The sequence below is a fragment of the Dendropsophus ebraccatus genome, chromosome 8 (genome assembly GCF_027789765.1).
Source record: "Dendropsophus ebraccatus isolate aDenEbr1 chromosome 8, aDenEbr1.pat, whole genome shotgun sequence".
Classification (NCBI taxonomy): Eukaryota; Metazoa; Chordata; class Amphibia; order Anura; family Hylidae; genus Dendropsophus; species Dendropsophus ebraccatus.
Genome location: NC_091461.1, coordinates 96,619,722 through 96,763,900, shown reverse-complemented (window position 1 = coordinate 96,763,900; position 144,179 = coordinate 96,619,722). Strand labels below are relative to the sequence as shown.

At 44.8% G+C, this 144,179-nt stretch overlaps 2 protein-coding genes across 4 annotated transcripts; both read right to left on the bottom strand.

The window, feature by feature from the left end:
* Positions 1-5,067: 5,067 nt before the first annotated feature.
* On the bottom strand, positions 5,068-8,494 carry LOC138799662 (regulator of G-protein signaling 16-like). The gene is made up of 4 exons (XM_069981145.1): positions 8,225-8,494; positions 7,597-7,658; positions 7,074-7,240; positions 5,068-6,086 (listed from the first exon to the last, which is right to left on the bottom strand). Exons 1-4 carry the CDS (start codon positions 8,371-8,373, stop codon positions 5,889-5,891), a joined length of 576 nt encoding a protein of 191 aa, XP_069837246.1. The 5' UTR covers positions 8,374-8,494; the 3' UTR covers positions 5,068-5,888.
* Positions 8,495-57,109: 48,615 nt separating this feature from the next.
* On the bottom strand, positions 57,110-96,990 carry LOC138798761 (regulator of G-protein signaling 8-like). 3 transcript variants are annotated; one of them, XM_069979341.1, is made up of 5 exons: positions 96,710-96,990; positions 80,292-80,399; positions 69,626-69,690; positions 60,746-60,912; positions 57,110-58,211 (listed from the first exon to the last, which is right to left on the bottom strand). In XM_069979341.1, the coding sequence occupies exons 1-5, from the start codon at positions 96,835-96,837 to the stop codon at positions 58,029-58,031; spliced, it is 651 nt and encodes a 216-aa protein (XP_069835442.1). In that variant the 5' UTR covers positions 96,838-96,990; the 3' UTR covers positions 57,110-58,028. The 3 variants fall into 3 exon arrangements, with proteins under 3 accessions (XP_069835442.1, XP_069835444.1, XP_069835445.1); XM_069979344.1 differs by having other exon boundaries at positions 58,047-58,135; XM_069979343.1 differs by lacking the exon at positions 96,710-96,990 and having other exon boundaries at positions 80,292-80,419.
* Positions 96,991-144,179: the final 47,189 nt, after the last annotated feature.

Here is a 144,179-nt window from a genome sequence, read left to right as displayed (position 1 = left end):
CTTACTACTGCATCAAGGCTTCACTTCCTGGATAAAATGGTGATGTCAGGAGAAGCGAGCGCTGACCTGACAGGTCGGTGCTTGTCTGCTTCTCTGAATCGCCCCATGTAGTAGGGGCTTAATTGTGGAGGAGGGTCTGTCTATCCATCTAATTGGTCTTCCTATCTAATTGGGCAGGGGTAGTCTGCCTATGTCTCTGAGACGGGGGTCTGCCTATATAGTTAGGGGTAAAGCCCCTATTACACGGGGCAATGTTGAGGAGCAAACAAACGCTGTCATTGCTCATTTGCTCCTCGTTCCCCGCTCGCTGCTGCCGCTATTACATGTGTCGGCAAAGAGCGGGTGAGTGCGGGGGGGGGGGGGGCACAGGGAGTTGCGGGGGGCTGCCCAGGTGACTGCTAGATTGTCTGGACAGCCCATAGAGGATAGCGTGGTCTTTTGTCACTGCTCCTATTCCAAAGAGCGACAGCAGCAGATTGTTGCTATCCAGGTCGTTTGTCTTTCAACATGTTTAAAGACAAACGATAGCAACGTTCAGCTGACATCGTTCATGTCTGCTGATCGTTGTCTTCTATTACACCAGACGATTATTGGCCTGTCCACAAATATTCACAGACAGCCCTTTAAGAACAGACAGAGTGTTTCCATTAATAGTGTCATGCCAAATAATGGTACAAATATTCACAGACAATCCCATGAGAACAGACAGAATGGTCCCATTAATAGTGTCCTTTAAAGTAGCCACATGAACTGTACAAACTACTATATCTTACACTATATCCATTACCAGCACCATTACTGGCAGCAGAGTGCCCTCTATTTTTGGGTCAGCTCCACTAAATAATAGTCAGCTTACAAAAGACATCCATAAAAAAAAAATAATTCTCTGCATCCTCTCCTCCCACTCCAGTAAATCTGTCGGAAGTGAGTGTTAGCAGCTAGCCGACAAGTCTCTACCGCTCTTGGCACTGCTCTGTGTGATCAGCGCCAGCTCAGTGCCTGGCGGGAGTGGTCAGTAGTTTATAGTTAAAGCTAAAGAGACTACCGGCTGTGCCAAGTTGACGGCTCTGCTGGGAGACAATGTATGAATTAGGAGGCAAGGGCGACGGGTCACTTTCCAGGAAGGAAAAAACCCTTAGTGCCAGCCATTACTGGATTTTGAGGTTCCAGAATTGTTTTAGGCTTCGGAAGTCTTCAAGGTTTTTATGTCCACAAGTATGTTTTCCGCTGTTATAATTCCTAATAGAATGTTATTATTATTTTTTTTTAGTTTGCCCTTGGTTCCAGGACAATGTCCAGACTGGAAAAAGTTGCACCTCGTCCACTTAGTTTTGCCTTATTTGATGCAAAATCCTGACCCCAATATCATTGTGGGAAAGTGACCTAGATAGGCAGCAGATCAGATCTCTTCCTGGTCACTTTGCTTACTTCTCACCTATGTGCTGCAGGTTCCATTGTGTAGCTACAGCAGGAGATGATAACAGTGTGGACCACCATGTGCACCTCTTCCTGCCTCACACACCTTTACACCCCCTAACAATAGTCCATGAGATAAGGTCAAATAGTAGGAAGAGATTAGAATTAGGATGTGAACCTCATAAGGAACTATTCAGGTGCAGCAGTTTTGTTGAAGATTATTCCGAATGGGGTTGTTTCTGTATCTTACTGTATATACAGTACATGTGTAGGATGCTGAAGGTCCGCAGCATGTGAAACTATCCTAAAAGCAAATCTCTAGGCTCTTGGTTTATTATGTGCCCTATCAGTTTAGAAACATCTCTTACCTAAAAGACCCTGGCCTTAGGGTTTGTGCACACTGAGGAAAACCTGCGGAGGACTTGCAGAGGATTCCGCCGCTTGTCCCCGCATCACTCTCCGTCTGTGCCATAGACTCCATTCTGTGCACAGCCAGATTCCGCCGTCCACCCGAAGAATGAACCTGTTCATTCTTCGGGTGGATGGCGGAATCTGCCTTACCATAGAATGGAGTCTATGGCACAGGTGGAGAGTGAAGTGGGAGCAGGCGGGGACGAGCGTCGGAATCCGCCGCAAGTCCTCTGCGTGTTTTCCTTAGGAAGTATATGAGCCCACTTGCTGTATGATAAATGTAAACCCTGAGGGAGATTTATCAAACATGGTGCCCCTAGCAACCAATCAGATTCCACTTTTCATTTTCCAAAGAGTCCGTGAGGAATTAACGGTAGAATCTGATTGGTTGCTAGGGGCAACTGAGCCAGTTTCACTTTACACCATGTTTGATAAACCTCCCCCCATGTTTGTGCACCTGTAGGTTGTGAGATGGCATGGCGAACCCAACTAGACTATACATCACATGAACAGGGCTGTGCCTGGTATTACAGTTCAGTCTCATGTATTTTAATAGGACTGAGCTATCCTAAGAATGAAAGGGGTTCTCCGGAGGGAGGAAAAAAAATTAAATCAACCGGTGTCACAAAGTTATACAGATCTGAAAATTACGTCTATTTAAAAATCTCCAGTCTTACAGTACTTATCAGTAGGGATGATCGAACAGGGCCGAGGTTCAGAAATCACCATGCAAAACCTCTCCTGCTCTGGACAGTTCCTGACACAAACAGAGGTGGCAGCAGAGAGCTACTGTGTCATGCTGGAAAATACACCACCTTCTGCGGGGCATACAGCATCTGATAAGTACTGGAAGGCTAAACATTTTTAAATTAGTACAATCGGCATAGCCTTCTGACACCAGTTGATTTGAAATCATTTTTTTCTCTAGAATATCCCTTTAACACCATTCACTAAAAGTATTGAATTGTGCCTGGTAAACAATGAAGAGGTCCTGATTGTGAGAATAAAAGGATGAATCGATGCAGCAGCACTGCTATAGGGCTATGTCCCCTTTAATGTTTTTTCACCTATGCTGCACTCAAGGTAATGGAGGAACACTACCGTTCTCTGCACAGCCGGGCGGATGGGTGCACCAGTGCAGTGTAGGCACTTTATTCTGAGGATCAGTGGGGGCCCACAGACCAGACCTTCTAATCATAGAGTGATGGCATTGCCACTCATTTACAAGATGGGAATACCCCTTTAAGAAAGTAACACATTGAATGCAGTTTACTGTATTTTCAGGCCCCTTGCCATGTTTGAGCTGATTGCGCCAACGCGTTGTCACTCAAGATGAATGATGTGGGCGGGCAGCGCGGGGGGAAACATGCCCACACAGTGCAGAGAATCTGGAGCAGTAAAAGCTGCAAGATAATGTGTGTAGGACTCCCTGCAGGGATAATAAAGAGGTGAGGCCTGCTAAAGACTGTGAGGGGGAAGATATTGCTGCTGCACAATGCACTCATTGCACTGTATAGCCTACTATAGCTGGTGGTTGTACTAGGCTTCGTAGTGAAGGGAGTGCACACTGCGGGGGGAGAAGGCTGGCTGTTGCAGAGGCGAGGAGCAAGGAGAGAAGAGCAGTCCACCGAGGACAGCAGCCTATCTGTTATTTGCCAAAGTTGCCAGATGGGCAGTCTGGCATACAGTGCCAAAGATATAATAGGGGTGAGTTTCTGGCACAATTCATGGCAATATGATATCGCATCTGTATGGCACCTAACTCAGATGAAAAGGGACTCAGTCTTTGTGTTATTTAGTCCATATATGTTTGGGCCATTGCTAAGTCAAGAACACGTCCAGATGTCCACAAGCTTGTAGAGATGCTGCATGCATCACTTTACCAGTGACGGCCACTATTGGTTCCACATTGCTGGCCCTAGCACCTTAGAAGTGCTATCATGAGGCTCTTAGCCATCTTTTTTTTTAAAATATGTCAATAGGCAACTACCAATGACCATAGACATGGGGCTCCATCTATGAAAAGTGTGAGTGTTATCCATTGCAACCAGATTTTAGTTTCACTTTCCAAAAAAAAAAAAAGGGCAACACTAAGGGCCTATTCACACTGAGTAAAAGTGACAGAATTCCAAGCATAGCCCGCGCAGCAGATGGCACTTGAAATTCCGCTTGTCCCATTGATTTAATGGGCTTCGTCACACGCCTCTGCTTTCCGCCCAAAGAATTGACATGTCCATGTTTCAAATCCCACTGAAACAATGTGACAGGCGGAATTTGAAGCAGCGACCGCGGCACGGACTCCGCTTGATATTCCGCTTCTTTTGCTCAGTGTGAACAGGCCCTAACACTTAAGGACTATATACACCTTATACCATTGTCGACACTGGGTTCAGCTGTAAGGTGTATGGAGCTCTTCCGACCTCCCGGCCTGATAAAGTTCAGAAGTGATGAAGCTCTCTGACTTTGCTTACCCCTCCCCATTGAGAATACAGGAATGCTCAGCTGTGCTGAAAGTTTTTGTGTATGGGGAGGACGGGGGTTGGTCGAGAGACAACTGACGATTAAACGATAGTTCGGCCCTCAGTTATTGAAGATGTATGCCCACCTTAACCTTTAGGCTGGGTTCACACTGTGTTTTTGTAATCTGTTCAACGTATCCGTTTTTAATTGGTTACCTTTAACAGACTGAAAAATGTAGTCAACACTATTTTTGTGTTCGTTAAAAAATCTGTTTAGATACGTTTTTTTTTTCTTTTTAAATAATGGAAGTCAATGTAAAAAAACGATCCAAATGGATGACACACAATTGCATCCTTTTTTAGCATCTGTTTTTTTCTATAAAACGTATACGTTAAACGGATTGCAAAAATGCAGTGTGAACCCAGCCGTAGATGGCACAGTTATGCTGGAGGCCTATAGTGTGTAATAAATGTATAGACAGCCTAGTCATTTATAAGAGGTCAATACCATTTAGAGCATGGGTCTCCAGGCATGATGGGAGTTGTGGTTTCGTAACATCTGGAGGGCCACAGTTTGGAGACCCATGGATCATGGATCACTATAATACTTTCAGTTGAGATCTCTAGACATATGGTCGGGCCAGGCCTTGTGTCCATATTTTGGACTCAAACATGAACCATATTGTGTAGGGATGAAATACCACATACTATTGGGGATGCAATAAAAAACTAAAGTAGAATATATATATATTTATATAAAAATTTATTTATTATAACTCTATTAAATAAACATAGTATACAGACAATTGATGCATTTACCAGAAATACAACATGTCCATCAGCTGGTATGACATGACTTGTGACTCACACATGCACACATACTACATACAGTATATATATATATATATATATATATATATATATATATATATGGTCGCTGCCCACACTCCATACAAATCCAACAAGTGTCTCTAATTCCTGTTTGTCACCACACGCTGCGGCCAGGAATGTGTCACACATTATACATTGTTTCCTATTTCCTCGCATTGTTTTCGCTATAGTAACTTGATAACAATATTACTTAGCGGCAGCGGCTCAAATACTTGGCAGCTGCTGAGTCCCAGGTGGAAACCATTTCCAGATGATCGACCAATTACTCATTTAGGTCGCCATTGAAAATAACATTTTCTTTCCTGCCAGTGAGGAAAAAAAAAAGTAAACTGGGGGAAGGATGTGACACTTAGCAGCACAGACACATTGTACAAACATGAACACAAAAGATAGGGATCACAATGAGACTTCTAGTCGTCTCCTGGAGAAGATGGTGTCAGTCATGGCAATATCCCACATGCAAATAAAGGATTAGAGGCGTTTGTTTTTTGTAGGCGCCATCACATCATGGGTGATCCCTACACCCAGTGGTTTCATTCTCTTCTCTTTCTCTACAGTATTCGGGTCACCGACACAGTGGCCTTCTTTCTTCAGTCAGCGCCCAGTCTCCAGAATACATGGTGTGGGATGATTTCATGAACCAGGCTCTAGGTTATTCAGCTGAGCTCAGTATCTCAGCGATGTCACTTCCATTGTAGCCTTTATTCCCTTTCATGTAAAAGATATCTTTAATTTCCTAATAGACGACTGTGTTAGCAGTTGCTGGTAGATGGGAGATTTTAGGAAGCGGGGGTAAGAGTCCTTTTCCATTAGGATTCTAGTCTGTTCTTGTGCAGCATCAAAGCAACTGCGACAGGCGACTGCTACTTGCTCTCGTGTGAATTCTCGGGTCTGGTGATCAATATTGACCTAAGGAGAAAAAAATGCAGGATGTTAGTCTTTGATATTAAACATAAGTTGAAAAAATGTTGCATTGTGATGTAGCAGAGCTGAGTTTGTCATTGAGGCCTGATCTGTGCTGTGATACTAAGACATTGAACTAGGTTTAGTGATATCATTCTAACAAACTCGGTTCTGTGCATACACATAATAAAACATTTCAGAAAATGAAGCAGTGACTAAGTACATCTAGTATACTGTATATTATGAGCTGCTATTCAGACCAGGTAACAAGCCAATCTTTGAATGTTTCCATCCCTATTGATTCTCTGAGTCGGCTCCACATGGCGCAAATACTTAATTGATTCCGCCATCTCTATTAATGACTCCTAATAAATAGATCACTTCACTTATATAGGAAAAACTACTCTAAGAAGGAGATATACTGTATTAAACCTATAGTCTTGAATGCAGTCTGTTGTACCCTGTTATCAGCTATTTCTGGCAGGGGGAGAATGGCTATACTGTTAATAGGATGATTGACTGAAAATCTAGAAAATATCTGCCCCTTTAATTTATTAATCACATACGGGTCTATATAGGGCTGTGGCTACGGTCTGCTCGACCAGAGATTGCTGTGTTATGCTGCTATATAGCACATAATGTAAATGGGGTCATATTGCAACTCCTGCTAGGGACCCATCCTGGACAGATTTTTGGTGATCGTTGGTTCATGACATGGCCACTTGCAGGTTTTAACATGACCCCATTCACATTAGCTGCAATGCAGCTCAATTCAGGGAGCACAACAGTGGTATCAAGTGTGGTTGTCTGGGCATGATGGGAGTTGTAGTTTTGCAACAGCTGGAGAGCCACTAAAGGAAAAACATAGCCTTAGACTGTGTCTTATACTATATGGAGATGATTAATCTCCGGCTTTCCAGGATATCTGGACCTCAGCGCAGGAGTTTTTTTTTTTCCCCTTATTATGATTCTAAATATAGCCGAGCTTGTTACCTCTCGGGGGGCTCCAGTCTGCAGGAATTCCTGGAATATGCACTCAGCTTTGCCAAGAAGTTTGTTCCCTGTAGGCGTCTTTTTGTAGTCTTCGCAGGCTATCCAGAACTCTAGGTTCTCCTCGCTAAATTCTGTCTTCAGGAAGGTGCGAAAGGCTGACAGCCCATCTATAGGGGAAACAAAGGGAAGACGTTAAGGCATTGACTTTCACTGTACAATGATCCCCCGAGACTTCATTTACCATATGCTCTACCACTATAATACCTGTTATACTATAGTATATTGCACATATGTAACATGCACACTATGCAACATAGTATACAATTACTATAATGTAATATTACATAGTATAAAATAACATTATATTTATCTCTAATGTGCTTATTCCAGTATTGATATAGCTGCAGCATATTCTTCAGCATCGTACATAGACGCCACTCATCCACATGCACTATCCCCACCCTCCTGCAAATTCTAGTCCCGTGCCATAATATCATCCCATAGGAATATACAGGAATCTCACCTTTGCTACTGAGCAGCTGGTTGAATGATTCTTTCCATTTCATGGCTTCTTTCATGCAGTTTCTGGGGAGAGAGAGATGAAAGTTTGCATTGAATCCATAATGGACGCAATTTACCAACAATTCTGCTTCCTCTTACAGGGTGGGCTACGACTTGTATAGACATGAATTACTGCCTTGCACTAGACTGAGCAGGACGGTAGAATTTGGCAGCAGAGCTGACAATTCAATAGCTATGTATTAAGACGGGAAGCAGCATATATCTTCATTCTGAGTAATATATACCAATACTTCACGTCAAGAAGGAGAATGAATAAATCTGATATGCACTATGTATGCTTTACCTGCAAGCTATTCAATGGGAGTAAAGGGCTACAATAAAAGCCACTCCATCTGCAGCTGCACCCAACACTGCAGACATGCGAATACACGTTATAAATAGTATAGATAAAGCATTGCAATGTTCTATTATGCACTTTTCACTACTCATGTACCCGCTACTATATATATATATATATATATATATATATATATATATATATATATAGTCGTTTTCCAAGGTGATCGGATACATATTGATCATATCATTACGCTCAATGTAGCAAGGAGATATTTTAGTTATTATCTTACCTGTGGTTGTCTTTCTTCTTGTACAAGTTGGATGGCATAAGCTTGTGCCCAACGTCCACTTTGTGAATGAAGGTGCCAATGGACGATCTTAGTTCCTTCGCCTTGTCGCACAAAAAGGCATCCGGATTAAAGGAGTTCAGGTACATCATTGTCCTCTGCAGGGCACTGTGTCAGTGTCTTCTCAGTGACCGCCTCTCTATTGTCCTATTGAGTAGCCCTGTAAGTCCCTAGCACATGCTTGCAGCACTGGTTCCCTGACTGAAGGATCCTGCCTTATATCTGTGTGTGCACCAAGCTCAGCCCCCTGGTAGGAGGATCTGAGAGTAAGATTCAAGGGAGGGAGAAGGCACAAGAGGCTCAAACCTCCTCCCACGCCTGTTGTGCCAGGGCAGACTGTACTGTGTTATATGACGAGGAGATACCCTACTTTCTGCCATTCACTGCTGATCTTTTGTTGACAGAATTGTTATAAGGAAAATCAGAGCATCACATAAGCGGAGAAGAAGAATCAGCTGAATGAAGACCACCGCTGAAAGATAAAAACCTATCAATGCAGCCACCAACAAAAACGTATAGAAAGTCATATTACACAACTCAACTTTTATTATATGTTTCTTTCAGATCTGACGAAAAAGGCAAGTCTATGGAATATAGTGTACCTGCCCTTTATGTGGCAGAAGAGGGCTGTAAGCTGGGTGTTACGTCAGAGGGTTAGCCCCCCACCGTGCCCGTCCAACCATCACTATGTCTCTATTTCCCTCTTTATTACCTATCTATGTGTTATCTATCCAGTTCATGCCTGTCTATCTATCTATATCCATCTATCTATCTATCTATCTATCTATCTATCCAACAACAAAATACTGCAGCACTCTGTGGTTAGTGAAAAAATTATCGTGTAGGTTTTATTCAGTCATGAACAGGAGCAAGCAAAATTTCAGTCCTTCTATGGGGCAAAATCCCCATAGAAGAACTGAAATGATGCTTGCTCCTTGCGCTTTCATTGTTGAATAAAACTAATCTCCTATCTATCTATCTATCTATCTATCTATCTATCTATCTATCTATCTATCTCCTATCTATCTATCTATCTATCTCCTATCTATCCAATATTGTTAGAAAATGTACAACACTCAGGATTGTGAAGCAAGGTGAACATTGATTTATTATAGATGGATTGCTGCACATGTTTAAATAAATCAATGTTCACCTTGCTTCACAATCCTTAGTGCTGTGGATTTTCCACCATTATTTTCCTATGGTCTAGTCGAGACCTGGGTCTGCTGGCATCTATCTATCTATCTATCTATCTATCTATCTATCTATCTATCTATCTATCTACCTACCTTCCTATCTATCTCCCTACCGAGAGTATCTATCCACCTATCTATCCATACACATTACAACTAGAGATGAGCGAACCTCAAGCATGCTCGAGCCGATCCAAACCCGAACTTTCGGCATTTGATTAGCGGTGGCTGCTGAAGTTGGATAAAGCCCTAAGGCTATGTGGAAATCATGGATATACTGTAGTCATTGGCTGTATCCATGTTTTCCAGACACCTTAGAGCTTTATCCAAGTTCAGCAGCCGCCACTAATCAAATGCTGATCGTTCGGGTTTGGATGGACTCGAACCCGAACCCGGTTCGCTCATCTCTAATTACAACCAAAGAGCTATAACACTGCCTAGTATTTTGTAGCTACCACAAAACCAGCTCTGACTCATCAACACAGAAAGTTCACAAGACATCTGATAATGCCCTGTGGTATCTGGCACCAAGACCCAATATTCATGATATTATGGCACACCGTTGCCATTATGCGGGAAACATGGTCCGTACAATGGTCATGTGGTAGATGTCACAGTAACATCCACATGATGCCAGGACCCCAATTTTTTTTGAAGTATCACCCCGCTTCTACCAGCACTTCTTCTTCCCATAGTAAAAGCATTGAGCAGGTGCAACAGCCACAATGAGCACTATCAATGTCGCTCCACTGCAATGCCTTTGGCAGTTACCACATCTGTATAATATATTGGAATACTGACTTGTGCCAGAGGATAATCTGTCTAATATTACTTCATAAGCGCCTTCCTTGGGTCTAGTGGCAGTGTCTACCCCCCTCTATAGCTACGCCACAACAGTACACAAGTCATAATATTAGTTTACTTACCAACTGTGCTATATAGACCTATTACTCCATGGTTGTGAACTTGTGATAGATACATTCTCATACTATTATATAAAACGACAAAGCAAACTTGTTTCTATCACCGAATTATATGTAGCGGCATGAGGAGGTATAATAGGGCCCAAAAAGGCAAATACTGTAGTTGCCCTATTATGGCTGTATACAAGATGTTGTATAAAGCTGTAATGCAGCCATGGGCATGATGACTTTCTATAAGAATTACATAACTCTAGTACATTCGATTATGTAACTGGGTTGGCATACACATAAAGCCATCTCTGTATCTAGCATTTTGTATTTAATCAGTCTATGATTGTTTCCAATCAGATGATTTATCACTGAAAATAGTCGATTTTCAGAATTCTCCAGTCACTAATCTATAGGCTATGTTCACACAATGTTTGTTTTTTGGCCGTATTTTAAGCTTACTGTCCTTTTGAGGCCAATATACAGTCATATATTTTGAAATTTTACGGCTGTCAATAATAAAATATGGCTGTATTTCCATCTTAAACTAATGGCCATCCAATAATATGGCCGAAAACAGACATTATATGTACATGGCCATAGTATGGTCTGACCACATAGACATAAGAGTAACTAGTTATACCAAAGAGTAGGCTTTAGAGCCAGCTATGAGTATCAGAAAAGATGCAAAATTATGGTGGACACTGTGGACAAATATTGGGCAAAATACAAAAAAATAAAACAAAATATAAATTGAATCTGTAAAGCTAGTCAAAATAAAAAAAATAAAAATAAAATTCCTTTAAGTGGTACAAATAAACTGCGAAAGTCAACCCGTAATAGAAACTGCAGGGCCTGTAGTGATACTTTCAGAGAGTAAAGGCACATGCAGGTCAATGGTGACCACTTTCATGACGAGATTAAGAAAAATTGATCTGATTGATTTTACGCGTTTTGGGATGACGCACACACTGATACTAAGCATTCTCATGTAATGAGATGTAAAGGACATTATACTGTACTCAGTGCTGCTGCCATTACCATAGCTAACAGGTAAAAACTGCTTATCCCGCTAAGATAAGGCTTCTGACAATGGGAAATCTCTTTGTCCTTTGTGCTCCTTTCACTTTGTCTGTATTTTAGAACATGTTTATTTGCATTCCTTCATTTGTCTCCAATGTGTATGAGAACAGAGGAGTCAGCCCCCTTGGTGGTCTATTGAAGAATCTCCCTGGAAAAACAATCTCATCTGGCATGCCCTTACATGCTCTGCCACCAGACTGCCAGTCTCTGATACCGAGAGGCAATTGTATAGATGGTGCCTGAAAAATAATATAAACTAATAATCATGGTGGCCAATAAATAAAACATAAAAGTAATATAAACTGAATAAAAGATTCTAGTAAACATTCTCTCTCGTCTATCTATCTATCTATCTATCTATCTATCTATCTATCTATCTATCTATTATCTATCTATCTATCTATCTATCTATCTAAGTATTTATTTATTTAATTATTGTCTGTCTATCTAATGTTTTTCTTATATATATGCTAGGTAATGTATATCTATCCATCTAATATAATATCTATCTATCTATCTATCTATCTATCTATCTATCCATCTAATATCTATCTATCTATCTATCTATCTATCTATCTATCTATCTATCATGTCTCTCATATCTATGTATGTATCTATCTCATATCTACAGTATCATCTATCTATCTATCTATCTATCTATCTATCTATCTATTTATTTATCTTCTATCTATCTATCTATCTATCTATCATCGTTCTATCTCCTTCCTATCTATCTATCTATCTATCTATCTATTATCTATCTATCATCTATCTATCTCCTTCCTATCTATCTATCTTCTATCTGTCTATCTATCTATCTATCTATCTATCTATCTATCTATCTATCCATCTATCTATCTATCTATCTATCTATCTATCTATCTATCTATCTATCTATTATCTATCACTTATCTCCTATCTATCTATCTATCTATCTATCTATCTATCTATCTATCTATCTCCTATCTATCTATCTATCCATCCATCCATCCATCCATCCATCCATCCATCCATCCATCCATCTATCTATCTATCTATCTATCTATCTATCCAATAGATAATTTTATTGACTTTAAACCATATTACTCATACAGTTGTATTAAGAACCATCAGTCATCTGCATGTTTCAATACAACAGAGACAACGATATACTGACATATCCTAAGCAAATGCCAGAATAGGCACCCTTTGCCATATGTTTGGCTATTGATGTTTTGTGTTTAAAGGGGCTAGTTAAAACATGTCTCCTAAATTATCAAATGTTCCAGACTACCACACACTGAGCTTCTTGCTTTCTCAGATGGTCATTATGTAGTCACAAAAGATCCAGGTATTGGGATCATAAAGTGAACTCGTCCATACATGAACCACTTTGATCAGCCAAACTGCAACCATTCAGTCATACAAATCATACAAATGATCTAGCCATTAAGGTTTATAAGGTACCAAAAAAAGCAGAAAAAGCAGCAAACAATCTGAAGAGTTGGCTGATCATGTCACAGAATTGTTTTTCTGCCAACCATGGCTAAAAAAAAAAAAAAAAAAAAAAAAAAAAAAAAAAAAAAAAAAAGCAACAACCTGGTAAATCCCATTATATTATTATAGCAATTCATTGCATATGATTATCAGTTGATGGATGGCCACATGGGAATTATCCTATGTGTCTGAAAATGGTCAGACACTCTAAAGGGAAGATCTATCAAACTGCTGTAAAGTGAAACTGGCTCAGTTGCCCCTAGCAACCATTCAGATTCCACTTTTCATTCCTCACAGATTCTTAGAAAAATGAAAGGTGGAATCTGATTGGTTGCTAGGGGCAACTGAGCCAGTTTCACTTTACACCATGTTTGATAAATCTCCCCCAATGTGCGTTACAATTTATAAAGCATTACATACTGACTATTACAATATATCAGTAAACAAAGACAATGACTTATGAACCTTTTATATGGGAGGGATATAGACTGAATTAACCTTAGTTTCCATTTATTAAAACGGCTATCGATCAACCAATTAACATCTTCAGCACAACTTCCTATGTAAACAGGAGGTATACTGAAGACAATAATGAAAGTGAACGCCCGCACTAATGATCTAACGGTCATTCATGTGCCCATTCACCTCCCACAATAGGGCCATAGAAAGGGTCTTGTCAAGAGCTCCGATCTGGGGGCGTGGCTTAGCTATGGAGCCGTGAGGACGCTTCCTGCAGGAGCTCCGGGCCACCGCACGCAGATCCACCCTTACATAAGCTGATTACAGCTCACTCCAGATGGCAAACCGCAAGGAGAAGACAGTGGGGACACCCCAGCACCCGGCTACCCGCTCGGCGGTGGCGTCCGCCCGAATAGACAGGTATCTCCAGCCGGCGGGCTCCGGTCCACAGGCCGCCGGCAGCGGCAACATGGCGCCTACTGCACATCCGGCCCCTTCTCCCTGTGTCCTCCCGAGCAGCCAAGCTCACCTGCCGGTGTCCTGGGCAGACTCCGATACCGGGGATGATGTGGGACAAATGGACTGGCCGGGGGCTTCCAGGCCGCAGCCCTCACGCGACCGCTACTTGTCCGGGGAGGCCTCCTCACAGGGTGACACGCGGCCCTCGGAATTCCAGCTCCTGCGGGAGCTTATACAGGCCCTGCCCACGAAGCAGGACTTGGACGCGGTCGTGTGCCGCATAGAATCCGCACACCAGCAGGCGATAGCGGAGGTGCGCACAGAGGTGGAGGAGCTGGCCCAGCGCACCACGGCAGTGGAGGGATCATCTGCCATTTTGTCCTCCAGAGTGGATCTCCTGGAGAGTGACATGGCGCGCATCCGCCAACACTCCCGTCATCTCACACTTCTCCTAGATGACCAGGAGAACAGAGGGAGGCGAAACAATGTGCGTATAAAAGGCCTGCCGGAGATTCAGGGGGGTGATGAACTGCCTCGCAGAGTGTCTGAGCTCTTCAACATGGCTACCTCCAGACCTCTGGACTCTACTTATGCTATTGACAGAGTACACAGAGTGGCGAGAGCACCGGCGAGGGAACATGCCGCGCCGAGAGATGTCTTGTGCCGCTTACACTACTATTCGGACAAGGAGAGTATACTAGCGGCCATGAGAAATTCAGGTACTATTCAGTATGAGAACGCGTCGGTGCGCCTCTTTCCTGACGTCTCCGCCCGCACGCTCTCTATGAGACGCCTCCTGCAGCCGCTCCTGACACTGATTAAAGAGGCCGGGGCGTCCTATAGATGGGGCCATCCCTTCCAGGTCATGGTGCGCAGGGATTCCGCTACATTCTTCCTCAGATGTCCTGAGGATCTTCCACAGCTGTTCGCCTTCCTGGATAGGCCTCCCATCTCCGTTCCAGATTGGCTGGCTGTGGACCTGCCGCCACCACCTGCGCAATTGCGCCGCCGTAGATCCAGAGTCTCCACTGATCTGCCCCCTTCCCGACCTGTCTCGCCCCCACCAATCATGGACCTCTCTCTGGGACTCCCGATGGAAGCTTAGAAGTTGCGACTCCGGCACCGCTGTGTCCACCTCTATTGTTTTTCCATGATCCGGTCTCCTTCCCCAGGCGCACCCGCGGGTGCTGACTAGAAACACATCTCTACTGTGTCGTGAACCGTCCTTGTTGTATTGGCCCAGCTGCATTTCCACTTCTCTGGCCTCGAGGGGGTCGACACAGTTATACTACCTCCCTGCTATCTGCGAGGACTTGTTTGGAGGGGATTCGTACTTTGTCTGTGCTGATCTCATCGGCCATCCCTATAGCTGGACTGACACAGAGATGGACTTCGCATCTTAGCCTGCTCGTACATTGTGTTTCCATGGGGACGGTTCAGCTCAATCTGCTGGGATTCATTGTCTTCCGCATGTGCCTTGCACTCTGGTGCCCATTGGTGCCTTCTTGTGTTGCCTAATTACGCTTTCTCATTGTTTTTAGTTGTAACCTAAGTCTGTGCCCTGGGTCCTCTGCACCCTCACGCCCATTGTTGTGTGGGGGATGTGGAAACTCAGTGATCCTTTAGTTTTGAAGGGTTTTGTTGGATCTGTTGGTTGTGGCTCGGGGCCCCTCACCCCATGGTTTTCTACGTCTCCGCTCTAACTTTCTTTGTCTTTCTTTACTTCTATTTCCTTCTGGGAGCTCTGCCTCCGTTGAGCACGTATTAGTGCTACCTGTCCTGTCCTTCTGGTCTCCCCTCCTTTCTCTCTCTCGAGTTTCTGCCTTTTCGTCCTTCATCCCTCTCCCTTCTCTCCTTCCTTCCTCCCATCCTTGTGTTCTCACGTTCCTCCTCTTCACCCCCCCTTCTTTCACCCTTCCTCCTACCCCTCCCCACCCCCCTTCCCCCCCCTTTTTTTTTTTTTTTTTCTTCCCCCCCCCCCCCCCCCCTTTTTCCTTTTTCCCGCCTCCACCCCCCCCCCCCCCTTCCCATTCTCATACGGGCAATGGCCTCTCGGCTTCAGGGTGACCTAAAAGTAGGTTCCCTTAATGTTAAGGGCCTACATGATTGTGGCAAACGCTCCATTATGATGAATCTCTTTAAAAAGCAGGATATCCATGTTGCCTTTATCCAAGAAACACATATGCTCCCCACGCATAAATTTTCCCTGACTAACTCTTGGTTCCCCTTCTCCTACCACAGTTATTCACCGATCCAGAAAGCAAGAGGTACCAGCATTCTTATATCCCGTTCGCTACCTTGGGAATTCGTGGACACCCGGTGTGATGAGGAGGGTCGTATGATTCTTGTGAAAGGTAGGATCAACGCACAGGTGTTTACCTTTGCCTCCCTCTATCTTCCTAACTCGGGCCAGGCGCATGCGATGCAAACGTACCTCGAGGCCATTGATGATTTCAAGGAGGGGATACTGGTCGTTGGCGGAGATCTCAACCTAGCGTTGGATCCATCCATGGATACCTCTAGAGGTTCCTCACATGTTAGTCGCTCACACTTGTCCCGCATGAACGCCCTACTACACGAACACCAGTTAATTGACACATGGAGACTTGGCCACCCCAGGGACAGGGACTATTCCTTCTATTCCCCTGTACACGATACCTACTCAAGGTTAGACTATCTCCTGTTGAAGCACGGACATTTATCTTCATTCAGAAATGCAGCGATTGACACCATTACATTCTCAGACCATGCGATGATTTCTCTCACGCTGGCGCTGCCGGACCCGTACCCTGTGCAGTGGCAGTGGCAGCTCAATTCATCTCTGATCCAGGATATTGTGGTCCTTGCAGACCTTAGGCAGTCCCTGGCCGAATATTTCAGTACAAATGGTGGTGGGGAGTCCTCGGCTATGGTGGTCTGGGAGGCACATAAGTGCGTGGCTAGAGGGATCCTGGTGAAACACGGGGCGCGCCTTAAGCGGGAAAAAGCGGCTAAAACGACCCGCTTACTGGCAGAATTGCGAGACCTAGAGCAGGCCCACAAGTCTGCCCCTACAGAAGATATTACGGTGCGACTACTGGCGGCTCGGGAGTCCCTCCGCACTCATTTACTAGATAGAGCCAAAGCCACATTGGTGAAATGTAGGCGCCATTTCTATGAGTTTGGGAATAAGTGCGGACGGACCCTGGCTAGGGCGCTGCGAGCTCAACGTACTCGTACCTATGTCCCCCAAATTGTTACTGGCTCAGGAGGGCGGGAGCACTTACCGGCGGGCATTGCGCGGGCATTCCGCGACTTCTACGCTGCTTTATATTCCACGGACCAATCTAATCCCCTTACACTCAGCCACTCTTTTCGTTCCCGGATCAGGGACTATCTGGCCCGATCTGGCCTCCCGCGTCTCCCTGAGGAAGCTCTCGCTGCTCTGGAAGAGCCGCTCTCTGACGTAGAATTCCGTGCAGCCCTTAAGGCTTCCAAGTCCGGGAAAGCACCGGGTCCCGACGGATTCTCCCTGGGATATTATAAGGCACTCGAACCACTACTAACCCCCCACTTCCTAGAGGCCTTCAATTCACTCCCTGGGGGCCCCTCGCTCCCCACTGACACCACTAGGGCGGTCATCTCGGTCATCCCCAAAGAGGGAAAGGACCCTTCCCTTTGTGCCAGCTACAGGCCAATATCCCTGTTAAATGTTGACCTGAAGCTGTTCGCAAAGATCCTGGCCTCCAGACTGTCTCCCCTTATTGGGGGCGCCGTCCACCTAGACCAGACGGGATTCTTGCCGGGACGTGAAGCCCGGGACAATACCATTCGTGCAGTTGACCTGGTCCATCATGCCTCGGCCCACCGCACCCCGTTCATGCTTCTCTCTACAGACGCCGAAAAGGCTTTCGACCGGGTCAACTGGACGTTTATGGAGGAGACCCTGCGGGCCTTGGGTTTGGGTCCAAATTTTTTGTCTTGGATTCTGTCCCTTTACTCCAATCCCTCTGCCACGGTCCGGGTGAACGGCGTCCTCTCAGACCGCTTTCCTATCCACAACGGCACAAGACAGGGGTGTCCTCTCTCTCCCCTCATCTTTGTGTTGACATTAGAGCCTTTCTTGAGAATTGTGCGGGGAGCGGAGGATATTGGGGGTTTGCGAGTGGGCAACACCGTACACAAGGTAGCCGCGTATGCGGACGACTTGCTATTCTTCGTCACGAATCCTCAGGTCACTCTGCCAGTCATACTGAGAGAGCTGGACCTCTTTGCCTCACTCTCTAATTTTAAAATCAATTATGCAAAGTCGGAGGCACTTAACGTGTCATTGCCCGGTGGGACGGTGTTGTCACTTCGCGCCTCCTTTAGGTTCCGTTGGGCCTCTAAGGTGCTCAAATACCTAGGGATCTATCTCACTGCTGACCCGAAAGAGCTCTTCTCCGCTAACTTTCCCCCAATTCTTGCGACGATACAGTCCTGTTGCGCCAATTGGAGCAAGGGACTGTTCACGTGGTTCGGCAGATGTGCCATTTTTAAGATGAATCTCCTGCCAAAGCTGCTATATGCCTTCCAGTGCCTGCCGGTGCGTGTCCCAAAATCGTTCCTTAAGGCCGTGACCTCCGCCCAGACTAGATTCATTTGGGGTGGTAAACCGGCTCGGGTTAAACGAACTTTGCTGTGTCGCAAAAAAGATAGCGGTGGCGTTGCACTCCCGGATATCCATCTGTATCACCTGGCGTCGGTCCTCACCCGGGTCGTAGATTGGTGTAGACATGCGGCATTGAAGCCGTGGGTCCAAATAGAACAGTCCTCCACCAGCATCCCTCTAGCCTGCATCCCCTGGCTCCCCGGCCCCTCCCTGACAGACCTACGCTCACATCCGACGATAGGCCCGACACTCCTAGCCTGTGCCGACGCTTTGGTTCGCAGCCGCGTGCTCCCACTCACCTCACCTATGTCTCCGATCCTTGGCCATCCGGATTTTGTACCTGGGATTTCGGACCCAGGCTTCAGAACATGGGCGAATGCTGATATTTTTAGAGCCTTCCATTTCATGTCCCAGGCAACATGGCTGTCTTCTGCGGCTTTGGAAGCCATCTCCGACCCGAGACCACTAGGTACATGGCGTATTAACCAACTCACACACTTTTTACACACTCTCCCCCCTGCCGTACAATTCTCCGCCCCTAAGACGTATTTGGAGACGTTATGCGAGGGGTCTGGCCAACTACGTCATACACTCTCACTTCTCTACAACGACCTGCTGATCCCGCCCGACCAGGAATCCCCTCCATTTCTGACGAAATGGGAGAATGACCTCCACCTCTCTCTCTCTCCGGCGCAAAGGACCGACATTATGTCCCTGGTCCATAAAGGCTCCGTGAGCTCACGCTTCCAAGAGGCGGGCTATAAGATCCTTACACGATGGTACCAGGTGCCGGTGAGGTTGCATGCGATCTGGCCTGAGGTAGATCCGATGTGTTGGAGATGTGGGACTGCGGAGGGTACTCACCTGCATGTGTTTTGGTCCTGTCCGGTGCTCGCAGCTTTTTGGGACGGGGTTAGGGAGACCATCCGGCGGGTCATTGGCCCCTCGGTGGACCTCTCGCCTGCCCTGTTTCTTCTTCATCACACTGAGCTGTCCACGAAAAAATACAGGCGCTCCCTGCTACGCTTCCTGGTAATGGCGGCTCGCTCGTGCGTCCCTCTATACTGGAAACGCACAGTCCCCCCACCTGTTTCTCTCTGGATCTCTAAGGTGAACGAACTCATGAGGATGGAGGACCTGACCGCGGTGCTGCACGACCAGAACGCTCGTTTTACGGGTACGTGGCTAGCCTGGATGGAGTTCCAGGATACAGCGGAATATGCAACCTTGCTGTGCCCAGACCCCTCCCAGAGCGCTGGAGGGATTTAGATATCACTCTGAGTGCTTGTGGGCCTGCGACAGTTGGGGCACCTGGGCCTGGACATTGCCCTTAGACCCTCCCTACTGTCCCCTCTACTCCCTCCTTTCCCCTGCCTCCCCCCCCCCTCCCCCCCTCCCCCCCCCCCTTTTTTTTTTTTTTTTTTTTTTTTTTTCTTCTTCTTTCTCTCTCTCCTCCCTCTCCTCTTCCCTTCTCTTTCCTCCGTAGCGTCTGCTTTCCCTCGCCCTTCTTCTAACCCCCCCCCCCCGGTCTCCCCTGTGGCTTTCTCGCCCCCCTCCTCCCCTGTCCTCTACCCTTCTTCACCTTTCCCCACTCCTTTGTTTTTCCCCACCCCCTCCCTGCCTTCTGAACCTCAGCGTCTTTTGCTGGGAGTTCCTCTTTCTGGTCCTTTAGCTGAAAAGGACGAAGGGGTTGACGGTTGGGAGCAGCCACCGGGCCATCATAATAACTCATGGAACAGGCGGACACTGTATTTCCTCATCCAATTCGACATGAGTGTTAAATTGTACTGACCTGTTCTACTGTGTACATTTTCATATGTCTCTCGTGTCCAAATGTTTCGCCTTTTTTCGCGACTTTCTGGCTCGGGGTGTGTTTATCCCTGATTGTTCAGCTTTTCTTTGTCGGAAAATGTGGCTACTAAATAAAGAATTTATAAAAAAAAAAGAGCTCCGATCTAACTGAATAACGTCAAATGGCAATAATCTGCCGACATGAAAGGAGCTTTATATAGAGCCTTAAAATCTTTATAAGTCCAATAGTCCAGACAAACATGTTAGACATCGCTGTTCATGTAAATGACTTCCTCATCATTTATCTCAATTCAAGTAAAATACTGGACAGGAAGAAAGAATATCCCTGACAGTCGTAGGTGACTTTTTGGGTAGCTATAGAAATAATTTCTTCTCTTTTGAAGACGAAGAAGAAACTGGAGGGAAAAAGTGAAGTTGTTATTCTTGAACCCAGCACTGCACGGTAACAATGCCGGCCTCGATGATTTGCCTTTACAGGGCTCAATCATATGACGATGGATATGGCTGCACAAAACATGTGCCTAATGTTCAGACTAAATTGACATGTTGAACCAATATAAATCTAGCTTATAACAATTAATGGCAACTACCAGATTTTCCGGCGTATAAGGCAACTGGGCATATAAGACGACCCCTGACTTTCAAGAAGATTGTCAGGGGTTTGCCTTATACTGTATGCCAGAAAATGCAGCCATTTAAAAAAAAACCAGTTAACTAACCTGGGGCACATTCCCGGCCTCAGCGCGCCTCCTGTCCTGTTCCCGGCGCAAGCAGTGTGACGTACCCTAAGCCTTTGTCATTCTTTTAAAGCTCTCCCGGCAGCCAAGTGTCTCCAAGCTTCTCCGATGAGACGATCCCCGGTGCAGTCATTGTACTTCACACTGCCTGCTCCGGGAATGGAACAGGAGGCGCGTGGAGGCCGAGAACCGGCCCCAGGTGAGTTTACTGGTTTTTTTTTTGTAGTGGTCGCCCCATACGGTGGGGATGGGGCCATTTTTGAACTCCACCACCGTATTGGGCGACCATACCCGGCGTATAAGACGACCCCCGACTTCTAAGAAGATTTTTCAGGGAGTTAAAAAGTCGTGTTATATGCCGGAAAATACGGTATTGCCAAATAGTAGCTCAATACACTTGGAACATGGAGAACATGGATAGAGGACGCTGTTGTGCTGTTACACATAGTCGTAAGCTGGTGACATGAAACATGTGCCAGATCATGAGATAATTGATGATGTCCAGTACAAGCAGAATACTGTGTCGCTAAGTTTGTGTAACAATTTCTATTTCCATTCTCGGTATGAAGATGAAATGCTGGATACGTTCTGAATTTGTGGGTCATGCTGCCTGAAGCTTTTTCCTGTAATTAAGCTTCCAATTGATCTGTTAACTGATGACGTCTGGGATCCTCTGTCTATCTAACAATGGCCGGCGGCTCTGAAAACCATCCCTGTGTATGCATGAATACTGATAAATGGAGCAATGGGTGAAAAATAAGCCATTATGTAACATTAATGTATCCATAACATGATGGAGATGGGACTGCAAAAGTGCTCGGTGACACTTCGTCATCCATATAGATGCATAATTGGAGATGGCCAGGGGCTGCATGGTGCAGGGAAGTGAAGCACCACCCACCTCCCCACATTAGAGATAGTAAAGAGGGCCCATATAGTGGATACAGCGTTCCATTTCAACCTGAACTATAGTCATTTCACCGACACAGCCATACACATATTTAATCCAGTCTTTGACACCAGCCATACATCCTCAATGCAGTGGAGAGAAGAAAAAAGTACCTGGGTAGGTATCCCGGCGCTGCCAAAAATTCCTTCACAACGAGTGCAGTATAAAACATAAAATGGCTGATTTATTGGATAAGATCAGTAAAAATGTACATAAAATAATTGATTTTATCCAATAAATCAGCCATTTTATGTTTTATACTCCACTCCTTGTGAAGGAATTTTTGGCAGTGCCATGATACCTACCCAGGGACTTTTTTCTTCTCTCCACTGCATGAAACCATGGGTCCCGACACTGGATCCTTCAGCCGGCAGCCATCATCTGACGCTACAAGCTACCCCAAAGTGGGGTGATACGCATAAAGCCCAAGGGGCTAAAAGGTGAGAGTCCACCTATACTTTTATTTCACACATTTTCAAGTAACAGGATTACACGAGGCGCCATCCTCCGGCTCCTTTTTTCCTCTTGTCTTATTTCATACATCCTCAATGGCACCAGGTAAAGCATGAACGGTCTTCTCGGAAATATTCTGAAAATGTTCTGAGAATATTTTCACAAACTTTATTTCCCAAAAGATTGTTCTGGAGTTAAAGATATTTTGTCTAATTATTGCCCAAAACTTTAAAACGTGACTTTTACCAACTTTAATGTATGGATTGAGCACCTTAAGATGTAAAATCCTTCTCTAATGCTACACCATGACTGATCAAGACAATACATGTATGGTAGTAGCTCCCTGGATGCCAGATTTATTGTAGCATCCATATTCCCAGCCTCATGGTGCAATACAATCTACTTATTATTATTATTACCTACACTACTCCTTGCTCTACTGGCAGAAGATTACTAAAACTCAGAGGTTGTATGGCACCATAATACGACCATGTGCATGATATATAAAGCTGGCTTTACACCTCAAATAGTCGCTTGCCGAATGCTCATTAGGACAACAGCAATGTCACCCAACCGCCTACGTACTTATAATCTGTAGTGTCCATATTCCCCCCAGCCCCTCTCCCCAGTTATAAATGGGGGGAGTGGAGCAAAAACTGTGGAGAACAAAAGCTCTATCTGCCTGAGTCTTCTCTTTCCTGGTATCTGTTGCTAAGGGAAGATTAGGAGGCCATCTTACACAATAAATGAATGGTCATTGCCACTGGAACTGGCAGGTATGGTATGGCTAAAATGATTTTAAAGTGTTTGACTCCATTAAACCATTAAAAATATTTAATATAAATGTGTAATCATTGGTGGTCCATCTGCCTAGACCCTCAGCAATCCAAAAATAAGAAAATTCCTAAGTGCCCCTTATGAATACATTAGTAGCAGTGAGTGCACTACAAGCTCCTTACTTCTCCAAAGGCTTCTCAGGCACCTTGGAGGAGATTTATTAAACATGGTGTAAAGTGAAACTGGCTCAGTCGCCCCTAGCAACCAATCAGATTCCACCTTTCATTCTTCACAGACACTTTGGAAAATGAAAGGTGGAATCTGATTGGTTGCTGGGGGCAACTGAGACAGTTTCACTTAACACCAGGTTTAATAAATCTCCCCCCTTGTGTATTGGTGATAAATGCCATAAGTGGGCTCACCCCTGTGGATAACATATGTCTCCCCTTAAATTATTACTCTTATGGAACTCCATTATCAGTAAACTGAATATTAAATAAATGGACACAGACACTAGAACTCCTTTCTGGCTGGGGATCGGCTCTTTTGTAAAACTTGACTAAAACGACTTGCTGACCAACGGCATATAATGCCTGTAAACAAGAAATCTACTGGTACATTTTTTCCATTGGCACCATAACAATATGAGCTCGGACTTAACCCCTTAGGGACCAAGCCTATTTGAGCCTTAATGATACATACATACTGTATGCTAGCAATTCTGAGATTGTTTTTTGGTAACATATGGTACTTTATATTAGTGGCAACATTTGGTCACTATCTTTTGTGTTGTGCACTTTACAAACTTTGAAATTCTCTGCTTCTAAAAAAAGAAAGTCTTATCACATATGTCCTCTTAATTCTGGCATAATTTCGTAAACATTTTTTACTTTTCTTGGGTGTTACGGGGCTTAGAAATGTATCAGCAAATTATCAATTTTTCATGAAATTTCCAAAACAATTTTTTTTAGGGACCAGTTCTTTTTTTAAGTGTGTTTAGGAGGCTTGTATACTTGAAACCCCCATAAATGACCCCATTTTGGAAACTACACACCCTAAGGAATTAATCTAGGGGTATATTGAGCATTTTAACCCTACAGGGGCTGGAGGAAAGTATTCACAATTAGGCCGGAAAAAAATGGAAAATAGAAATTTTAAAATAATATGTTCAGATTAAAGTATCTCATTTTCACAAACAACAGGAGAGAAAAAGCACCCCAAAATTTGTAACGCAGGTCCTCCTGAGTACAATGGTACCCCATATGGGGGCATAAACCACTGTATGGGCACACAGCGGGGCTCAGAAAGGAAGGAGCACCAATTAGCATTTTCAGTGCAGATTTTGCTGTACAAGTTTTCAGGCGCGTTTACAGTGCCCCTGTAGTGCCAGCAGTGAACCCCCCCATAAGTCAGCCCATTTTGGAAAGTTAATCCCTCAAAGAATACATCTTGGGGTGCAGTGAGCATTTTGACCCAACAGGTATAAGAGGAAAATATTCAAAATTAGACAGTAAAGATGAAAAACTAGAATTTTTCCAATAATATGTATGTTTAGTTTGAAATTTCTCAATTTCACAAGGAACAGGAGAGAAAAGGCACCCCAAAATCTGTAACGCAGGTTGTTCCGAGTAGAAAGGTACCCCATATGTGAGCATAAACCACTGTATGGGCACACAGCGGGGCTCAGAAGGAAGGGAGCGTCAATAAGCATTTGCAGTGCAGATTTTTCTGAAGAAGTTTCCGAGCGCCGGGTGCATTTGCAGAGTTCCTATAGTGTCCGCAGAAGAGAAACCCCCCAATAGTCAATCCATTTTGGAAAGGTCACCCCTCAAAGAAAGAAGTCATCTTGGGGTGCAGTGAGCATTTGAACCCCACAGGTATTAGAGGAAAGGATTAGAAAGTAAAAATTAAAAAAAAAAAAAAAAAAAAAAAAAAAATTTCAATAATATGTTTGTTTAGTTTGAAATTTCTCAATTTCACGAGAAAGGAAAGAAAATGCACCGCAAAATTTGTAAAGCAGATTCTCCTGAGTACAACGGTACCTCATATGTGGGCATAAACCACTGTATGGGCACACAGCCGGGCTCAGAAGGAGAGTCATTTTGCTGGTGCAAAACCGCAGCTAGTAATGGTTATTAGAATAGCGCAGTTGCTAAAAAAAATTTTTTAAAATGAGATTACAGGTAATCTGGGGTAGTGACAGGCAACCTGGGAGTGTTTACTTGCTATCTGGGGTGGTGACAGGCAATCTGGGGTGGTACGAGCAATCTGTGGCAATCTGGGGTGTTTATGAGCAATCTGGGGGTGTTTACTGGCTATCTGGGTTGGTTACGGGCAATCTGGGGGTGTTTACTGGCTATTTGGGGGTGTTTACTGGCTATATGGGGTGGTAACGGACAATCTGGGGGTGTTTACTGGCTGGTTGGTGACGGGCAATCTGGGGGGGTTCACAGGCAAACTGGGGTGGTGATGGTCAATCTGGGGGAGGAGTGACAGGCAATCTGGGGTGGATATGGGCAATCTGGGGTGGTTACGGGCAATCTGTAGTGGTTATGGGTAGCCTGTGTACATCCCTGCTGCGAGTTTGTCCGCAGCTCGCCCAGTTAACTCCCCAGCCGCCGGAGACTAGACGTCACCTGATCCCGGCTACGGGGCTCCCGACGTCTTCACGGCCCGTTCAGCCAATCAGTGCTGCGGTAGGGGGGCAGCGCACTGATCGGTCGAGCGGGACGTGCTGGGAATCAGCGAAGGACCAGATGATGTATAGTCGGGACCAGGTCCTGTATAGTCTCCGGCGGCCGGGGGGGTTAACGGGTCATGTACATCCCTGCTGCGAGTTTGTCTGCCATTGAGTACACAGGGCCGAGATTCTCAGCGAGTCTCGCTGCTGATGCGGCAAGTGGGTTTGTACCCTAAGGAATTAATCACTGTGAACACTAAGGTTATTCCGGGGGGGGGGGGACGGGGGACATGTATTCATCTGCTCTCACTGCGGATTAACGGTGAGAGGAGATGAAAGCATGTAGTGCCCGTTACCGGTGGCCGCCGTTATACTGGTAATAACGGCTATCGTCGGTGCGGGGACTGGCCGGGACTGAGCCCATACTCTGCCCCAACCCCTCAGCTATCTTCCTAGCAAAAACCCACAAAACTGTCGCCACATTGCAAGATCCATAGCGTTCTCATCTTTTATGCAACAGAGCTGGTTTTGGGCTTATTTTATGCGGGAAGATCTGTAGTTTCTATTAATACCAAGTTTTATATGTATATGACTTTTTGATCTCTTTTATGACGTATTTTCTAAAGCAGATTGATAAAATACAGCTATTCTGGTACTGTTTTTTTATTTATTTTTTTACAGCGTGTGTCGTGCGATATAATTATTGATATCATTTTATAGATTGGGTTGTTACGGACGTAGCGATACCAAATATGTATATGATTTGTGTTTTTGATCACTTTTATGTAATGTTTTATAGTGTATGGGGAATGTAATGCATTTTTATTATGGGGGGGGGGGCTGGGGGGATTGTGTTTGGTTCACTTTTTTTTTACTTTTTTACACTAGTGTACATTACTGTACACTAGTGTAACACTTAGATTACATTATACAATACAATACACTGTACTGCTTCTGCAGTACAGTATATTGTATAATGTGACCATCCTGCTGACAGGCAGTAGCACAGCCACCCCTATCAGCAGGATGGCTTATCCATGGTAAGTTACCATGGAGACGCCGTGGGACCTCCTATCATGTAAGTGGACCTGCGGCGCCGTCCGGTACACACCGGAACCCGTTAGATGACGCTGTCATGCTTTGACAGCGGCATTTAATGGGTTAAACTGTCCGGAGCGGAGAATCCTCTGCTCCGGGCAGTTACAGGAGGGGGTCAGCGGTCATACTGACAGCTGATCCCCCGCACTGCTGCCGCCGCCGGGCAGTAATTTGTTCCGAAGCGTACGCCGTTAAAAGGCGTACACATCGGAATAAAGCCCATTAGTGGCCGCCGTGAAAAGGCAGCACGGCGGTCACTAAGGGGTTAAAGTGGTACTCCGGCAAAAATCCTTTTCTTTCAAATCAACTGGTTTCAGAAAGTTATATAGATTTGTAATTTACTTCTATTTAAAAATCTCAAGTCTTCAAATACTTATCAGCTTCTGTATGTCCTGCAGAAGGTGGTGTTTTCTTTTCAGTCAGACACAGTGCTCTCTGCTGACATCTCAGGCCGAGACAGGAACTGTCCAGAGCAGTAACAAATCCCCCATAGAAAACCTCTTCTGCTCTGGACAGTTCTTGTCTCGGACAGAGATGTCAGCAGAGAGCACTGTGTCAGACTGAAAAGAAAACACCACTTCCTGCAGGACATACAGCAGCTGATAAGTATAGGAAGACTTGAGATTTTTAAATAGAAGTAAATTACAAATCTATATAACTTTCTGAAACCAGTTGATTTAAAAGAAAAATATTTTCGCCAGAGTCCTTCTTTAAATACCATAAGCGAACAAACAAGGGGAGGGAGGAGGCTAGCTCACTCGCCAGAGCGGGCTGAAAAAGAGGAGGAACAGGATAGGATAGAGATGTATTTGTAAGCAGGGGTTTGCCTAACAAAAGATTAAAGGGGGTAAAGGCCACAAACAGACTCCCCCTTGCCTTCACTAATATGCCTTTACAGTTAGGGGCCCCCTTGCTTATACAATGTAGCCGCTTACAGAATACTAGTAAGGTAAAACTACAGTAGTTACTCAATTCTGGCATTAGAAACATAAACTAGGGAGATTAAGGTGTATAAGGAAGAGTGCTATTATCTCATAGACATGAGGTCATTCAGCCTTTTCCCTTTAAGTTTAGAGGTAATCCCTTTGGGTGAATACATTAAAGTAATATATTTGCATAATTAAACAATACTTTCAAAGAATACCCCGTGTTAAGCAACTATTGAGCCCGTGCCTCAGGTGATGAGCTTACAGGCAGCCAGCCGTTTTATATACTGGGCGTAGACCAGGATTATAGTTACAGGAGGGGTAGAGCTCCCTGTCACACCTGGGCCCTGATGCTGACACTAGTATTATAACCAATAGAGGATGGGGATAGTGTTAGGGTCCTATTACACAGAGCGATTTTTAACGATTAACGGCTAACGATAAACGATTGCAAACTCGATTATTTATCGTTAACCTGAAATCGTTCACCAAATTACACCGAACAATAGTTAAGGTCGTTACTACGATCGTTATTGCGATTGTTATATGATCGTTTATTCCTTGAATGAACAATGAACAATGAGCAATTACACTGAACGATTAGTGGACAAATGCGGAACTTGAGCGAACAAATGTGGAATTTTAGGTTCAGATCTAAATCAACGATCAACGACATACAAATAATTTTTCGATGGTTGCCTGCAATTATACAGAACGATTATAGTTTAAATTCAAACTATTTAACAATTTTTCGCACGATAATCGACCCGTGTACAGATTTAGCATTTCGTCCCCGGAGCTTAGGTCATGTCACACCTCTTGACCATCCTCTTAGGGAAAAGGCTACAACTTAGCATGACAATCCAACATCAATAAAGGGCCAAATGAAAATGAAACTGTGTTATATAGATTTAAAGGGATTGTCTGGGGAGAAGAAGATGGCTGAAGTCTCCTGCTCCCAGGCACTTACATCTTGGAAATAAACCTTCCGAGATGTGGAGGGATGGATGCATAACCCGATCATAGTAGTTTCGCCTCCACTTGATGACCAGGCTAAAATCAATTTAAAGGAAACAACCGAGACAGATTTTCATAATAAATCTATAAGCCGGTCTTATGTTGTGCACACAGAGTGGGGAGAACCTGCGCTTCAACCTTCTCATTCTAGTGATCGGTGGAGGTCTGAATATCGTTCACCGATGTCAAAAGTTCTTTTTAAGCGCTACTCCAGATACATTTTTTATTCTTTCAAATTAACTGGTGTTGGAAAGTTATACAGATTTGTACATTTTTTTAAATGTCAAGTCTTCCAGTAGTTATCAGCTTATGTATTTCCTGCAGAAAATGGTGTAGTCTTTTCAGTTTGACACAGTGCTCTCTGCTGCCACCTCTGTCTGTGACAGGAACTGTTCAGGTTTTCTATGGGGATTTGCTACTGCACTGGACAGTTCCTGTCTCGGACAGGGGTGGCAGCAGAGAGCACTGTGTCAGATTGGGAAGAAAAAAAAAACTTCCTGCAGGGCATACAGCAACTGATAAGGATGTGAAGGTAGGAAGTAGAATTAAAAATATGTTTAACTTTCTGACACCAGCTGATTTAAAAACAGGGGAGTATCCCTTTAAGTGATAGGTACTTTGTATTTTATATGACCTTGTGACTGATACAAAATACAGCCACATCTTTTCTCCACCTTTTACTACCATTTGCAACAAAACTTTGTGTCCCCATGACCTTATGTCTCATACTACAATTGGCTCTCTTGGTGAAGCAAATCTGTCGAACAGCTTCAGTACATGATGTTCCCCTTTAAGGAAAATATTTCATAACAGGAAAAACTAAACAAAAGCCAATGATGAATAATTCATTTTAAAGAGCTTACCGTAATTTATATAACCTGGCTGCCGATATTGTATCTTATTGTGCAACTATCTACCCCTGTAGCATGGAGTTGGGGTAAATCTGCGGTTGAGGTGCTTTGGTACACCATGTCCTACTGAGCACCAAGACGGCGAGCACAAGGTCAGGCGGATTGCTACCATTATAATATGCAGTCACCATTTGCCCCAGTTTAGCACATTTGCTTCGGGCATTTTGGCTCTGTAGATCCTGTAGGATAACAAAGAACAATAGAGAATCTTTATGTGCCTATAAAATATATGATTGTGTTATTGAGCAGGCACATGTATAAAATAGACTATGGTAATAATATAGCTATTTTTGCAGCCTCCTCTACTGGTGCCAATTCCGTGATATAAAAAAACCCTCTACCATGAAGTGTAAACTAGCGGCGGGTAATACGTGGAAAATTGTCGCCCACCTGTACAAACCTCTAACTTTTATAGGAAACATGAACACCTTAGGGAACGCGCAAAAGCTCATTGGGTGACGGGTGTACTATGTTATATAATCAGATATAATCTGTGGGGTATTAAAGGAAGATTACCATGAAATGTGAGCTTACTCCACCTGACACTGCTACTTCAGGCTACAATATAAAATAATGTAGGGATATATATATATATATATATATATATATAGAGAGAGAGAGAGAGAGAGAGAGAGAGAGAGATTTATCTTATCAAGTGAAACTGGCTCAGTTGCCCCTAGCAACCAATCAGATTCCACCTTTCATTCCTCACAGACTCTTTGGAAAATGAAAGGTGAAATCTGATTGGTGCTCAGCCAATCGTGGCTGAGCAGAGTTATGACGCGGCAGAGGGGGGATGGCGGTGGGGACAGCGAATCAGCCGCCCGTCCGAAGATGACGTTCGGCACAAGATGGAGGACATGTGCGACACGGATCAGGTAATGTATAATGCACCAACACTTCCGGGTACACGGGCGGGCGGGGGGGGGGGGGACACGGGAAGGGGGCGATTCACAGACGTAACATACATTACAAAGTTGTATAACTTTGTAATGTGTGTTATTCTGTGAATAATTTTTTTGTGTCGCACTGCCCCTTTAATTGCAAACCACACCTGAACTGGAGACAACAGTAGGGGGAAAAGTGGCCATATTTTTGTAGCGCTGGATAACCCCTTTAAACATGCAGTATCTGAGATCGATTCAGCAACCCTTTAAAGACTAAAGGTATCTTCATATAGTTAGGTCAGTATTTTGGTCAGCAAAAACCAGGAGTGGGACCAAAACACAGTAGAGGGTGCAATTTTTTCTTCAATTTTTTTTTTGTCTTTGTGTATTGATTCCACTTATGGTTTTGACTAACATACTGACCAGATACTATGTGTGAATGTTGACATCTTTTTGCAGAATGCTGGCAGCTTTAGTAGGCCACCTAGAGCCCTGAACCTCTTCCAGCTATGTCCACTACCTCTTGCCAAGAACCGCTTTTCAGGTTTTCTCCTGCTGTGGTTGAATAGAATACAATGGACCTGCCTGGCCTCCCTTCTGTGCTGTGCCATAGCGTGCAGGACAATTCCAATATTCTACCTGTCTGAACAATGACGGCAGCCGGTTTTCAATAGTTTGAACCAGTTTTCAAGAGAGTTCATAGAAATAGCAGCCTATTCATCAGTAACCAGTAAAACTGGTAAAAAATCAAGAAAAACAGGCAAAGTGCAAGGAAGAAGGGAAAGGTTTCTGGGGTGCTCTTAGCATGTGTACCAGTAGTTAATAATGCAGGGTTTGTTGTTACACAGTCCGGTTTAGCTTATATTCTGCTGATGAGGATGGACATAGATTGGCATTACTGTGTGGTGCAATACTTGTACCTTTACTTACTCTGGTCTGTGCCACAATACCCTGAGGGATGTAGTAGCCAGCCAGTCCAACTGTAGGCCTCAGATGAGATTAGTGTGTGCAACGTTATCCTTGTTTGGTTTTCTCCACCTTGACCGAGGCAAAACTTCTTTCTGGAGTGGAGCAGAAGTTTGGTAGCACTCTACCCTCAAAGCATGCACCAAAACCAGATTTTGAGTTGCTTGTAGCAGCTTGACTTTAGCATGGGTCGAGGGGTGTAACTACCACTGTAGCAGCCATAGCGGCTTCTATGGGGCCCACTCCATCAGGGGGCCCCGTTGTCTGGTCCTGCAATACATTGGCCCCCCTGAGCTGTCATCATGTGCAGCACCAGGTGGCTGAATAGGCCTCTTGGGATCTCCCTTTAACTGCAAGAATCCCGGATGAGCACTTACAGTTATGCAGTTATGACTACACTCGACGGCTTAGTGGTCAGTCAGGAAGGGGGGGGGGCAAATCAAAATTTGCTTTGGGGTTTAACCATTTCTAGTTACACCCCTACATGGGTTCTTAGGCTAGGTTCAGAAGCACTAAAAAGGCAAAAGGTGCTCCACTAGGGACTACCTCCCACGGTTTCATATTCCCTGTTATAAAGAATATGCATACATTAACCCGTACGCTACTGTTTCAATTCAGTTTACACAAGAAGGCTGGCCGCTGTAGAGCCTAATGAAAGTACCCTTGAATGGGCAGTTGTGCTTAGAAGGGGTTAAATTACCCTGCTCCCCTCCATGCTGTGTCACCTGGTGGATACTCCCCTTCCTGTAACAATGTGCTTGTCCAATCCTGCACTTCCCTGCCCCCATATACAGTAAGCCCACTTCCCAGGCTTTCCCTTCACTCGATGACAGGAGGAGTTGTATTCCCCTTCCACCCTTGTTTCAGATATCTCATATTGCTGTTTTCTTTTACAGATTGTACTTTTCTACTGTTTTTCTTGCTGGGTCGTGCTGTGCTAAAGTTAGAGCCGGCCTGTGCTGGACTTGCTCGCTGGGAGTCCCTGGTGGCATAACGCTGTCAGTTCTGTAACCTTTAAAAAAGGGGAGGGGGTGAATTTTTGGAGATTTGGAAGAAAGGTATGTCGCATCAGTCATACAATATGCTATACTGTACAAAGCTAGTTTCACAAGTAAACTTATAATATCCCATACAGGCTGCAATATGATTATTATATAAACAGTAAGAGAAACAACAGTCCAGCACTCACCAATATTTTGCAGAGCTTCAGTTTATTTTATACGGATAATAATACAGGGAGGGTAGAACAACAGGTTTTAGAGAATATTGTCGACCCCTGAACAGATCAGAAGATTTGCTTAACATTACTCATCTGTAATAAGGAGACAGAAGAGAGAAGAAGCATTCAGCGGAAAACTTTACCCCACTCATTCTAGTAATTGGTTCTAGACCCTGACTGTTCTAATATTTTTACTAATTTTATCAATTTAACCAATATGTCATACGACAAAAGATTAGCTTGAACTGCAAAACAATGTATCAAGTTTTATTTAGTTGTACTGGGTAAAACAAAAGTGTCTTTTAAATAAAGTTATTGAAAAACACATTGTGGAGAAATAAAAATTCACATTCATAATGGCAAAAAAAGATGAAGCAAGTAGGGAGATGGTGAAACGTGGAAAGGCAAATAAATAATTTTTGTTTAGACCACCCCTGATCCTTAGAAAGTGCAAGAAGCTGGGGGCTCAGTACTTCCTTGGCTGGCTGCACTCCTTGTCTTGCTGCAGGGGATGGATTCTAAAATAAGTCTATGAACTTAATTCTCCCAGCTCATTCTAATCTCATTCCCAGCTAAGCCCTACAGACCTATTATACAGCTCCCCTACCAAACCAGCCAGCCACATCTTTATATGGGGGGGAAAACATTTTTTATTCCGGCACGCAAGGCAACTACTCATCTTGGCAAAGAGGCATCTGTGACTAGTCATGGCTCTCTACCTGTCAGCACACTCTGTGGGGATGATAAATAGGCAAAGAGATCATTAAGCGTTCTCACTACCTGTCAGGCATCCCCACAGAGTGCTCTGACAGGCAGAGAGCTATGACTAGTCACAGACATCTTTCTGCCCAGATGACTAGTTGCCACTCCTCTCCCAGCCTCGGGCGTTGGGATTTTTTTTACTCCATATGAATATACCTTGACAGACTCGGCTGGTATGGTAGGGGAGCTGTATAGTAGATCTGTCGCCCGCAGTCGGGAGCCATATTAGCACAATTGTGCCGATTGGTTCCCTTTAAGCCTTACACAGTTGCAAATTAAATCAGTGGACAATCTATGTGAATACACGATTGTTCTGAGTTGTCCAGTGTAAGAGATGCTATTTTTAGCTGTTCTTTAGTCTGGCTCTTCTAAGGGTCTCACAAAAGGTTATTTTAAGTAGATTTCCTAAACCGGACTACTCCTCTAACCAGTTTCCAATTAAAATGGCCCCTTATATTACGGATCAGGGAAGAAAAAGAGTGCTGCACCTCACACCTATGGCTGATACTAGTTCCTCTCGACTGCATAAAAAACATCAGAATTCTGTATGTGAATTGATCAAGCCACACTGCCCCATGTACCTCGTGCAGGTATCTGATACACATGGGTCCCTACACTAAGTCCACACTGTGCCAGTCAGCGACCACCACCCCCGCAGGCGTGCACAGTCAGGGAAGGGAGGCCATGGAACGGCCCTGTAACCCCCATGCCACAGGACCAGACCCAAAAATGCCATACCAAAACCCAGCCAGCACCACCGGCGGAGGAAGCTGCCCCCAAACAGCACAAGTCTGGATAAGGTATTGCACTCACCATAGCTATCAAAGATAGAATGGGACAGACAGGAGGGATTAAAACCATGAGCACTCAGGTGTCTCCTGCTAATTGCGGTCATGTGGGTCTTACCAGGAGGAGTGCAAAACACGGAGAAAAGAGAGAAACAAAATACGGATCAGGGAAGAAAAAGAGTGCTGCACCTCACACCTATGGCTGATACTAGTACCTCTCGGCTGCATAAAAAACATCAGAATTCTGTATGTGAATTGATCAAGCCACACTGCCCCATGTACCTCGTGCAGGTATCTGATACACATGGGTCCCTACACTAAGTCCACACTGTGCCAGTCAGCGACCACCACCCCAGCAGGCGTGCACAGTCAGGGAAGGGAGGCCATGGAACGGCCCTGTTACCCCCATGCCACAGGACCAGACCCAAAAATGCCACACCAAAACCCAGCCAGCACCACCGGCGGAGGACTGTGACTGTGCACGCCTGCGGGGGTGGGGGTCACTGACCGGCACAGTGTGGGGACCCATGTGTATCAGATACCTGCACGAGGTACATGGGGCAGTGTGGCTTGATCAATTCACATACAGAATTCTGATGTTTTTTTATGCAGCCGAGAGGTACTAGTATCAGCCATAGGTGTGAGGTGCAGCACTCTTTTTCTTCCCTGAACCGTATTTTGTTTCTCTCTTTCCTCCGTGTTTTGCACTCCTCCTGGTAAGACCCACATGACCGCAATTAGCAGGAGACACCTGAGTGCTCATGGTTTTAATCCCTCCTGTCTGTCCCATTCTATCTGTGATAGCTATGGTGAGTGCAATACCTTATCCAGACTTGTGCTGTTTGGGGGCAGCTTCCTCCGCCGGTGGTGCCGGCTGGGTTTTGGTGTGGCATTTTTGGGTCTGGTCCTGCGGCATGGGGGTTGCAGGGCCGCTCCATGGCCTCCCTTCCCTGACTGTGCACGCCTGCGGGGGTGGGGGTAGGGACCCATGTGTATCAGATACCTGCACAAGGTACATGGGGCAGTGTGGCTTGATCAATTCACATACAGAATTCTGATGTTTTTTATGCAGTCGAGAGGTACTAGTATCAGCCATAGGTGTGAGGTGCAGCGCTCTTTTTCTTCCCTGAACCGCCCCTTATATTACAATGACACAATCTAATCAAAAGTTCTGAATTCTCTCCTTTTTGTTAGTGTGCCACCCTGTCAGCCAAGTTCTCATGCATCAGTGCTGCGAACCAATAGTCCGCTGTGATATACTGTTATTTTAGCTCACTGCCTCAGCACTTCCAAATAAAATAATAAAGCAAATTATGGGTTTCGGGTGCTGTGTTCTTTATACGTATCATTACCTGCTGTACTGTTCTTTATCTCCGGGTATCCTCCCTAGAACATCCCCTGCAAAGTAAATAAAGCCTCCTAGAATAAGCGTGGCTATACTGTTCTTATACCGCCAGCAGATCATTATCATATAGAATAATGAAAACACCAACTATGGCGAGAACAACAGTTCTGTACGAACTAAGGTTCAAACTTGCTTTATTGGGTTGTATACACATGCTTGGGACGTGAATGGAATGCAAGAAAGAACAGTGTGATCTCTGCCTCCTCCTGTCACGTAAATCAAGGTTAGTAAAATGAACAGAACGTGGATTGGATCGCATGGGGACGCAACATCAAACATGTGTTTTAAGGTAATTTTGGGGACACCTAAGTTGTTTTCCAGCAGTGGTCTACAACCTGCAGTTCTCCAACTAATACTAACTGTACTTTGCAAACAGCTAAGAGCAATAGGTTTGGGACAGTCTCAAGTTATGTGCACACTAAGGCTATGTTCACACTACATATGAGACCGTCCGGTCTCAGAAAAGATCATCCAGGCAGTACCAGCTGGATGATCTTTAGTGCCGCAGAGCTCTGATGTGGGAGCATCCGTGCGCGCCCGTATCACAACTCTCCACTGCACACTATGGAGCGTGCGGTCGGAGCCGCTCGCTCCATTGTGAGCACTGACAGTGTTTTCTGCAGCCGCTATTCACTGAATAGCGGCCACAGAAAACTGACATGTCAGTTTTCTACGGCTCCACTAGGGATCCCGGCCGGAGTGTATACTATGTGTATACACTCTGGCCAGGATCCCTTCAGCCTGCAGCACTAAATAAGTATCGTGGAAATCACGGCCGTGATTTCCACTGAACTTACGTAGTGTAAAAATAGTCTAAGGGGGGGATTCATTAAATCCTGCATTTTTTGCGTCATGCTTAAAAATGTTCCCACGGTGCTGAGGCTCTGAGGATTGATGTAGAGGTGCAATGCCTGTACATAAATCCTGTGAGCGCCGAAGTCCGTCCAAATACACAGAGGAAGACCTACGCCAGCTTAGAGTGGAAAAATGCCCTCCTCTGTGCAGCCGTACGCCCCCATTCTGCCTTCTCGCCGCACATCTGATGCAAGCAGCAGAGGGACCTGATGCAAATTAAATATTCGTAAATATATATTCTGGTGCATGGGGCCCAATTGCTCCATAAAATGCATATTAGTCAGATAATAAATATCCCCCTTAGTGTTTTGATGCATATTTTTAGCCTTAACCCCTTAAGGACCAGGGCAATTTTCATTTTTGTGTTTTCTTTTTTTCCTCCTCTCCTTCTAAGACCCATAAGAGTATGTTCACACTGAGCAAATACAGTGGAGAGGACGCACGCTCCTTCGCTGCCGCCGCTCTCCGCTCAAGGATGTGACGTCACTTTTTTGAGAGGAGAGGGGTGTCTGCAGAGGAGCACGCGCTCTCCCATTGAGATGATATGACACACTGAGGCAGGCGTAATTCCGTGGCGGAGAGTTCCCTCACGGCATTACGCCTATTTTACTCAGTGTGAAAATACCCTAACTCTTTATTTTTCCATCTACAGGGGCACTTTGTAATGGCGACTTTCAATCTACCATAAAATGAATGACAAAACCCCCAAAATATTATTTATGGGGTGAAATTGGGGGAGAAAAAATACAATTCCGCACATTTTGAGGGGTTTCCGTGTTTACCTAATGCACTGTACGGTAAAGCTGACATGTTATCTTTATTCTATAGGTCTATAGCTAATTTTTTACAATTTTTTTTACAGTAAAACTTTTCTTTGCAAATAGGTATGATTAAAATGGCCCTGTTGTGACTCTTATAACGCTTTTATTTTTATCTAGGGGGCTGTATGGAATGTAATTTTGTGTTACTCCTGTCACTTACAGATAAACTTTGCGATTGCGACCGTGCGATTGTGGTGGCCCGTTAATGATGGTAAGGAGCCGCCTGCTGATAGCAGCTGATCCTCACTCACTATGAAGCCAGCTTAGCTCCTGAGCTGGCTTCATAGCCCTAAACCCCTGGAGTGAGTACATTTACGCCCAAACTAAAAAATCACAGGCAGGCAGGGGGGTACGGGAGCATAATAAAAAAAGTAAATGCACCCATTCCCATGCCCCCATGCGCTGCCTTAAGTATATCCGATAGGCGCCGGCCTCCTGCAATTCGTGCAACGCTGCAACGTACCTGGCTGATGGCTTGCCCCCTCATCCAATCAGTGACAGGGGTGGGTCACCACCCGTCACTGACTGGCTGAGCAGGCAATTCATCAGCCAGGCCATGACGTTGCAGCTGGAGAAGCCAGGTACGTGTAACAACTGGATTTTGGTCTGACTGTCAGAGAGATCTGAAAGCGGCGCTAAAGGAGCACGGGGATGGGTAAGTTTACTTTCTTTGTTATGTTCCTGCCATATTATCCATTTTTTAACTGTTTGGGGTCATATTGGGGGCCTTTTTCATAGTCATAAAATGGATGTTTTACAACCCAAAAAAAGGATCAAAATACTGTGTGTGAAAATAGCCGTAAAATACAGTTAGTTAGTTAGTACGTTAGTTATTCACATCAGCAAGGCCCATAGTAAATGTTGACATAGGACTCCCTTCTGGTTCTGGATTGCCCCATAAGGAGGGAAACTTGGATGCCTTGAATGAAGGTCGAATGGGAGGGTTATCAACTCTTATTGAAGGGATTAGTGGTACGGAGACTTATTTTACAAGCAATTTCGGTAACCTTGGTTGTAGTTACTCTGTGATGCCACACGGCTATGTAATGTGGTGAACCCAATGTGTTACCCAAGCTGCTTCAGTGACGCAATGAGGGCTCTGGACACCAGGATTCTGTGAAACAACTTTAGGCTATGTTCACACTGCGTATAATTCCGGCTGCATTTCATACGCCGCTGTACATGTGTGGCTGAAACTACGGGCGTGGGAAAAATAGACATGCGGCCGGATGCGTAAGAACCGTGAACATACGCCCGTAGTAGAGTTATGCTTCCCTAGCTTGATTGGAAGCGATCTGAGGCAGGTCATTTACTTGGAAATCTTCGCCCAGCCCCGTAAACCACACAGAACCTTTTGGATAGAAAAATCAAGTTCAATTTGGCTGAAATAAGTACTCCGTACGGGACCGCATGGAAATCCACGGCCGTGAGTTTCAACATTTCCGTCCTCAAACAATGGTCTTGTTCATTTTTCACGGCGCCGTATCCAATCCGACCTTAAGCTCATACGTAGTGTGCACTGTGTGGGCATATATCGTATACTTTCAAGCGAACGCATCAACCTCAAAACTACGTGCGTATATTCGTGGTTCGCACTACGGCCGGAAACATACGCAGTGTGAACATAGCCTTAACATGTACTGATAAGTGAAGTGGAATTGAAGAATAAGTTGCATCTTATAATATCACGGTTCCGATCCTGCATAGATAAATGGGGCAGCGCTTCCCATAAGAAGCAAGGTTTTCTTTTACAATACTTGATGTAGTCATAATGTTCCAAGAGGAATAAACCTCGGTGTTCCCTTTGCCGTCAAATAACATCACATTACAGCACTTCACTGTCAATAGAAAATGGCTTTATAGTTGGATATCTCTTATATGGTAAACCGAGAAAACAGTCCTCGTGCCCGGATCCACATTGTGATAAGATACACCGTGTTCTGGTTAAACATCATTCTTTATTCTGCATTGTAAATTACCATGAAAGAGCCTAAAAACCTGTTCCCAGGAAAGAAGAAATTCTACATATCTTGTGTTGTGACTGTTACATATTGTGCTTCTTAGATGATAAATGGGTAGTTCAGCCCCACAGAAAAATGTACTATTGGCTTAGGGTGATTTGCTTTTTAAAATAAAAAAAAAAAGAAAGTCATACTCACCTGCTTCCACCCCCCTGCAAATGTCTTAGGAACAAGAATCAGTGGTGGGGAGCAGGAGCCTTGGGTTGCCAACAGCAAGAGATTGGGGCAGATGAGATTACTTTTTTTCTTCTGTGTTAGCTCCCTATTCCACCGGCCGATTATCGTTCGCATATAATCGTTAACGATTAACGATCTCAAACGACCGCTATTGCGAAAGACCTGAAAACGTTCACTCATTTCCATGGATCGATAATCGTTACTTATGATCGTATTTGCGATTGTTTTTCTTTTTCGCTATTTCATCGCTATTGCGTTCGTATCTACTGCGAACGACCTACTGCTAGAATGCTAGTCTCCTCTGGTGGTGGCTAATTTCTGTAAAGAAGAAGTCCAGTGGATTATAAAACCCTGCAGCCGCCAGGGGGAAATTGATTACTGCAGTGAGCAGTGTGGCTGGCCGCGGGACGCCCACCGGAAGGCGTTTTCCCTTGAATTATGATGACGTCACGACTTAAGGAAAATGCCTATCTTGGCTGATGGACTGGCCGCTTAACCAATCAATGACTGGAGCAGTGTCCTGCCCCAGTCACTCACTGGCTGGGCGGCCAGTCCATCACCCAAGGGTTGTGATGAGATCCCAGAGCCCAGCGGGTATCCCGCAGGCACAGGGCGAGGTAAATCATTACTTGTAATCAATTTCCCCCTCCCACTGCCCGTCGCGTGATTTTATAATCTGCTGGACTTCTCCTTAAAGAGCTAAAGGATCAGGCATTTTGAAATCCAACTTGTTTGGTTATTCTTACCTCCAACAGAGTCAGAGGACCCATAGACATCAGACGATGGGCTGATCCTGCAGGAATTGGCAGGTTTGGTCAACTTTTTTGGCTACAATTAACTTCATAATGCCAAATTACGCATTACTATCATTTAGAAAACCTTTTTCTATCATATAGACATGTTAAAAGTTTGATCAGGATTGCTGAGACTCCCTTCGATCTTTGAATACAACCTGGAGAAATGCATGACTGTGTACCTCCTAGCTCAGCTTGGTTCATTGTAGGAAATTGGCTCTATAGACTTATAATTGAGCCCATCTCCTTCAATGGGACAGACTGAGTGCGAAGCCAGAAAGATGTCTGTATGATCTGTCAAAAGTTTTTTTTTAATGTTTTTAAATTGTTGTTTGTTGTTTTCTAACATTCTATTCCTGAATATCTTGGCCTTAAGGATTCTTAATTTCTCCGGATAAAAGCCATTAGAATTCTCGCCTTCTATTTGTAATGCTATTCAGTAATGACTCAAGTTGTGGTCAAGACAGCTGTCACTCAGCTTTCCACAGACTGAAAATGACTTATTAGAATTCCTCTGCCAGTTTCCTTTATCCTTAAATGTTTTACATGTACATACAGCATATACAGTACATTATCATAATTCAGGCAATGTATTCCCTATTAAGGAGTACAATATACTACATTTTCCCTCCATTTATGTCCATAAGCTAAAAAGTTCATTTAAGTGGATATATATTATTTAAGAACCCATCATTAAGGGTAGGTTCACACTGTGGTTGTTTAGCCCCTGGGTTTTCAACTGGTAAGTATAATCTAAAAGGTATATATTATATCACTAGGGGGTAGTCACCTTGTCGTCATGCTGTGCTTTTAATGTGCATTACAGTATATAATCATAGCCCCGAGGTGCATTGATGTCAATTATTTTAGTAGACTTAGTAAGCTTAAAAAAAACTGACATTTGCCAGGTGTTTTCACTGTTATCCTACAGCAACCCGAAAACACTGTGTACTATGTGTTTTTGTATACAATTGTATTGTAAACCACAGTGGAGAGCACTCTTCTATACTATTGGGCTGTGGAATGTTGATGTATCCCGCCGAAATGTGCGCCAAAAGGAGACCCTTTGTGTAAAACCCTGCTGGAATCTCTACTGGTAATCTACATAGGTCTCCTGGAATAGTTATCTTGTGTATTCTGACAATACAGAAGCGGGAGCAGCACACATTAAGGATTACGTGCTACCCCCTAGTGTAGCTCCGGCATTGTCACATCATGTTTAGGCTTCTGTACACATGCAAATATAACAAGCCATATGGATATTCTAACCAAACTGGTAGCATTTAACACAAGCAAATGTGAGGGTCTCCATAGATCAAAACCATTCCTTACCACCTACAGATCAGACACTTGGATGAGCCCCGTAGCTGTGCAATGCCATAGGCGCTATATACAGTAGGTGTGTGTGAAGGTAAATCTGTTCAACTAAGACAGAGGACATTAAATCCACAGCCATAGACAGCTATCAAAGGGCAACGTTTCTTTAAGAGATGTGCTGCCCTTTATAATAACATTGGTGCAAATCTCATTGATTTCCATCTCCACTTTAACTCAAAAATATATAATTATTTGAAAATGTGGGCCTGTATTCTAGGACTCACGTTATCATTGTAAATGTAGTATTCAAGTTTGTTTTTTTTGTTTTTTGTTACCATAGATCACTTGTGTCAAACCGTTACCCTCCAGCTGTTAAAAAAAAATACAGTTCTCATAATACCACAACTAAAGCTTTGGCTGTCCAGGCATGATGGGAGTTGTAGTTTTGCTGGAGGTCCATGAGTTTGGATGCCTTTACATCTGCAGATCTTCAGACATCCTTGGCTGCACTTGAGTGCTGCTCAGGGAGATTGGAGTTTGTTTGCAGCGCCTTTACAATTAATTGAGTGGTCCAGACCGCACAAACGATCCCTGTATTGTTTGTGCGGCCATTAAAATACATTGCCATCGGCTGGGCATCCCCTGTTTAGACAGAAGGATGGGCAGCAGGTAAAAGATGATTTAAAGGGCTGCTTAAAAGGGCCAAAAGACAAAAGAGTGTTTCTAGCAACGCTCGTTGACGATAATCGACATCCCTACCATAGATGATGATAAATCTTTCCTGCTCAGTCAACCAGTTTGGTTCTTGTGTCACACACACAATGGAGTTCAATGCAGTAGGGACCAACATTAAGATGGCAGCAGAGAAGTAAGGGCAGTGTTTTTTTTACATTTTTATTTTTTTTTCTATTTGACCCTGAGCACACTTTGGTGTTTGTTGTTGTCTTTTTTTTTTTTAACTCATTTGCTCCATCCCTTACCTTGGCCTTTCCGTTGCTCACTGGGTCCCGAGTGATCACCACTTTTTGTCCCCATTTCTGGTCCCATCTTGACACAAGGAAATACCCCTTTAATGCTTTTCCATAGAGATTCATGAACTTTAAGTATTAAAGGGTATAGTTACAGTGAGCGCAGAATAAAGGTTCTATTACACGAGCCAACTATGGCTCGATCATTTTAGTAAACAAGCGCCAATCTGGCTGACCTTATAGAGGCCCGATAATCGGGCAATGAGGGCTGCATGGACATGGTTAGCGATGTCCATGCTCAGCCAAACATAAGCTGGGACTGTGATTGGCTGAGTGGCCTGTCAGCTGGCAGGCAGCTCAGACACTGCTGCCGTTGGGACCGGGTGGCTGCGGAGCACAGGAAAGAAGACCGGGAGCAGGGAGAGGTAAGGTGTCAGGTGTTTGGGCAATTGTCTGTCCAAACCTAAACCAATGATTAGCCAATGATTATTTCATCGGCTGATTGTTGTCTCTATTACACGGAGCGATATCGCTCTGTGTAATAGGGCCCTAAAACACCAGTATTATAAACAGCATGTGGTAGCTCAGGAGCCTTGTTACAGATTTTCCATTGTGGTCCAGAAACTTCCAGTAACACCTCAGACCCTATGTAACATGTACATGTAATAGAACAGCTTCTTTAAGCAAGTGACAACCAAGGCAAACTAAGGCCAAATATCCATGTAGTTACACGTGATTTTTATCACTTTTCTTTTATTGAGTGACGGCACATCCTGTGCCTGTGAACGCACCCTAATGCTTGTTGGGAAGTGGGCATTGCTTTTACAAATCATTTACCCTGTGAGAAAAGTTTCCCTAGGCCAGGAAAATGCAGAATTAGGGATGTGACACCTTGATTCATATTGTAATGAGGTAACGCTCTAGACCCAGTAGTTGACACTTTTTCAGTCTTTTTGCAAGTCCCACATTGCAAAAACCTCCTGACACTTTTCTTTTCCTATTTTTTCTATTGATAGTTGTAGTCATCTGCAGCTTGTACTTATGCTGTCGATAAATTACATTATTCAGTGGGATCATTTTGGGGTACATGCTGTATAACTGATTAAGTGCTCTATTATACTGACTGATTTTGTCCTGTGTAATCAGCCAGAGATCAGCCAACAAAGGAACAGATGCTGATCCCTTCGTTTTGACAGATTATCGAAAATTATTGTTTATCAGCCTCACTTCGCCTTGTGTAATAATAGGGTTGATGAAAGGACTCGCGATCATTTATTCAGCCCTGCCTGCCTAATAACTGAGCTATGTTATGGGTTCGGTAAACAAGTATTGGTCTAGTTGATCGGTGTTGGCATCAGGTACCCACCAACTAGTCTAATACAACCATAACTTTTATTAAACCTGAGTTGCATGGAAACAACAATTCTGCCATTGTTTCACATGCTAAATTTCACCATGTGGCACGAATAATGCATTATTTTATTTTGTGGGTTAGTAGTAAGTTTTACTACTTTTACACAATATAAACTGTAAAATGTTTTTTTTTGTGTCTTCATATTGTAACGACTGGAACTATGAATCCATGGAACCGCCGGTAGCAATGGTCTAAGGGGCAGCTGGTCTTCACTAGATAAGAATGGGCTTGCTGGGCCAGCAACACCAAGGTGTCAAACAATGGTTTGGCTCGCTAGTAGTGGGCAAGGTACAACAGGAGGCAACATAGACAGATCAGCAGGCAGGAACACAGCAGGAAGCACAGGCTGAGTTCATGGACAGAACTCATGGGCAGGAATCACAAGGCTGGGACCACAGTAATGTGAAAAGCATGCAGATAGCATATAGCCATGACAAGGCTATATAGGTATAGTCCGGCAAAAATTTTTATTAAGGTATTGTGTTGTCCCCCAAAAGTAATACAAATCACAAATATACACTTATTACGGGAAATGCTTATAAAGTGCTTTTCCCCTGCACTTACTACTGCATCAAGGCTTCACTTCCTGGATAATATGGTGATGTCACGACCCGACTCCCAGAGTTGTGCGGTCTGTGGCTGCTGGAGAGGATGATGGCAGGGGGATGCTCAGTGTCCCTCCAGTGCCCTGTGTCTCTCAGTGTCCCCCTGCCATCATCCTCTCCAGTAGCCACAGCCACACAGCTCTGGGAGTCAGGTCGTGACATCACCATTTTATCCAGGAAGTGAAGCCTTGATGCAGTAGTAAGTGCAGGGAAAAAGCACTTTATAAGCATTTCCCGTAATAACTGTATAATGGTAATTTGTATAACTATGGGGGGACAATATAACTTTTCAATAAAAAATTGTTGCCTGACTTCTCCTTTAAGGGCGCACTGGCTTTTTAAATCTAACAGTCAGTCAGTGCACACACTCCCTAGAAGGTGGGGACATGTACCGACTTGAAGGAGGCAGACTGGGAGCGGGGAGAGTTAAGGCATCCCAAAAAGGAGTGAATCCAGGCCCCGGCATGTAGGCTGCCACATCCGCAGGACAGGAGGGCCAGAGACCAGAGTCGCCACTGCAGCCGTTACACATAATGATAAAGGAAAAATGTATAATTTTTCATTTTGGCCAACCTTTAGCTTTTTATTGTACCATTTTGGGTAGGTATTACATTTTGATCACTTTATACTTTATTATAGACCTCTAGGTAATGATGGACTAGATAAACAGTTGTTTCATTTTATGAGAAGGGGTTCAAATGGTTCTGGGGTTCAAAGGATAGACCATCAATATGAGATCAGTGGCAGTCCAACACTCAACACCCCCACAAATCCATCCCTTAATCTAATCTAATCTGGTATTACAGCTAAGAATCGCTCACTCCTATTAATATTGTAGGCCCAGATAGCCTCATTCATTCCAGTTAATGAAGATGTTACCATACCTTAAAAACACAGCCATGTACCCTTATTCTGTAAGGTGGCATATTGAGTGCCTCTAGTTCTGTTTTATGGACCCATAGGCCTTGCATGTGCTTCTGAAGAGTGTCTCTGTGAGACTCCTGGTTTTCACCTACAAGCAATGCCTCAAGGAGAAAACATCAACATAATAAGACATGCGTTGGCGTACGCCACACTATATTTTATGAAATCATATAGAGGTAAAGTAGTCGCCCATAGCTGTCCATGGGCCCAGCCTTATGGATCAGTCCAATATGGTTTATGCAGTTTAATAGAAATAAAAAAAAAAAGAAAACACACAGTTAAATATATATTTTTATCATTTTTATTACTCTTTTTTTTTTTTTAACAAAATGGTTGACCAGAAAATAAGTAATGTGTGAGGCATGCAGAAAATGGAGATAGGGGAATCAGTCATATGCCATTTACAGTATTTCTGTATAGATTTCTGATTGTTCTTCTTTTACGTGTAAAGAAAAGGCCATCATTCAAGTAAAGTGAATACATCAGTACAGATACGTGGATTTAACATAGAACATTACTCATACAATATACTGTAATCGCAATACATGGGATAAAAATGGACTCCACTGCATTGAAGCTGCTTACAGACATAGGTTGGTTGAATAAAGGTAAATCTTCCAAGGTTTTATCTTTTTATATTCTCCCTATGAAATTAACTAGCGCCAATATCACATTCGCTAGAAGTGACATGCAAGTTTGAGTTAGTCGAACGTATATAATTCTGTAAATATCAGCCTTTTTAATTGGTGACTTGTTCACTTGTTACTATTCTGTAGTCTCCACATCCAACATTCTGTGCTGATTTATATATTTATTGCATTTGGAGCTCAGTTTTTTTTACACAAAGCACAATTCACGTAGATATAGTTAAAGGACAAAAGCCTGGTTGCCAGCAGCCACCACCAGAGGGAGCTTGGGAGCTTACTGCATACTGTTAAATCTTGTAGATACAAAGGTTAGTTCTGTATTTACTTTTCCACTTATAAATCTGAATTGATGTGATCTAGTTTAGTTTCATGTGTTTTTATTTAGGTTTGATGAGACCGAACCAATGACATGTGGTTTAGGCCAGTTATGAGAAATTTCCTTTAAGATCAAGAAAACAGAGAATCAGCGTGGAAATTTGGAGCAGTTTAGACTAAAGAAAGCAAAATACTATTCAAGGATGGACATGCACTTTAAATGTTTTTTTTTTTTCACCAACATTTTGTTGTGTCAATGATCCCTCTATAAGAGAAAAACACATTTTTTGTGTGAATAATGTCAGAAAACAGTCTCTTGTAGACAACTCAAATGAGAATTGTATTTCTTGCACCAGAACTTCATTCAATAATAAAGATACTGACAGACAAGACTATTCTATTTGTAGTAGACTAAACTATAATGCTGGAAATAGTCCTATTAGTTAATCCTCAGAGACATCACATAGACATCACAATTGTTATTTACCACATGAAAGGTTCTGGACCGGTAAAGGTGCACTATAGAAGAAAACAAGCTCCCCCAGGTCACTGACTTGCCATCCGCTTAAAAGGGTTATCTGGAGAGCAGAAAAGGTCCTACCTCTTTTGCTCTCTGGCGCTCCACTTCCTCCCTTTGCTGATAACGTCGACAGATAAATGAAACGATGGGAGCGCTGGAGAGCAGAAAAGGTAGGACCTTTTCTACTCTTCGAATAACCCCTTTAAAGCTTTACTGTTATTTCCAGTAGCTTTCAACGTGTCCTTAGACATGTCAAAGAAATGCGCCCTTCCCCCAGCTGTATCTTGGGATCACAGCAGATCTCGGTAGTGAGATCACTAATTTTTAGTATGACATGTATCTGTGGGGTTTTTAGTATAGGTATTAAAGGTGTATAGGGATAAGTAGTCGATCAGTGGAGACTGACTGCTGGGACCCCTGAACAGATGGGAAGGCAGTGTGTATGTTTAGCTGGCACTCTATTCATTCTATATGGGGCTTCCAAATATTAAAGACCATAATAATGATGAGATTCTTCCAAATATTGCCAACTTCATGACTCACGGTAGTTGGACACCCACTGCTCAGATAATTAACCTGTTGGTAAGAGATAACTTTGGATCATGTGACACCACCCTGAAACCCTTGATTGACCTTGAATTTGTGACAGTAAAACAATTGCAAAATGCATCCATTTTACATCTATGGCCATTTTACATCTATGGCCTTGGACTATACACACACGTTTCGTACTGCAGCTTGTCAGTAATTTTGCGGAGTGCAGATCCGTTATATACGGGCAGTGTGGACAACCCAATTGAAATCAATGGGCAAAAAATTTGTCTGTAGTTGCAAATCTGCAATTACGGACAAATTTAGGGCCCATTGCTTTAAATTGGGCTGTTCACCCTGTCCGTATAATACAGATCTGTAATCCATAAAATTACTGACTAGCTGTAGTACGGACGGAAATTGTGGCACCAATTTTCCCATAGAAGTCTATGAGAATGTCCATAAATTTTGAGGATCTATCATTTTTACGGATGAAACGTCTGTAACGTCCGCAAATCTAACCATCACCCTATTATTTAACTATCAATCTAACCTTTTTTTGCTGATTAAAAAAACGGGCGCAAAACAGATGCATTATGAATTAAATTATTCAGGTTACGGACAATTGCAGACATCATATACAGTCCTGAAAAGCTAATGAACGTGTGAACGAAGCCTTGTAGAATGTACACACAAAGTGTTGGCAAAATCACAACCGAAATCTCAACTTGACCACACCCTGTGAAAATATGCTTGAAGGACCTGTTGCAGTACCTTCATTGTCAAAACTGAAGCACTTTATTTTGTTAAAAATTTTATTTCTATTTTATTCATTTTAATTTTTTTTATATTCTTTTGGTTTTGTTTTATTTAGTTGATTTTATAATTCTATTACTAGACAAAAATAGAAACAGCTGCTAAAACTGAAACAGAAAAAAAAAATGATATGGTGCAGTATACATCTGGTTAGTCATGGTGTCCAATTTTAACTACGTTTTACGTCAGTTGCAAGACAAGTCTACAGAACCAAGAAGGTTCACTCTACCACACATTGAAGAATGATTCATGTATAGGCCTATTATCATATGTTTAGGTTTAGGTCACTATGTCTAGAGAGGATTTTATGTATTTTATACAGTGTATAGAGACAGAAGGGAAAACACAGCACAACGCTGTAGCATTATATATGTGCATATTATTTGTAAACAGGAATGAAAATGAAATAGCAGCTGATAATCTGTCACTTCGTAACACACCGAGACGCCACCAGTCAATGCTGACAGGGAATCGCTTTACAGGGCACTAGGCAGGTTGCTATGGTTGCAGTTAAAACGCACCAGTGAGCAAAGCTGAAAACGGATGTTGACAGCAGAAAATGTTCAAATGCTATTTAAAAAGCCTATGAATCACCATACACCTATATGCAAGAGGATGATGAATAACCATACAGATATAGACAAGATAATGGGTAACCAGACATCTAGGTGCAAGATGATGAAGAATAACCATACACCTTTAGGTAAGATGATAAAAAATAACCAGACATCTATGTTTAAAATAATGAAGAATAACCATACACCTATATGCAAGATGTTGATGAACATCCATACACCTATAGGCAAGATGATAAGGAATAACCATACAAATATAGACAAGATGATGGATAACCATACACCTATATGCAAGATAATGAAGAATAACCATACACTGATAGGCTAGATGATGAAGAAGAACCATACACCTATAGGCTAGATGAAGAAGAAGAACCATACACCACTACAGGTTAGATGATGAAGAAGAACCATACACCTATAGGCTAAATGATGACAAATGACCATACGCTTATAGGCAAGATGATAAATAACCATAAACCTCTAGGCAAGATGATAAATAATAACCATACACCTATAGGCAAGATAAGAAATAATCATACACCTTTAAGTAAGAGGACAAAGAATAACCATACACCTATAGGCTAGATGATGAAGAAGAACCAGACACCTATAGGCTAGATGATGAAGAAGAACCATACACCTATAGGCTAGATGATGTAGAAGAACCAGACACCTATAGGCAAAACGATGAAGAAGAACCATACACCTATAAGCAAAATGATGAAGAGTAACCATACACCTTTAAGCAAGATGATAAATAACCATACACCTATAGGCTAGATGATAAAGAATAACCATACATCTATAGGCAAGATGATGAAGAGCAATGCAACAGAAAATATGACAGGAATGAGTTCACAGACTTTATACAAGAAAGATTACACAACCCTTTAAGTGGCAACTTTTGCAATCTCTCCTGCACTGCTATACAGTATGTTATTCATGTACACTCACTTATCTGTGTTTATACTATATACTGTACATGAGAAGGAAATACCATCCAATATGGCATTTCTGTGTCACAAAAGTACACTTTACGTGAAGGACATGGCGTCCTATGGAAGACCTGGATCACACCCAAATGAAACCAGATAAGCTGGTCATCTTTGAATTTGGAAGTTACTGACAAAAAGTTACATAGTAACAAAAGTTTAACGAAAAGTCTTTGACGTGGCCGATTTCTATCTTCGTTAGAATGGGGACATGCATTGTTTTGAGGTTAACGGACAACAATGGATGGTAGTCGTCATGTAATGGTCCAGCACCAACACTACAGAGAACGCTTTCAGCATTCAGCAGAAACTAAACAGTCACAAAATGAAGCACTGATATAACCAGCTCTCGATAGGTAAGATGCGGCTGGTTTCATACAGAAGGAATGGAAAGGAAGAACTTTGAATTAAGAGAAGGTTTATTGGATCCTATACTTTTATCCAAAGCAAAACTGCACCATGGCCTCACAACTGTCAAGTGCTATTTAAAGGGGTAATCCAGCATTAGAAAAACTTGGTCACTTTCTTCTAGAGACAGCACCACTCATCTCCAGTTTGGGTGCAGGTTTTGCAACTCAGTTCTAGTAAAGTGAACGGAGCTTAATTGCAAACCGCACCTGAACTGGAAACAGGAGTGGTGCTGCCTCAGGTCTCTAACGCTGGATAACCCCTTTAAAATACAACATATGTGGCTTACAATCAAGAGGGGTAACTAAAAAGGGTATACCACAGGATATGCAATATGCGCTCCCCCTTGTTGCAAGTGCCAGTTCTGAGACCCGTAACTATCTTCAGATCAAGGGTTTCCCCGCCCCCTTTGGACTATCCGCAACCACCAGATGTACTTCAATTACTAACTCCAATTGAGATTAATGTTCCATCACGTCCACGCCTTATGACCACCAACATCTATCGGTGGTTGTTTGGGAGAGCCCCATTCACCTAGATTCACAGCTGAATCCGCTGAAAGGGGTGGGTTCTGCGGTCCAAAGTCTAAGGTGTATGGGGACCTTAAAGGGGTACTCCATTTTATTTATTTTTTTATTTCAAATCAACTAGTGTCAGAAATTAGAATTTGAATAAAAAAAATAAACTCCAGTCTACCTGTACTTAACAGCTGTTTTATGTCCTGCAGGAATTGATATATTCTTTCCAGTCTGACACAGTGCTCTCTGCTGCCACCTCTGTCCATGACATGAACTGTTCAGAGCAGTTGCAAAGTACATTAAAAAAAAAAACTCTCCTGCTCTCAAGACTGAAAAGAATACACAATATTTCCTGCAGGACATACCGCAACTGATAAGTACTGGAAGGCTTGAGATTTTTTTTTTTTTTTTTAAATAAAAGTAAAGTAAATTACAAAGCTAAAGCTCTGGCACTAATTTCTTTTTGCTGGAGTACCCCTGTAAGGCAAGCACTGCTTGATTCATTCTAATTGTGACATTTATGGGATCAGCAGTTTGTTGCACATTTATGGAGTTAAAGTGGAACAATTAGAAACAATAGCGGATTGTTACACTGCTGTTGTACGCAGCAAGCCGCCAGGGTTACCATAGTTATGCCGCCAGGTAGGGGTATACATAACAAGCAAGCAGTAAGAGAGAGCCAGGAAAGTCTTCCCTGGCACACACAGCCATGTCTGGATTCTGTCCTGTATCATAATTATTGTCAGAAACCGATCAGACGTTACACAGCCGGAGCTGTTATTAAGTCATCACATCTAATGCTGACATCAGCTGGAGCTAACTGCATGTCATATCACCGCTGGGACAATATGAGTCAACAGAACGGTTCGTCCTCCTCTGATGTGTAGTTACCTATAAGTGCAAATATTTACAGCCGTCCTCTAATAAGCAATCTTTGTATTTAAAATAAAACAGTCTTGTTTAAAAACAAACATCATTTTGTGTATACAGCTTCTATGCACACCTGTATGTCTCCATGGATACAGACTACAAACAAACTCTGTGTAGTCTCATCCTGCACATCCATCTTCTTCCTCCAGAAGGATCAGTACAAGTTTTGTTTGTAGCTCTCTCTGATCCTATTACTAGGATACATGTGCAAAATGCTAACCATAGTCATCCACCGCTATCAAATTTATCAATATATAGATTATTTTCTCTTTATCTGTACCCCTGAGTTTTGCCATTAGGACATACTGTATGTAATATGTGATATATTTCTTTGGCTAAGTTCACACAACGTATATTTTCAATAAATCACGGCTGTTGTTGCCAATTACAACACCGGCCGTGATTAATTGAAAATATACTTTGCACTGAAGTCTATGGAAGCCGGGCCTGAGTGTATATACATAGGGGAAGATTTATCAAACATGGTGTAAAGTGAAACTGGTTCAGTCGCCCCTAGCAACCAATCAGATTCCACCTTTCATTCCACACAGACTCTTTGGAAAATGAAAGGTGGAATACGATTGGTTGCTAGTATAGTATGCACTCCGGCCGGGATCCCTTGCAGCCACACAAAAAACTGACATGTCAGTTTTATGCGGCTGATATTCATTGAATAGTGGCCGCACAAGACTCCGGACGCACTTTACATTGTGTGCTATGGTGAATTGGAATGCGGACACGCCCATATGTGCCTGCATTCCAATTCAAAAGAAATTAAGTTCATCCGTCCGATACTGCAGTACCGGCTGGATGAACCCGGCCTTTAGATGTACACAAAACCTGTTTGTATGAGGCCAGGTTTGCATATTAGTAATAGTATCACCTGACCTCTGGGAATGGAGAATATTTCGGAAGTGGCAGCATGGTGATAACTGGCCACACATTGGGATTACTGCAACTGAAATAGAAGATAATGATTCCCTATAGGGAAAAGGTTGCAGACCAGACAACAGACAGAACGCCATAGCAAAGGTTAAGATAGGATCCCATTATGGTTCCTGATTTTGCCATTCAGAACAGTATATGTCATTTGAGAGGGGGAGTCCAGCATGGTTCTCACCCTCCAACACAAAAACATATTTTGCAGCAATGGCAGGGTAAGCTCTCATCAAGGGCCCAATGATAGCCTTGTGGGATATCTTTATGGAACATAAGTCCTTGTTACTGATGGTCAGAAGGGATCGTCCCTTAACTGTTCCCATTTTTAGTAATCCCTGACATGGAGTTAGGGTAAGCCATATTCTTTGGGATCCAATTGACATTTGCATCAATTCTAGAGATGAGCGAACCGGGTTCGGGTTCGAGTCGATCCGAACCCAAACGTTCGGTATTTGATTAGCGGGGGCTGCTGAACTTGGATAAAGCTCTAAGGTTGTCTGGAAAACATGGAGCCAATGATTATATCCATGTTTTCCACATAGCCTTAGGCTTTATCCAAGTTCAGCAGCCACCGCTAATCAAATACCGAAAGTTCGGGTTCCGATCGACTCGAGCATGCTCAAGGTTCGCTCATCTCTAATCAATTCCCATTCGATTTTTTTCAAAATACATAAATAAAGGTGATAAAAACCTGCTGAATTCTGTAAAAGACATGTTTTTGGCACCATCTGAGTCCCATAGAAATAAAGAAGATCCTGCAAACAAAAGCACAAATTCACCCTCCAACATTACATATTGCACAAGCAGAATATGAGGTATAATTCATCCCTTTGGATTGCGCTTACTATATACAAATGTAAAGGTAAAACTGACGAGTTCCTACCAGAAACCCAATAGAGATTAAAATGAGGTTACTGGTAACCATACAATGTAAAGAGATAACAATATACAGAAATAAAGCATCAAATACTCAAAAAGATTCAATGGGTGCAATGAATTCCTAGCAACAAGGGGTATGTTCATACAGGTCTATTGAGTAGGTAAATGGGTGGGAAAAGACCGCCTCTTATCGGAGAACATAAACATGGTCCTCTTTTATTCTAGAAACAGCACCACAGTTGTCCATTGGCTGTGTCTGCTATTGCAGCTTTGCCGTATCTAAGTAAATGGCGGCAAGCTGCAATCCTGCACACAGCCTCTGGAATATAGTGGTGTTGATTCTAAAGAAAAACTAAGACTCCATAAATTTAATCACCCCCTTTATTTTAAAGCACTGCTTGGATTCTTAATCCCTGTAAATGGTCATTGTCATTTCATTGTCAACTAAAGACTGCATGAGCTTAAAGTGAGTATTAGATCTTAATCCAGTGCTGGACTCACAACTTACACTGCAAAGTGCTGCTCTATAATGTCCTCCATGCTGCTGCTGCTTCTTATAGAGTGCTATAGAGATACAGGGAAACAGGATCCCCATTTCTTTGTGAGTGTAGTATATATGGGACCTTATAACAGCTAATAGCATACACTAGCTCCGCTATATAGTAGACAGGAATAGCCATGGCATCTTATTCTGAAAAATTAACTGGAACAACAGGTATTTATTAAAATGCCAGGGTTTGCATAGTGAACAAGATGCTAATTTGTATATAAGATAATAGGTTGTGTATGAGGCCATGTTTTGAATTACTGACATCACTCATTATGTAGTTTCACAACAATTCGCCTCACGCATAGTCCCGTTAAACCATCCACATTACTAATCCCATCATTTACCATTGGCAATTGACCTACTTGATATTGTGCCCTTACAACCTCAGGACAATCTATATTTTGACAAAAAAGAATAGGTCCTGATTATCATCCGTTGTAATATATTTTCAGAAGTCAAAGATCTAAAGTTCTTATTTGTAAACGTCAAAAGCTTTCTGGTGCATTGTCACCGAATAATCCCATTTATTTCTCCTGTGTTCCACCCAAACTTCCTATTATAGAGCCATCCATTCATCTAAAGAGGTTTTGATTAGATAACCCCGCCTAATTCGGCCTAATCTCATTTCACGGAAATCTACTAATTATATTATGCTATCCGAATATATCTTTGTATTCTCATTTTCTTAGAAAAAAGGGGAAAAAAAACACAAAAACAAGACTGTGCATAGTTTTCATGTGGGGCTGAGGTCTATTCAGGGCATGGTGTACCATGTAATGCCTAGGCTTGGCATTGGTATAGAACATGGCACACAACGTGATTGCACAATTTTTAGCCTCTTTTCAGCTCTGATATTATTTGTGTTTTTGAAGGAATTTATCAAGACCCGCGTACAGGTGTAGATGTTGCCTATTGAAAGGCGTAAATCATGATAAATCATGCATGGGAAAAGGCCTCCTGTCCACCTTGCTGCATCCTCTGCACACCCAACAGCCGAGTGGGGCTTACATCAGGGAAATGGTGCAGATTTCTAAGCAAACCAGGGGGTTTGCGCCAAAATTTTCACCTTTTCCGTGGTGTACTCCAGGGCGCAAGATTTTCCCCTATGTGCCAAAAAGTGCAAGGGTGCCACACTGACAGCACAGATATGCATATATTATTTTTGGCTGACAGTGTAATAGAGTATAGGGTATGGGACACTGTCAGTGTGAAATAGTGAAACGATTGTCTTTTGAGAAGATGGGGGATCACAGAGCCAGGTTAAAAATACCTACAGGATACCTGCTTTGTAGGTAACTAGAAATGCATATATGTGCAGTCAGTGTCCCTTTTAAGAGGTTTTCCAGGCAAAATAGACTATTTGGGGGATATTTATCAAGGGCTTTGCGCCCATTTTTAAGTGAATAATTGGATTTTCCACCCATTTTTGGTCCAAGTTCTATTTATGAACCAGTATTTATGACTAGTTTGTTAAATTAGTCCTATTTGGCTGGGTAAAAAATGTGTAACTGCAGCACAGGTCCCGTTCAAGTGAATAGCAGTTGAGCTGCAGTTACAGGTCGCCACCACTATTGGGGGTGTCTAACAGCTGTTTGGTGCAGATGCCGCTTGTTGACACTCGCGGATCAGTCTATTTTGCCCAGAAAACCACTTTAGCCCACACCTACTTTCCAGCAAGGCAATGCCAATTTTTCTGTAAGCCAAGCACTCTTGTCACAAAAAAGTGACTAAAACATACTGAAAATGTGCAAGACATATAAAACAGTTGAACCAGATTTTTTGGCACAAACAAAATTATATACCCATTAGTTTAAAACTCAGGTCAAAAGCAAAATAAGTTTAAAACGTTCAGATGGACCAATCTATGAACTATTTTTTAAAGCAGACTTTTTGAGGACCTTTATGTCCCAAAAATTACGAAAGAAATATTCCAAAAATTACTTCTAAACTACATGTAGAATCTGTTCCCACTTTGAGAACATATTGGGGGAAGGTGGCCGTATTATTAAATAAACCGCTGCTAATGATCATGATGTTTATTAGTGGCGCCTTCCTCCGATATGTTCCCGAAGTGCGAACATAGTCATAAAGTGATATGTTTTCCCTAATAATTCAATGAAACACAATGAAAAATAAGAGTGCCTGTTTTCAATGTTTTCTTAGAAATGGATGTTTATGGAGATTTGCGGGGAAATGCATCTTTGAAGCAGTTTTTTGGATGTTTTTCTACTGGTGTTAAGTATGCACAGTTTTTACTTTGTTCAAATTTTTGCAAAAAAGTGCACATCTGTTAATGAATGGGTGCAAAGGAACAGGCATTAGAATAACTTTTGCAAGCTCTGAGGAGGAGAAGATAATAAATTGTGTAAACTACTGCACAAATATGAAACCCCAGCCTCTTCATGGGTACTAGGGATGGTCCGAACCTACCGAGGTTCGGGTTCGTATGAACCCGAACGCTCGGCAGCAGATTCCCGATGTCTGCCCGCTCCGTGGAGCGGGCGGATACAGCGGGAGGAATGCCTGGAAAACTGGGATACAGCCTATGGCTATGGCTGTATTCCAGTTTTCCAGGCGGTCCTCCCGCTGGATCCGCCCGCTCCACGGAGCGGGCAGACAGCGGGAGTCATTACCGAGGGTTCGGGTTCGTACGAACCCAAACCTAACTCGGTTCGGACCATCCCTAGTGGGTACCTATTAAGTAGATGAAAAAATAATTAGTGCAAAAATATGATAAATTTTGTGCACATAGCAGTAAAGTGACCAATTAAAGTTTACAAAAACAGGCAAATTCCATGATAAATTCCCCTTTATGTCTCCTAAGTCACAAAAAAAAAACTGTGTGTGAACATAGCTATAGAACTGCTCAAAGATTCCGGAATTGACTTGTGTAGTCATGTTCCTGAGAGTTCACACTTGTACGAGGAGTAATGTCTTAATATATCCACGTCAAGCGGGTTCAGCTAATTGATGACCTGAAGGGGAAGCGTTATTAATTTAGCTCCATGTGATAGCTTGTAACTGAATCATCACTTGCTCTAACGTAACATTCTTAGAAATACGTCTCAATTCCTTACTGCTTCACGTCTTAAGATTTTCTCGGAATCTGAGGCCCCATTGTTTTCACTGAAAGCAAACTTTTCAAGCTTAATTTCCAGCATGAGTCTTGATTGACTTGTCCATTGTCATCTACTGCTACAGGACAATATAGGCAAATGAGATAAATGCACTAACTACAGAGATACAGTAGATAAACGCTAAGTTAATAGTAACAAGTTTACATGTTGCAAGAACCAGAATGGACAAATTGAGAACACATTTAAAATGGTAGATTCGGAACCTTTCCTTCTGTTGTATGGGACCTGCCATTCTTTGTAGCTACACGGTCTTCTCTCCGTCTTCTATTTTGTAGGGTAAATGACTCTTTATTCTAAATATTCACAAATAGCTTAAGGATTGCCAGATGATGGCATAGATGAGATGGGTGGCATTGGCAGTGAAGATGCTGTATAGTCTGTATAGTCTGTATAGTCTCATAACTAAGTCATCTCAGTCTTCCTGGCCATAGTGCAAGACGGTCCTTCTTGGGATGGACAATTGACATCTGTGTCTCTGCAGCCACCCATGCGACTAACACGGGCTCTTCTGAGTGTGGCTGAGTAGGTCATTGTAGATTTGTGAGCGTAGAAACCTTGGGTAGGAATCCCTTTCCATTAGGCTGCGCACTCTCAGCTGAGCTAGGTCGAAACAAGACAACGTTGGATGCTGAAGGTTGCGTTTGGTCATTTCTCTGGTTGGGAAGTCTAGGTTGACCTTATTAATAAAAATAAAATATATGATATATATATGACACTGTATTTAATTATCAGCAACAAAGCTTACTAAATAAACTAAAGGCCCTATTACACAAAGTGATATTTGGCCATATTTGGCTGATATCGGCCATTACGGCTGACAATCGCTTTGTGTAATAGGAGACAACGATCAGCCGACATGCGTGATGTCGGCTGATCGTTGTCTTTCAACATGTTGAAACATTAACAATCTAGATAGCAGCAATCTGCTGCAGCCGCTCCGTGCGGTAGGGGCAGCCGCAGCAGACCGCTATTATTTTTTATGGGCTGTCCAGGCAATCACCCGGCGGCAAGTAGGGAACGAGGAGCAAGTTAGCAAATTTGCTCCTTCTAAACGCCCCCTGTAATAGGGGTTTAAGGACTTAGTCACACGTCCATAGTTCTTTCCTCAACTACAGATAGAACCAATGGATTTCAATGGCTCGATTCTAGGACAGGATCTTTATATTCAGTGCAGTGTTCAGTGAACTGCGGAGCACAACAGATGCAGTATGACTATTTATCTTAAAATAACGTTAGCCGAACCTGATCATTTTAAAGGGAGCAACTAACCATCTACAGTGTATAGAGGCCTCCAGATTCACTCCAGAAGGCGAATGACAGAGAGAAATTGGTTAGACATTTGGCTTTAGGTCACCATCAAAGCTAACTGAAAGCAGCCTACTCTGCCCACTTCCCTTTCCCCATTGAAAGGCACGCATGTTTTTAAATGTGTATAGACAACTTCAATTATTTAGTCAGAAGAGTTTGTGTAATAAAAAAATTTAAATATTTTGTGGGATTTTTTTTTGTTGGAACAGAACATTAAAGGGGTCTCCTTGTTTATATGTGAATTATAGATATACTCTTTTTTATTTTAATCTACCCATTTTCATTGTTTCAATGGTCACTTTCATTTTAAACAATTTCCCTCTGTTTGAAATGACTGCTTACCCCTGGAAAAGTCTGGGTCTAAGTCTAGGTGTCTCCCTTTCCTGCCAAATGTTGCCCACTCCTTGTTGTTAGGGGAATTCTATATTTTGCAGAAGAGACACCATGATGCAACACAGGAAGAGAGGCCAGAGCTGGACTGTGTTCATAAACCCTGTCTGTCTGTCTGTCTGTCACTCCAAGGGAGCCCATTCTGCACCTGAAAGGTCAAGGCTTCCCTTTTCCTAACCATTATAGTCCCTTGTATAACTAGTACCCGTGTCCTTACTATGTTCTCAAACATGCCACGTATAGCAGTGAAGAGATGGGAAGGTAAAACCAAATATTAGAATGCTGTACAAAGAACAATTCCAAAGCTCCTATATTGAGATGCGTTTTAAGAAACAGAAAACAGAACAAAGTTATCATCTTGCACATTTTTTGTGTGCTCAATTTTTTTTGCTAACAAATCAGGTCTAAAAATCTAATCGGAGGTAAGAATAGAGTACCGTTGCTTTGCTTGTGGAAAAACGGAAAAAAAAATTCACATGATAAATCTGGCTAATAAAGTAGCTAACATAAAACCACACCCCTACCACGCCCCCACCCAGCGGGGGGGGGGGGGGGGGGGGAGTCACAGCTGGCATAAAGTGCTCAAAAACAGAATAAACGCCTTGATAAATGTTACTTAAAATTTTATGTTGTGTGCAAAAAAAACTAATAATTGCCAAAATAATGATTCATAGAGAATAATAACTGTGTCCCTAAATCTACACACCACAAAGCTCCCCTAGCTGAAAACATACAAATGAACAAATCAATGTATTATTTTCTCATAAAATTATTGTAATATTTGAATAGAATCTTAGCTCTCTGGTAGAATTGCTTATTCATTTCAGAAGGATATAGTTCCTACCAGGGTCCAGATACGAGCCCTAATCTTTGCTTTACTTGTAATTGAATGGCATATGATTCATGGGAGTTACTTTAAATGACCTCTCAACGTCTGAATCACCAGTGCGGTATAGATGGAAAATGCTTAAGGGAGAGTAATGACCGTATGACAAGAAAATGTTGCTCAGTGGTTATTTTTAAAATCACAAGTTATTTTAAAGAATTATTCCATGGAGTCGTGCCTTTGTTTAAATATATCTGGTGCTATATATAGTGCTCCTGTTGACAGAACAAGAAAAACTAGTATAAAACTACGCAAAAAGAAGTTTAGCTACAGAAAACTTTAACCTTTGTGACCCTTACATACAGAATTGTATACCTGGTATTTCTATTTCTTAATAGGGTATACAGTATGCACACTGAGGAATTCAGGTGGATCACCTGCCGTGGATTCTGCCACTCGCCCCCGTGCCATAGACTCCATTCTATGCCCATTCGATCTTTAAGGGGACGGCAGAATTTGCCTTTGCTTAGAATGGAGTCTATGGCAGGGGCGGAGAAATGCTCGGGGGCGAGCCGTGGAATCCGCGGCGGGTGATCCGCCCAGATTCCGTCGTGTGCACATGCCCTAACAGATGATTTTTTTATCTTGATATCTTGATATCTTGATATCGAGTTATCTTGGCTTACCTCTCTAGGAGCTTGGACATCAATGTATTCCTGAAAAATACGACGGGCTTTTGCAGGCAATTTGTTCACTGAGCGAGTCTTTCTATAGTCCTCACAGGCCACCCAGAATTCGAGGTTTTCTTCACTGAATTCTGTCTGTAGGAAGGCACGAAACGCAGAGCGACCATCTATAGAATGAAGCCAGTGATTAATCTCCATAATAGAGAACCTACCTCCACGTCAGTCTATTAAACAGATGGTGTTGCATGTTAAATAACTTGAACTTTGCTGCCAGATTCATCACAGATTACTACTGATCTCTTGGGTCCTAAGCAGTTGGACAGCTTAGTGTTAAATGATCTGTACAAAACTGCAAGGAGGTTGAATGCTTTTACCTCTTCTTCACATGTGCCTTGTTTTATTAGAGAGTTAACATCTGCCCTCTATGTGATAGCGCTGTGCACTCATCTGCCATATAATGCATTGGCTTTTTACACCAATGGTCCCAGCCATATGCTGACTTTGTACCGAGATAATATTGCTTCCCTATTCAAGTTATTATTAGAAAACACAAATTCCAGCATAGAAAACCTACAAAAAATACTATAAGCAACTATTTGTGTTGTGCAAAAAGAATAAAAAGTATGCCTAGACTCAAAAAATAAAAAACTTCACAAAATGATTTTTTTTCTCTCTCCGTGAATCGTTGGATGACTCTGGACTACGAGGAAGTCACTGTGCATGATGGCACGCGTTGGGTCCACACCAGGTCATCAGCTCCCATGGTTGTAGAGCGATTAGATATTCTTTTTCCATTAGTCGAGCAGCTTTTCTTTGTGTAATCAGCAAGGTGTTTACAGGGATATTATTAGCACTTTTTCCTTGCACTACAGCACTTTCTTACTATTGTATTATTTTGTTGATTTGATATTTCTTGTGGATTTTCTGTATTCATTGCTTGGGGTAATTATGGGGTAATTATCAGTGCCAACTACATGACATCATAAAATCAGGTTTACCTATATGCAGGGGCGGGCTGGGCCGGGGGGCAGGAGGGCATGTGCCCCCCGGGCCGGTCTTCCCCACCAATGAGTGGGCCGCGACCCGCGGCCGACTCTCTGCAGTAGAGACTGAAAGAATAGCGCGGCCGGCCGCCGCGCTATTCCCTCAGTCTCTTCCGGGCCGCCTGATCCCCCAGGAGCCGCAGACGTGCTGTACGCAGGCACGTCTGCAGGCACCTACATCAGGTCCCCAGCGGTGACGTCACTTCCCTGACGCGCACCGCTGAGGACCTGATAGGAAAGGGAGAGGAGAGGAGCCGCCGCGCTGCAGTAGCAGGGAGAAGCTGCTGCACACTGAAGATCCGGCCCGAGGAAAGGTGAGTTGTTTTTCTTTTTTTTTTAAACCCATTAACATGTGGCCACACCGGGGGGGGGGGGGGGGGGCTATTCTATGAGGGGGGGGGCTATTCTATGAGGGGGAGTGCACAAGGGGGCTATTCTATATTGGGGGGATGCACAGGGGGGCTATTCTATGAAGGGGGATGCGCAGGGGGGCTATTCTATAAGGGGGGATGCACAGGGGGGCTATTCTATAAGGGGGGGTGCACAAGGGGGCTATTCTATGAGGGGGGATGCACAGGGGGATATTCTATTAGGGGGGGATGCACAGGGGGGCTATTCTATGAAGGGGGATGCACAGGGGGCTATTCTATAAGGGGGGATGCACAGGGGGGCTATTCTATAAGGGGGGGTGCACAGGGGGGCTATTCTATAAGGGGGGATGCACAGGGGGGCTATTCTATAAGGGGGGGTGCACAGGGGGGCTATTCTATGAGGGGGGATGCACAGGGGGATATTCTATTAGGGGGGGATGCACAGGGGGCTATTCTATGAGGGGGGATGCACAGGGGGCTATTCTATGAGGGGGGATGCACAGGGGGGCTATTCTATAAGGGGGGGTGCACAGGGGGGCTATTCTATGAGGGGGGATGCACAGGGGGATATTCTATTAGGGGGGGATGCACAGGGGGCTATTCTATGAGGGGGGATGCACAGGGGGCTATTCTATGAGGGGGGATGCACAGGGGGAGCTATTCTATAAGGGGGGGGGTGCACAGGGGGGCTATTCTATTAGGGGGGATGCACAGGGGGCTATTCTATGAGGGGGGGATGCACAGGGGGAGCTATTCTATAAGGGGGGGTGCACAGGGGGGCTATTCTATGAGGGGGGGATGCACAGGGGGGCTATTCTATATGGGGGGGTGCATGGGGGGCTATTCTATGAGGGGGGATGGACAAGGAGGCTATTCTATATGGGGGGATGCATGGGGGGCTATTCTATAAGGGGGATGCACAGGGGGATATTCTATTAGGGGGATGCACAGAGGGCTATTCTATAAAGGAGAATGCACAGGGGGGGTATTCTATTAGGGGGGGATGCACAGGGGGGCTATTCTATGAAGGGGGGGATGCACAGGGGGAGCTATTCTATAAGGGGGGGTGCACAGGGGGCTATTCTATGAGGGGGGGATGCACAGGGGGGCTATTCTATGAGGGGGGGATGCACAGGGGGCTATTCTATGAGGGGGGGGATGCACAGGGGGAGCTATTCTATAAGGGGGGTGCACAGGGGGGCTATTCTATGAGGGGGGGATGCACAGGGGGGCTATTCTATGAAGGGGGATGCACAGGGGGCTATTCTATGAGGGGGGGATGCACAGGGGGCTATTCTATGAGGGGGGATGCACAGGGGGAGCTATTCTATGAGGGGGAGATGCACAGGGGGAGCTATTCTATAAGGGAGAATGCACAGGGGGAGCTATTCTATAAGGGGGGATGCACAGGGGGGGCTATTCTATAAAGGAGAATGCACAGGGGGGCTATTCTATGAAGGGGGATGCACAGGGGGGCTATTCTATATGTGGGGGTGCATGGGGGCTATTCTATATGGGGGGGTGCATGGGGGCTATTCTATGAGGGGGATGCACAGGGGGAGCTATTCTATGAGGGGGATGCACAGGGGGCTATTCTATGAGGGGGTGCACAGGGGGCTATTCTATATGGGAGGATGCACAGGGGGGCTATTCTATATTGGGGGGGATGCACAGGGGGGCTATTCTATGAGGGGGGATGCACAAGGGGCTATTCTATGAGGGGGGGATGCACAGGGGGAGCTATTCTATAAGGGGGATGCACAGGGGGAGCTATTCTATAAAGGAGAACGCACAGGGGGGCTATTCTATGAAGGGGGATGCACAAGGGGCTATGCTATGAGGGGGGATGCACAGGGGGCTATTCTACGAGGGGGGTTGCACAAGGGGGCTATTCTATATGGGGGGATGCACGGGGGGCTATTCTATATGGGGAGATGCACGGGGGGGGGGCTATTCTAAATGGGGGGATGCACAGGGGGGGGGCTATCCTATATGGGGGATGCACAGGTGGGCTTTTCTTTATGGAGAGATGTGCAGCGGGGGGGGGGGCTATTCTATATGGAGAGATGTGCAGCGGGGGGCTATTCTATATGGAGGGATGTATTGATGAGGATGTTGCTGGAGCAAGAAGCCTAAAATGTCTGTCTGACAGATCCCGTGGAGAGGAGTCATGGCCAGAGAAGCCTTCATGATGGCCGGAGCCGGATGGAGAAGAAAAGGAAAAGTGGACGTCTCTTCATGCAGAGAAGACGCCTACTGTGAGTCACTGAATGTAACTGCACTATAATAACTTATAAGGTCTTATAACTTATCAGGGGTGTCAAACTATGTCCCTCCAGATGTTGCAAAACTACAATTCCCGTCATGGTTTATCTGTCCAGTCATGATGGGATTTGTAGTGTTGTAACAACTGGAGGGACGGAGTTTGACAACTGTGTTCTATTGTCAGTGTTCTTATACCGGAGATAGATAGGAGATAGATAGGCGATAGATAGATAGATAGATAGATAGATAGATAGATAGATAGATAGATAGATAGATAGGAGATAGATAGATAGGAGATAGATAGATAGGAGATAGATAGATAGATAGGAGATAGATAGATAGGAGATAGATAGATAGATAGGAGATAGATAGATAGGAGATAGATAGATAGGAGATAGATAGATAGGAGATAGATAGATAGGAGATAGATAGATAGGAGATAGATAGATAGGAGATAGATAGATAGATAGATAAATGGATAGATAGATAGATAGGAGATAGATAGATAGATGGATAGATAGATAGATAGATAGGAGATAGATAGATAGATAGATAGGAGATAGATAGATAGATGGATAGATAGATAGATAGGAGATAGATAGATAGATAGATAATGGATAGATAGATAGATAGATAGATAGATAGATAGATAGATAGATAGATAGGAGATAGATAGATAGATAGATAGATAGATAGATAGATAGATAGATAGGAGATAGATAGATAGATAGATAGGAGAGAGATAGATAGATAGATAGATAGATAGATAGATAGATAGATAGATAGATAGGAGATAGATAGATAGGAGATAGATAGATAGATAGATAGATAGATAGATAGATAGATAGGAGATAGATAGATAGGAGATAGATAGATAGATAGATAGATAGATAGGAGATAGATAGATAGATAGATAGATAGATAGATAGATAGATAGATAGAAAATGGATAGATAGATAGGAGATAGATAGATAGATAGATAGATAGATAGATAGATAGGAGATAGATAGATAGGAGATAGATAGATAGATAGATAGATAGATAGATAGATAGATAGATAGATAGGAGATAGATAGGAGATAGATAGATAGATGATAGATAGATAGATAGATAGATAGATAGATAGATAGATAGGAGATAGATAGGAGATAGATAGATAGATAGGAGATAGATAGGAGATAGATAGATAGATAGGAGATAGATAGATAGATAGGAGATAGATAGATAGATATCCAGTAGGAAATAGCTATCTAGCAGTTCATTATGTATCTTTGATTACACATGAGATCACAACCAGCAGACACATTTTAATAATGAGAACCTTCTATGGGGATGATCCTGGTATTTGTACAGTGGATGTTAGTTAGTAATGGCGGTGGTGGTGAAGGGGTTGTGATATTTGTTTCTTTTATACTGGTATTATTGGATTTGGTCAGTAACGGTATATTTCTTCTATCCCCTATTAGTTCTGTTCTGGGGTCACATCCACACACTGATCCCCCACAGAACTCTGTATACTGATCTCTCACAAAGCCTCCAGTATACAATACACCAGGAATCCTCCAAGTACAACAGCTGCAAACACTACAACTCCCAGCATTTACTTACAGTCTGCAGCCCTCAGGATATGCTGGGAGTTGTAGTACATCCTCTGATAACAGCTGGTGCTGCAGAGATTCAGGGCTGATGGTTTTAACATGATAAGAGAACCAAGAGGGCATTACAGCACTGATAACAGGGTCACCGGGTACACAGCATGGTACCTTAAGGGTGCATTCACACAGACAGATTTAGCTGACAGATTTTTGAAGCCAAAGCCAGGAATGGAGTTGAAAAGAGGAGAAATCTCAGTTTTTCCTTTATTACCTGTTCTCTGCTTATAGTCTGTTCCTGGCTTTGGCTTCAAACATCGGTCAGATAAATCTCTCTGTTTAAAGGCATCCTAAGGTACTATGCTGTGCACCTGGAGCTAGGTTCCCTTTAATCCAATAGATGTATATCACAAGGGCTTTTCGTGGCTGGGAACACTGGCCACAATACTATAATTCTGTGGCGCATGTGTAATCTTCCTTTCCCGCACTTATTTGGGGAGGGTAATACCAGGTAAGGGCCAGGGTGGTGGATGGGCCGCTAGCCTGCCAGTCAAGGGCCAGTGCCGTGTGCTTGCCCCCCAGGCTAAAATCTGCCAGCCAGCCCCTGCCTATATGTGTACAATCATGTGGAGCAATACTATTGTTTGATTTCCTGGTAAAGTGAGGGAATATCATAGCCACTTACTCAGTTTGCTATATACTATTGTGGTTTTTAATTTTTTTTTAAATTGTGTGTTTTTTTTTCTTTTTTTAAAGCAACATTATCAGCAGGTTCACTGGCCCGAACCTGCTGATAGTGCCGCTTTAATCATGTTTAAATAAAGATCAAATTATTTTATGATTACGTTGGCGGTGTGCGCTTGAATATATAATGGGAGATTCATCAAACATGGTGTAAAGTGAAACTGGCTCAGTTGCCCCTAGCAACCAATCAGATTCCACGTTTCATTCCTCGCAGACTCTTTGGAAAATGAAAGGTGGAATCTGATTGGTTGCTAGGGGCAACTGAGCCAGTTTCACTTTACACCATGTTTGATAAATCTCCCCCATAGTGTCTAGCTTTTTTCTTTTTTGTTTACTGGATGACTTTGGATGACATATATGTAAATAGTCTGGGGCAGTAACTTTAATATTAATATAAATGACTGTAGAGCTCCAAAATATAGTGCCCCCCAAAATTATGTGCCATCTGCAAATATCTTTCTGCTCTGGCGACTTTGGCTCCTGGGTCTTGAAAACTGAAGTTGAGGCTCAAACACCAGGGTCCCCAACTGAGAGTATCAAGACTGGATACACTAACTAAGCCTGAATAAGGTCATGAGTAGAGATTAGCGAAGCAGCCGGAAATTCGTTTTGCGAGCCTCGTGAATTTAACGAAGTTCATTGAAACAGCCAAAACTATAGTAGCTACAATACTGGAACTATTACAGGAGGGCGAATTTGTTAAAGCATGTTGTTGTAAAAGTGTAAAAAAATCGGAAAAATCATGATTTAAATAAAAAGTCATTTAGCCAATCATCCAATTTCCGCCATTCCTCTCCTCTCTGTCCCTCTATCGCTCTGTTAGTCTCTCCCTGCTCTGCTCTAACTGCCTGCTGCCATCCTGCTCTCTCCTCCACACACAGCCGACTGGCCACCTCTGCTACCGAACCTCCTTATATAGAGGGGGAGGTGCTGACATCACAGAGGGGCCGGCAGCTGATTGGACGGGAGTTAGGGATTATGGTTAATCCTTTTCTCCTGCCCAGAGAGGCTCCAGACAGCATGTGCAGCCACCATTTTGTTTTCTTGCGAATTATCTTAACGAACTTGCTTCGTTCAGCGCGATTGACAGCGCAATTCGCAGCGAATCTTGATTTGCCAGATTCACTTCACTCACCTCTAGTCATGAGCCCTCCTCCCGATGACGCTCCCTGAGAAGCGGAAGTAAATGAGGGGCTATGCAGTGTATATTTTAAACTATCACTCCATCACTAGCAAACAAAATATTGGTCAGTAGTCTGCTGCTTTTCTGACCAACATGGCTGGCACAATATGTGATACTAGTTAGGGCTAGTGCTAAGAGTATGTTTTTAAATATTTCACTTTTCTCTATTATTTTAGCTTGAGCTAAATAAAAGTTACATTTTATGTTAACTTTTCATATGTTGTTGCCCATGGTGAGAGTAACAATTAATTTCATACTTGTTCTTATCTATTCAGTCTCCTTCCCCCAGTTCTGAACTGCTGTTTTCTGCTGAAGAAAACTTTGTGTGAGCTTTTCTCTCCCCCCTCCTGGCAGGCTTTGTCTGCAACTTTGTAGCTTCTTTGTAATGCTGGGAAGGTAAATCAGAGGTCAAGTTGCTGATGAAGTCAATTGGGGATATTTATCAATCTTGCGCCCCTGACGTACATCAGGGAGAATGTGCAGATTCGCCCCTTTTCCTTGGTGTACGCCTGCCATATGCCCCACTCACCTAATGGATGGACAGAGGGGCACAGCAAGGTGGTGAGGAGACATTTATCATGATTTATGTCTGTTCGCAGGCGTAAATCATGAGACAAATCTACACCTGCCTGGATGCTGGAAGAATCTACAACTGCTGGAAGATTTGTTGTGTCGGGCACAGGGTCAGCCTCAGGGCTGGCCAGGTTTACTAAGAAGCGTGCGCCTCTAAGTAAATCTGCCCAGGGAAAAGGGAAGGGGGCCTAATTTAAGACCGGTGTACTCATAAATGTCCCCCTATGTGAATAATCCTCCCGGAATTAAAGAGTTGCAGATAGGGGCTTGTTTACATCAGCTGTCTCAGAAGGAAGGGGGGAGAAGGGGGAGAAAGAGAGAAAAGCTCACACACAGATTTTTGTGTCTTCAGCATAAAGCAGCAGCTCAGAACTGGGGAAAGGAGACTGAATAGATAATAACAAGTATGGAATGAATTGTTAGTCTCACCATGGGCAGGAACATATGAAAAGTTATGTTTGTGTGGAATAACCCTTTAATATGCCGCTAATTTCATATTAAGCAATATATGAATTAAACTCAACGTCATGTCATAATAATATAATACTAATGGCAATACCCACTGTCTATACCTCCACAGTACAGAACCAAAGGGACTCTGTATATTCACAAAGGCTAGGAACACACTGCCATACATAGTCCACCAAGCCTTAGGGTGAAGCAATTGATTTATTTGAAGTCCTATGTAAAGTGAGAGACATAACTAACGTGGTTGTGCTGCTCTATATGGAATAATTGTATACACAAAATAACACAAATATAATTATTTAAAAGTGAGGTTCTATTCAGTTATTAACGTCATTTGAATACAAGATCACCACTGTTTATTGCTCTATGGCTAGCTCCCTTCCACATTATTACTTTAATTAATGTCCACAATCTATCTCTGTCACCATAATAACATCAGCATAGTTTATTTCATACTGGATTATTATGGTGTTGCCGTTTCATTACGATAGACAGGAAGACCATTATTGTAGCTTTGTTATAGTTGTATGGGTTCCAGATTCATTAAGACACAGGAAAAACAATCAATTTGGGATCCTTACAAGCAAATACATAGAAGGCGGCTTATCTGCCATCTCCGCTGCATGTTCTCTCTTACTTACATTTATGAGACAAGAGGAGATCAAATGACCGGGCCCACCTTCTAGCTTCTTCTGCAGTCAGTCGTCTGTGGGAGCGAAACAGATACTTAATCCTTGACTGGTTGGTTCTAGAATACAGGAAGCAAGCAGAGAACTGTCTACAGAACATATTCAGTCTAAGAAATATGAAGAAAACTGTTTGTGTTATCCAGAATGAAGGCTAAAATGGTCAGTGAATGTGTTAAAATAATCAATACCATCTTATAATAATATATAAGATAATAAAACACTTAATTAGGAGCTATTTCTGTCCCTTAAAGGGGAATTCCATCAATAATTACAATAGAGATGAGCCAGTAGTGAAATATTCGAAGGTTCGAAATTTGATTCGATTAGACCGCGATGCTCGACTATTCGATAAAATATTGAATCCCATTAAAGTCTATGGGAAAAAATGCTTGTGACTTGGTGAACTCCAAGTGGTCGAAATTAGGTTTCCAAGTCCACTATGACTCCTCAGAAAATGATGTAAACACATCTGGAATGCAACTGGGACAGCGGGGGAAGCATGCCTGGGTGCATCTAACACGCCAAAGTCGCAGCATTACGCCACTATTACAGCTTCTCAACACTCCAAACACTCTCAGTATACGGCTATGTTCACACTACGTAAAACTACGGCCGTTGTTGCAGATGGCAACAACAGCCGTAGTTTTTGCGCAGCGGAACACAGCCTTTTAAGCAATGGGATCCCGGCTGGAGCGTACACACATCGTATACGCTCCGGCCGGGATCTGTGCAGCCCCGCAAATAACTGACAGGTCGGTTTTCTGCGTCCGGAATTCAGTGAATTCCGGACGCAGAAAGACCTGTCAGTTCACACAGTGAAGCAAGCGGCTCCGGCCGCTCGCTTCACTGTGTGCTATGCTTAAGTACCGGCCGAGATGATCCAGCCAGAGACCGGCCGTTCCGTGACCTTGCCGGGGTCACGGAACGGCCGGTCTCATACGTAGTGTGAACATAGCCTACAGCCGTATACCCAATATATATGATTTGTTTAGAAATGCCTTCAGGCAACAGGCGTTCCAATGGTTAATGTAACACACTGGACGCAAAACAGTAGTATTAAATTATTATATTTCTGTTTGGCACACCCTCAGTATACAGCTGTATACCCTATATTTTAAGTTTTCACCAAGTAGATCCACTGCAGCCTATTCCTCACAGTGCACTCCAGCTGTAGCTGTGCCTCTCTGAACACACTGATGTGCTGCTAGCCGGTTTAATAGCTGTATGTATGTGTGATCAATCTCTGTTATCTATAATTTTAGCCATAACAAAGGCTTTTGGGGGTCCCTACTGCCTAAAAACACCTAACTGTCCCTGCTACACACTGTCTCCCTGTCTAGCTCCAAGTAGCATCTGAAACTGAATCTGAAAACCACTATTCTTGTACTTTTAAGGTCACATGGTTTAGACAGCCAATGAACGTAGATGCTTTTTTTTCTCCTAGTGCTCCTGTGCTCCTAGTACCTGCATAGTTATTGGTTTAAAAAAAAAAAATGTCTGGGAAGGTGGAAGAGGAATCAAATTTTTACTGCATTTTTGGTAAAATACTCGAAAACGAGTATTTCAAATAATGTACTATTCAATCGACTACCTACTCGATCGAGCAGTAGTCGCTCATCTCTAATTTACAACATTATACATTGGTTTAAGTTTGCAATGTGGTTTCGATGAGGAACTGATCATAGTGGCTCCTTTTGTGTATCAAGGTATTGAGTAAAATCCATGTATTAGTGGTCCGCGGATCATCCTTTATCTTAAAATAGCCTCTTTATCAACAGTTACATTTTTATTAATGTTAGTAGGGGCCTTTACCAACAATAGAGCAGTAAAATAGGAGAATTGAAGGGTACATGATCCTTATTCTGCATAGTGTACCACATTATATGTTTCCTATTTGAAGGATGGCACTATAGCTACGCTCACATGACATCAGAGGTTCTATTAGGAGTCTCCATTGCAAATTTTGGAAAAATGGCAAACACAATAATGGAAGCCTGACAACTGGCACCTTGAACGTGTGCCTGTTACGGATCCTGCACCGCTGCCATTTTCATTGTTCTGTTCCCATGACAGAACACAACGACTCTTTGGTGGCAGACCGAAACAAGGTCAGGCTAAACGTGGTCTGGGCCCTAGACAGAAAAAATATGAAGCCCCTCACTAATCTCTAATCATTTACACTGAGTTAGAAGATGCAATTGAGGAGCACTTATCTCTTGTATTTCACAAAAAAAAAAAATAACGTCCAGGATATGTGTGAGATTGCAGAAGGGTGCAACAGGTGGTCCCCCTTGTGATCTCCATAACGGAGCCCAAATCTTTTAGACCAGTGCTTCTCAAACTTTTTTTTTTATTGGAGCCTCACCCAACAGACCAAAGAAATGCCTGGGCCTCACCAGACAGACCAAGCAGAAGCCTTGGCCTCACCCAGGCTCCTTCTCAGTAGCGGATTGCAATAGGTCAGTTTCAGGCGAAAGCCCGGGGCCCTGAGCTACTGAGGGGCCTATGGCCCCCCAAACAGACTTAAGTTCAGCCATGATTTGCATAAGAATTGCTGCAGGAGACAATGCAGTAACATTAGAGAATATATTGAAGGACCTTATAATGTGACAATGATGTCACCACAGGTCCTTTACAAGCTGCATTATGGAGGAAAAAGACTTGGTTACAGTGGGTTGGGGAGGCCCAGGTTTGGTGAACAGTCCCGGGCCCATAGTAAAGTTAATCCACCTCTGCTCCTCCTCCTCATAAGGGGAAGCCTGGACCTGACCCATTATCCTCCTTCTCCTCACAAGGGAAAGCCTTGGCCTCACCCAGGTTCTTCTTCCTCACAAGGAAAAGCCTGGGCCTTACCCAGGCTCCTCCTCCTCACAAGGGGAAGCCTTGGCCACACCCAGACCCCTCCTCCTCATAAGGGGAAGCCTGGGTCTCACCCATGCTCCTCCTCCTCACAAGGGGAAGTCTGGGCCTCACCCAGGCCCCTCCTTTTTACAAGGGGAAGCATCCTTTTTACAAGGGGAAAACCTTGGCCTCACCCAGGCTCTTCTTCCTCACAAGGAAAAGCCTGGACCTTACCCAGGCTCCTCTTCCTCATAAGGGGAAGCCTTGGCCTCACCCAGACTCCTCCTCCTTATACGGGAAAGCCTGGGCCTCACCCATGCTCCTCCTCCTCACAAGGGGAAGCCTGGGCCTCACCTTTCATCTCTCTCCTAAGCTCTATATACCAATAAACGAAGTACAAAAGGACTGTGCAGAACATAGTCATTTTTGTCAGTACTGCCTTCCCAGCTGGGCCTCACCAACAACTAGGGGGCGTCTCACTGGTAAGCCCCGCCTCACAGTTTGAGAAGCACTACTTAAATAGTACAATAAATAGTGCAGGGAGCTGCTGGAGATAGAGTATCTGAGTGCAACATTTGGCTATGTTCAGCAGTTCCTGTAGACAATGAGATGGGACAGCAGCGTGTATGTCATCAAAACAAAGGAATGAGGCCCAACAGTTGCACCCCCTGCAATATCACATACATCCCCTATCCTGCAATCTCACACTTATTTTCTATCCTGTAGATAGGGGTTAAGTTCAGTGAGAATACCCCTTTAATTATCTATATCACTAGGCATATTAGTAAAATCTCATTCTTTTTTCACACTGATTACTGATCCCCACCAAAGACACAGCCTGATATCATCTCTCATTATCATTGCAGACACAACTACAGTAATTTGTATCACCTCTTTTATAAAAGTGAAGACAGATAACACTGCGTCCACCATTGCAAATAGCTGATGTCACAGCCTTACTTTACCCCTTCCATGAACAATGACCCCTTAAAGGGATTTTCCTGGCTCAGAAAAACATGGCTGCTTTCTTCCAGAAATAGTTTGCAATTTGGGTGTGGTTTTACAACTTATGCTGTTTCTTGGAGAAAACCATCTTAAGGGGGTTATTATAAGGGCCGATGGGGGCCCGTTAATAACTGTAAACGAGCGCCGATCTGTTGGATCAGACAGGCCGCTCTGAAGCTGGAGCGTGCGGGACCCGGTGGGAAGCACAGCGAAAGAGGAGCCCTGCAACCTGGATATGTTGGACACGCACCGCTATTACACGAAGAGATGCGCGGTCGCGCCCGACAATTATAGGTACGAACCTATATCAATGATCAGCCGATGACAACGATCATTGGCTGATCGTTGTGTTTATTACACGGAACGACAATCAGCCAGATAGGGCCGATTCGGACGATTATCGTTCCGTGTAATAGTACCCTAGGGATATGTTCACACTTTGAAAAAGCGACATAAAATCCTTTGCGGTATCCGCCGCTCATGCCTGCCCGTGAACTGCGGCGGGCACCCGTCTCCGTTTGTATCATAGACTCCATTCTATGCACGGGCGGATTTCGTAGTTCATCCAAAGAACTATGCCTGTGCATAGAATGGAGTCTATGACACAGACGGAGACGCGCGCCACAGTTCGTGAGTGGGTGCAAGCTGCAGAATACGTGACAGGTTTTCCCTTGCCATTCTGTAGTGTGCACGTACCCTAAGGGTGGGTTCACACTGAGGAATTCTCGCGGATAAGTTCTGCGGAATTCCGTCGCCTGTACGCGCGCACGGCCGCACGCCTTTCCGCCGGCTCCATAGACAACCATTCTATGGGCCAGCGGATTCCACATTCCGCTGACATTGACATGTCAATTCTTTTGGCGGAATTCGAAGTCCGCCCGTGCATAGAATGGTGTCTATGGCACGGGCGGAGAGGCGTGCGGCCGTGAGCGCGTGCAGGCAACGGAATTCGGTGAAATTTATGGACGAGAATTCCGTAGTCTGAACCCACCCTTATACTGGATAACCCCTTAACAAGTCACACAGCATGCCCACAACACTCTCCCATAGAAAATGATAAGTCATATACAATCACATAACCCTCAATGCTGAGCAGGGAAGATGGCTGCTACCTTAGTTGCATCCAAAATATAAAAAAATATATAAAAAATAAATAAATTAATTAACAATAATAATAATAATAATAATAATCTACATACAGAACAGAAATAGGTAATGTATACATGTTTTGGATACATTTGCAAAATGTTTTAAGTTTTTATAGTGTTTGCATTTCAATACAGTAAACACATAAAAAGGATGTGACTTGAAAATAAAGTGACTGCCAATGATGCCAAAGCATTATGGAAAAATAATATGTGTATTGTGAAGTGATTTATGATTTAAACATTTTACACTTTAAAATATACTTGAAAATTGACAGTGTGAACATAACTGATCTTTTTCTATCAAATCATCTGGTTCCAGAAAAAGATATAGATTTGTAATTTACTTCTATTTAAAAAATCTCAAGTTTTCCCTTACTTATCAGCTGCTGTATGTCCTGCAGGAAGTGGTGTATTCTTTTCAGTCCGAGACAGGAACTGTGCAGAGCAGTAACAAATCCCCATAGAAAACCTCTCCTGCCCTGGACGGTTCCTGTCTTGGACAGAGGTGGCAGCAGAGAGCACTCAGACTGTCAGACTGAAAAGAAACCAACATTTCCTGCAGCACACGCAGCAGGTGAGAAGTATGGGAAGACTGGAGATTTTTTTTTTAAATAGAAGTAATTACATATCTATATAACTTTCTGAAACCAGTTGATTTGAAAAAAAAAAAAAAAAAAGTTTTCCGCTGGATAAACCCTTTAATATTTTCTTTTAATTACTGCAAACAATTACAGGTGATAGATCCTTTATAAATAGCGTTACACATGACCAGAAGGTTGTGTGCCACCGCTGACCACGCCCTGCCCTAATGCCTGAATCACTCAGCTTGTTATCCTTATAGTCAATAGATGAGGAAGTGCTTCATTTAGCAATGACTTCATCCCAATGAACTAGTTGTGAGTCAGCAGACACTATATATATATATATATATATATATATATATATATATATATACTGTATATATATATATATATATATATATACAGTATATATATATATATATATATATATATATATATATATATATATATATAATGTATTCCAGTATGCTTTGCTTTTCTATTGCATCTCCTATGTTATTGCTCTACAGTGACAGTATTTGCCCTTTGTAGATGTGTGTAATTTAATTACATGGAAGAGCATTTAATTATTACTGAACTAGTTGCTGCAAAGCTGATTTACAGGCGTAATCCTGTCCTGGCCAAAAAAAGAGTTTGACATTTCTGATCTCCAACATTTGCCGAATTGACTTCTGACTGTACTGTAGCTCCAAATGGGAGAACTGCTCAAAGCCTAATTCACCCTTAAAATTCTTGTTTAACAAACTTTTTTCCCTGCATTCCCTCCCCAATTACAAACATTTGTCGGAGCTGAGCAGACTGATATAGATATTTATTGTAAAAGGTTCAGTATAAGGCTACATTCACACATCCATTGTTCTGAACATAGAACCAATGCTATTCAATGGCCTGTTCACACATCTGTACGTGCGTACGGGACCACGATCCGTGCCACCCCCCAAAAAAAGGACATGTTTTAATGCGGACCGCACTTTTGCGGCCCAGATAGCTATGACAATGAAGTTGGAATGTAGTGCTCCGTGAAGCATGGAGCACTACAGAGGCACATTCGTAGCGCGGGTCCACGGTCGCGGGCTGCACTACGAGGTGTGTGACTATAACCTAACTTGTTATTTATTGATAGGAATCTCTGATCTTTCCTGCTAAAGAGTCCATTGAGTGATCCTATGATTAAGTGACTCCACCCACTTGACTCATTATTATAGAATAAGGCTATGTTCACACTATGTAAAAAACATGGCCATTTTTCATACTAACGGCCGCAGTGGCGCAAACAACGTCCGTTATTTTGCAAATCAAGGACTTTTATCTGATGAGTTACAAATTATAGTGAATCATTTCCTATAAATATATACACAATCTGCTTATCTCTTCCCGCTCTATAACATGACATTGATAGATTAGATAGTTTTTCGTCATTTTTTTCCCCTTTTAAATCCACTAGTGCCAGTTTACAAGTCTTCCAGTACTTATCAGCTGCTGTATGTCCTAAAGGAAGTGTTGTATTCTCTCCAATCTGACACAGAGCTCTCTGCTGCCACCTCTGTCCATGTCAGGAACTGTCCAGAGCAGTAACACTGTACAGAATACACCACTTCATGCAGGACATACAGTAGCTAATAAGTACTGGAAGACTTAAGATTTTTTAATAGAAGTAAATTACAAACCTCTGGCACTTTCTGGCACCAATTGATTTAATTTTTCTTTTCTAAACTACCCCTTTAATCCAGGACTGAGATCCATGCTCTACAATGGCTTGTGTTTGTGGAGCCACTCTGCAATATTTTCACCCAGACCCTATATGATTATCTATTGTCCACAATTACAAGACAAAATTTTGTGATTGCTGACAAAGAAAGCGATGTCATGTATAAAGGTTTCTCTATAGCCTTTGGCTGTCCAGCTATTGCAAAACTACAACTCCCAGCATGCCCTGACAAACTGCAGCTGTACCAGATGGAGAGCCATAGGATGGAGATCACCGCTCTAATCTTACATATTGCCGTTCTCAGAGACGTTAAACCTCTGGGAACTTGAAGATGCCCTAGAGCTACACTTTATTGTTGGATCACTCTGAATGGTAATGAGATCGAATCCAATTTCCTATCATATCAGGGAGACGCGATTTCAGACTCTCTGTTCCCTAATATATTCCGTAAAACGGCTCTAACCTGAAGTTACTCATTTCCCCCGAGCATGTTCTAGCAAGAAAAACAGAACATTAGCTTTCTGCAATCTAATCTAAAAATATTAGTAGCCTATATTTACAGTAGCTATAAGTGAGCTGTACTGTACTAATAAAGCTAAGCTCAATGCCATACTATGTATTTGTACCTATGTTTCTTGAAAATGTTGCAGACTGCTATACTGTATGTTGTGCATTGTACATTCTAATGTTGTGTATACCTGTGTTTTACTGTATGTTGTGCATTGTACATTCTAATGTTGTGTATACCTGTGTTTTACTGTATGTTGTGCATTGTACATTCTAATGTTGTGTATACCTGTGTTTTACTGTATGTTGAGCAGTGTACATTCTAATGTTGTGTATACCTGTGTTTTACTGTATGTTGAGCAGTGTACATTCTAATGTTGTGTATACCTGTGTTTTACTGTATGTTGTGCAGTGTACATTCTAATGTTGTGTATACCTGTGTTTTACTGTATGTTGTGCAGTGTACATTCTAATGTTGTGTATACCTGTTTTATCACTGTATGTTGTGCATTGTACATTCTAATGTTGTGTATACCTGTTTTATCACTGTATGTTGAGCAGTGTACATTTTAATGTTAGGTACAGTGGTGCCTTGGATTAAGAGCATAATCCATTCCGGGGCCTTGCTTGTAATCCAAATCCACTCTTAAACCAAAGCAAAACTTCCCATAAGAAATCACTGAAATTCAGACAATTGGTTCCACACCCCAAAAATAATGATTTATTATTCTGAATAACATGTAAAACAAAAGAAACAAAAATTGAGAAACAGCTGAATATGTGATATTATAAGTTACTGTACAGTATAGCAATCAGCATGTGGTGTATAATGTATAGTAAGTGCATAAACCTGATAACACAGCAGCAGTTTGTAGATACAGGATGGAGATGCAGATCCCCATAATGGAGAGGATGGGAAACACAAGGGCGGACAGAGACTGCAGGGAGCATGAAGGAATGGGCAGGGCAGATGTGGGTACATACATGCAGCACCCTGTCTGGGGAGAGAGGGGTTACAGCTATGAAGAGATTACCTCCACCGTCCTGTCCCCTGATGCAAGCCCCAGCCTGAAGTGGATCTGCTATGATTTGGAAGATGAGGGAGACTTCCTGGGTCAGAGTACAGGGCTGTAGACCACACTATGCAGACCATGCCCCTCCTCCACTCACACTCCCACCCAGTACAGGGAGCTCTTAAACCAAAACAATGCTCTTAAACCAAGTCACAATTTTGAAAAACTGTGAGCTCTTAAACCAAAACACTCTTAATCCAAGTTACTCTTAAACCAAGGTTCCACTGTATACCTTTTTTTGTTTGTTTTTTGCAGCAGTATCTCTGTGGCTTGGAAACATGTTAACAGGGAAATTCTCCTCTGGACACCATGAGGCTACTAGGTAAATAGCAGAACAGATCTATTTCGTTTCACTATTTTTTTTTTTTTTTTTTTGTACGTGGTTAAAAACCTTGCTACTGATATGTAGCCAACATATCCACTACAGTACACCTAGTATTACAAAATGTTTTATCCTAAGAGAGAGCACCACAAATAGTGATAAGGTGACTGCAGGCTGTGAGACAGACTTTGCACCTTTCTACGTGTGACCACTGCCAATCGTCAGACTGTCGGAGGGGAGGGAGGCGCCATCATGATGGGTAAGTAGTAGTTAGAGGGTAATTCCACTCAGACATACCTTTTGATGTGTTGCTGCTCATGGAGAGACTAACAATTCATTCCATACTTATTATCTACTCAGAATCCTTCCCTCAGCTCTGAGCTTCTGCTTTCTGCTGAAATCTGTGTGAGCCTTTCTCTCTGTTTCTCTCTCCTCCCCCCCTCCCTTCTGAGACAGCTGATGTAAACAAGTCCCTGGCAGGCTTGATCTGCAACATTAATCACAGTGAATTCATTAGCAACTTAACCTCAGAATAACCATCCAAGCAATAAAAAGATGCTTCAATGTTGCAGATCAAGCCTGCCAGGGACTTGTTTACATCAGCCATCTCAATAGGGGGGGGGGGCAGAGAGAATAGCTCACACACAGATTTTTGTGTCTTCAGCAGAAAGCGGCAGCTCATAACTGGGAGGAGACTGAATAGATAATAACAAGTATGAAAGAAATTGTTAGCCTTGCCATGGGCAGCAACATATCAAAAGTTATGTTTGAGTGGAATCTACTTAATCTACTTAAGGTCCTATTACAAACAAAAAATACTATGGCTAGTAGGTCTATGTCACTGAATATGGTGAAGCAGTGTGCTGTTTAAAATCTGCCTATAGCCCCTTCAACATGTTTCAATGCGTCCGAAGCGTCCTCATGAAGAATTTGTATAGATAGCAATTCCTCCTGAGGACGCAGCAAAACATTAAATAAATTATATAATATTGTAGTATCATCCCAGTGAACATTTATGGATGAACAAGCAACATTGGATAGTTATTCAGTTACAGAATGCCCTCACTGCAAGCGCTTTGCAGAGCCCTGGTAGGGATAACAGAGGGAGAGATCTCCCTCTGTTCACTAATAGATGCTGCAGTCGCACTGACCACAGCATCTATAGGGTTAACTGTCGGGATCGGAACAGTTACGGCAGGTCCCTTGCTATGATTTATATGTGAAGCCACAGATGACATGGGCACAGCTCCTGTGCCCGTTTTATCCAGGCCGGCACGTCTATATGCAGAAAAAAATCTTTAGCCACAATGATGGAACTACACATAAAAAAACTACATGACAAAAATACAATAGCTATCTATCTATCTATCTATCTATCTATCTATCTATCTATCTATCTTTCGCATGCAACATCTCAACACCTGTACACTTACTTTAGTGCCTGGTTGTGTTTAGCATCATTTTGTAACGTTGAAAAATCACTTAGAGAGTCTGATTTCTGTGAAAGGCAGCTAAGGTGTGTCCGGATTCCTCTGCTCCTGCTAAGAAGAACAATAGACATATTGAGGAATAATACATACACCTTTGTGGTTTTTTAAAACTTTGCATTTCATGTATTACTCTAAGCATATTCACTTGTGGCAGATGTGTTCCTGAAATTCAAAGAAACTCCTCGTCTTTGACAGTGATACAACTACATTTATAAGAACGAGACTGATTTTCTTTCTTAGACATTTCTCTAACTTTTGTGAATATGCTCTAAGAGTATGCTTACTGTGTGACCATGCCCGGTTTTCTCTCTTGTTTTCTGTTATAGGATGAAAAGACCGGCTGTAAATTTTATGCTGGAAATAACACTTTTAGTAATTAACGGTCAAATAGACTCTCCATTGACATGAATTCGGTGGAGATACTAATCGAGTAATATGAAATCTCACTGCCTGATCTCTTTGTCCTCAGAGAGATAAGCCACCACCAGAGCTGTCTGGCTGTGGCTTATAGAGAACGAATGAACTTTCAGCTGTGCCAAATGTCAATGTGCATTGGGGAAGTCAATGGGGGAGATTTATCAAACATGGTGTAAAATGAAAGTGGCTCAGTTGCCCCTAGCAACTAATCAGATTCCACCTTTCATTTTCCAAAGAGGCTTTGAGGAATGAAAGGTCCAAAAAGTCCTGGAGCTCGTCCCGCCGCAGAGATATCACCGTCCGAAGCTGCGCGCGCTCATCAGAGATCAGTCCGACGCTCCAGTCATCCTCTATGGGCGTCGGACTCATCTCTGGGGAGGGGGGGGGGTCAAAAAATACCCCAGGCATATACCATGGGTAAGGGGCAGATTCGCTTCTTTTCAGTGGCATATGCCAACCGTATCCCCTGCTCGCAGCAAGAGGTGTGGCAAGGTGAGGAAGAAGCGCGTACTCCTTCTGCACCTTATCATGATTTACATCTGCCAGGCGCTGGGCCGGCCGGATTTATCTTATACCCCTATTACACAAGACAACTGGAGGAGCAAACGAGCGGCAGCAAGTGGGTAAGTACAGGGTAGGGGGCCGCTTGGAGCTGCGGGGGGCTGCCCGTGTGATTGCTAGATTGTCCGGCCAGCCCATAGCAGATAGCGGCAGCGGTCTGCTGCCGCCACTCCTATTCCACGGAGTGACAGCAGCAGATCGTTGCTATATTAGTCGTTTGTCTTTCAACATGTTGAAAGGCAAACGACTGCAATGATCAGCTGACATCGCTCATGACGGCTGCCTTCTATTGCAAAAAACTATTATTGGCCGTAACGGCCAATATCGGCCTAATATGGACGATAATCGTCTCGTGAAATATGCCTAAGACTGGTGTACTCGTGCACCAGTCTTAATAAATGTCCCTCAAACTCTTTTAATGTTTTGGGGACATTTCTGTTTTATAGCTGATAAAATTCTACTCTGAGCATGATATAAACTGTGGGGGTAAAATCCCTTTTACATGTTTCAGTATATTAGATACTTAAAAAAAATAAAAAAAGTGCACTACAGGCACATAATTGGAGATGGGGAAGCTAGAAAAGAGTAATAATACAAAACAACTTTACATATATATCAGAACAACCGAAACAAACCACATATTGAATACAAAAGCACATTGTAACACAGTGTTAAAAGTGATGACAACTTAACAAAGGTTCTTCTCACACTGCAATGCAAATCAGTGAAGGACAAAGGACTAAATCCTAGAAATCCAAATAGAAAACTAGGAAAAGATAAGTTATAAGGACAGAAGGAATACAAAAATTTGCATAAAATCCACCATACTAAAACTCACCTTGTCATAAGGGCTGAGCCTGAGGTATTCACAAAGGGATCTTTCAAATGTCTGATCTTAATAAATTCTTTATAATAAATTCTTTGCGGCTGTGTCGGGCTCGGAGTAGAATTACAATATAGAACGGGATGGGCAAGGCAGCAGATGGTTGGCTGTGTAGGGCTAGTAGTAGTATTAGTAGTAGTATTACATTATAGAATGTGATGGACATGGCAGCAGATGGTTGGCTGTGTAGGGCTAGTAGTAGTAGTAGTAGTAGTAGTAGTAGCAGTAGGGGTAGTAGCAGCAGCACAGTATAGAACATGTTGGATAGTACAGGAGATGTACGACTTTGTACCAGTACTTTGTGCCAGTAGTAGTAGTAGTAGTAGTAGTAGTAGTAGTAGTAGTATTACATTATAGAATGTGATGGACATGGCAGCAGATGGTTGGCTGTGTACAGGGCCGCCATTAGGGCAGTATTGGCGGTACAGCTGTCAGGGGCTCGGGCTCAAACTAGCATCCAGGGGGGCCCAGCAGTCCAGCCTCCCTGTAGGAAAGCTCCTGACAGCTGTACCGCACAGGCAGGAAGACACAGAGCCTCCTCCTCACTCTCCCCGGGCCCCCTCCTCTTCCTCACTCCCCCGGGCCCCTCCCCCGCCCCACACAACCTTTTTTGGCAACTTTCTCTTGTGCTGCGATGTCGGAGGAGAAGGAGGAGGGGCCCGGAGCCGTGCTGTGTGAGGACCAGAAGACATGAAGCACATGGGGCCTGGAGTGTGTGTGTGGTGTGTGTGTGTGTGTGTGTGTGTGTCTCTGCACATATCCCCTCCCTCTACTGTAGGTCAGGTGCTGAGGGGAGCGGGGATTTCTTAAGGGAGCTCATTAAAGGTGGATCAGGTCAGGACAGTAAGGGTATGTTCACACTGAGTAAAATAGGCGGAATTCCAGTGTGAACATACCCTAAGGGAGGGCAAGGTATGTCTCCAGACGCAGTGCACACACATCTCCCTGCACCCTGTCAGCCCCCACATTCCTGCACCCTGTCTGCCCCCACATTCCTGCACCCTGTCAGCCCCAACATCCCTGCACCCTGTCAGCCCCCACATCCCTGCACCCTGTTAGCCCCCACATCCCTGCACCCTGTCAGCCCCCACATTCCTGCACCCTGTCTGCCCCCACATCCCTGCACCCTGTCAGCCTCCACATCCCTGGACCCTGTCAGCCTCCACATCCCTGATCCCTGTCGGCCTCCACATTCCTGCACCCTGTCAGCCCCAACATCCCTGCACCCTGTCAGCCCCAACATCCCTGCACCCTGTCTGCCCCCACATTCCTGCACGCTGTCAGCCCCAACATCCCTGCACCCTGTCAGCCCCAACATCCCTGCACCCTGTCTGCCCCCACATCCATGCACCCTGTCTGCCCCCACATCCCTGATCCCTGTCAGCCCCCACATTCCTGCACCCTGTCTGCCTCCACATTCCTGCACCCTGTCAGCCCCAACATCCCTGAACCCTGTCAGCCCCAACATCCCTGCACCCTGTCTGCCCCCACATCCATGCACCCTGTCTGCCCCCACATCCCTGCACCCTGTCGGCCCCCACATCCTTGATCCCTGCACCCTGTCAGCCTCCACATCCCTGCACCCTGTCTGCCCCCACATCCCTGATCCCTGCACCCTGTCAGCCTCCACATCCATGCACCCTGTCTGCCCCCACATCCCTGATCCCTGTCAGCCCCCACATTCCTGCACCCTGTCTGCCTCCACATTCCTGCACCCTGTCAGCCCCAACATCCCTGCACCCTGTCAGCCCCAACATCCCTGCACCCTGTCTGCCCCCACATCCATGCACCCTGTCTGCCCCCACATCCCTGCACCCTGTCGGCCCCCACATCCTTGATCCCTGCACCCTGTCAGCCTCCACATCCCTGCACCCTATCTGCCCCCACATCCCTGATCCCTGCACCCTGTCAGCCTCCACATCCCTGCACCCTGTCTGCCTCCACATCCCTGCACCCTGTCTGCCCCCACATCCCTGCACCCTGTCTGCCCCCACATCCCTGTACCCTGTCTGCCCCCACATCCCTGCACCCTGTCGGCCCCCATATCCCTGCACCCTGTCTGCCCCCACATCCCTGCACTCTGTCTGCCCCCATATCCCTGCACCCTGTCGGCCCCCACATCCCTGATCCCTGTCGGCCCCCATATCCCTGCACCCTGTCGGCCCCCACATCCCTGATCCCTTTCGGCCTCCACATCCTTGATTCCTGCACCCTGTCTGCCCCCACATCCCTGCACCCTGTCGGCCTCCACATCCCAGATTCCTGCACCCTGTCAGCTCTCATATCCCTGATATGGGAGCAGACAGCGGGCGGCTCAGGAACTGACAGCAGCAGCAGAGCATGACAGGTAAGTATACAGCACTGTTGTGTCCCCCATAGCCACAGCAGCAGCATAGATTTGTACTTTATGCCAGACAACCCCTTTAGGATTGCATTCACATGTACAGGATCTGCAGCAGATTTGATGGCGCAGATTTGAAGTTGCAGCTTCAAAGCAAATCAAATCTGGGCCATGAAATCTGCTGCAGATCATGTACGTGTGAATGCACCCAAAGGTAGCTTCACTCGTCCCGGATTCACAGCGGTTGTATGGGGCCCCAAAATTTCTGATGGCGGCCCTGGCTGTGTAGGGCTATTAGTAGTAGCAGCAGCAGCAGGGCAGTATTTACCACTAGGCACCCGTGGTCCGATGCCTAGGGCAGCTCCTTGCAGGGGGGCAGCATCAGGGAGCAGGGGGAAGGAAACAACTTTTTAAAAAAAATTTTAGTCTCCCACCTGGTGTCCTTTCAAGAGGTGTGTGTGTTATCCAGTCATAGTGGTATTGGTCAGGTCTGGTATGGTGGTATTACCCAGTCACAGTATGGTGGTATTGGTCAGGTCTGGTATGGCGGTGTTATCCAGTTACAGTATGGTGGTATTGGTCAGGTCTGGTATGGCGGTGTTATCCAGTTACAGTATGGTGGCATGTGGCCGAAACCAGGCTCCCATTTCTTTCCTAGTAGTAATCTGCTGTTACCAGGATTATTGGCCATACGCCTATAGGTTACCGGCTGCATGTGGTGATGTACAGTAAATGTGGGAAGGTGGCCTAAGAGTGATCAGATATCAATATGATGTTCAGAAACAGGAAAATCATGATGTTAATTGGTGAGTGAAGATGGGGCGTCCGCGGGTCTAATACCTAGGTAAGCAGCAGCTGTTAATATGGCCCTGAGTAGCAGTACAGTATAGAACATGATGGATAGTACAGGAGATGTGTGGCTGTGTAGGGCTAGTAGTAGTAGTAGTAGATGATTAGTATGGAACATGATGAAATTGTCAGGAGATAGCAAATTCATGCTCAAGAAATCAAAGATTAAATAAAAGACTAAAAATTTTTAAAATGTATTCTAAATCACTATACTCATCTCTAACAGCTAGCCATGCCACCACATTTACCATCACCCGATGTCCATTTAGATAAATACTGTAGTTGTCTTTAATACACAACCCCTTTTATACAGCTCAGTAATGAATAACGTATGAGACACAATTGGTATAACAAGATGGGGTTGGCCTTGAACTGGAAGTGATCATATGATCCAAAGAGGAAAACATACTCAGTTTTGCAATCACCACTTTTGCCTTCAGCAACCAAGGAGTTAAATGGCTGTTAAAGCTACATTAGTTCAAGTAATTACATTGGCACAACATCACAGCTCTGCACATGTATGTGTGGTAAGTGCATCCTGTCCTTGCCACGCAGAGGGAGGTTAAGCACATGTCAAATGAAGCGCAGGATTATGTTTAGAGACATTTTGTATGATGACATACGGTTAACCTACTTGCAGTAGTTTTTTTTTTGTAGGGAAAGGCCTGGTACACATATAGCAAAAAAACACCATAAAAAAATTGTCATGGACTTTCTTGGAGGAAAAACGCAGAGGCCAGATGTTAGCTTTGAGTCAATTAAATTTTATGAAATGCCATACATTTTTTTTGCGGCGCTCTTCTTTCCTCTCTGGTGTTTTTTTGGGGGGGCTTTGTGCCATTTTTTTCAAAATGCAGCATGGTGAGGCTATGGCATTTTAATCTAGTTTAATGGAATTTCTTCTGCTTATCTCAAAAATGCCAAAGGCAAAAAAAGAAAGCAAATAGCAACTAAGTCAAAAATGGCAGAAAAAAAGACCAATATAATCTTTTGGTGTGTTTTTGGAGGCCAAAAAAAAAAAAATGCCACCAAATGGCTGTGTCTGGGGGAACCCTTATGTTTTCTTTTCTCCTACCACACCATGAATGGTTTTTTCCCCCCGAAAAGAACTCATTCTTAGAACTATGTTGTAATGTGCCTGTAATAGGCAAAGCTGAGCCTGATCAGCCACCGTAGTTATGACACAGGAGCCTCCTGGTGTCATAGCAACTATCGGGGCCATGCAATTGCTTGTGCACAGCCCCGATGGGAAAAGAGGGAAGTTTCTCCTTCTACTCTACACTATAGATGCTGCGATCAGCCTGACTGCAGCACCTATAGGGTTAAATGCCGCGATCTGGGCTCGGTGCGGGTCGCAGCAGATGCAGCGGGTGCCCGGCTATCACTTACAGCCGGGACCCACTGCGGGATGGCATGGGTGCAGCTCCTGCACCTGTTTCATCCCAGGACGTAACTGTACTTGAGCGGTAACTGACCATGAAAAAAAAAAAAGGAATCCGCTGCGGATCCCTTGCCTATTAGTTTCTATGAGAGGACATGAGGTTCCCGGCTGGACGTCCTGCTCAGCCAATCAGTGTGCTGCCCCGAAGCAAGCCGGAACGTGGAGCAGGTACATTATGCTCCGACCAGCGGGGGGTTAATGGAGCTGTCACTTACATACTCGCAGCGGGATTGACTTCAGCAACAAGTATATCATTTCATACAAACTAATAGGCAAGGGCTCCGCAGTGGATTTCAGATTTTGGCGTGGCCTAGATTATCCGTGGTGGGGAAGGTGGGGGCACGAATGCTCTAGACCATGCCAGATTGACTCACCACCCCACTGCAGCAATAAAAGTAGTTTTTCTTCCAAAAATTGGTATCGGGAGAATGGCCAACTTCCAAAGCATAGGTGGCATGAGGATCCGGTGGTTTGGGGGCGGCTTTAACATCCTACTGGCTGAGCATGTACTGCGCTGAGAGTCAAGGGGTTATGGCTGTACTGCTAAGTAATGCTTGGTACAGACATGGGATTTATAATAATGAAAGTCACTTATTTTGGATAATCTGCCAACAGTGTCAGTGCCCGATGGACTCTCAATAACTGTTGCAACCAAAATAGGATTGGAATGTTATCCGTCCATCCTTTGTTACTCAGGAGATAAATAAACCTAGAGGTGTCTGGTGGCCATTTTTCCTATCAAAATGAACACATTGCCTAGAGCAATTGTTCACAGAGATGTCGGGCTTGACAGGTGTGAAGCCAATTGTTAACTTTTCTGTATTGTCTCCTTACTATATAAAAAAAAATACAATTTTAGGGTTTGTTTGTTTTTTTGCCATAAAAAATGTGTTGTCCTTATTCTGACCAATAAAATAAGGCTATACTTTTATGGCCCTATACATTTTCTTTGTATAAACAAATAACAGTTTCATGAATCCTTTCTAGGATGAAAGAAGATTGAGGCAGCGATTGATGATTCACGTGTTCACAGATACGCAGACACAGAGCCAAAAGCCAAGTCTGTAGACACTATGACAGTAAAGTTCAATTGTTCTTTCAATCAAAATGGAAAAAGTCGCTATGATAATTTGGTTTTCTGAGAGGCTTCCTTCAGATAGACATATTGTATTCTTGCTTATCCGGGGGTGCAGGGAGCCCATAGTAGATAGCAGCGGTCTGCTGCCACCGCTCCTGTTCTGCGAATTAGCGGCAGCAGATCTGCTATATTAGTCGTTTGTCAACGATCAGATGACATTGTTCATGTCGACTGATAGTTGTCTTCTATTACACAAGACGATTAACGTCCGAGATCAGCCAAATACGGCCAATAATCATTTTGTGTAATAGGGCCTTTAGTCTCGCTGTCATGTTAACAATGGTTGCCTAAAATCCTGACCACCGTTTTCATCTATGGTCGGGACCTTGGGGAGTGGACGTAATAAATTACTCCTCTCTACTGTCTCCTACTGAGGCCACACATGTCCCCAGGGCTTGGTTTGTCCCTGAAGACAAGTGTGATTGGGTTTTCCAGTAAAGTTTGATCAGGGAGGGTACTGCAGCTTATTATAAATGACTTTAATGGGATGGCTGCATTAGGTAAAGACAAAGGCAAAACTAATATGAATGTGGCGCTTTGCTTCTAAAATAAGGAAGAGGGCGCATTCTCAGGAGGGAATGCACCAAGGATAAGAACATGATGGGCTATATTAAAGGTAAGCCCTTAAAGGAAGACTATCAACAGGACGTTCACATACGAACCTGCGGATATCTCCATGTAACCCTATAGCCATGTATAAGTAGGCATGTCTTGTTCTCACGCTGTCCAGGGAACCCAGTTTTAACGGTGCATGTGAGTGCATGAGACTTGCCTGCTTATGCATAGCTAAATATGCATAAGTAGGCATGCGTGTCTAGCTACTAGTATTCATATAATTACATCCAGCACTTCCATTAACAATTAATGCATTCTTTATAGAGGCAACTAATCCTGGACACGCTGGGGAAAAAAAAAAAAAAAAACCGATAAGGGAAAATAACACATATATTAGGGATTTGAGCAAAAAATCCAGCGTCAAAGTGGTTCATTTTTCCATGATTAGCGAATCATATGTTCCAACACACCGAATCACATGTTCCATCATAAAGAAATATATATCATTTACTAACACTGGAAACATTTTAAAGGAGTTTCACTATGAAACTTCTCAGTTTTCTCAGATTGTTGACTTCCCTATTCAAGTCTGAGTCAATGAGACAGGGAGCTGACCTGATTGTTTGTACTATGTGATATAGTAGAGATTGTTTTCGGGCTCCGTAGGAAACGTTTGCCTACCGATACCATACGTTTGCACTCCATATCAGAGAATGGCGGGGACTGGCAACTAGATAATGTAGACCAAAATCAATTACAAGTTACTGATAAAGAATGTTAGGTCTCCAATACTGAACCGCAGGAAATATAAGTAATTATAGATCATGCATCAGCAGCTTTTCAATGAGTCAATGTTTAGTCTCCATGGAAGTCAAATTCCACATTCCACAGCTATAGCGTTTCCGGGAAGGAACTCATTGATTCATGATGGTAAAACAGGAAATCACCCCTAACTGAAGAAACAATATATACAATTATGTACTTAAAGAACAGATGTTTGATGGCAAAAGATTTTCTTCTTCTCCAATGAGAGAAGAGAAAAATATATGTTGATGAATAAAACTAATAAAACGGAGGGATTTGGCAATACATCAAACGAGATTTTCTTGTGGCCAGAAGTGTAGCTGTAGTTATGTTGTTGATCTGAAAATGATTGTGGTTTTGTTGTGTACCATGTACTGGTGAAACATATGGTTTTTATGTATGTCATCTGCAATGCCTGTCAGTAAATGCTATAGGAAACCATGCCAAGTTTCAGTAAACCCAAATATGTGTACAGGAACACTTAAAGCCATTCATTGTCTAATTTGTATTTATAAGATTAAGTACATATATTTTTAGCCGGCACGAACCACACAGTGAATCATGGTGTCAAGTGAACCAGTCAGCTGCAATTCTAAGACTACTGACACTGTTATACAGCTGTTAGGTCAAGGAGACACATGGTACCTTTCATATATATGTCTGTGCTTTAAAGTGACACTGTCACCCCCTTTCTGTATGAGGACTTAATTCTGTAGTTTTCATACCTTACTTTATAATCGATTTCTTGGTGCTTGGTCCAGTGAATCGTTAGTGGATTGTGCCACCTGGGCCAATTCATGGCCACTGCGCCACTTCAGCCCGCCCACATCAGCGCCGTATTCCCCGCCCCTAAGTGATGTCATTGGCATCTAGGCCCCGCCGCCTCGGCGCCCATTGTAGACACTCATGATGTCACAGAGGGGAGGGGCCTATGGTGCGATGTGGGTGGGTGAAGTGGCACAGCGGTTGTGAAGGTATGAAAACTGCAGAATTTTGGTTTTACAGCTGTGTAGAGATAGTGATGAGCAAACATGTTCGTAAATGTTCATATGTTCGTATGAACATGACGCTAATCATGATCAATTGGTTAGATTATTGGAATGGTTATAATGATCATTTTTAAACATATTTGAACTTGCCAACGTACGCAACTGCGTAATTTAGGCTTTGCGCTTTATATGAACATGACGCCAATCATGATCAATTGGTTAGATTATTGGAATGGTTATAATGATCATTTTTAAACATATTTAAAACTTGCCAATGTACGCAACTGCGTAATTTAGGCTTTGTGCTTTATAATCTGTACGCATGTGCGTAGACCAAAACGTATGCTTCTGCTGTACATTCGGTATTTGTTTGTGAATGTTCGTCGAACACAAATCAATCACGATAATTTTTTTTTATGTTCATGTTCGAGATCCGAACCGAACATCGGGATTTCCGCTCATCACTAGTAGAAAAGTACTCATACAGAAAGGGGGTGACAGTATCACTGGTGCAAAGTGCCAAAGAGGCTTTTCCAAGACCCGGGGCGGTGATGGCTGTAACACTTCGATCCCATTCTTATCACTATCCCTTCTTGTGAGTTAAAAGGAAACTGAACCCTGGCTGTCAATCAACAGGGTCAGGTATGAAAGGGAAGGCGAGGAGAAGTTACAGCCCTCAGCACCCTTGGACCTTGGGTTTGCTCTTTAAGACTTAGCTCTAAAGAATAAAAACATTTTTCTATTTTATAGAAATCCAAACTGATATATGAAAGATATCGTGTGTCCCCTTGACCTCACAGCTATCTTAGGGTCCTTTTACACCAAGAGATATCTGACAGATTTGTACAACTAAAGCCAGGGATGCATGTGAAAAGAGGAAAAATCAAGCCTTTCCTTTATAACATGTTCTCTGTTTATAGTACATTCCTGGCTTTGGCTGCAAAAATCTGTCAGCCGGCAGATTCACTTTAAAGCGACTCTGTACCCACAATCTGACCCCTCCAAACCGCTTGTACCTTTGGGTAGCTGCTTTTAATCCAAGATCTGTCCTGGGGTCTGTTTGGCAGGTGATGCCGTTATTGTCCTAAAAAAAAACAACTTTTAAACTTGCAGCCCTGTGCCCAACGGCCGTAGCCTAGAATGTCTATGCATTAGGCTGGCACAACCTCTCTGTCCCTCCTTCCCTCCTTTCTCATCATTAGGAATGCTCCAGGCTGATTGTCTCCTATTCCTCAGCTGTGTGAATACTGAACATGGGCTGGATTGTTAAGGCACCTGTGCAATGTTCAGACAGGAGAAAATGTTCCAGTGGCATTCCTAATGATAAAGAGGGTGGAGAGGAGGGACGGAGGGGTGGTGCAAATTTAGGGCACAGATACGCTAAACTCCGGCCGCTGGGCATGTGCTGCAAGTTTAACAGTTGTTTTTTAGGACAATAACTGCATCACCTGCCGAATGGACCCCAGGACAGATCTTGGATTAAAAGCAGCAATCCAAAGGTACAAGTGTTTTTTTTTTTTTTTTTTTTTTTTTTTTGGGGGGGGGGGGGGGGGGGGTGCAGAGTCGCTTTGAAGAGAAGCATCTAACCTGCTAATTTCTCCCTATAGGACATTTCTCCCTATAGGGGTGCTGAGGATGAAGGCAAGTTGCTTACCTTCATCCTCAGTGCTGTTTTGGTGCACTGGGGGTTGGGGCTTCTGGGGAGGATTGTAGTCTCACCCCCATTACACCATCAACAGCATATGGATTAAACAACAAAGCACACAAAAACAGCCCTGAGGATGAAGGTAAGAATTTTTTTTTATCCTCAGCACCCTGTGTGCTATAGGGACATAGATACTTAGATACTTCTAACATGCTGATAGATCAGCACTTTCCTACAGAGCCTATTTCACAGCTCCACTATCGTGCACAAGGGCTGTAAATACATGGTGTCTGTGCAGCCCTTGTTGTATATAGAAAATTAAAAATTTTTTTTACTTACCTTTCAACACTCCCCAGTGTCCTTTTAGATTTTCCCTGCTGTCTGGCAGAAGGACACCGGGGAGTGTTCACAGGTATGTATAAAGTCTATTTTTTACAGTCATCAGCCATTGGCATCAGCAATGCGTTGTTGGTGGCCAATGATTTTTCAACATGTTGAAAGAAAACGATCAGCCGATGATCGTTTGTTCCGCTGATTGTTGTCTTTATTACATGGAGCGATAATCTGCAAAATCGGCCTGATTGGGCAGATTATTGCTCTGTGTAATAGGGCCCTTATCACATGGCCAGGGCTAGCCATGTTCATTCAGCCCTTTAATCAGCCATTGGCCGTGCAACTCTTATTACATGGGGAGATGTGCAGCCTACGATGGCTAATTTTTTGACAAGTTGAAAGACAAAGCTGATTGCTCATTCATCTACTGATCGCAGGATCTATTACCCTGGGAGATATCTGCCTGATTTGGCAGATAATCTCTTCATGTAATAGGAAGTTTACTGGAGATGTTTTCCTGGTTTAAATGCAAGGGTTATAGGATGTAGGATTTTAGAATTTAGAGAAGAGATCAGTTGAAAAGTTTCTACATATTGATATGACCGGCAAAATTATTATTAAGGTTCTATTATAACTGACAGTGTCCCTTTAGTGACCATACAATGATCACTAGAGGTGGGACAGGAAAATGCTGGCCCCAAACAGCACAATCCCCACTGTCTTCTGAAAATCTGCCTAGGAACCTAAATGGAAAGTAACCCAGTGTCATATTAAGGGATATGGACAACCATCGCAAAGGACTTGAGAATAAAGCCCGGCTAAAGGAGCAACCTGCTTGAAGACCCCCAGTATATGCCCCCTTGGGGTGGAACACTGTAGAGAGATGTTTGAGCTTAGGTGGGATACTCTACTATGAACAAAAGTTGTATCCTTACTTTAAAGAAGGCTATGCAATAAGACAACTCCTCTTGTGTGTGGCCTGTAAAGGCATATGGTCATCAGAGATGTTGCTCTGTAAGAGTAGCTCCCACTTTGGTTGACCTGAAACCTCAAGGTCTCTGTGCTAAGTTCCCCGCCAACTACTAAATACAGCGGAGTGAGGTGCACAGTTGTGCGCTTCAGTACCTGGCTAATTGCGCGACCCTGACTCCTTGTAGTAATGTAGATGAGTCAAATCAAGCAGCTAGATGGGGAACATACCGTGGCGTGCCTTACTTGGCTATATCTAACACTTGAAGGAACTCAGTACTGAGACCCCAACCTGGCTATGCAACGTTTTAAAAGTTTTTTTGATGGTAACGTTTTAAAGGTGTTGTCCAGGCTCAGGTCAGGCGTAGGTTTTGCAGCTCAGTTCCATTGACGTGAATGAAGCTAAATTTGTAATACCACACACAAGGACTGGGGTGGTGCTGTTTTTGCAAGAAAGTAGCTAAACATTTTTCAATCCTGGATAACCCCTTTAATAAAAGTTAATCAATAAGTTATATATAACCCAAAATGGTGGAAAAAAGGAAAGGCTACATGATTTGCTCAAGTCTAGGTTCACACCACATTTAGGTACTTCACTTCCAGCATTTGAGTCGGGAGTCAAGGAGTCAAAAGTTTACTATGGGGCCCAGCCAATTGGGAAAAGATTATATGGACGTGTTAATGCAGACTAAGGGTGGTATTACACGGGCTGATGGGGGCCCGATAATACCTGTAAATGAGCAGCGATCTGCTAGATCGTCGCTCATTTACTGTACCTATTACACGGCCCGATAATCGTTAAACAAGGGCTGCAGATACATTGTTACCGATGTCCTTGCAGCCCTTGCTTAACTATATACATTACCTATCCACATTCCAGGGCTGCTGCTGTGGTCCGCTTCTCCAGGGGTCCCACGCGCTCTAACTTCAGAGTGGCCTGTCAGCTGACAGGCTGCTCAGCCAATCACAGGCCGGGACCGCCGCGACTCTGAAGCTAGAGCCACTCTGAAGCTAGAGCACGCAGGACCTGGGGAGAAGAAGACCGCAGCAGCAGCCCTGGAACGTGGATAGGTAATGTATATCGTCAATCGCCGGCCGCGCACCGCTATTACACGTAGCGGTGCGCGGTCGGCGCCCGACGAAAATAGGTCCAAACCTATATCAACGATCAGCCGATGATCGTTGTCATCGGCTGATCGTTGTATTTATTACATGGAGCGATAATCGGCTGAATCGGGCCGATTCGGCTGATTATCATTCCGTGTAATAGTACCCTAAGTTGCAACCCTTGAACCTGCATAACCTGAGACAACATGAACCAAAATTTGAAAACTAGGGATCACTAGTAAGAAACAAAGGGATGATAGGGTGTAGCTGGTAGATGAGATATCCAGGCAGCACAATCTCTGTTCCTGGGTGGAGACTAACTTTAAATAGTGTACTGTGTAATCATTGCTTCCTTTTTTACTCCTGGTTACTATAGTTGTCAATAACTCTATGACTCATATGGTGGATTTGCCATAAGGACCCGCTTTTTATTTACCTAAAGGGGGCTGATTTGAAGCGGATAAAAACATCATGGCAACCATTGAAGTGTGAAGCCCACCTTAGTAAGATAGTCCTCCCTACAGTCCATTGGCTCAAAGGGCTATGTTTTTGTTGCTTATGCTTTTGTTGTTGCTTTTGTTGCTTATGTTTTTGTTGTTTAGTATTTAGTTGTGTTCTGTATTTGAAGGTAACATTGAACATTTCTATTTTCTACCAGTTATCTAAGCGTTATTGTTTTTTTTACAATGTAACTGGTGCATGAAGACTCTAATATCTACCATGCTGTGAAATCAATTCACTGTCGCAGAATTGATAACGAAACTAAAGGGAAGTCTAGCAGAGCAAATTTTGAGATATCACATCACATATATGTAACCCAACAATAAGGTGGTTCATAAAGGTGAATATTTTATACTACAGATGAATATAAATCGTATAACTGTTAACAGTGACATTGGGAGAATGACACAGGCTGCGGATTCTGGATTTCATTAGGATAAATATCCCAGCTAACGCTGCCATGTCCCCCCTATCCTCGCTTGCTCTCGACACAGATGGCCACAGCTAAGGGTCTTGGTGCCAGAAGGAGATTTGTGATTTCACAGCTTGTGGCCTCAAATCTAATAATCTCTTTCTATTAACCCTTTAAATTATTAGGATTTTACTGCACCAGGATGGAAATGGTCTTCCATTATTTTTAAAATTTTTAACTAAAATCAACGTTTTTCCTACTTAATTAAGAGATTGGTCTGGCACCTCCTTGAGCTTGTATGTGGATCCTGAATTCTAGGAAGGGAAAAATGAATTTTGATTTATTCTCTATGAAATTCGATAGAACATTCTCCAGCCGGAGCTGAGCAAATAGACAGGTTTCTGACAGGTCATTAATACACATCCGAGGTAGAGGGCCAAAATGAAGGCCGGCCCCTATGTCCTATGAGAGCTCTGCACATAATAATCTCATTGCCACTTCAGATCAGCGTCTCCCCCTGAGCAGCGGTGCCCGGAACAATTAAGATAAAATACTCTGATCTGTCAACGTCCTCTGTGCGTAAACCCATCAACATTAATCCCGTGCATGAATTTCTATACACCGATCAATCCCATCGGCTTTGCAGATTTTACAGCGACTACACACCGGAGACTGACGTTCCCCACTTTGCATAATCAATGTCCTTACAATTTCAATGTCAGATCAAAGATTGTGCTGATGACTTTGTAAAATGAGTCCCGTTCTCCGGTGGCCGCCTGTCATCCTTCCTGTTAATACAAATGGCTGTTTCCCCTTCACTTTACTTTTTGTTAGACACTGCAGTATATGATAATGTCAGGACTGGCATAGAGCGAATACCGCAGAGCATCCTTTCATGTAAGCATTGTTAGAGAAGGAACAGGTTCTTGTCAGCACTGCCTGCTGCTGTCTGGGAGGAACAGGTCTATGGATTGCACAGTCTATCGAGAGCCATCGTTATCCAGAGATTATATGTACAGAACATTACAGCAAATCTATATAGATGGATATATTGTATAATGCACCATGAATAATAAACCGCATAATGTGCACAGCGGGAGATCAGAATTTTTTCCTTCTATGCAGAAAATGACAAAACATTGGCTCCCTTGGATAAGACCCCCTCCCCGCATGGCATTATCCAGCACTGATGTATCATCACTACCCGCTTCATTTGCCGTATACACCATAATTTACATTGATTGCTGCTTCTTTATTCATTTCACACACATTGTGGGTTTAGGGAGTTTATGGAGGAGGTGACGGAGGGGGGTGGGGGTGTATTGTAAAGCGAACAATATCAACAATGTGGGGGTCGGGACAAAACAGGACGGGAGAAGTGAGTGGGGGTCTCTTGACAATGATGATGATTCTTACCCCAGATTAGACCCACATGGCCGTGGCAGTTTTTCTGTTTCTTGACCCCCCAATGCAGAATCCATATCATCGGTAGAACGTGCCGGACAGCTCAAGCTGAGAGAACGGAGCTTGGTGCTTTGATGCATTATCCAGAGAGTATAGACCCCCACCTGATAAATAATCCCCCCTACACCAAGCCTCCTGCCCTTGTTTGTATGACGGCTCAATCCCAGCCTCAGTAATCCACCCAAGGCGTCTGTTCAGGCAATGTAACACATGTTTCGATAGCTGCTTGGAAATACTACCATAGCCCTGACCATCCCTTGTATTGACTGATGCCGAGAACTATTCTGCCTGCATGGGTACCAAAACACTAATAGTCACATGATGTCTGTTCTAAGCATAACCTCTCCGCCTCCTATACCCCTTTTAACCACGCTCTTACAGTCCCAACCTCTGCAGTGAATGATGGAGCTCAGGAACAGATCTAAGGATTATTAACCCTCTCAGGGCTGGGCTCCAGGAGGCAGCAGCCTAGCTGAATGACTTCAGATGATTATTGCAGACCTACGTAGAAAGTCGTGTTGTCGGCTTCAAATGAAGGAAGAGTCGGACAGGATTAGAAGCAGGAAAAACAGCTTGCGTCCTGGGTATTAAATAGAACATAGGTGTCAGAAGAACAATAAATGCAGCTTACACCATTGATGCGAGATTCCCCATCCGTACCATGTGCACTCTGCTATGTTGTGTGCAGATTATAATAAATTTACATACGTTTATAATCTATAGACACGGAAAGCAAGTGATTCTGGAGCTGTAGAAAACAAAAACAAAAAAGAGGTAACTCTTAAAGGGGTGTTCCCATTTTAACTAACATAGTTATACTTGTAGGGCTCATGAAGTTAAAATATTTTATCATATACATTAATTTAGCAAACTTGTCTCCTCCTGATATACTGCATTTTCCGTCCCATTGTTGACAGATCATTGTCTAGGTTACCAACCACCACTCTGTTCTAAAAACAGTGGTCTGGCTGGAGTATATAGATATAATGTAGATATTTATAAGGGGGGGAGGGCAATAAGACGGGAAGGAGACGTAGCCTTCTTCCGCGCTTAATTTACCATCATATAAATATATATGTAGATGTTTAGAGATATAGGGGCGCATTTACGAAGCCTGTACCACTGGCATATACCAGGGAGAAGGCGCAGAATTGCCCCTTCTCCCTGGCGTACGCCAGCCATATCCCCCCCGCCCGCCCAATGGCGTAAATCATCGCTAAAATTGACACCTGCCTAGAAGCAGGTGTAGATTTTTGGCGCCCGCTGCATGGCAGGTGCAGGTCAGGCTAGATTCACTAAGAGACATGCGCTTCTTAGTAAATTTAGCAGGACAGTTGGGGGCGGGGCTTAATTTAAGACTGGCGTACTTATACGTCGGTCTTCATAAATGCCTCCCATAGTGTATACATATATATATATATATATATATATATATATATATATTGTGGACATGTCACAGGTAAAGTGTTCGAGGGGAGGTACATCTCACCCAGGCTACTGCGTACGGTGAGATGGTAAATCCGGGAAAGATCTCTTACTCAGCAGTATTATGCTGCTGAGTTGTTCTTTACATTTTCCGGGCCGGATTTACTGGAATGGTGGGTAGGTTGGTAGTGGGACCTGCCATTCCCTTCCCCCCCGATCCAGTTCGGTTGTTGCAATCAGGTGTGCCCTGATTAGCCTGCAACAACTTAAAAGCTCCACAGTGCTACAGGGGATTGCTCTCAGCCAGGGTGAACAGCTTGCATGCTGTGTTTCCTGGGAGCAAGGAGTTATATCACCGCTGGGGCCTATTCACACTCCACGATACCGCCTATGGAAGTGACAGATAGGTGACCTGTGTTAGTAAGTGCCCAGACGGGCAAGACCTTTTTGTTTTGTTTTATTATCAATGCACGGTGTTGCTGTATTTATGTTGCTGGACCGTTTATGCTACAAATAAACACCAAAGCTGTTTTTAAGTCCAAGTTTGCTGCCTGAACTGTGTCCTAACACACCATCCCCCGGGAAGATCCCTACAATTGGTGCTGCGGAGCGGGCAAAACGGTTGCTAGGGGCAACGGTGTGCATCAACTTGGCTACAGCTGCTTATGTCCTGGGTGAAGGCGGCTGCTTCACTCCAAAAACAGCCAAGCAACATGGAGGAGATGATGAAGCAGTTAATGCAAGTGAGTTTGCAGCAACAACAGGCTCTGACAGACGCTAACCTGCGCCATGAACAGACAATGGCTGCACAACAGAGACTTATTGAGCACCTAATAGCAAAGCAGGAGGCGTCTGCAGGTGCTAATCCCCAGCTGGTGGCCGCAGCCGCGCCAGAGACTTTGTCTGTGAAAAGAGCCGTGCAGCGTGCGCTGCAAAAGATGACTGCTGATGATGATATTGAGGCCTACTTAACTGTCTTTGAGCGGGTGGCTGAGAGAGAGAAGTTACCCTCCACTGAGTGGGCAGAAGTGATTGCGCCTTATTTAACAGGCGAACCTCAAAAGGCCTATTATGACCTCAGTGAGCAAGAGGTCAAAGACTATCCTCGGCTAAAAGCAGAGATACTCGCCCGACTAGGAGTCACTGCTGCTGTCCGTGCCCGGAGGGTCCGCAACTGGAGCTACAGTCTGGACAAGTCAGCGAGGTCCCAGATGTACGACCTGATCCATTTGGCAAGAAAATGGTTGGAGCCAGACACCTCTACTCCTGCCCAGATCCTAGAGAGGGTCGTGATGGATCGCTACCTCCGTGCACTTCCTGCTGATCTACAACGCTGGGTAGGACAAGGTGACCCTAGGAGTGCCGACGAACTCGTCAGCCTTGTGGAGAGGTTCCAGGCGACCGAGGACTACCTCCGTGATGTTCCTGCAGCACCTTCCCCTCCACGGAGTGCCAGATCTGTGCCATCGGCTGGTAAGAGACTTCCATCTATTGGGGGAGTGTGGAGGGGTGCTGATAGAGGGAAGAGCGCTCAGGAGGTGTCTCAAGGGCAAAAGACTGGTGATGGTCCCAGGTGGCTAAGTGGCCCTAAAAAGGACTCCTTGCCAAGGAGACCAGGCCCTATCCAGTGCTGGAGATGCCATGAGACGGGACATGTGTCTGCCCATTGCCCTCTTACCACTGAGCCCATGGAGTGTGACGCTAGCCGGCGTCAGTCGCTATTTGCGGAACCGTCTTTTGTTGCGGTCACTGGACTAGAGACTGAACCGCAAGTCTGCCACATTACTGTCAATAACTTCCCTGTTAAGGCGTTGCTGGACTCAGGAAGCCTTGTCACCTTGGTGCATGCTAGCCTGGTGACTGGGGACTTTGTGCCAAAAAGACATATGAGTGTGGTATGCATACATGGTGATACAAAGGTTTACCCTATAGTACTGGCTAATGTCGGGACTGAACTAGGCGCTGTACAATATGAAGTGGGTGTGGTTAAAAACCTTATGCATAATGTGATATTGGGGCGTGATTTTCCATTGTTCTGGGCTCTATGGGGAAAACAACAATCCCCTGAAAGGAGTGAGGAGACCCCTAAGTCTATTGCATTACCCACGGTAAATGATAAAAATGTACAGGATGAAAATGATGCTTTTCCTTTGCAGGTCCTGGCTGGTGAGGAAGAGGCTCCTCCCACTGAGCAGAATGTTCCAGACTTAGAGGTGTCTAGGGATAATTTTGGTTCTGCACAATTACAGGACCCCACTCTCAAAAATGCTAGAGAGCAGGTCACTGTTATGAATGGGGTACCTCAGGAACCAGAAGCTGAGAAAAAGTTTCCACATTTTTCTGTGACTAACGATCTCTACTATAGAGTCACTAAAATTAATGATGAGGTTGTGGAACAGCTTCTGGTGCCTAAGTCGTACCGGCGTCAGGTACTCGACATGGCCCATAATCATGTCCTTGGGGGCCACTTGGGGACCGATAAAACGCAGGAGAGAGTCCTCCAGAGGTTCTATTGGCCTGCGATTTATGCTGACATAAAAAAATACTGTGAGTCGTGCCCCACATGTCAGCTTAGCGCCCCAGTGTCGCATTTCCGCAGTCCGTTGGTTTCGCTCCCCATCATAGAGGTACCTTTTGACCGCATTGCAATGGACTTAGTGGGTCCCATTGTAAAGTCGGCAAGGGGACACCAGTACATTTTGGTGGTCTTAGACTACGCAACCCGCTATCCTGAGGCTGTCCCCTTAAGAAACACTGCATCCAAAACAATTGCGCGTGAATTGTTTTATATGTTTTCCAGGGTGGGGATCCCCAAGGAGATCTTGACCGACCAAGGTACCCCGTTTATGTCAAAGGTAATGAAGGATGTATGCAAACTGTTTAAAATCTCACACCTACGAACCTCTGTATATCATCCCCAGACAGATGGATTAGTGGAGAGGTTTAATAAAACCCTAAAACATATGTTAAAGAAAGTGGTGGAAAAAGATGGTCGGGATTGGGATCACTTACTACCTTACCTGATGTTTTCTATTAGGGAAGTACCCCAAGCGTCCACAGGGTTCTCTCCCTTCGAGTTGGTCTATGGTCGTCACCCTAGGGGTTTGTTGGATATAGCGAAAGAGACATGGGAAAGTGAGTCCACCCCATACAAGAGTGTTATAGAGCATGTAGCACAAATGCAGGACCGTATAGCCACTGTAATGCCCCTAGTAAGGGAACACCTCCAGAGGGCGCAAGAGAGCCAAAGCAGAATTTACAATCGTTCTGCGAGAATCAGGACATTTAGCCCAGGTGACCGGGTACTCATTCTTGTTCCCACTGTAGAAAGTAAATTCTTAGCAAAGTGGCAAGGTCCCTATGAAATTGTAGAAAAAATCAGTGAGGTAAACTACAAGGTACACCAACCAGGTAGAAGGAAGCCTTTTCAAGTTTATCACATAAACTTGATCAAACCCTGGAAAGACAGGGAATCCTTGGTGGCGACAAACTCTATTAATAATTTGTCACAACCAATCCCTCCGGTCAAGATTGGTGATACTCTATCAGTGTCACAGAAGCAGGAGACTAAAGAGTTTTTGCAGAAAAATAAAGACAAGTTTTCTGACCTTCCAGGGCGTACGCATCTCATTCACCATCACATTGAAACTGAGCCTAGAAGCAGGGTAAACCTTAAGCCCTATAGGATACCAGAAGCACGGAGGGAGGCGGTGTCAGCCGAGGTAAAACGTATGCTTGACCTAGGAGTCATTGAGGTGTCCCAGAGCGAATGGTCCAGCCCGATTGTGCTAATCCCAAAGCCCAATGGAACTTGGAGGTTCTGTAATGATTTTAGAAAGTTAAATGAGATCTCCAAGTTCGATGCCTACCCCATGCCCAGGGTAGATGAGTTGATTGAAAGAATGGGTAATGCCAGGTACATAACCACCCTCGATCTCACAAAAGGCTACTGGCAGATCCCCCTCACTCCTGAGGCTAGAGAGAAGACTGCATTCTCCACCCCTGATGGGCTCTTCCAATATGTAGTGATGCCATTCGGGTTACATGGAGCCCCTGCCACTTTTCAGAGGTTGATGGACTTGATTCTGCGACCACATCGTGATTACTCCGCTGCCTACCTCGATGATGTGGTCATTTTTAGCCCTGATTGGGAAAGTCACCTCTGTAAAGTCCAGGCGGTGTTAGAGGCCATAAGTGATGCAGGGTTAACTATCAATGCAGAGAAGTGTGCACTAGCCTTAGAGGAGGCCAAATACTTGGGCTACATTATTGGGAGGGGGTTAATCAAACCACAGCTAAATAAAATCGAGGCAATACAGAATTGGCCTCAACCCCTCACAAAGAAACAGGTCAGAGCTTTCCTGGGTATTACGGGTTATTACCGTAGGTTTGTGCCAAACTTTGCCACAGTTGCAGCCCCGCTAACTGACCTGACAAAGGGAGGTAAGTCCGCAATGGTGACATGGACTCCAGAGGCCGAGAAGGCTTTTCAAAGCCTTAAATCTGCCTTGTGTCAACAACCTGTACTAGTTACCCCTGACTTTAGGCAAGAGTTTCTGGTCCAGACAGACGCCTCTAATACAGGGTTAGGCGCCGTTCTCTCACAGGTCGTGAATGGCGAGGAGCACCCAGTGATGTACTTAAGCAGGAAGCTATCCCCGGCCGAAAAAAACTATGCCATTGTGGAGCGAGAATGTCTGGCAGTGAAATGGGCCCTAGAGTCCCTGAGGTATTACTTGCTAGGCAGAAAGTTCAAGTTAGTGACCGACCATGCCCCCCTAACATGGATGAAGGTTAATAAAGAGAAAAATGCGAGGGTGACTAGATGGTTTCTGTCCCTCCAAAACTTTAATTTTACCGTGGAACACAGGCCAGGAAAGTTACAGGCAAATGCGGACGCCCTATCAAGGGTACACTGTCTGTGGGGACAAAATGCTCAGCCCTCCGGTCTGAAAAAGAGGGGGGGGATATGTGGACATGTCACAGGTAAAGTGTTCGAGGGGAGGTACATCTCACCCAGGCTACTGCGTACGGTGAGATGGTAAATCCGGGAAAGATCTCTTACTCAGCAGTATTATGCTGCTGAGTTGTTCTTTACATTTTCCGGGCCGGATTTACTGGAATGGTGGGTAGGTTGGTAGTGGGACCTGCCATTCCCTTCCCCCCCGATCCAGTTCGGTTGTTGCAATCAGGTGTGCCCTGATTAGCCTGCAACAACTTAAAAGCTCCACAGTGCTACAGGGGATTGCTCTCAGCCAGGGTGAACAGCTTGCATGCTGTGTTTCCTGGGAGCAAGGAGTTATATCACCGCTGGGGCCTATTCACACTCCACGATACCGCCTATGGAAGTGACAGATAGGTGACCTGTGTTAGTAAGTGCCCAGACGGGCAAGACCTTTTTGTTTTGTTTTATTATCAATGCACGGTGTTGCTGTATTTATGTTGCTGGACCGTTTATGCTACAAATAAACACCAAAGCTGTTTTTAAGTCCAAGTTTGCTGCCTGAACTGTGTCCTAACACACCATCCCCCGGGAAGATCCCTACAATATATATATACTGTAGGTATGTATGTATATACAAGCCAGACCACTGCTTTTAGAGCAGAGTGGTGGTCAGTAAGCTTGACAACAAGCTGTCAACAAAAGGAGGGAAAGAGAAGCTTTTCAGGAGAAGGAGGTAAGTTCGCTAACTTGATGAGTCCTTCAAGTATAACTATATTAGCTGAGATGGGAATCATTTGTGTCATTAAAGGAGAAGTTTGGCCCAAAACATAATTTTTAATATGTTATTACTTATGGAAAGTTAGACAAATTCCTAACGTACCCGAGACATGCTAGATGCTTTAGCCAACTTGTCCTTTATACAACCAGGTAAAGGTGTTTCTGGCAGATGTCACAGTTAGTACAGTTAAACTGCTGTGCCCTACTCCAACCACTAGGTGTCACTCCCAAAGGGCTTAGCTGCAGTTCAGAAGGAAGGTCTAGGTCTAGGTGGTCAAATAAGGTAACTAGGACTTATTGATACATGTGTAGTTGGAGTTCTTTAAACTCATATTTCAAACACTTCACTTGCATCCTGACAGAGTACTTACTAAATTAGGCAATGGCCCCCCCTCCGATCCCTATCTCCTGTTACAACTTCTTTTTTCCTACTTTACTCTACTACAAGCTACTACTGCTATTACTGATTTTGCACTAAGTACCTAAGCACTGTTGCCTTTGATACTGAAGATATTATTGCTAGAGATGAGCGAACCGGGTTCGGGTTCGAGTCGATCCAAACCCGATAGTTCGGTATTTGATAAGCTGGGGCTGCTGAACTTTGATAAAGCTCTAAGGTTGTCTGGAAAACATGGATACAGCCAAAGACTATATCCATGATTTCCCCATAGCCTTAGAGCTTTATCCAAGTTCAGCAGCCACCGCTAATCAAATGCCGAAAGTTCGGGTTCGGATCGACTCCAGCATGCTCCAGGTTCGCTCATCTCTAATTATTGCCTATTGCACTGAAGATAAGTTCCAGAAAAGTCGAGCATTGTTTAAAGAGGGACTCTGGGGTGGGTGTTACCACTCCTGGCCACAGTTTCCCCCAAAACACCAGAGCCCACCGGCTGATTCAACACCAGAACCCAGCGACCCAGGCCATGGCATATATACCTACGCACACATATATATTCATATATATATATATACATACATATATATATATATATATATATATATATATATATATATTATCGAAATCTATGATGCTGTGAGTTCCTGTGATTGATCCCTTAGCCGGGCCAGGACAGTCACCTATAAGGGCATAAAAAGATATCTCTAATACATTCCTGTAAAACTGACCTGAGTTCGCCCTTCTAATTATCTGTGTAGCGGTGGAGGAGCACTCTGTCAGGATGTTCACTTCTAACTAGAAGAGATCTTGAAAGCTGTGAAAAATTGATACACAAAGTATATTAAAAAGTCGCACTTAGACAGCAGTCAGAGCTAAGCCCAGACGCTTGACCTCTTCTCCCGTCTTTCCTTAGGCTTCTTACGCAAAAAGTAGGTCATGTAACTCAATTAGTGGGGTTCCCAGAGGTGGAGAGCCATCATTTATTAGGCCAAAAGAGTTAAAAATGGTTTGGTTGGAAGCATATAAGAAGATAAGCGCAATAAGGCTTAGAAAGGTACCATGGTGATAACGGTATACAATTGAAATAGTACATACCATATAACAAATGAAGTGGAAGCAACCATTGCTGCAAAGTTTAAATAATTAAATGGAGTGTTTTGCCTAGATTTTTTCTATTTATTTTCTACTTATCTGTTTCTATTTTCTGATTGTAATTTATTTTATTTTATTTTTAGTACATTTTTACGGGGCTGAACATATTGCCTCATCTGCTATTAACAGCATTTAGAGATATTCTTTACAGCAAGCCCCCTGGACACAGTAGACTGGAGGAGACCCTATTGATTTTTATGGGAGAGTATTCTAGACATGGTCTACGACCTGTGAAGAGAAAATTATGCAGGCAGGAAAGGAGTTGAACTGTGTCGATACCTTTTGTGAATGGGCTGATCCACCTTTATCTACAGTCATGGCCAAAAGTTTTGAGAATGAAACACATTTCAACATCATTGCAGCCCTGCCTTAAAAAGACCAGCTAACATCATTTCAGTGATTGCTCCTTTAACACAGGTGTGGGTGTTGATTAGGACAGGGCTGGAGATCAATATGTCAGAATTTAGTAAGAATGACACCACTGGACACTTTAAAAGTGTCAAAAGGAGGCAATCATCATTGCACTGCACAAAAATGGCCTAACAGGGAAGAGTATCGCAGCTAGAAAGATTGCACCTAAGTCAACAATCTATCGCATCATCAAGAACTTCAAGGAGAGAGGTTCCATTGTTGCAAAAAAGGCTTAAGGGCGCCCAAGAAAGACCAGCAAGCGCCAGGGCCGTCTCATAAAAGTGTTTCAGCTGCGGGATCGGGCTACCAGCAGTGCAGAGCTTGCTCAGGAATTGCAGCAGGCAGGTGTGAGTGCATCTGCATGCACTGTGAGGCGGAGACTCTTGGAGCAAGGCCTGGTCTCAAGGAGGGCAGCAAAGAAGCCACTTCTCTCCAGAAAAAACATCAGGGACAGACTGATATTCTGCAAAAGGTACAGGGAGTGGACTGCTGAGGACTGGGGTAAAGTCATTTTCTCTGATGAATCCCCTTTTCGATTGTTTGGGACATCTGGAAAACAACATTCGGAGAAGACGAGGTGAGCGCTACTGCAGTGTCCCAGAACATGCAGACTACTACTCCTATTATGGTCATTTCTATTTCTGTGTCAATGCCTGTTCTGGTAAGTGTTTGCACTGCAACTGCTGCTGGTTTTCCCCTAGTATTCTCTGGTAATGTACATTCTCATGTGTATTCTCATGTATTCCTGTGTATTATTACATTGTACAGTGGTATGCAAGGCTGTTGATCACGTGACCTGTAACCATGGTTCCTCCAATGGCCGACTAGCTCTGGCCAGGAGCAACCATGTGACCTGCCACTTCCTCCTAACAAGTGAGTCTTCCCCTTGCTGCTGAGCAAGGAGGTTGTGTGTGTCGTCCCTCTCCTGCCTCAGAAGAGTTGTGGATCGAGTGCTCTGCTATATTCAAGTCTTCGGCTGTATCTGCCTGCTCAAGTGTCCGGAGTCTTCTCTCTCATCTGGGTGTCATTCCGTTATCTCTCCTCATCGCTGCAAGGATTCACAGCAAGTATTATTCTCAAGCTAATCCACCCAGCAACGCTATTCCTCTCATACTCCTACTCCCATCATCCGGCACGTATTCTCACAGCCTATGCAGCACCACTCCTGCTTTATTTGTCAAAGCCTGCTATATACCCGGTTGCATCCGGACAGAACTGTTGCTACTAGTTACCTCATCTATACTAAAACCGCTGTTACTGAACCCTGGCATTGGTGTCCACTAACTGGTGCCCTGACTAAGTGCAGCGAAGAATCGCATGCCCATCATCACCCGCAGATTCCACAGACCGGCCCTACAGCTGTGCCGCCCTCAGGCCTATACCGTGACAAGTATACACCCTGCAGCTGCCCCGGTCATTGCCCGCTCATAACACCAGCACTGCGGAAGTGGCCCCCAGGGGCCAGGGCATCGCATTTTTGGCGTCACGAACAGGATACAGACTGTGTTGTGCCAACTGTCAGTGTCCCCAGAACTGTACTGCTAATCCCCCCCAGAGACTTTGCTATTGCCGCGCTGCGGCCTGCTAAGGGGTCAAGTCGGCCGGTGACGCACTGTCTTCGCGCGCGCTCCGCCCCGGCCCTGCAGTATCCAAGCCTCTGTTGCAGGAGGGAAGGAGATTGTGCTCGGACCGCCGGAAGTGTTGATGCTGACTTCCGCCCTATTCCTCTCCGGTCCCGGACACCCTGCCTATCGGTGCCTGCTGTTCCCGCAAGCTCTCCTCGCCCCTGCTTTCTTCCAGGCGCCTTACATCAGAACCCCTCGTCATGTCCACCGGCCATCACAGTGACTCTGACGGGTCCGGCAGTTCGCCGACGGCCCGAAGAAGGCTTCCCGCGGCTCCCGTTGCTATGGCTACCGCAGCGGTTCCATTCTTCATTGGGCCCAACAATCTTCCCAGTTATAAAGGAGAACCCCATACGTTGGCTGATTTCAAGGAAAAAATTTCCCGCACCCTTGAACTTGTCTCACTCTCTCCCACTCAGCAGGTGCAGTTGCTGCTAGGACAACTTGAGGGTCCCGCTGCCGAGGAGGTGCGGTCATGGCCAGCTACGGAGAAAGCTAATGTACAACAGATCCTGACCCGGCTGAGTAAAGAATTTGAGGTACAGTCACCCACGGAGGTCCGCCTTAAGTTTTATGACCGACGACAAAGGCCAGGTGAGACCCTCAGAGACTATGCACTAGCACTCCAATCTGCCTACCGGGCCCTGAGACAGGTTGATACCATAGACCCCTCGGCTGTGGAGAGTATGATCACTGACCGCTTCATAGAGGGGGTGGACTCTAGACTCATCCAGAGCCAACTGCGTATGCTAGCTGCCCAAAACCCTACAATGCCTTTCCTGGACTTCAAGACTCTGGCTCTGAGGGTGGTTGGCATTGACAATCCCTGTGCCGGCTGTACTCCAGGTTCAGATTGCCCGGATCCGGTGGGACCTATACCCTCACCTCCAGTGCCCACTATGGTTCCACCAGTTTCCGCTATACAAGCTGCCCAACAGTCTATCCCGGCTAATTCACCAGCGATCCCTGCTCTCCTTACGCAAGTGGTTGACTCTCTCTGCCAAGCCCTAAGGGGGCTACAAGGGGCCTATCCAACACCTCCACCACCACAGGACCCCTGCCCTGAGTATTCAGTTCCCGATCGGCCTCCTCCACCGAGACTTAGATCCCCTGAGCGCCCCTATTGCCGCCACTGTAGGCGACATGGACACTACTGCTTTCAGTGCTATCAGTTAAACGGGCTACCCCTGGGTCCGAGGGCCAACACCCAGGAGGTCGAGATCCAGGCCCGCAGGAAGCACAGTGGTTCTCAAGGTTCCTCTCACAATGCCCGCATGTGACTCTCTGGGTGGACGGAGTCCCCCTGGAGGCTCTGGTAGATACAGGTTCCCAGGTTACCACTATCCCGAGGCATGTGTTTGAAGAACATTGGGATCTGAGAACCCTAGGTCCAGTTGAGAAATACCGTCTGAAACTTATTGCTAGTAATGGTCGTCCTATTGTGCAACTAGGTTACTGGGAACCCACTGTCTGCATAGGGAAGCGGGAGCTAGCGCGTCAGGGTATCATTGTTACTGAGGCTCAGGGAGATAGTGGGACCGTGGTATTAGGCATGAATATTATCCGTCATGTATTCACTGAAGTGTTGGATGCCTTGAATGCCTCTATGTCTTGTGCTATGTCTCCTCAGTACAGGCAAGCCGTTCAGAAGACCATAAAGGTGCTCGCCGCTCAGCGGAAATTTGCCAATCCTCGAGGAGAAATCTGCCGTGTCCGCACTAGAGATGCTCGTCCGATCACCATCCCAGCTAACAGTGAGTTCCTCATCTGGTGCAGGGTCCGTCCAGGCCTCAACAATGCTGATTATGTGGCCCTTCTGGATGCTATTGAAATTGAGGGGCAACCTCTTGTCAGGGCCGCTAGAAGCCTGGTGACCGTCTCCAATGGTCAGGTCCCTGTCCGTCTGGTGAACCTTGGAGACTCCTCAGCTGACCTACCCAAGTTCACCACCGTGGCCATGTTATACCAACTCGATCCTGAGGACATCGTCTGTGAGGAGACCATCGCCTATCAGAGTTCCATCCGTGGCACTCAAAGGGACTCAAACAGGGCTCTCGTCCCTTGGTGGGATGAACTCCATATTGGCGATGCCAATACCCCACTTGAATACCTCCACGGCATCCTCAAGGTGGCCAAAAGGTATCACGAGACCTTCAGCAAACACTCCCTCGATTTCGGGAAGACCAACCTGGTCCAGCATCGGATCAACACTGGGGACCATTTGCCTATCAAAGAGAAACATCGGCCAATCCCTCCTGCCAGCTATCAGCAGGTCAAGAAACTGCTCAAGGAGATGAAAGACTCTAACGTTATCCAAGAAAGTCAGAGTCCGTGGGCTGCCCCTATTGTCCTCGTGAGGAAGAAAGACGGTAACATCCGGTTCTGCGTGGATTATAGGAAGATAAACACAATCACCCACAAGGATGCCTATCCTTTGCCCCGGATCGAAGAGTCTATTGCTGCTTTGGGGTCAGCCGCCTACTTCTCCACCTTGGACCTCACCAGTGGGTACTGGCAGGTGCCCATGGCACCCGAAGACCGTGAGAAGACGGCCTTCACCACCCCCATGGGACTATTCGAATTCACCAGCATGCCCTTCGGTCTGTGCAACGCCCCCGCTACCTTCCAGCGGTTGATGGAAAGGTGTCTCGGCCATCTCAACTTTCAGAGTGTCCTGCTCTACCTAGATGATGTGATTGTCTATTCACGTACCTACGAAGATCACGTCCATCATCTGGCTGAAGTGTTCCAGGTCCTAATCGATCACGGCCTGAAAATCAAGCCTTCCAAGTGCCACCTTCTCAAACCCCAAGTGAACTATCTGGGGCACGTTGTGAGTGCTGAGGGGATACGACCCGATCCAGAGAAGATCTCGGCTGTGGAACACTGGGATACCCCTAAGACCGTCAAGGAGGTGAGAAGCTTTCTGGGATTTGCCGGCTATTACCGCCGCTTCATTCCCCACTTTGCCCAAGTGGCCGAGCCCCTCAATGAGTTACTCCGGGGTTGCCCTCGAGAAAGCTACAACCGACGACTCCCCGTCGAGTGGTCCGAACGGCAGGAGGTTGCTTTTCAAACCCTGAAACGCCTGTTGACCACGCCTCCTATCCTGGCCTACCCGGACTATAACCTTCCTTTCCGGCTTTACACAGACGCCAGCTTCCAAGGCCTGGGAGCTGTGCTGTCCCAGGTTCAAGATGGCCAAGAGAGAGTCGTAGCTTATGCCAGCCGGAGTCTTTGGGGTGCTGAAAAGAACGATAACAATTATAGCTCCTTCAAGTTGGAGTTACTAGCCCTAGTGTGGGCCGTCACTGAAAAGTTCAAGGACTACCTGGCTGCCACCCCTGTTACCATCTATACGGATAACAACCCGTTGGCGCATCTCAACACTGCTCGGCTGGGCGCCCTGGAGCAGCGGTGGGCTTCTCGACTGGCCAATTTCCAGTTTGAAATTAAGTACCGCAGTGGCAAGGCTAACGTCAATGCAGACCTTCTGTCCCGACTATCCAAGGGCGAAGAGGCCCCAGAGGACAGCGATTGGGAAGACGTAGAAATGCCTCCCTTCTATCAAAGGTTCGCTACCCAGAGTGCTATTGATGTAGCCGGGCCTGAAACGCCTTCGCCTCCACCTAGGGCCCCGCAAGACTTGGCCAGGTGGCAGACCATCCAGGAAGAGTCCCGTGTCCTGGGGGAGATCTATGACTACCTCTCTACTGGTCGGGTCCCCATGCGGATAAAGAGGCCCTATCCTGATGTCGAGCTAAGGCGACTCTGGAGGCAAAGAAAGAGGCTCTTCTTACAGAAGGGACTGATCCTGCGGAACTCTCTTGATCCGGTCTCTGGGGAGAGGTGCCACCAGATCCTCATTCCCCGACGAGACGCTAAGATGGTGCTAGATGCCTACCATGACCGGTCCGGTCATTTCGGGGTACACAAGACGGAGGCCACTATCCGACAGCGGTTCTACTGGATCGGGATGAGGGCTGACATCGAGAACTGGTGTGCTGAGTGCCCTGCCTGTAATATCTCCAAAGCTGGGGGAAGAGAAGTCAGGGCCCCTTTGCATCCAATCACCTCCCACCGGCCGAATCAGCTAGTCGCCCTGGACCATGTGAAGCTAGCCCCTACAAGATGCGGGTATACCTACGCCCTCACCATGGTTGACCACTACTCCAAGTGGGTAGTCGTGGTACCTGTCAGGGACTTGACCGCCAAGACCACTGCTCTTACTTTTTACAAGGAGTATGTAAAGCACTATGGGTGCCCAGAGTCTCTGCTGACGGACCGGGGTCCGGCCTTCGAGTCACAACTTTTCCAGGAGCTGTGTGCCTACCATGAATGTAAGAAGCTCCGCACCACGGCCTATCACCCTCAAGGGAATGGTCTGTGTGAAAAAGTTAACCAGGTCTTCATCAACATGCTCCGAACGGCTTCAGTGACAAAGAGAGTAGAGTGGCCCCACTTGTTGGATGAACTAGTGGAGATCTATAACAATACCACTCATTGTTCCACTGGCTACTCCCCGTTCTACCTGATGTTCGGCCGCCAAGGCCAACTTCCTCAGGACCGTGCTCTTGGAGTCCAAGCTCCTGACACCTTCAACCCCCTACCTGAAACTGACTGGGTTCGGGAACATCAGAGGAGAATCCAGGATGCCCGGGAAATTGTTGACCGGAGGATGGGGGAGGCTCAGCAGCGCCAAGAGGATGCCTACAACCTAAGGGCGAATGCCACACCACTACAAGTGGGGGATAAAGTTTGGCTAAAGAAATATCATCGCTCTCACAAACTTGAAAGCCTTTGGGAGCCTGAGCCCTATGTCATCTCCTCTATCCCTTACCCAGAGACTGATGTGTATGAAGTCAAAAAGCCTGGGCTAGCCCCACAGACGGTGCATCGGAATAGGATAAAACGTTGCACTAAGGAGGACCTACAGGGCCTTACAGCACCGTGTCCGGTACCTGCATCCACGCCTCCGGCTCCCCCAGCAGCTCCAGCTAAACCTCTCTCTCTGGAAGAAATGTTCCAAGTTGAACCGTTCCTCATGGCCGTAGGCTATCCAGCGTTCCCTGTACCTGTTCCAGCGGTTTCTCCACTTCCAATTGTGCCTCCAACGACTCCATCTCTACAACCAGACACTGGGGGTGATCTTCCACCGGTACCTGCACCAATCACTGTTGAAGAGGATCCTCCGCTGAGACGGTCTGAGCGCTCTACCAGAGGAATTCCTCCACTTCGCTACAGAGACCAGAGCCCTTAAACTGTTTTTGTTGTCTAACTGTTTAATTGTTTCAGGTTCCTGCTATGCAACGTTCAAGGTCCGTGCCTGGTCCTCCTGACCAAGTTCCCTGTACTAACCAGCCATGAGCTGATGGACACTTACCATAACAAAAGGTTTTCTAGTGCCTGTCCCAGAGCCTTTTACATGGACGATGTCTAATTGCCTAAAAGAGACTCTACCTAACAGAGACACCTAACCCATTCCTTCCTAATGCACTTTCCTGTGATTGTGTGTTCCACACAGGGCATTATTGCACTTATTGTACTATTGTATTTCAGTGTTATCGAAGTCTTTGTATTTCCTCCTCTGAGTAAGCACAGAGTTACATAGATTGCCTCAGAGTAGAGCGCCTCTTTGGTAAAACAGTATATTTTCCAGTGTCAAAGTCAGATAGCTCCTCCTCTGAGTAAGAGAAGTCAGTTCACATATACCTCAGAGAAAGTCCAGTTTATGTAGGAGTGTATTTTCTCATCCAGTCTCATTATTGTGTATTATTATCATATCTATAGCTGGAAAGATTTAGTTGAGCCAGTTTGTATGCAGATTTTTCTCAAATTTTCATTCAGATTTCTCTCAGATTTTCATTCAGATTCATGTGAGCCAGTTCTCCTCAAGACCTCGCAGTATTTGTTGTCTGTTGTGTTTCCCTTCCTTTTGTTTCCAGTATTTGTTCGCCTCTGTCTTGTCCCAACACAGTAGTTATCACACATAGTCATACCTAACCTTCACACTGGTCCATACATATTGCACCTTGGATACCTTTTCGTGTGTTTGGCCTGTGGAGTGCTTGTGTGTGTGATTGAGTGGTATGAAAGGGAGCTCCCCATGTATGTTTGCTTTTATTATTTTGTTCTTTTCTCTTCCAGGTATCCAAGACACTACTCAGACACGCCAAGGTAGTACACAGGTCTTCACAGTTCTCCTCCAGTAGGGTAACACATTTAACAGAAAACCTACTGTCTAACTGGCTGGAATATGGAGGGTCACCCGCCAGCAGTTAAGTTGTCCTGGCTTACACGTCAGATGGTTCACGCACTAGCTACCTGGTCGCCAGAGTACGTTAGGCACCCCTAGGTGAACTCCTGCCACTAGGGTTTCTCATTCTCTCTCTCTTTTCACCTGTGCCTTGGGCGTGGGAAACACACACCTCATCACACTCACTCTCATCATTCATTCCTGTTGTTTGATTGTCCAGTCTATTCATGTTTTCTGCCTTCTAGATTCGCCGAGGTCGGCTCAAATTTGCTAGGGAGGTATGCAGTGTCCCAGAACATGCAGACTACTACTCCTATTATGGTCATTTCTATTTCTGTGTCAATGCCTGTTCTGGTAAGTGTTTGCACTGCAACTGCTGCTGGTTTTCCCCTAGTATTCTCTGGTAATGTACATTCTCATGTGTATTCTCATGTATTCCTGTGTATTATTACATTGTACAGTGGTATGCAAGGCTGTTGATCACGTGACCTGTAACCATGGTTCCTCCAATGGCCGACTAGCTCTGGCCAGGAGCAACCATGTGACCTGCCACTTCCTCCTAACAAGTGAGTCTTCCCCTTGCTGCTGAGCAAGGAGGTTGTGTGTGTCATCCCTCTCCTGCCTCAGAGGAGTTGTGGATCGAGTGCTCTGCTATATTCAAGTCTTCGGCTGTATCTGCCTGCTCAAGTGTCCGGAGTCTTCTCTCTCATCTGGGTGTCATTCCGTTATCTCTCCTCATCGCTGCAAGGATTCACAGCAAGTATTATTCTCAAGCTAATCCACCCAGCAACGCTATTCCTCTCATACTCCTACTCCCATCATCCGGCACGTATTCTCACAGCCTATGCAGCACCACTCCTGCTTTATTTGTCAAAGCCTGCTATATACCCGGTTGCATCCGGACAGAACTGTTGCTACTAGTTACCTCATCTATACTAAAACCGCTGTTACTGAACCCTGGCATTGGTGTCCACTAACTGGTGCCCTGACTAAGTGCAGCGAAGAATCGCATGCCCATCATCACCCGCAGATTCCACAGACCGGCCCTACAGCTGTGCCGCCCTCAGGCCTATACCGTGACAAGTATACACCCTGCAGCTGCCCCGGTCATTGCCCGCTCATAACACCAGCACTGCGGAAGTGGCCCCCAGGGGCCAGGGCATCGCACTACCACCAGTCTTGTCTCATGCCAACTGTAAAGCATCCTGAAACCATTCATGTGTGGGGTTGCTTCTCAGCCAAGGGAATCGGCTCTCTCACAGTCTTGCTTAAAAACACAGCCATAAATAAAGAATGGTACCAGAATGTCCTCCAAGAGCAACTTCTCCCAACCGTCCAAGAGCAGTTTAGCGATCAACAATGCCGTTTCCAGCATGATGGAGCACCTTGCCATAAAGCAAAGGTGATAATTAATTGGCTCAGGGAACAAAACATAGAGATTTTGGGTCCATGGTCGGGAAACTCCCCAGATCTTAATCCCATTGAGAACTTGTGGTCAATCATCAAAAGACGGGTGGACACACAAAAACCAACAAATTCTGACAAAATGCAAGCATTGATTGTGCAAGAATGGACTGCTTTCAGTCAGGATTTAGTCCAGAAGTTGATTGAGAGCATGAAAGGGAGAATTGCAGAGGTCCTGAAGAAGAAGGGTCAACACTGCAAATATTGAATTGCTGCATTAACTCATTCTAACTGTCAATATAAGCTTTTGTTACTCAAAATATGCAATTATATATATATATATATATAGCAATTATATTTCTGTATGTGATAAAAACATCTGACAAACACACATATAAACCAGAGGGCAGCAGATCATGTGAAAATATAATGTTTGTGTCATTCTCAAAACTTTTGGCCATGACTGTATATAGCAGTGTCACCGTCATGTAATGACAGGGTCACTGCTAAAAAAAAAATGATCAAAAAGGTAAGTCTCCATTGTTTATTAGGTGTAAATGTTTGTCTGGGGAAACTTCAACCCCTTCCCACATGAGGGTGGAAGTGTCCGATGCAGGAGGGGGAGTTCAGAGGGTTATCCTGGGTGCTATTTGCAGCCTGGGACCGTGGCTATTAGCGGGCACGGTCCGTCTTTTTCTTGGCTGTTTGAAGGCCGTTTTTTGAAATAACAGCTGTTATTTGACTGCAAAATGGCGGTCGTCCAAAAAAAAAAAAAAAAACAGCCGCTAAAATGGCTAAATATTTTTTGACATGTCACAGTTACATGTCAGGGGGTTCAAATCCCAATTAATCCCAACCGCACGTGTCCTTTCCCCATACTGCCTCTAGAATAAAGAGCTGCATTGTGTTCTCTAAATCAGTATATTTCTCCTCCCTGCTCCTCCCTCATACAATTTCAGTAAAACACAGAGTGAAAATCTGCAGCTGCACCCCCCCTCCTCCCTGTGATCTTCCTATTGTTTTACATTAAATAGGACCGCCCCTTTAAAAGCCAGTTTTAAAAATAAATGGCTGAACAAAAGTGAAGCTCCACTTTCGGCTGCTTTCCATGGAACATCTAGGGCAATATGCATTGTAAGCCGAGCAATATATTCAGCTCCATGCACCTCTTTCCAGTAATTTGTTGCCTCACCTAATGTAAGGGTACAGTCATTTGTTTGCTGTTCATGTTGATAGAAGCAAATAACCACATCTGGGGCCTGGAGTCATGGGGAGGGGTGGTGGCTGTGTATCAGGTCAAATGTGGAACACAAACAAGGTTGATGCCAGGACAAGCAGTATGGAAGCAGGTGCCATTAGGTGAGGACAAGTTAAACATTACAGCTCCACAAAGAACTGAACATGCAGCAAATAATTATATTAGCAGAACAGCTAAAGAAGAAAAGAAATCCTGCAGCACTTGAGAAACTGCTTACAGCCTGCGGCCACTTGGTGCTGTAATATGCCAGAGTGATTGCTTCTATATAGGTCAGACATGGAAGGAATAAATGAGGAATAACTGTTTAATCAGACTGCCTAATGCACAGGATCAGAGATATTGGGCGCTCGTCTGTACTGTAACAGCAAAGCAGAATAGGCCTGCCAAAATAAGTCCAAACACAGTGAACTGTATACTGCATGATAGGGAAGCTCTCATCACTTTAAAAGAGAAGTCTAGCCAAAAAAAATAAAAAATACATTATAGGAGGAAGGGTTGCAGAAATCAATACTTACCCATTCCTGTGACCAGGACCCCCGCAGCCCCCCGCATTGCTGCATCACCAGCTCCCCCACTGCTGCCGGCCTTCAGTTTTGGGTTGTGACGTGGCAGGAACGGGAGCTGCAGAAGGCCAGAAGTGGTGACATGGTGGTGGGGGGCACAGGGATGGGTAAGTATTGATTATTTAATATATCCCCCCCATCTGCAATGTATTTTTTTAATTGGCCGGACTTCTCATTGTTTTGTGGCCATATTGCCTGAGCCTTCCCTGATGTCTATATATTACATGTTAGCATTAGAATAGACATTAGACTTGGGAAGGAAGCCTGTGTCAGTAGCACTGCAGTTGTTACCTGTGCTATATGCTGACACTGGCTTCTTCTAATGCATATATATATATATATATATATATATATATATATAATTATTATTTTTTTTTGCAGTGACAGTAATAATATTACAAAGCTATTAATATAGAGACATAAGAAGTAAATGCATTCGCTGTGAACAGTGCACAGGGGGAGGTTGGCTGTCTGTATGCTGTATGCGGCAGCTTCTGCAGAACAGACTGTGATAACCCTCATCATCATGCTTGTGGTTCTTACAGTGTGGGAGATAATAGTAATCACTGACAGTTCCCAACATGAACATTGGTGGCAGCAGAGAGGCCTCTGTCATCCCTTACTGCTGCCATTTAAAGTAGAAGGCCATGTTCACACAACGTATGTTTTGCATAAATCACGGCCGTTGATGCAATTTGGGCCGTGATTTATACAAAACATACATTGCATTTAAATGAGTGGAATCCCGGCCGTAGTATATACACATATTATACGCTCCGGCCGCACGCTCCATTGTGTGCACACGGGTACGCCCGCATCCCAATTCATCAGAAATGAAGGTCATCCGGCCAGTACCGGCCGGGATGATCTTCTCTGACAGCGGCCGTTCTGTGACCCGGCCGGTGTCTTATGCCATATAAACATGGCCTTATAGCGTATAAATACAAAAATTAAACCTTTTTTATATTTTAATGTAGTTAGATCACCAAGTAACATAACATTATTAAAGCAGCGTATAAAAATGTGTTTTACTAATTGTTAGAATTAATCCTTTAAAGACAAAAAAATATTTTAGCAGATCAGAAGTAGGCCCTCTTTAAAAACAGCTGGAGCAGGAGAATTAAAGATGTTTTACAACCTTCTGTAAGCTTTTTAGACCATTTATCTAATTACTCAGACGCCCATTCAGCCAGCGGAAATGTAGAAAGCCATATTAAAAAAACATATCTATTAGTAACTTCTATTCTGCAATCTTGTTGGAGCTTTTCCCAGAAAATATAGTAATACATTCAAGACAGATCAACTTGCAACTTTAATAGAGTTCATAATGTAACCATGGAAACTAGAGTTATACTTTCTCCTAATAAGACGGCATACATAACCGCATAAGATCAGACGCTGATAATAGAATCTGAGAAAAACATTGCTTACTGCTCTAGAACTATCCTGATCATTAGACAAGGACACCTAGAGCCCCGACCATGCTTCTTACACCCATTCTTTGGTTAGACCAAAGATGGGGACCCTTCGGATTGCAAAACTACAATTCCCATCATGCCTGGACAGCCAAAGCGTTAGCTTTGGCTGTCCAGGCATGATGGAAATTGTAGTTTTGCAACAACTGAAGGGCCGAAGGTTCCCCATCTCTGGGTTAGGCCTAGTTCACACTGAGCAAAAACAGCAGAATTCCGTGGAGGAGCTCTTCGCTGTGGAATCCCGTCAGATTCCTGCAGTATCTTTATGTGAGGGTGCGTGCGCCTCCGCTTCCTCCGCTCAAAGAATTGACTTGTCAATTCTTTCAGCAGAGAGTGGCGACAGTGGAAGCGCGCAAGCCCCCCCATAGAGATACTGCAGGACACTGAGCTCTGCCGCAGAATTCCGCCGTTTTTGCTCAGTGTGAACTGGGCCTCAGAGTGTAAGCAGCTTGTTTGACAAAGAAGTTTGTCGATTAGATTCACACGATCAAGGCCAAAGCATGTGTGGCTATAAACAGTGCTCATATACTTTAGGAGCCGTCCTATCCATGTATTCAGCTCACAAAATGGATATTTCTGCATGGTAGGTTTTGCTTGTGTCGCTTCTGTTTGAGCAATTCTGTCAGTGATTGTCACGCAGTCATGCATTGTCAAGTTTCATAACCCAAACTCTTGATGTTTAGGCCACAGGCGTCACATTTGTCATTCCTCCGGGAATCTCTGAACGTTCAATGCTTCCATGCTTCACATTTAGGATGAGGTTTGGGTTTTCAATAAAAGTTTTTCTTTATTAATTTTCTGCTATATAACTCTGAGTAAATATATGAAAAAGTTGAAATAGTGTCATGTCTGATCCTGCTGTCGTCTTCTCTGAAGACCATCACAGTGTTGTATCTACTGACGTTGAGCTGTCACTTTATTCTTCATCGAATTTTTATAAGAATGGCTGATTTTCTAGAAAATAAGGGCCCTGGAGCTAAAATACTGTATATTTAAAAAAGTAAAGTCGCAAAGGTCTCTTCCCACTAGAAAGACAATTATTTTGGAGCAAACAGGTGATTTTTTTTTTTGCTTTCTTTCGCAGAGGGCTGGTGTTTTTTTCTTCTCCACATCCTAAGGCAGGCATGTCCAAACTTTTTTCAAAGAGTGCCAAATTTGATGAAGTGAACATGTGCGGGGGCCGACCATTTTGCTTGACATTCTTTGGAACATTAAAATGAATGCAAACAAACTTTTTTTTACAAAGTTTATTGAAAACGGCATACTTTTTATACTTAAAAAATCCCGGGGCACACCACCAACCAAAATGGCACAAAATGACACTAAAACAGGACATATTATACATATAGTTAATAATATAGATTCTAAATGTATTTATACTCACTCAGTGTGACCTGGGCCTGTTTCCATAAACACAAAAGGGATATCCCTGTTTCTCTCCCCCATCCCCATGTTTCTCTCCCCCCTGCTTCTCTCCCCTGCTTTTCCCCCATCCCCATGTTTCTCTCCCCCATCCCCATGTTTCTCTCCCCCATCCCCATGTTTCTCTCCCCCATCCCCATGTTTCTCTCCCCCATCCCCATGTTTCTCTCCCCCCTGCTTCTCTCCCCTGCTTCTCCCCCATCCCCATGTTTCTCTCCCCCCTGCTTCTCCCCCATCCCCATGTTTCTCTCCCCCCTGTTTCTCTCCCCCCCTGCTTCTCCCCCATCCCCATGTTTCTCTCCCCCCTGCTTCTCCCCCATCCCCATGTTTCTCTCCCCCCTGTTTCTCTCCCCCCTGCTTCTCCCCCATCCCCATGTTTCTCTCCCCCCTGCTTCTCCCCCATCCCCATGTTTCTCTCCCCCCTGCTTCTCTCCTGTTTCTCCCCCATCCCCATGTTTATCTCCCCCCTGCTTCTCTCCTGTTTCTCCCCCATCCCCATGTTTCTCTCCCCCATCCCCATGTTTCTCTCCCCCCTGCTTCTCCCCCATCCCCATGTTTCTCTCCCCCCTGCTTCTCCCCCATCCCCATGTTTCTCTCCCCCCTGCTTCTCCCCCATCCCCATGTTTCTCTCCCCCCTGCTTCTCCCCCATCCCCATGTTTCTCTCCCCCCTGCTTCTCCCCCATCCCCATGTTTCTCTCCCCCTTGCTTCTCTCCTGTTTCTCCCCCATTCCCATGTTTCTCTCCCCCCTGCTTCTCTCCTGTTTCTCCCCCATCCCCATGTTTCTCTCCCCCATCCCCATGTTTCTCTCCCCCCTGCTTCTCCCCCATCCCCATGTTTCTCTCCCCCCTGCTTCTCCCCCATCCCCATGTTTCTCTCCCCCCTGCTTCTCCCCCATCCCCATGTTTCTCTCCCCCCTGCTTCTCCCCCATCCCCATGTTTCTCTCCCCCCTGCTTCTCCCCTATCCCCATGCTTCTCTCCCCCATGTTTCTCTCCCCCCTGCTTCTCCCCCATCCCCATGTTTCTCTCCCCCCTGCTTCTCCCCCATCCCCATGTTTCTCTCCCCCCTGCTTCTCCCCCATCCCCATGTTTCTCTCCCCCCTGCTTCTCCCCCATCCCCATGTTTCTCTCCCCCCTGCTTCTCTCCCCTATCCCCATGCTTCTCCCCCATCCCCATGTTTCTCTCCCCCCTGCTTCTCCCCCATCCCCATGTTTCTCTCCCCCCTGCTTCTCTCCCCCATCCCCATGCTTCTCCCCCATCCCCATGTTTCTCTCCCCCCTGCTTCTCCCCCATCCCCATTTTTCTCTCCCCCCTGCTTCTCCCCCATCCCCATGTTTCTCTCCCCCCTGCTTCTCTCCCCCATCCCCATGTTTCTCTCCCCCCTGCTTCTCCCCCATCCCCATGTTTCTCTCCCCCCTGCTTCTCCCCCATCCCCATGTTTCTCTCCCCCCTGCTTCTCTCCTGTTTCTCCCCCATCCCTGCTCCCCTTCCTTGAGATGCTCGCCGCGGGCGCCGGCCCCTCACCTACTGGCCCGGACGTGCTCCTCCAATCAGGGGAGACCGGGAGCTCCCGGTCTCCCCTGATTGGAGGAGCACGTCCGGGCCAGTAGGTGAGGGGGACGGCGCCCGCGGCACACTGGTTGGAAAACACTGCTCTAGTGCACGGGAAAGAAAAGCCGAAATCTCGGACATCGCGAGATTTCGGCTTTCCTTTTCTGTGCACTAGAGTGGCGTGTTGCTGCCGGATACCTGGGGGGCCATAAAAGTTCGGAACGCGGGCCGCAAATGGCCCGCAGGCCGGACTTTGGACATGCCTGTCCTAAGGCAAACTACTATTTCTCAAGAAGATCATATTTTTTATTGTATGGTTGCAGCGGCCACATGTCTAGGTTCTCTTGGTGCCTCCATAGGTCTTCATGACTAGGAAACCAATAGCTTTCACAACAATTACTTCCTGACAACCTTCAGCTGTGTACACATAAATGTATCTCTCTTCTCAGTCTCTCTGGCCAATCGGTACCATTTGTACTATTCAGCTTTTAGGGTCCAGCCAACCAAGACACATCCACTTTGATTTTGGTCTACTCAAGGTTTAACATATGAGCGTTTCTTAGGCTATGTTCACACACAGCATAACAATGGCTGTTGCTTAGCAACGACCATTGTTATACTGGCTGAACACCGGCCAGTGTTTGCATGTTCCTGCGGCTGTCAGAGCTCTGACAGACGCAGGAACATTATTTTCCATGTGCCCCATTCCAGCTGTGCCTGGAAATCAATTAATTTTGATTTCCATGCACAGAACGGATGCACAGACTGCCGAAAAAGCAGCCCGTGTATGCATAGACAATTAATAACGTCCGCTGTTCATGTACAGCGGCTGTTATTAATTGACATGTCAATTCTTTTCATGGCTGCACCAAACAATGGGAGTTGTTCGGTGCGGTGTGAGAACAGAGGGGGCGGCATTGCATTGCTTTCAGGCCATTCTTTTTTTTTTTTTTTTTTTTTTTTTTTACAGTACAGTGTGTGAACATATCCTCAAAGTGATATTCTACTTTCCACTTTAGAAACAATATATCTATCAATTTATGTTAGGTTTAGGATTTTATTATTATTATTATAATTATTGTTATCATACATCTCTTCAATTATTCTCCCAGTCATATTACGCCAACCACCACCTGAAAATTCTGTAATAACTCCATTTTATCTAGCTGTCGACCCTGTATTCCTATTCAAGAAACCGCATCGTAGTCTCTCTTTCCCTTGGGGGACTCCTCTTATTGCACTCTCTTCTATCGTACTAAGCACACTTTTATAGCTTTACCCAATGACCCCATCAGTATGTGTTTTTCACACAGCCTTTGCAGTGTCTAAATTCTCACCAGCATTTGTATAGTACATTCCCTTTGGGTCCTTTTACACAAATAGATAATTGACAGATTGACAGGCCTGGAACAGACTATAAACAGAGAACAGGTCATAAAGGAAAGACTGAGATTTCTCCTCTTTTCAAATTCATTCCTGGCTTTGACTTTAAAATCTATCAGATACCAGTGTGTGTAAAATGACCCTTTTTAGTGGCCCCCGTTTACAGACAGTGCCATCTGCAAATTGGCATCCAGAAACCCTGCTCCTTGCTTTAGTGCCTTTAGCTAGAATGGCCGAGGGTATAACTACATTGGTAAATGCACTGGTTTGCCAACAATTGCCTTGGGTATCTGGACTCTCTGGAGGCACCAAATAGTTTTGTAAAAGTGCAAGTGTAGGTCAACCCCCATACACATTAACACTTGTTAGGTATAACCATATATAAATAAAAGAGGTCTTCCAAGGAAATTTTGTACTATGCAAAATAAATACGGCTTATTTGTTGAACTTCAGCGAGTTGAGAAAAAAGTGGTGGATTCCTGTTGGCGCCAAACCCTAATTTGAACACCGGCCAGGTGTCTCAAACGTACCAAGAGAGAAGGCTCACGGCTTTTGGAGTCAAGTCACACTTTTTTGATATGCTACATTCAGACGTTCCGGCTCCGCAGCGGATTTCTTGCTGCGTATTTGCAGCGAGATCCGCTGAGGATCCCTGCCCAGTAAACTCTATGGGCAGACAAACTCGCAGCAGGAAGCAAATCCTGCTGCAAGTTTGTCTGCAGCCCACCCCGTTAGCCCCTGACCGCCGAAGCGTATACATCACCTGGTCCCCGCTCCGACTTGCTTCCGGGTTCCTGACAAGTCCAGCTCGGCCAATCAGTGCGCTGCCCCGCCGCAGCACACTGACTGGCTGAGCGGGATGTGAAGACACCGGGAGCCCCGAAGCAAGCCGGAGCAGGGACCAGGTGAAGTATCCGCTCCGGTGGCTGGGGGGTTACCGGGGCGGGCTGCGGACAAACTCGCAACGGGATGTGCATCCTGCTGCGAGTTTGTCTGCCCATAGAGTTTACTGGGCAGGGATCCGCAGCGGATCTCGCTGCAAATACGCAGCGAGAAATTCGCTGCGGATCCGGTACATGTGAACGTACCCTTTATCAGGCATCTGATCTGATGAGGCATCTGATCTCATCTGCCTGATGAAGAGGGGATTCTCACCCTCGAAACGCATAACATATCAATAAAGTGTGACTTGACTCCAGAAGCCGTGAGCCTTCTCTCTTGGTACGTTTGAGACACCTGGCCGGTTTTTGGGTTTGGCGCCAACAGGAATCCACCACTTTTTTCTCAACTTGCTGAAGTTCTACATTGCACCGATTACCTGGCTGGGGATTGGAAGGTGGCCGGCAGCAACCCTGTTATATAGAACTACATGCGCGCATTAGAGTGGTGCCTAACTGTGTACGACCCCTCCAGTTTTCATCTAAATCCTTTCTTTTTATTGACCTGCACATGCAACACCATTGTATCCTTCTTTTCTATTAACATATCTCATGGCTTATTTTTTGTTTTATTGTAAATCGAGGCAGTAAACATAGATTTTTCTGGAAAACCTCTTTAATACAATATCCAAATGATGCAATCATATAGCATGGTCCTGTGAGCTAGTGAGATGAGAACCCATAGCCTGGGACGAGGAGAATCAGCGTTGCCTGTTGATAGCTTATGGGAGAGACATACATTAGGTGCAATGCCTCTGAATTGTGCTATTGATGGATTGTCACTTGTCATTGATCTTTCCCACAATCCCAATTATTGTTGTTGCGATTGGTCAGAAACAAAGCCTATTCTATTGTATAACTCTATTCACTTTCGTCCAGGCTTGACTTAGGCTTGTCTTTACTATGCTAGCAGCTTTTCTCTGGCTCCTGGCATACTCCCCCTACATGGGCTCAGAAGTCAGTAATAGGGCAAATGAAAATATGATCTACTGCATGGACTTATTTTATCATCATATAAAATCCCCTGTATATTTTAACTTGTCCTTGTTTCCACTTCATTCTTCTTCTGGCAGAATTCCCCAGCATTCCTCTCGCTTGTCCTTTCTCCAGTTTCAGCTTCTAACATTCGATTGCTGGTCCTGCGTCATTGAATAACAATAGACAAACAGCAGCAGCTAACGTAAGCATTGCCAAATTAGACAGTCAGGTCGGCAACGCTGTAGCTCAAGAGACAACTCTGTCTGGGAAACAAGAAGGAAAGGTTTAATGAAAAGACAAAACCTATTCCTTAAATTCAGACTGGCATTAAAGCTGGTATTGTATGTAACATATAGAAAGCTTCTTGGTGCTATATACAGTTCATTATAACATAGCATAGAGTGTTACTGAGATCAGTGAGATACAGGTACCACAATGGTCACACAAAGGTAAAAATGCTTGTTATGTAGAAAAGTACAGTCATATATCTGTCATATATCATATATCAAGTACAGTCATATATCTGTACAGATATATAGTGCATATAAGCAGGGGCATAACTAGGAGTCATGGGGCCCCATAGCAAAAAAAAATAAAAATACATGTCCCCCCCCCATACTCACCTGGCCCGGAATGGTCCCCCGGTGTATCACTTGTGCGCCAAGGAGCTGGGAGAACGATGCATCAGGCAATATTAGTATTGCATCAGGGGGGCTCTTGTGGGTGGAGTTTTACATGCTGGGAAATGTAGTTCTACAACTTACCCTATACAGAATGCTGGAAGATATAATCCTGCATATTACCACACAGCCTGCGGGGACATGTAGTCCTGAATATTACCACACAGCCTGCTGGGAGATGTAGTTGTACTGTGATATTGCTTCCCCCTCCTATACTGGGTAAACCTGTAATCAGTTGCGGAACTACAACTCCCATTATGAATTGCCGATAGGGCTTGATGGGGGTTGTAGTTCTGCAACTTGAATAGCTACAGGCTTCAAAACTGCAACTCCCACCATGAACTGTTAGCAGATCATGATGGGGATTGTAGTTTATTGGGGGTAGTCTTACCTGTCCTGGTTCCTGCTCTGTCCTCCTCTGGCCTTGTGTCGGCCTTTCTCTGTTCTTCTCTGAGGGGTGGGGGATAATGTTGGCGATGAGGGGGGTGCCAGCATCATAACTGAGGTCTCTGGGGCTGGGGGTGAAGGCCCTGGGATACAATGTGTGTGGGGGGGCTGGGGGGCGCAGACAGCCCTGGGATATAGTGGGGGGGAGCGGGGTGTTGGGCTGCTGGGCTGCTCAGGGGAAAGGTGGGGGTTTTTTTGGAGGGGGGGGTGCTCTGACGCTATGCCTGTGCGGGGGGGGGGGGGGGTGAGAGCACCTGACGTTGTGACTGTCTGCACCATGGAGGCAGGCCACGCCTTTACCATGGGGGGCCTCCCTTCTGCCCGAACCCCATAGCAGTTGCCTGGTTTGCCTCCATAGTAGCTATGCCGCTGCATATAAGGGTTTATAAAAAGGATGAAGACATATTAGGGGATGTAATAGAAGTGATTTTGGATGTAGAAGTGATGTTGGAAAGTAATCTGATTGTAAGATGTATTGCATGGCATGGGAAGTGGTGCAGTATGGGAAAAGTCTTGGATATGAGAGTGGAAGGATTGGATTATACAGGATGGTACTCTTAAGGTGACCATACACCTTATACTTTAGGGTGTTGAGCGAGCACTAAAATTCTCGAGTGCTTGTTACTCAAGTCAAGCATTTTAATGCTTTAACAAACTCCACTGAAATCCGGTCGGCAGAGCGAAGGGGGTCTGGGTCATCTTCAGTGTATCTTGCAGTAGATAGTAGATAGCATTTTTTCATTCCAATTTTTGTGTATTGCATCCCTAGAAGGGATAGTTAAATGAAATATACAAAAAGACACAGTATACATATACTACATAAATATACTACAAGACACATTAGAACAAGGAGCCAGGGAGTGAGGTGCTTAGCTGCATGCTTCTTCTGGAGATAGGTAGGGGGCTGAACCTGAGTATTAAAAACTTTTGACATGTCTCTGGGACATGTTAAAAGTTTTTTTCTAAAGTGAATAAGCAACCAGTGCAGTGACTAACACAGGAAGGAGACATCAGTGGAGCGGCTGAATGTTTAACCCATCCGATAATGGCTTTGTGTAATAGGGCCTTAACAAACTACTCTGATTCCTAAGCAAGACCTTTCTAACAAAAAGCCTCAAAAAATGTAAAAAAAAAGAGACCAGACATTTAAGAGTTGAACATTTAGGACATTTTTAAAATTGTAAAGATCTTGGTCGCCTCAGGGTGAAAATGCAAGCATCAAAGCATAAAAATAATTAGATAGAAAACCGCCCAAGGAACCAGAAGGAAGGAGAATGAACCAAAGAATCTTGGAAAGTTCCAGACACTCCTGTGCTATCCACCTACCATGTTCTAGTTACATGCTGTGTACGGTAAAGTAATGCAAATATGAGCCTTCTATGGGTGAGGCCATGTATGTGGGAGATCATAAACCTGGAGGCACTTACGGGAAATTGTAAGAAGTCCCATTTCTTTCCACTTTCACCTCCCATCTTTTCCGTGCCTTCTACTGAAAATCTTTTAAAGATCTTTATAATAATATGTTTTGTTTCCTTCTATAATTCATTGTAAAAATTCCCAAGAAATCCAGCCAGGATTAATTTTACTTGACATGTTTTAACTATGCTTCTTAATAATGAGTTCTCTCGAAATTCCAAGCTTGCCTTATCTTGCCCAGCGTTACAACAAAAAATGCACTGTGACCTTTAAGAAGTTTTGCCATCTGGATTTTATACTGTAATCGTGCAAAAATGGAAAAGATATCCAGGAGGCTAAACTCAAAGATTATCACTGGTCCTTTCCGATTAGTGATTTTGGGCAATATTAATCCTGGTTTAATTATGAGACCCCCACCCTACCACCCCCTTATAATTTATTCAAATTTCAGGCAGAATTGACTAAAAATTTTTGACTCCTGATTTAAAGTTTAATAGTGCAAAGACAATGATACCTGAGGAAGTAAGATGTCCTACATCAGGGAGGCATTCGATTGGCTCTAAATTAATATTCTGCATTAGGACAATGCCCCCAAACATCCAGCCAATGTCATTAAGAGTTGTGTATATAAGAACAAGGAGTCCTGGAAGTGGTGATATGGACACCATAGAGTGCTGCTTAAAGGGGAACTATGGCAAAAAATCTTTCATATAAACAGGTGCCAGAAAGTTATATAGATTTGTAAATTACTTTTTAAAAATTTCAAGTCTTCCAGTACTTATTAGCTGCTTTATGTTCTGCAGGAAGTTGGGTATTCTTTCCAGTCTGGAACAGTGCTCTCTGCTGCCACCTCTGACCATGACAGGAACCGTTCAGAGCAGTAGAAAACCCCTACAGAAATCCTGCTTTGACATAGATAGAGGTGGCAGAAGAGAGCACTGTGTCAGGCTGAAAAGAATATATCACTTCCTGCAGGACATACAGCAACTGATAAGTACTAGAAGACTTGAGATTTTTATTAAGAAGTAAATTACAAATCTATATTCCCTCCAGACATCAGTTGATTTGAAAGAGTACCCCTTTAAGGCTAGGACTACACAGAGATTCTCCATTACATGGCCAGGAATCACCATGTCACATTTCCTGTCGCACAACTATATTGTTCATACAAGTAGATGGGGTCACATTGCAACTCAGAAGCGACTGCAACCCCACAATCGCAAAAACTCCATCCAGGATTGACGTTTGCAACTGCGGGGTTAATCCAGGCGGCTCAATAGGCAGAGTGACAGGGTGGTTCCTGGTCACACAACCGCCGGTAATCATTGTGTAGCCCTAGCCTAAACTTTTGCACAGAACTTTTCTGGCACAATAAAAATTTTAGAAAGAGGGTTAAAAAAAAAAAAGTTAAAAAGCGTTACTCATCATCACCCCCCCCCCCCCCCCCCCCGCCCGGGCTTTCAGAGCACCTCCCTGATAATCCCTGATAATCTCTACCTACTGTTCCCATTTCGACACCCTGACAAAAAACTTTCTTTTTCAACCTTCCCATTTTGTTACGTTTTCCCATCCAATGACCCCTTTAAATCTACTCTGTACCACTTCCCCAGTTCACCACCTCCCCAAACCACTTGTACCATTGGATAGCTGCTTTCAATCCAAGATCTGTCCTGGGGTCTTTTTACCAGGTGATGCAGTTACTGTCCTAAAACAACAGCTTTGAAACTTGTAGCCCTGTGTCGAATTGGCGTGGCCTTGAGTGTCTGTGCCCTTGGCCTGCAACGCCCCTCCGTCCCACTCCCCGCCCTCCTCATCATTAGGAACACCCCCAGGCAGGATTTATCCTAATCACCACTTGTCTGAACACTGCACAGGTGCCTTAACAATCCAGTACATGTGCAGTGTTCAGGCAGGTAGTGATTAGGACAAATCCTGCCTAGGGCATTCCTGATTATAAGGTGGGTGGTAAGGAGGGATAGAGAGGTGGTGCAGGCCTAGAGCACTCTAGGCCACGCCAATTTGACACAGGGCTGCAAGTGAAAAAGTTGTTTTTTAGGACATCAACTGCATCAACTGCCAAACGGACCCCAGGACAGATTTTGGATTAAAAGCAGCTATCTGACTGTTGGGGGGGCAGATTGTGGGTACAGAGTAACTTTAAATTCTACATGGTTAAAAACTTGTGCCTTTTCTGCTTTAAAGTTAAACATATAATAACTTTGATTAATCCAAAATCCTTTCTTCCTTTCCACCTAGAAGAGCTTAATTCATAGTGACAAGTCCAGATTCCTCTCCGCTTGGATGCTGTGTCCTTCCCAAAGGGATTCGTACTGACAGTAATTCTTGCTGTGTAGCTCTGTGATAAAAGACATTTTTTGCATAGTTACCACGGAATGAAAGAAAATGTGTCCCTTTTGGTTTTATTATAACAAATGCTTAAATTCTGGAAGACTTTCCCAACCTCCTTTCAGCAAGATATGATGCCTAGACGTCACGGTGCAAAAAAATACAGCTATGACAGGCTAACCTTTAAAATATCCAGAGCTCTGCATTGAATGGAAACATTGCCAACTTGCGTCTCTAATTCCTGCTCCCTGTTAGCAGCAATACGTAACTGGTAACCACCACCCTGAAAGGTCATATGGTTGTTTGCTAGGCAGATATTACTATATACGCACGCATTAATATTCCTTTTATGGCAAATTCTGATAATCAGATATCAACTGTAATTCATGTCATTAAAGTATCCTGAATTCTGTTTTATTTGTATTCATGAAATTCAAGTGTATATATATTTTTAAAAAACATCCCTTGAAGCCACCATATTGGAAAGCAGTGGAGTAGCATCTGTGTGCCTTACTGCAGCTACAATACATGGTTAAACGGGTTATCAAGGTAACAAAAACAATATTCTAAACAATCCCCTTTACCAATATCACCCTATGTCTAATATACATAACGTATAATCTTGCACCCTTTCCCTGTTTTTTTTCTCATTCTTATCTGCTCTGGATATCTGAAATCCTCTACTCTGGGTCCACTCTGACCACACTCAGTTCCTCTCCCCTCTCTCTTGGTAGTCACAGGACATGTGATCTCTCTGGGGGCTGGGTTAAGTGTCTATTGACTTGGTAACCCAACCCCCAGGAAAAATTATATGCATCATCTCCCTGCACCTGTGATGCTTCCATAGACTTACATGTGTCCCTGAGCCTAGGTCTCTGTAATATCAAAAGTTATAGTTCTATCTCTGCTTGTTGTCAGTGAATGCAGGCATAAGTACCTGTCTTTGTGTAAAAGCTCTGAATATTGTAAGTGTTATAGATGTTCTTCAAGTCTGGATGGAACTAGAATGTTTTCATTCACAGTCAGCAAGCAGAGATCTACACCCCCACCCCCGGTAAACAGATGCCTGTTATGCAGCACATAACTAAACTATGCGCGCGTCAGCTCTGCTATATCATCAGCTAGTATGGAATACATATTGGGGTGATGTGATGCAAAATGGGGGGATGTGATGGAAAAAAAAAACAGTCATGTGGTTGCTGTGCAATAGTAATGACAGCAGTGGGCAGGAAAGAAAGCTAATGGGGCGAGTACGCAAATGGACCAATCAGGGAAATGCATGATGGGAAATGTAGTTTCCTATATTGGTTTTAGATCAGCTTTTATAAAAACGTGTAACTCAGGAATGGCAGCAGCTAGAAAGACAGGAGATGGCTCAAAATACTCAGGGGACTCGGTGAATAAGACCAGCTAGCATTTATTTTTTCGCTCTTAGGTGGATAACCCCTTTAAAGAACACAATAGAATAAAAGGTCCTTATACACAGGCTAATTATTGTAACCATCCCTTGTAAAAGGACCAGTCATCAGCCAATGAGTGAGAAAAGGCTCCATCATCAGTTGATCACAGCTGATTTGTCTGGCCCATAAAATTGTCTTTATCAGTAATACATCGCCTGTTTATATAAGTGATGGGCAGCTGACTGTGATGAAGTATTAGGGCTGCACAACTGATCCAACAAACATCATATGGCCTGGTCTGTGATTGGCTGAGTTGTGTGATCACTGAGATCAGTGCTTATATCGTGTCCCTGTTAGCCAGCGTAAAAGGACCTTTACATGTAAGGTGCTTGTAGAGCTTTATGTGTGAGTTTACACTCAATAAAATATTATCAAATACAGCTGTAATTGATATTAGTAGTTTGAGGTAAAATTATAACTATTTTCTATGTAATAATGTGCCCAACTGAAGCCAATAGGAAACTGGCCAGCAGTGCATACACAGTATAGAATTAGTTAATTACGACCGTCTAAATAATGAACATGCTCATTATGTAACACTTTCTTTTGCAAAAAAATGGTTGTGTGCTGCTTGTTTTACACCTGCTTTTCCTAATTTAAAGGTGGAGGGGGTTGCTCTGGGCCGCCCACTATGCATATATTTATATATGCATAATGAGCGCCACGGGAGGGGGCGGGGCGGTCCGGGCTAGTGCTCCGAGCCGTCAGGTGACCCCCCCAAATGCTCCTAAGCCCCTGATTAGCTAGGGGCAATATCCAGAATGTGAGGGAGAAGAGGAGAATGATTCACAGCCCTGCAGTCATCAGGTAAAGAACTTCTGGGGCATATCAGCAGGTTCATTGGGCAGAATTGCTGCTTTATGCCTTCAAAGGTATTATATGTTACTAAACCATCCATCTTCTAATCATACTTTTTATACTTCTAGTGACTCTGTCCTTGTCTACAAAGCAAAGCTGACATGTGACCTACTAACAAAGGTTAGCCTATTAGGTACGTTACATAGTTAATACGGTTGAAAAAAGACACATGTCCATCAAGTTCAACCAAGGAGGGGATGGATACAGGGAAGGGGGATATACAAGGAGGGGATGGATACAGGGAAGGGGGATATACAAGGAGGGGATGGATACAGGGAAGGGGGATATGCAAGGAGGGGATGGATACAGGGAAGGGGGATATACAAGGAGGGGATGGATGCAGGGAAGGGGAATATACAAAGAGGGGATGGATACAGGGAAGGGGTCGGATGATGCGTAGGTTCTATACATATGCATTTATGTTATTTTGTTCTAACAACTTGTCTAAGCCTTGACTTAAGGGATAGCTTACCTGCGCTAGGCCATACACCACCCCCTTTTTCCCCATTGAAGAGACGACACATAGTTGTGGTGCAAAGGCCACAGCGGCCCAATTTTATTAACAATAAAATATCCACCATGTATGCAAAATTCCTCCTCTTATAAAATATAAATAACAATAACCAACGTGGTTAATAACATTGGAAAACAACACCCCCTGAGATAATCCAACCCAGTGGGAGGAGAATTGGAAGGACCCCCTGCTCTTTTTTCCCCCTTTCCGTTATCCACCAAGGTCTTCAACTTGCCCTCAGTCGCAGGCACCTAACCTGAGGACACCACCTGTTGAAGCCATGCACTCCCCTGTGGCACTGGCCACAGGATCTCCCACACCAGCTGGGTACCGCCCCAGCATTCGAAAATCATGTTCTCCAATTTTAACTAATATTAACATTAACTATGAGTCACCAATTTTAACCGGGTCACCTCCAATTCCCCTACCCACTCCAGCCGCCGTGACAAACCGTACCCCCAAACACTAAGGGCGGGCGGGCGGGAACTTTCCTCTGTGTAGCTCCGCTAGGTCTGACCGTTCCGCTCCTCCCTCCCCAAATATACCTCGCCTTCTCTCCACCTCTTCCTCCCTTTTCCCACCAATCAACAACAGCCCCCCTTCCCCACTCATCCCCCTTGCACGATCCTGGCACGTGCTTGTCATCTCCCCTAGTCATGTGCCCCCTCCACTATGTTGCACATCGCTGCGGGGCTTTCTTGACTTAAGGGATAGCTTACCTGCGCTAGGCCATACACCACCCCCTTTTTCCCCATTGAAGAGACGACACATAGTTGTGGTGCAAAGGCCACAGCGGCCCAATTTTATTAACAATAAAATATCCACCATGTATGCAAAATTCCTCCTCTTATAAAATATAAATAACAATAACCAACGTGGTTAATAACATTGGAAAACAACACCAACTGAGATAATCCAACCCAGTGGGAGGAGAATTGGAAGGACCCCCTGCTCTTTTTTCCCCCTTTTCGTTATCCACCAAGGTCTTCAACTTGCCCTCAGTCGCAGGCACCTAACCTGAGGACACCACTTGTTAAAGCCATGCACTCCCCTGTGGCACTGGCCACAGGATCTCCCACACCAGCTGGGTACCGCCCCAGCATTCCAAAATCATGTTCTCCAATTTTAACTAATATTAACATTAACTATGAGTCACCAATTTTAACCGGGTCACCTCCAATTCCCCTACCCACTCCAGCCACCGCGACCGTGCGTGACACCTTATGCATGGTCGCTCCTCCACAATCTAAGGGCCCGCACCATCCCATCCTTGAGCCCAAGGATCCACAAATCCAACCCCAGCGCATTCAGGTGCACCCCATCAGCCCGCAAAAAGGAGTCATTAGCAACCTCCAAATCAGGATGGCGTACCACTATCCCTCCGTTTCTGGCCACAAAACGCCCAATCGTCTTATTAATTTTCGCGCGGGCCCTATTCACCCCCCGCACCGATCGCGCTTGGTTCCACGACTTTCTGTCCACAATGTCCGACTACACAACAATCAAGCCAGGATACGCCACCCACAATTGCAATAAATCAATCTTAATGTCCCGGACTATCGCCCGAGACGTGCGCGCTCCCAGGTCATTGCCCCCTGCGTGCACCACCAAGACATCGGGGGCCCTATCCATATTGGCGTAAAACTGCACCAAGGGCAACAACCTGGACCACACCAGACCTCTCCTCCCCAGCCACCTGACCTGAACCTCCCCTCTGGCAAACCCGAGCTGTCGCCCAGCTGGCCGCACATCTGCTCTTAAGGACAGAGCAAATTTCGATTTTTGCGTTTTCGGGTTTTTCCTCCTTGTGCATAAAAGGCCATAGCACTTGCATTTTTCCACCTAGAGACCCACATGAGCCCTTATTTTTTGCATCACTAATTGTACTTTGCAATGACAGGCTGAATTTTTCCATAAAGTACACTGTGAAACCAGAAAAAAATTCAAAGTGTGGTGAAATTGAAAAAAAAAACGCATTTTGTTTATTTGGGGGAAATGTGTTTTTACGCCATTCGCCCTGGGGTAAAACTGACTTGTTATATATGTTCCTCAAGTCGTTACGATTAAAACGATATGTAACATGTATAACTTATATTGTATCTGATGGCCTGTAAAAAATTTAAACCATTGTCAACAAATATACAACACTTAAAATCGCTCCATTCCCAGGCTTATAGCGCTTTTATCCTTTGGTCTATGGGGCTGTGCGAGGTGTAATTTTTTGCGCCATGATGTGTTCTTTCTATCGGTACCTTGATTGCGCATATACGACTTTTTGATCGCTTTTTATTACAATTTTTCTGGATTTGATGCGACCAAAAATGCGCAATTTTGCACTTTGGAATTTTTTTGCGCTGACGCCATTTACCGTGCGAGATCAGGAATGTGATTAATTAATAGTTCGGGCGATTACGCACGCGGCGATAGCAAACATGTTTGTTTATGTATTTATTTATTTACTTTTATTTATAACCTGGGAAAAGGGGGGTGATTCAGACTTTTATTAGGGGAGGGGGCTTTTTACTATTAACAACACTTTTTTTTTACTTTTACACTTATACTAGAAGCCCCCCTGGGGGACTTCTAGTATAAGTGCTTTGATCTCTCATTGAGATCTCTGCAGCATAGATATGCTGCAGAGATCCATGAGATAGGCACTCGTTTACTTCCGGCTGCTGCAGCCGGAAGTAAACGAGTGCCGAGCCGGGGACGGCGCCATCTTGGAGCGGTCCCCGGCCGGCTTCATTTGCGGAGATCGCTCCTCCGGGATAACATCCCGGAGGAGCGATCTCCCCACTAGACACCAGGGATGACGCTGCGTCCGGTAATCGGATGCAGCTGTCAACTTTGACAGCTGCATCCGATTACTGTATTAGCGGGCACGGCGATCGGACCGTGCCCGCTAATACCTACGGTCCCGGGCTACACGCGGCACCCGGGACCGGCGCGGTTCAGAGCGGGGCCGCCGCGCGGCCCCGCTCTGAACTCCCTTACCGGCATCAGGGCGTAAATTTACGCCCGATGTCGTTAAGGGGTTAAACTGCCCCAATGCACGAAAGAATGACCCACGATCCACATCAGACAGGGGACTGCATCTGGGAAAACAAAACAAAAACACACATCACCACCACCGTGCACCATAACTCCCTACCTCCAACACCAGAAAACAACATCCTCAAAGCAACTGAGGCCTAATATAAATCCTGAACCTCTCAGACTCCCACCGACCTATTCTTCTAATCACCTCAGGCCCCAAGCCCCAACGTGCCGCCTCGGTCGCGGCCCCAATCCTGAACGAATGAGAGCTGTACTCCGACGCCCGCTCCCCCACAGCCTCCAAACACCGCCAGAACACCTGTACAAATTGGTACCGAGACAAAAACTGACCGTCCGCATGTACTAACAACGGTCCCTCCACCGCCGGTCTGCACCCTGCGTAAACCCGAAAACACTCCACAGGGCACACTGAAGACCCCAACAACGGGGCCAACCTTACAACACACCCCCTACCAACTTGGTCCGTCTTGGACCGCAGCAACTTACATTCCAACAACCCTCCCCGAACACACACATCAGCCCCCAACAAGCCCCCCCCTTTTCTGCCGGCTAGGGGAAACCAATTCAGATATCCTAAACGCACCAAAAAACGCAAGCGAAAATGCCAATCGAAACAACTTAGCCTCGTACTCTGACACACAAATACCCCCCAACACATCCCACACCCGCATCAATAGCTGAAACGACACCGGCCGGCGGGTGTCCCTGCGACGTGCCCCCTTCTTATATCCCCTCAACGCCTGGCGCACCAGGAAGGATTTGGTAAAATCCTGCATCCCCCTCAACCTGAACCAGAAAACTAACGCCGACATACGTTGCGCTATGCCAGTAGGGGACACCCCGAGACTAAACGACCTCCCCACGTAATACAAAACATACTCCTCCCAACTGCCCCCTCACCACCTTGCGACACCTCACCCACTACTAATTCCCACTCCCGCCACCACCTAGCATAAGCCGACCAAGTACCTTCCGACACCGACCGCTGCACAAGACCCAAGGCAACCTCTACACCCACTGCCATAGGTGCTCCGGACACGGGACCCCGACCTCCTCCGCCTCTGGTGCCAACTCCCGAAACCGCTGCCACTGAAAACGAGAGAGTGTGTCAGCCACCGTATTGCAAACACCAGGAACATGTACAGCCGTAAAATGAGCATTCAGCGCTAACCCCCGCAGCACCAACTTCCTCAACAGCCTCACCACCGGGGGGGACTTCGCCGTCTGCGCGTTAATAGCCTGAACCACGCCCAAATTGTCACAGAAAAACCGCACCCGCTTGTTCTCCAACAAGCCGCCCCAAATCACCGTGGCCACCACAATCGGGAACAATTCTAACAACGCCAAATTTCTCACCAACCCCAACTCATGCCATTCTGAAGGCCACGCACCCGCGCACCACCTCCCTTGCAAAAAGGCCCCAAATCCCCGACCCCCAGAAGCATCAGTAAACAATTCCAAATCCACGTTGGACACAACCCTGTCCATAACCATTGACCTGCCATTGTAACCCGCCAAAAATTCCCCCCAGACTCCCAAATCCTCCCGCAATTCTGCTGCGATCCGCACACAGTGATGTGGTAGTCGCACCCCCGCCGTGGCCGCCGACAGCCGTCTACAGAAAACCCGGCCCATGGGCATGATCCTGCAGGCGAAGTTCAAGCGCCCAATTAGCGACTGTAAATCACGCAACTGGAGCTTCTTGCACCGCCTCGCTGCCCCGACCGCCTCCTGCAGTTCCCTCAATTTGTCATCAGGCAGACGACATTCCATCTTGTCGGTATCAATTACTATGCCTAAAAACTTCACCTCCGTAGCGGGCCCCTCAGTCTTCTCAGGAGCCAATGGCACCCCGAAATGACTGCAAATTCTTTCCATCGTCTGCAACAACACCGCACACACCCGAGACCCCCCCGGACCCAAAAACAAAAAGTCGTCTAAATAGTGCAACACAGAGTCTACCTGAGACTCCTGTCGCACCACCCACTCCAGGAACGAGCTAAACAATTCAAAGTAAGAACAGGATATCGCACACCCCATGGGCAGGCACATATCAACATAATACGCGCCTTGTCACTTACACCCCAGCAACCTAAAACTTTCCGGGTGAATCGGCAATAGGCGAAAGGCGGCCTCGATATCCGTCTTTGCCAGCATACAGCCCCTCCCATACTTCCTAACCCAGAGTACCGCCGTATCAAAAGATGTATAAGAGACCGTACACAGTTCCGGCGCAATGCCATCATTCACGGAACCACCCGTCGGGAACGACAAGTGGTGGATAAGCCTGAACTTCCCTGGTTCCCTCTTCGGGACCAGACCCAATGGGGATGTGCGCAAATCCCTAACCGGAGGTGACTCAAACGGGCCCGCCATCTGGCCCAGCCCCACCTCCTTCGCCAATTTTTCAGTAACCAAGTCCGGACGAGACAAGGCCGAGGACAGGTTGCGCACATCCCGGGTGGAAGGCCCGAGAGAACAAGGGATGCGGAAACCCACACTAAAACCTTCCCGCAGAGTCTCAGCAGCCAGCCTATTTGGATAGCGGTCTAGAAACGCCACCATCCTTTCCACCCTCACTGGGGTCCATCCTCTTCTGCTCAACGTCACCCCCTCTACCCTTACCCCGCTTAAAGCATCTAACAAGGCCGTGCGCTCCCCCACAACCCGAGCATTCATGTTTAAACCGACACTCCGCCCCGAACTTACAGGTGCCATCATTGTATTGCCAGCAGCACCCTCTTCCCGCACCAGCCGACCGCCCGGCTGCTGACCCTGCGCCGCCGGCTGACTCCCGAAAGGGCTGCCCCCCTCCTGCAACCCGCGGGGCGGACATTAGTTTCATCCAAAGGCTGATGTCTTTGTGATCCCACCGGATGGACGGGCGGACCGCCTTCCGCTGCCTAAACTGCTCGTCATAGCGCAGCCATGCGTTCCCCCCATACACCCGGTACGGCTCACCAATCGAGTCTAGGTAACAAAATAAGGCAGAACAGTGCTCCGGTGCCTTCTCCCCAATCACACAAGCCAGAATTGCAAATGCTTGCAACCAATTGGCAAACGTACGCGGTATAAGCCTATACCGCCGACGTTCCTCCTCCTCCTTCTTACTTTCATCCGGTTTTAATCTATCCAGATTAAACTTCTCAAGGGGGAGCAGCGAAAAAATTTCGACATACTCCCCCTTCCATATCTTCTCCCGCACTTCAGCCTTCAGATGTGCCCCCAGCGGCCCTTCAAAGCATACATACACCTCCCCCCGCGCCGCATCCGCAAGCCGCACATCATCCACTGGCTTCTGCACAGCCCCCGATGCCACAGGCCCACTCACCACAACTGACCCCCCAGTCACGTCACCACCAGCAGCTACGCCTGCCCCCCCAGCCACCCCAACACAAGCCCCCAGCCCAGACTGCGACCCGGGCCCTGTCCACACTGTCGCTGGCGCCACCCCCACACCCGCCAGACTCCTCGACAGCAACTCCTGCATCCCCTGGAAAAACAGTTGCAACCCCGCTACACTACCCTGTGTGATCCCCCCACCCCCCGTGTTGGTGGAGAAGGTGGTAAACTCACCCAGCCTCGCTGGACCCGGGCATCCAGCGGCCGTTTCTCCAGTTCCTCCTGGCACCGTCACCGTGGACCGGACAGCTGCTGATGAAGGGCCTGGGTCCTGCCGAAGCACACCCGTATCCCAGGCAACAGACGCACTAGGCCGAGGCCCGCCTGACCTCCCGTTCTCCTCCTCCTCCACATGAGTGCCGCCCCCCGGCGCAGCCGACACTAGCGGCGCAGGGACCCCCACGCTGCCGTCCTCAGAATCCTCCGCAGCTGCCCTGGAGGCGGGGCTGCCTGCCTCACCTCCGTCCTCTGGAATCAGCGGGGGGGGCGGGGGAAGCCGCAGCACGTACCCCCAGCGCCTCCACTCCCACCCACAGAGGGCGATTCCTACCGGACCTCCGGGCCGCAGGACCGGGAATAGCCTGGGCGGCAGAGGCCGGAGGGTCCCTGACGGGGCTGCGCCGGCGGCGATGGGAGCGAGGGAAGGCATCGGGACTCAGTCGAGCCGGCGGGCGCGACCGGCGTGGCCGCACCGGAACTTCTTCCTCCTCCACCGGGACTTCTGCGGGAGGGGGGACCCCCTGCAACAACTGCTGCTGGAGCCAACCTGGTCCGCGGACCAAGGCCGCCTCCCGAACTTGCTGCATAAGTGCTTCCAGCTCCATGAGGTAAGGCCACCAACACAGAGGGACGTAACTTTCCTCTGTGTAGCTCCGCTAGGTCTGACCGTTCCGCTCCTCCCTCCCCAAATATACCTCGCCTTCTCTCCACCTCTTCCTCCCTTTTCCCACCAATCAACAACAGCCCCCCTTCCCCACTCATCCCCCTTGCACGATCCTGGCACGTGCTTGTCATCTCCCCTAGTCATGTGCCCCCTCCACTATGTTGCACATCGCTGCGGGGCTTTCTGTTTTGAAACCCTCTACTGTTTTTGCTGTGACCAGATCCTGTGGTAGATAGAGATGATCGAACATCGGGAAATCTTAGGTTCGATCGAACCCGAACCTTCTCGAACCTTTGTCATTTGATTCACAATGCCTTCTTGTTCTGTGGGGAAGGTGGAGCAAGCCCGACTACTTCCTGGAAAACAGGAATACAGCATATTACCTAGTGGTAGACTGTTTCACAGGTTCACAGTTCTCATGGTAAAGAAGACTTGTCACCTCCAGAGATGGAACCTTTTTTTCTCCAGGCGGAGGCAGTGCCCCCTTGTCCTTTGAGGGGGTTTTACCCAGAAGATCTTTTCCCCATATTTCTTGTAGGGGGCCATTTATATATTTAAATAAATTAATCTTATCTCCCCTTATACGTCTCTTCTCCAGACTAAACAAGTTCAATTCTTTTAATCTCTCCTCATAACTAAGATGTTCCATTCCCCTTATTAGTTTAGTTGTCCGTCTTTGTACCCTTTCCAGCTCTAGGACGTCCTTTCTATGAATCGGGATAAATACTCCAGATGAGGTCGCACCAAAGCTTTATAAAGAGGTAATATTATATCCCTGTCCTGTGAGTCCATGCCTGTTATATACATGACAATATCCTGCTGGCCTTAGAAGCAGCTGACTGACATTGTGTGCTGTTCTGTAGTCTATTATCTACAAGTACACCCAGATCCTTCTCCATCAGCGACTCTCCCAGAGTAACTCTCTCCAGGACATATGATGCATGCGGGTTATTAGTACCCAGGTACATAACTTTACATTTATCCACATTGACCCTCATTTGTCAAATGGACGCCCAAACACTGAATGTGTCAAAGTCATCCTGTAACATCTGCACATCCTCCATAGACTGTACTGTACTACAAAGCTTGGTGTCATCTGCCATGTTACAGTGGCTTTAAAAAAAAAAAAAAAACTATCAATATAAGATGACATCAGTATTGCAAGTCATCTATTTTTTTTTCTTTAACAAAAACAATCCCAAACTCAGATATACCTAATTGCTATATGGGGGGCACATACGGGTCTAGCCACTATATTGGGGCACAGATAGAAAATATAAAATAGAAGGTGCTCTAATATACACAGTCATCATATCAGAATTTACTTTATACCAACAAAATGTAATGCTATAGTATACAAACTGAGCATAACCTACAGTAAATGTAGTCACAAGGAAGAAAGTTAATACCGTATTAAATTTAAAGTAACACATTGCAGAGGTTTTCCTGCTTCCTCACTTTGACGAATCTCTCATTGTGAATATCCGGAGCTTCCTGAACCACAATTACTACACCAAATCAGGTATCCTCACAATAATTCTCCTATGTTGTAAATTAGGAAGCCTCCATCTCTATGTAATATTTGCTTCCTTCCAAATTTCCTTTCATTTATGGAATTTACATAATGTGTTGCATAAATAATACATTCCCCACTATGTGGTTACATAACCCTTCATTGACTGTGACTGCAGTCTATTGCTACCCTTAGGTCACATCACTCAGCTGAGTGTTATATGACTAACCACAAAATAGAAACACTGTAGTCAATAGTTATCATTCTAGGAAATTAGAAAATATTTTTTTTTTACTTTGAAAAGAATCTGTGTGCCTTGCCTCTCCTCACTTCAACCCATATTTTCCCTTTACCAATAAAACAGGAATTTCATACTTTTGTGTACATATTGCTGGTTTAGCAAAAACAGTTTTTTTTTTAACCTAATGCAACAATTGCATAAGGAGAAACCAATAACCCTTTAAGGACTGAGCCAATTTTCATTTCTCGCTTCTGCGTTTTCCTCCTTGTGTTTTAAAAGCAATAGCGCTTGCATTTTTTCACCTAAAGACCCGCATAAGCCCTTATTTTTGCCCCACTAATTGGACTTTGCAATGACAGACTTAATTTTTCCATAAAATATGCTGCAAAACCAGAAAAAAATTATTTGCAAAGTAAAATTGAAAATAAAACACTTTTTTTTAGGAAGTTTTATGTCTACGCCATTCGCCCTAAGGTAAAACTGAAATATTTTATTTTATTTGACTGCTTTTAAAAAAATAAAACTTTTTTTTTTTAAATGAAATTTATTTACAGGAGCTCCACTAGGGAGCGACGTTGTACACTTTACTGATTTTTCATAGGATTCCATGTACACTCAATGGAATCCATTTCTCTACAGATCGATTCTCAGGGCTGCTGGAGCCCAAAGCAAGCGATCGCCAAGCCAGGATTAGGGTCCCAGCCAGAAAGGTAACAGTGACAAGGCTTTCCTGATCACATACGAAAGAAGCCTGATCACTGCCACTGAACCACCAATGATGGGTTTTTAGGACATTTAAATGCAACTGTCAGTTTTAACACCTGTTTTAAATGCTGACTGTCAGTTTGACAGTCAGTTTTAAATGCACCGGTTAGACCCTTCTCTAAGTCCCAGGAGCGGACACATGCCGTACAGAAACGGCATGTGTCCTTAAAGGGTTAAAGGGGTACTCCAGTGAGTAATTAAAAATCTATATATACATTAATACAATGATCATGTCAGGAACTGCATGGTTGTCTAACTACCCCTGCTCTGATCAAGCACTGCCACACAGTGCTATTGTTATGGAGCAGGCTCCTGTACCCCCTGTTATAGGGCTATTGTGGTGTCCTACCACGGATGTTCCGTGTTTCATACCTGTCGCAAAAAGCCTCTAACTCAAAGCTAAGTGGTGATGAAGGTAGTTTATTATTTTGCCACTAGATATCAGTATTCTCTATGTATGCTCTTGTCTATTGCACAGCTGAGGTAGGCAAAGGGTTACTATTTCTTATGTATTATGTACTTTTTATTGACCAATAGAGATTCTCTTCTTTTCTAGCCAATCCTTTCTCTTCTTTTGCAGACATTCTTCTCCACCATTCACAGAGCCCCTTACATATCCCTGTAGGAAGTAGTCACTTAGTGGGAGAAAGTGTAGCATCAGTTAACCAGTCTTATTCAGATTCTCGTGGGAGGAGGACACATAGAGCAGACGTCAATGCTGTAGTAAAGCCAGGGCCTGGCTTTGCCAGTACCCTTGTCTGGGACAATCTCAGCCTAATCCAAGACACACATGTATGAGTCAACCAGAGACACTCAGTTTCTTCAGTCTTTCCACTATATCCACTATGCAGTGCTAGAAACTACAAGAGGGGAAAAAAGTCGGGGATCATCTCAGCCCACGCCGAGAACCACTCTACAAGGTGCAGGGCAGTATCCCAGTAAACAAAAGGAACTAGCATGGATAGAACAAAGATACCGGAAGGTCTACGTATTCTATCTTGGAGTGCAGGTGAAACTTGGAATGCTCAGACACTTAGCTTTGCCCAGGTAACCACGACTGGGGCTTGTGTCACCCTATTAATATGGGTAACTCAACACTGTAGGGCAGAAGGTGGTCAGACAACAGTCTAAACACAAGCACAAGTAAACGTCTTACTCTCAAGTATCTCTCAAGTATTCTTCTAAAGTTCCGGCAGAGCACAGTACTACTTTGGGATGGGACTCCCTTGACAAACTCCTTTTTTACACTGCTCTACTCTACTCTACTCTAAAGTTCTACAAGCACCGCTGTATCTACTTATACTTTATTCAGCACTTACAAGTATCTCTCAGCACAGATCCAGTGAAGTACTAAAGTCTGTATCAAGATTATCTATCTACTGTCAAAGTGTTTACATTGTCCAGAGACTATACAGTAAAACTATTCTATTTATTTCACTGGGACTCAGCCTTCCTTTCATTAGCACCAGCACCTATACACATCCACTACACACCTTGAGTCATTTTCCCCTTTCTGTGGGTGGCGGTGCCGATGGTCCAGGTGGATCAATTGCCACTCAGGACTACCGTGACAAGAGCCCAAGGGACCCATCACAGTCTGGCAGGTCCCCAACCATCTTGGGGAGTACAGAAAGTCACACTAAAAGCAGGTATCAACATCACACCTGTGTGCTGGACTAGCACTGGCGTCACAACACTACCATCATTGGTTGAGCTGTACCACTACACCGACCAACCACCACAGAAGTGTTGTCACTAGTAACATCCCACCACGTCACCGGTAGAGTAGTAGTGCACCACACTATAGGCTATCCCTCCCTCACTTGGGGGGTACTGTCTATTCTAATAAGAATTTATATTACATAGGGGGACCCTGCTC

Coding starts and splice junctions, on each gene's coding strand:
- LOC138799662 (XM_069981145.1), bottom strand. CDS start 8,373: ATGATGTACCTGAACTCCTTTAATCCGGATGCCTTTTTGTGCGACAAG. Junction 7,659..8,224: donor AAGAAGAAAGACAACCACAG/GTAAGATAATAA, acceptor CTCTCTCCCCAG/AAACTGCATGAAAGAAGCCA. Junction 6,087..7,073: donor AGACTGGAGCCCCCCGAGAG/GTAACAAGCTCG, acceptor TTTTCTCCTTAG/GTCAATATTGATCACCAGAC.
- LOC138798761 (XM_069979341.1), bottom strand. CDS start 96,837: ATGCATCAAAGCACCAAGCTCCGTTCTCTCAGCTTGAGCTGTCCGGCA. Junction 80,400..96,709: donor CCATGTGGGTCTAATCTGGG/GTAAGAATCATC, acceptor TGTTCTTCTTAG/CAGGAGCAGAGGAATCCGGA. Junction 58,212..60,745: donor ATGTCCAAGCTCCTAGAGAG/GTAAGCCAAGAT, acceptor TTTATTAATAAG/GTCAACCTAGACTTCCCAAC.